Below are 129,625 nucleotides of genomic sequence, written 5' to 3' on the forward strand. Positions count from 1 at the left end.
TGGTGGAAAAGTAAGCACGTCGGCTCACAGCTTGTTGTGGCGAGTCAGGAGTTTGTTCTGAGCTGTGGCTGTTTCACGTAAACACGCTTATACATAGACGCTGACGTAGGGAGTCAATTGATGCCTGTCGGGGAAACAAGGACATGTGCACGCGCACGGATGCACAAGCACATAGATGCGCACATCTTACAGATACGTATGCATCGATGATACTTGATGTATAGAGTTAATATGAAACGCACACACACCTTGCATGCACGTCTCCACTCCACCCACATGCAGTAGAACCACACATGAAACAGTGGGTGGTTTCAGGGCCAGGGGAGGGAGCTTGCCTAAGGCCTGTTCTTTAATCCAACATCTCTCAACAGAGCGACTTTAATGCGGTTAACTAACTAGCAGGCTTTTGCGGTCGCCTACTATTTCAACAGACCCCACTGAAGAAAAATTGATTACAGCTCGCGGTTGGAAAATCAAATGACATCCAGCATTTGTTATCTGTAATTGGAAATAAATTTGTTGCTACTGAGCGGCAGAAATGAACCTGGCCCGTAAATACCTGTTTTGCTTTGCATCACCTGACTCGGTTTGAAACCGGCCAAGCCTCCATCTTTTATGTGAAAGTTCCCCTCTAATTTTCCTTGTCTACGGTGCCCTGAGGCGGATTGGGTGAGGGTAGGGAAGGGTGACATCACACCATTTAGACAAATTCCATGTGAAAGGAAAAAAGAGGAGGAAAACTTAAGCTATTCTCCATAAAACAGTGGAAACGCTATAAAGTTATAGGAAGCGATTAGCTGATAATTAAGCAAGCTAAGCAAGCCCCCCCAACCGCTATCGCACATCATTACGTCCACACACACCCACTCACATGCACACACAAGACACAAACACAGACACACACACATACACACACGCTCACGTGCACACGCATACATACACACATACACACATGCATACACGCAAACACGCACACACCATTTGTACAGAGGCACACGCACATACCGTACAGACAAAGTCACTAACACACACAAACACTCACCTACACCCACACACATGCACGCACACACACACACACATACACACACACACACGCATGCACACGCACACACACACACACACACACACACACACACACACACACACACACACACACACACACACACACACATGTGCGAGCTCACACACACAGGCAGTCAGGCACACGTGCGCACGCACGCGCGCACACACACACACACACACACACACACACACACACACACACACACACACACACACACACACACACACACACACACTCGTGGTAGCTGAGAGAGGAGAGAGAAAGAGAGAGAGAGAGAGATTCTCTGGGGCCACAGGTTCAGGCATCAGGAGCTGTAGGGACAGAGGAGGGAGGGCCGAGGGAGCAGGCTGCAGCTGGGGTCAGGAGGAGCCACGTTAATCACCGCCATCCTGTCAACAACAAAGAGAGGGCCTCACCCTAACACCGTAATAACACCACGCACGCAGGTATCACAGCCTGCCAGGCAGAGGTGTCACTGGAGAACCAAAGTAGAGGGAAGACATAATCAGATGATGCAATTGAAGTACAACAGGAGAGGAGAAGAATAGAGAAAATAAAGAAACCCTCAAGTGGCTCCTTTTTGAGCTTAAGTATCACTTAATTACAACCACAGGGTGTTTTCTGAGGAGCGGACACCCCCATCTCTAACCCCCCCACCAATGAAAACGCTATAAATTACCTTCACTGGCTGGTGTTTGACATGAGTTATTACTTGTTTGCCCCACCCATCACAGAAAATGCTACCTTTTTTTACCCTCATACAGACACTCTAGAGCTAATTGCCAGACCTTGAGGCGAAACAGATAGGCTACAACCTCTTCATCACACTATTAGCAGTTTAGTGATCGGTGTTCAGCTAGCCATTAGCATTGTATCACTGATACAATTTATGTTGTGGCATGCACAGTGAAGAGACCAATCCACATATTTTCAGATAGATAATTTCTAAAGAAAAAAAAAGAAACAAAATTCTAGTTGTGACTCGTGATGCTGTAATCGTGTTTATATGTTTTGCTGCCTGTTTCAAATGGCTACATAAATAGTAAGGACTAACACATTCATCATGGTTACAGCATTGATAGCCTTTTAGCTACAGTACACTCTCCTTGTTCTGTGATGGTACTAGTGTGTGAGTGACCCGATCAACTTTCCTACTTTAGGAGCCTTTGTGAATAGACAACCCAATCCTCTCATTAACTTCAGCTTGTCTCTCTTTCTGTCTCTCTCTCTCTCTCTCTCTCTCTCTCTCTCTCTCTCTCTCTCTCTCTCTCTCTCTCTCTCTCTCTATCTCTCCTCCTCTTTCTTACTCTATATATTTATGAAGATATCTCTCACACACACTAACACACTTTCTCTGCTTCCTCTTTCATTTAACCCTGCAAACCCTGTTTTTTCAAGCTTCAGTATCTGAAACATAAGCCTTTCCTGGAGTGGCCAGACTGTGACCCCATGTTGGGTCACATTACTGAGCAATGGACATGTTTAGATTTTTCCCTCCAAAGGAAAACATCATTAGGACCTTGGAGTGGATTTCACTTTCCCCTCATGTCCGCATCTCAGAGGTAATGGCCACATGCCCCCCAGCCACAATCGTAGCCTTAGACCTGACCTTCAACCTACTGGCCCTCAACACACACGCACGTATGCACGGGCTCACGTACGCATACATAAACACGCACAGAAACACTGACTGACAATTTCAACATTAACTCAAGCTTTTCATCTTTTTCGTCTTATTTTTTTTTTACGAAGCTGAATTTCCATCCCACTCACACAAGTGCAAAGTCTCCAAACGGTCGGTGTTTTTCTCTCCCATCTGGACTGTCTCCGCTGCTACAGTTGTCTGATCTGACACTCTGCCTGATAATAGGGTCGGGCCCAAGTGAAACCAGAAACAATTTGTTTTGGTCTTAGCTATCATTCCATTTCCCATAAGCTGTGCCTCTCCCCTCTTCTCTCCTCTCAGCCCCTCTTTGTATCTCGTGCCAAGAATTAAAAGGCATGACTTTAGACACAGTGACACAAAGCAGCTGGCAATTTACTTTTTCCTCTTAGAAACATTACTAAAGGCCATCCCAGATTTACATATCTTATTCCAAATCACAAACCGCGTGCCTTTCAGAGGGCCCCAAGGCTGAAACAGGGCCTTCTGCTCGCACAGAGGGAGCAGCACTTCCACTGCACCTCCTCTGGAATGAATAAGGCAGGAAGTGGAGTGGCTATACTCAACCCCCAGGCAGGAAGTGACATCTACTCAATGACGCTAGGCACCAGTTGTTTTGAATCTGGTGAGACAAGGAAGAAAAAAGTTCTTAAGAGAAAAGATAGAGGAGAAAAAGAGCAGGAGGAAAGAGGAAAAAGTAATTTGATTAAAGTCATTGCCTACAGCAGCATTTCCAATTCTAAACATGTCCGTCCTAAACCCGCTGATGTAAACACGACGTGCTCTCTGACCTTAGCGGTAAACATCTGTTCAGGGATAGGCTTTCACCCTCATTCTTAAACAGTCAGCGATGACATTGACAAACACGCTTTTAATCACCAAAAGCAACACATAAAATGAATCTTCATTATCTACTTAAGCAACAATGTAAACACCGCTGTCTTGTATATCAGAGCCACTAGTCAAGCTATGCAAGTAAGCTATGCTGACACAAAAGACGCAGAAATTTCAATGTTCTTAATTAACTTCCCATGAACAGCCGATAACCTCGCCTCTCATCCCCTCGACGCTGAACTTGTTTCACGGCTTATGTTTGAGCTGTTGGTCTGACCATTCAGATCTGTTTGGCGTTGACGACACCATTGCAAAAACAAACACAGGAGTGCGCCTAAAGCCTGAATTATTCTTGGTTATGCGATGGTGTCACACTCCCAAAATAGGTGATCTGTAGGCTCACATCATGTTGTGTTGCAATGCGTTATATTGATAAATTAAGCAAAACTCTGCTTTGCTTAATTTCTATACCCATTATCCACTCTAATCCTAATGCTAATTGAACTCTGAAAGTGAACCGTGGTGAAACAGTGGACACTAGCCTTACAGGCACACACCTTAAATTAACACACAGAATTTTACTGTGTTTAATTCCCCGGAAGTACAGTATCTCTTCACCATATGAGCATTTCTCACTGCATCCCAAATCTCTGCCACCTCTTCACCACTTCCACATCCGCCACCACAAGCCCAGAGAACCCATACGCCACTGTTTGTCTACAAGGTGTGTGATGAGGATATATTCTGGCCTTGGGGGGCCAGAATGATATGCCTCAGGCGGGGCGGGGGAGAAGGAAGACCCTGGGCTGGGGTGAGGAGCAGCCGGCAGGGTCCGGGGCCTGGGCCTCATAAAAATAGAGCCGCAGCCGGCTGGGCCGAGGGGGAGGAAGGAGGCAATTAAAAAAAGACCCACAAGCGGCCTGAACATTGGGCACCAGCTGACTTTTATCATGTCAAGAAATAACGAAACGCTGGGCCAATGGTGAAGTAGGACAGAGAGAGGAGAAAGGGGGAGGGAGAAAGAGGAAAACAGAGAGGGAGAGAGAGTGGGAGGTGTGAGTGTGTGTCGGATGGGGACGAAGCCTGGCCGGACCACCGCTGAGAAAAGGGGCAGGCTATCAAGACAGACGACTTCCTACTGCAGTCTGATTATCCCCCAGAGGCCCGCGGAGTGCCCTATAAAAGCCTCCTCATTAAGACCGGCCCATTTATAGACGGCTTAATGAGTCTAGGCCACTAAAACAAGAGAGGGAATGAGGGACTTGGAAAGAGAGAGAGAGAGGGTGAGAGAGACCACTTAGTACTACGTTTGGGGTCTCTGTCCCTGAATCTGACCGCCCTCACTCAGAGAACTGTCTTTACTACACATCAATCACCTTTGATGGTAAGAATTGCGCATGGAGAGGAACACGAGACAGGGTTGAGTTCAACATGTTGGCCATTCTTTTTTCCCCAGTATTTACTGTATATATCCAGATCAGAGAAAACTGCCTGACCCTTAGGCTATACATACATTTGATACATCAAGAGAGATGGTGGGTGAGTGTGGGGGAAACATGCTGTTAAGGTATACACACACATAGATCACTATCAATACTGCATACGTTTAGGATGTTGTGAACCAAATCTAAACATCTACATGCTGTGTTTAACGGTCATCTTAGGATGTCGGTTGTGTTAACTTTCATGTTTGGCTGATGCCGTGGTCAACAGATGGCTTCGTAATGCCGGTGGAAATAACTTGTAGCAATGATTGGCATTTTGCTGTACATTGTAAAATAATCAGTGTTAATTTAACTAGAGTGGACAAATTGACCCTACCCCACAATGTCCTTGATGGCCTGTCCATATGTATCAAATGTTGGATGCTTGCTGCCTAATTGAGTCCAAAATATGCCATGGGGTAATCTAATTAATTGTGTCATGTAGTAGGCTCTGTGCATAACTGTAGTCCCGGGTCTCAGTAGCTTTGTTTGATTGACTCATCAGTAGATTTGAACCGGAAACAATTATTACACCTTCATATTACATTACACCCTCATATCTGCTGCTGAGCCAATCAATCAAAGCAATATGGGAAAATGAACCGGAACAGGAAATGGGTATGCCACCTTCTGGAAATCCAGGAGTACAGATAAGGCCAGAGACTATATTGCGGATATATTCTAAATAGCATGTAACTGAACAGTAACATTATATCCCACACCAAAATGGATCATAGTTTGCAGTGCGTGCAAAACAACACTTTAAAATGTGTTGTTTCACTTTGGACGCTATAGAAGTCACACTCAGATCCAAGGGAGTGAGTGTTTGTCTCTACAGTACAAACAGGACGCTAAGCTCCTATAGGTCATCCATCACACCACTCCCCCTGCAGCACCATGCATCCTGGGCTCCGCCCTCCTTCACTGATAACCTACTCTGATCCTATCGCTCTCCTTTTGGGAACAACAAACGTTACATCTTAACACTAGCTCTCTTCAAATGGTCCTGAACTCATATACTGTGTGCATCCACGTTTGTGCGCCCCATGCACACGCACGCACGCACGCACGCACGCACGCACGCACGCACGCATGCATGCACCTTTACACATGCACACACATTTTCAGCACAACGTTGAAATTATGGCACACAAACACACACTTCATAATGTTAATTAGAACCGAATGTTTCTCTGTGAAATGTTTGCAGAATAACTCAATTTAAGGAGAGACGGAGAGAAAAACAACAGAAAACCTTAAGAGCATTCCTAATTTACACGTTATCCAACGCCACACTCTCAGGACCGCATTGTAAAACCCCTATTAGAATAATCGTGCGATACTTATAATAATGCAATGCTCATAAATAGTGCAATAAAAGTGCTGGCAGCGATCCTGGACTCCTTTCACGGGGCACTTCTAATAATGACTGCAGATAGATGGGTCTCTCCACCTCTCCGCCTGCTGAGTGGTACATTAGGTGTTGTTCTGCCCCTTCAGATATAAAGAGGCGTTTTGTTCTGTCAAGGCTGGGCTGAGGGGTGGTATCAGCGCCCCACTTTGTGCCAAAGCAGCAGCTTTCACACTGTAAAGTCCTGAGTGTTAATTTAACTCTGAGAGTGTACAAATGTATGTAACCAAATGGGTAGTTTCATTTGTACAGAGTTAGAAATGGATACATCGACACTGAGGATTTTACTGTGCAGATGAGATGAGAGAGAGAAAAGGGAGTTTGGACAGAAGGAATGAGAGAGAGGGGGGGGGCAGACCGATAATAGTTTATGGTTTGTAAGCTGATGAGCCACAGAAGAAAGAATGATGAGTGTGGCTTTGTCCTTCGAACAGTGGGGACAAACGTCCATAATGATTAGGATCTTACACATGTACTATTATTATGACGTTGTTTTTATAGATTTTTCTTGGTTTTAACAACTAGGATCTTCCCCTCCTGCAGATCACTTTAGTGCTTGAATTCAGGTCACAACACCCCCAATGTGAAATGCATGTGACGCAATGAAACATTGTGTCTTAACAGTCAAAGAAAAGTAGAAACTGAGGATATACCCCCTTTTTAAGCAAACCTTTAAGCACTCTGTGTGTGTGCGTGCGCGCGTGTGTGCGTGCGTGCGTGTCCACCCAAAGCGCTGGAGAAGGGTTATTGGCAGGCAGGAGGAGGGGAGTCTGGGGAGGGGATGCTGAGCAGAGAATGCCTGGAATGTCCAGCCCTGTTTACAGCGAGGGCCAGTTCACACCTGCAGGTCAGGGTGCTATCACCAGCCCCGGCCCCTCCTCTCCCTTATGCCCCCCTCATTACAAGAGGGTCAAGCTCAGAGGTGACCTAATTAGAAGCTCATTACATCACAGACAATCTCCATTAGCATGCCAAGCCAGCCTGTTAATCCATTAGCACCACAGAGGCCCCCAGTGCAGGCCTTGCATTCCAGCCACTGTGGCCCTTGTTCATGGACCCCCACCACATACAGACACTCACCATCTATCTTAGGGTGACCAGACATCCCGTTTCACCAACATTCACCACAAAATTGTCCCGGTTTTCGGCAGAATTACTATAAAAATAGTTGTTTTCAGTTGCATGTTTGTCAATCAATCAGTCGTTTCCTGTATGCGACACCTATGGTGCGGATACATGTGTGCGCACATGGACGTGCATGAATGGGCGCGTGTGCGCAATGAACGTGCACATAGATTTAAGGGTCCCAGTTTGAGGGGCTGAATATTATGGTCACCCTAATCTATCTATCTACCTACCTACCTACCTACCTACCTACCTACCTACCTACCTACCTATCTATGGTGTTTAATAGTGGTGTAATACAGTGCGGCAGTAACATTTTCAGTCTCAGTATGCTTCAAGAAAAAAAATACTTTGACCATGATCTCAACTGAACTTAATTCAGATGAACTTAAAGCCTCACTATGTAATAAACTGTAATTTAGTCTTATCTGTATGGTAGAGTATGTTAATATAATATAACTTATACAACTGGGGTGATTGTATTTTGTCTCCCTGCTCTTCTATTGAGACATTTAAAATATGTTAAAGGTCATGTCTCTAGACACAGGATCTGCACACATTTTGACCTGATGGTCAAGATTCAATTTATCCCCCGAGCAAGCAGGCCGGCTCTATTAGATCAATGGTAAAAATGTCAGCACCTGCGCAGGAAGACGCTCCGGGGTATAAGAGGAAAGCTACATAGGGCTGCTTTAACTCAACTTTATTGTCACATCACAGGTTTACAGGTATAAAAAAGTGGATTAGATTCTTTGTCGAATAAGCTCAGTTGCAATAAAAAAAAGTGGATAGAGAAAAAAAAAACAAAAAAAAAACAGATATCAATATGGGCAGCGTGAAAATAAATAAATATGTATATGTGTGTATATATATATATATATATATATATATATATATATACATATATATATAGGTGCATTATAAATACATACGTTCATAAGAGGAAAGTTCAAAAGTGAATCTTCACCTCATGAATAGGACAAGACCTGCTCAGATATCATTTAGAAATCTGAGCTACAGTTGTTGTTAAGGTGACTCTCCACCAGACTACTTCAGACTAGTGATGGGTCGTTCATGATCGATTTGTTCATAAGAACTAGTTCTTTGCCGTGAACGTGAACGACCTCGACCATGCGTGCTGTTTACCGCGCCGCGCGTACTCGCTGCCAGCCGGAACCGGAAGCGATACAGAACGAGAACGTGAACGAATAATTTGAATGAATCATTGCCGTGAACGACTGAACTACTTCAGACTACAACAGACTGCAACAGACTGGTAGTCTGTTGGCAAAAGTTGGCATATAGTTCAGCACAAGCAGTCGGCCGATACGCACATTGCTGTGCTAATGCCTTTGAGCCTGGCCTGCAAGATCCTGCCAGTGTTGCCAGGTCTGCTTATTATAAGCGACTTTGGGCTTGTTTTCCTGTAAAGTCGCTTGTAAATATTCATATTTGCAGGTTGCTTTTGTGTGGGCATGCTTCTGAAGTGTAGTTGCTTATTTGGGCTGGTTTTCAAGATATCTTTTGAAAATAACTGATTTAATAGGGCTCAAGTGGTGAAACTGGTCGTTTCTTTTGGCCTTGTTTTTAGACCTGGTCGCATGTTTTCACTCAGAATCTGGCAACGCCGGAGCTTCTTCACTCGCACCAAAACAAAACACACATAGCATTTTTAGGACACATAGCACAAAGCATTGGCTTCTCATCAACGGGTCGATAGGATACCGACCCGATGGAACGGCGCTATCCGACAACAATTTGTCGGCAGGAGACGCTTCCCAACACTGAGTCGGCCCGAAATCGGGCTGCCTTTACGCTTAGATGTCATTCCTTGAAATCTGCTTCGATTCCAACTTTCATCTGTCATAACTCACCTTCCACAGAACGTGTCATATGCGGAAATCAGTTATCCACGCTAATGACTCAGCACACTATACTGGAAAATCATGACTCGCCTCTTTGTGCTTGAGAAAGGACCTTGTGACCGAAACATCGACAGATAAATCAAGTGCAGATAATGATCCAATGCACCACAGAAGAGACGACAAATTACGTCAATAAAATATATATAATATATGGTGTACACGCACACGCACACACACACACGCACACACGCACACGCACACGCACGCGCACGCACACGCACACGCACACACACACACACACACACACACACACACACACACACACACACACACACACACACACACACACACACACACACACACACACATATGTAATGTTGGTACAGTAGCCTTAAATCTCGTAGTAATATTGGTTTCATGAAAGCCACCATTCAAAACAAAATAGGTTTTCATTTTCGGTGGGCCCCAGCCAGTGCACAAATCTGCCATGTCGATGATGCAGTGATGATGTGACACTTCATGGTCTTTAGGCACAGTAGGACTTGTGGGGTGGGGGAAGGGGGGCAGTTGGATCAGCTACTTTTGGGCTTTTTATATTACTGTGGCCTCTGTGCAGGGCCCCACCTGAGTGTTTTGGCTGAAGCACAGGCGGGAGGTGAACTCAAAACATGTTAGTTCTGCGCTTAGTTCTGGTCTTACTACACCTGCAGAAGAGCATGTTTGGATCCAAGATAAATCCTTTCCCTCCCCCTTTTGACTATTAAGAGAGAAGTGAAAAAACAAAAGAGTTGAGAGCCATATTTCTTCAAGCTGTTCTTTTGGCCCTGGAATCACAAAATTACAGCCCTCTAAATATTTTAGTGTATTTTTCCCAGGCCTGCTTTTCATTACCAAACACTTCCAACTGAAACTGAAAAAAGTGAATAAAGTGAAATATCGCAGATCTTCTCACAGAAAGGCGGTTTAGGTGGACTGGAGCATGTGTCGATTGATTTCCCCACTCCATTCTTGACTATGTGCCCTATGTTTAAATGAACTTGCCTTGCCCCCTATATAGCTCGGCCTTTGTTGTGTATGGCCTCTAAAGTGCTGTGTGCAGCTGTGGGGTTGCAGCCTGGTCCTAGGGATTGAAAGAGTCAGTATCTATCTCCTCACTGGGGACCTGAGAGACACTGAGCCCCTCTGCCTTCCCTTTGAAACCTCTCCCCTCTGGTGACTGGCAGACCATACAGTGTTCTGTGCTTTGTAAGTGACTCCATTGTCGGGGGCAGATTGAGAGGAAAAAAGGGGGCTAGCCCCAGGGAGAGAAAGGCAAGGTGAAACAAAAAGGTCTGGCTCTGTGGTCTGAAGAGGGCAGGAACGGATCAAAGGGCTGGGCGCTGACCTGCGGCCTTTGTCCATCAGACAGCCCTGGCTTCATTTAACCTCTCTCTGGAGGCCGGCAAAGCCCGCTGGGATATCGAGCTACAGGAACCCATGCCCTATGGGGACATCTCAGTACCTCCTCTGCAACTCGTTCCATCCCTTCCTCCCCTCACGGCGTCTCCTCCTCCACCCCTCCACCTGGGACCAGACAATATCACAGGTGAAAGTGGATGGGAGGGGTTGGTTTTTGCATCGCCCCAACCTGTCAGGGATCCACCACAAAGGGAGCTGAGCCCTCTCTCCGGATGCCCGGCGGCCAGGTCTTACCTTACTACACAGCATTCACAGGGCCTGCTGCCTCCCCTGCCCTGGCTCCAGTGTGAGAACCGCAGCATGGAGAAAGTCAGGAGAGAGGGGAGCTCTCAGTCGCTCACCTGGGGATGGTAAACCTCAGCTATGTGGCAAACAAAGGTGAACTTAGTGGATCTCTGCTGCATTGTTTGGTTGTGGAAACTTAAATCTTTGAGCCTTAATCAACTGTTGAATGGGGAGGATTTTCTATGGTTCGAGGGGCCATGTGTGACTTTTAAAGACCTGTCCATCATGCTTACTATAGGGTTAGGCTTGACAAACATGCAATGCAGAGCACCTTCTAGGATCCCTTCCAGGAAGGAAAGTCAAATTAAACATTTCAACGGCAACGATACAAGCTTCATTATTCTGCCATAAACTGAACTATATGTGCTCAAATTGGATTTCTGTCACTGTTACGTTTCATTGGAGCAATGTAAACGCATGTTTTCTCATGCCAATAAAGCTCCTTTGAATTGAAAATTGGATGGCAGGACTGTACCAACTTAATGATGATGTAACTGCATGACAATGTAATACAACTTGATTCCATGTAGGGAACTTCTTACTGATGGAATTGTGGCAAATTTGATGAGCATTTCCAAATGTCTGGCAGAACAAAAGTAACTCTCAGGATTACTGGGATGCTCTTGAAACCCATGTTCAAGGTGCTTTCCAACTGAAGACGATGGTAATGAGGCAGAAGAAGAGGAGGAAGGGGAAGAGTAGGAAGAGGAAGAACAGGGACGGGGTATAGGAGCAGAAGAAGTACCTGTACTGGATAGGGATGGGGGGTCTAAATATGTTGGGAACGAAAGCTGCCAAATTGTCCCGCTTTCATTAGTGTGCTGAGTGAAGCCTCGGCCTAGACCTCGATTCCCAAGACTCTCAGATAACAAGTGGATTCCCACACTGAGGCTTTCTGTTTCCTCTCCAGTAAAACAAGCCAGAGAGAGAGCGAGAGATGGAGAGTCAAGGGAAGCTGGAGTGATAGACGGGTGGAGAAAGGGGAGAGGGGGGGGGACCCCCATGGCCTACTGTTATCTGTCTAACACTCAGTCATTGTGGGGCGGTTTTGGTTTATTTCCCCCCAGCCCAATGAATGGCTGCCGACAAGGCATTTCTGATGACTGTGATAAGATATCCCACCCCCAGTGCCTAACCCTGCAGCCCCAACCAGACCTCAAGCACCCCATCTTTCAAGTAATCAGGTTAACCTCGCCTCCGGGAGCTCGGACTGAAAGACACAGTAAGGTGGTCCCAAGTGTAACAGGTCTGAGAGGAAGCGGAAGGCAAAATAGGATGCGTGTATGTTTTGTGTGTGTGTGTGTGTGTGTGTGTGTGTGTGTGTGTGTGTGTGTGTGTGTGTGTGTGTGTGTGTGTGTGTGTGTGGGGGGGGGGGGGGGGGGGGGGGGGGGTTTACTAATATGGCCCCCCACACACAGTAATGTGGGGACTCTTAAGACAAAAGCATTCCGCAGACCAGACCAGCCATCCTGTTAGTGATAGGCTATAGATATGGCCTATATAGAGCTCAGGTCTGTGCAGCTGGCTGGGGTATATAGAGGCTGCTGGGTCCATCTGAGGCCCAGCCACGATCGTATGGATACAGACATTTGGATGTACAGAGGTCAGCCCTGTTGACTGTTTGACCAGCTGCCAGCTGCCATTGTACTGTACAGTTAGTACATTATTGTGTAGTCATACGGTCCGGGAATGGTAACAATGGAAAGAGTATATGACAGATGCTGATTTTGAAGGGAAAAGTATGTTAGTGTTTGCATCGCGCACACACGAGTTAAATGTTTGTTTGAGATGATCTCGCCCAGTGGCTGCAGAATTTGTCATGCAGTGAAATGTAACTTTTGTGTGGGGGAGGGGGGGGGGGACTTCAGAGTTACATAAGGTGCAGGTGCGGTTACCCAGGCCCAGTCAGTGAATGGACCCATTTCCTCTGCACAGCAAAGTCCTCAGTGTTAATTTAACTGAGTGAGGTTCATTTATGTTCATTTTTACCTTCTCAGAGTGAAATTAATGCTGAGGATTTCACTGTGCGCTCTTGGGAGAGGGCCTGCTTAACGGCACATAAAAAACAAAGTTTAGAGGGAGAACGCGCTAGGAGGGAGGGCAGAGATGGGATCAGGGGGGCATATTACTTCCTCTCATATACCTGTCCCCCCTTCCTCTCATACAGGCACACATATGCACATACCTCCATATGACGGGACCTCTGTCCAGTGTGCGCGCACACACACACACACACACACACACACACACACACACACACACACACACACACACACACACACACACACACACACACACACACACACACACACACACACACACACACACACACACTGGCCAGCAATGTGCACATGATGTGCAAGTCACATACAAACAACCAATTGTGGGGGGTGTTGTGATAATGGGGGGTGTTGTGATAATGGAGGATTACTTCCCCATCATCCCTGAAACAAGAAAAGATTCACACTGAAAACAGAGGAGGGTGGCAGGGTTTCCAAGTGAGAATTAAAGACGGAGAGACAGCAGGAGTGCAGAGGTCTTGACCACACACACACGCGCGCGCGCGCACGCACGCACGCACGCACGCACGCACGCAGGCAGGCAGGCAGGCAGGCAGGCAGGCAGGCAGGCAGGCACGCACACACACACACACACACACACACACACACACACACACACACACACACACACACACACACACAACACACACACACACACACACACATACACACACACACACACACACGGTCATAGCCTCAAAACAGCCATGGCAGCTTGAGTCAAGCTGCTTCTCATTTAGAGAATCCATTACAGAGCACTCACACACGCACACCACCAAATGGTCCTAATAGAACCCCCCTGCTCTGCCCTGACCACTCACCTCTACTGATAACAACTAGAGGACGCTCCACCGGCACATTCACACAGACAGAGAGAGAGAGGAGAAAGAAAGGTAGGGGGTAGTGATGGAGAGATAGTGTGGCGTGGAGGAGCGTCGAGTGAGTCTGTGTGTGTGTGTGTGTGTGTGTGTGTGTGTGTGTGTGTGTGTGTGTGTGTGTGTGTGTGTGTGTGTGTGTGTGTGTGTGTGTGTGTGTGTGTGTGTGTGTGTGTGTGTGTGTGTGTGTGTGTGCGGGCATGCGTGCGTGCGGGCGGGCGGGCGTGCGTGTGTGGGTTGGGGGGTTCGTGCGTGCGTGTGTGTGTGTGTGTGTGTGTGTGTGTTGGGGGGGTTCGTGTCGGAGAGGTAGGGGTGGCATGGGTGATAAACTGTGACCTTCCCTCCGTGTTGAAGCGGGGCCTAATGGCTGCCCTAAGTGCCCTGGTCCAAGGTGTCTGAGCTTCTAAATGGATGGGTATTTTTATCCTACACACACACACACACACACACACACACACACACACACACACACACACACACACACACACACACACACACACGCGCGCACACGCACACGCGCGCACGCACGCACGCACACACGCACGCACACACACACACAAACAATGGAGTCTATAGCCGTAGCTGAAGTCTGGGAGTAGAGCGTCCTGGTGCACCACAGGGAGAGTGAGAGGCTGGCGGGTTGGCACGCAGCGCTGGCAGTACTCAAGTTCCTGATAGCTTTCAGGGGCCTTTGATGTTCTCTGCACCACCACCATCAAACCCCCCCCCCCCCCCCACGCCTCACCTCCCTCCCCCCCTCCTGGCCTCCCCCTCGCAGGAAATTGCATTCTGTCCACTGCCATAGCAGATAAATGAGGCAGGAGAGTGGGCTGCACACTGTCACCGACTGACCTGGCCTGTCTCAGGCTGCAGCCCTGTGGTGTGTTAGCCGCGTGTGTGCCTCCGTCCAGCACCCACGGCTGGCCTCATGGAGAGTGGATGGACACACTCACATGCGCACGAGCACACACTTGCACACGCGCGCACACACACAGGGAGGAATAATTTGCGGAAATACAGGCTACATAGATCAGTCATTTACGTACTAATACTAGCACAGGTGATTATATATTTTTTTTAACTTTTAGCTGTACCTCTTCATCTGATATTTTTACATCAGATCTGATACCTCTGTGGTATTCAGCTGCACTCTGAATGTTTAAATTATCAAGACCTGTGGTCATATGCCCAGATATCTACTGATCAATACCATACATATAGAGATATGGTGTACATAGATGACTGATTCTGATAAAGATAACTACACTCTCTCTAGTCTTACAATTACTTTGTGTCACATCAAATTACATCATGGGGAAATTCCTATGATCCCTCCGCTGAGATCGTCTGGGAATGTTGAGAACTAACACGGCTAAAAGGGATCGCTCACGCGATGGGGACCCCAATAGCACTTATGGGTATGGAGGGGACCAGGAACTTACGGGAAGCTGCCATGCTGATGTGCATGCGTGTGAGGTTACGTGCGTGTGTCTGTGAGATCATGCGTGTTTGTGTGTTAATGGCGTGTATGTGAAATTGTGTGCTTTCGTTAATGTGTGAGCCTGTGTGTGTGTAATGCGTACCTGTGTGTATTCAAGTACTGGTATGTGTGTCTGTGTGTGCACGAGCTCGCTCGTCTGTGTACGTATGCATGTAGGTATTGTGTGTGCTGTGCGTGCGTGCGTGCGTGCGTGAGGGACTTGTCTCAGCCAACAAGTATGTTTGATTAGCGCAATAGCAGGGTCTGCAACAGAATGAGTTAGAGCTAAAAGCTGACATCAGCCTATTGGAACCCAGTGGACCAACCCCACCCTCCACACTATAGGCTTGAGACCTTAACGCCACGGGGCTAGTATGTCACTCCTTTATACATGGAACCAGTGCGTTCATCAGCTTACGTCAACGGCTTCACGTCGATTCTGTCAAGCATTTCAATATCAACTGTTTTCCCAAGTTCAAGTAATCACTACTTGACCTCTCATCTTTAAATGCTCATGCATAGCTTGGTACCGTCAGGTCGTTTGGCCTTCTTCCACATGTTACGTTTATGTGTTGTATGAGTCATGGAGATCATGGGCATTGAACATTTATTACTTTAATATACTGTCGTTTATCTTCCTGCTCAATAGCCCCGACTTCTCCTGGAGTTACACACTTTTCTTATGGTTGCTGATGTGTAATGCTTAATTTATCTATCATACAACGGTGTCACGCTGCAAAAAATAGCAGATCTACAGCTCTCTATGCGTGTGATGAAATGCGCTGTGAGCTTGTATATCGGCTATTTTTGCCCCACGACACTGTTATACGAAGTATAACTCAGCCTTAAAGCTTTTCGGCTTTCGGCCGAAGCTAATCTCGTCCATGTACTGAACTGTGTATGGCCAAGTTGAAGGGCAATGTGCCAGTCTATTTAGGTCCCCGGTCTCTCTCTCTCTCTCTCTCTCTCTCTCTCTCTCTCTCTCTCTCTCTCTCTCTCTCTCTCTCTCTCTCTCGTTCTCACACACACACACACTTGCTTTTTCTGTCACTCTTCTCTCCTTCTGTTGACTCAGGAGAGTGTTGCTGTTGATGGGAGCGATCCTGCATGTGGTGAGTGAGGAGAGCAAGGACACTGTGTGGTTTACCCCTTACACCCCTGTTACATACACACGCACACGCACACGCACACGTACACGCACACGCACGCACGCACACGCACGCACGCACGCACGCACGCACGCACGCACGCACGCACGCACGCACGCACGCACGCACGCACACACACACACACACACACACACACACATGAACCCATACATAAATGCATGCACACATGCATGCATGCACACACGCACACCTTCCCCATGACAACCCCTCGACCCCCCCCCCCCATACGCATTGCCCCACATGACCCCTGGTCCTGTGCTGAGCTGTAACAGAGCCCCCCTGCACATCAGCGGGCTCCTGATTGACAGCCCGTGAAGATAAACCAACATGGTCTCCATTTAGCTCAAGTACCACACCAGCCCTCACCTCAACCCCCCACCCCCTGCTCCCCCAGCCCCCCACCCTCATATTCCCGGGAGAAAGCACACTTGAGCCAAAGTGTTTCAGAGCAGGATGTTTCCTGGGGAGAAAAGGTTTCGTTTCGGGTCAATGTGTACCGCTGCGACGGAGGGTGCTTTTTTCCAGAGGGGGGGGGGGGGGGGGGGGGGGGGGGGGGGGTGGTGGTGGTTGTGGTGCGGAGGTTGGGTCATGGTGAGAAGATGGTTGGAAGCTAGACACACGGGGGTACGAAGAGGAGATCCGTAGCGATTGGGTGGAGCGAATGGATTGGGGGGGTGTCTGGAAGGGTGAGTGAGTTTGGAGAGGTGAGGTGGCGGAGGGGGTGACTAGGGTGTTTAGTCCTGAGAGGAAACATTAGCAAAGCGAGGAGGAAAAGCTGCCAAATTAACTTCTCACCCTTTCAATCACACCCCTGAGAGTTCCTGCCCCACTTTACTTCTGCCGATCTGCCTCCGCTCTTTGGATGGAGGAGGGGGTTGCTTGTTTTTTTTTTCTTCTATCCTTTCTCTCCTTTTTCTCTTTTTTTTGGTCCCACACTGAGAAGAGACATCGCACCCTCACACCGACCCCAGCATGCCCCTCTGACCCCTTACACCCCACCCCCACCCCCGTTGCACCCACTGGGCAGCACCAACAGACCACAGACTCAATGCAGCCAATCAGCTCGCAGAACCTCCATCCTCCTGCCTCTGTTCCTGATTCTGCAGTGAAGACGGAGGAGGAGGCGGAGGGGTGGGTGGGTGGGAAGAGGGGGGGGGGGGGGGGGGTGACATGGGCATGTCCAAAATAACGGCAAAATCAAATTCATACCTTGTTAATTGTATCCACTCCCAAACACTGGGCAACAGAATGAATCAGGCCCCAGAGAACAGAAGAAAAACACTCGATGCTTCACATTATCCCAGGAAGAGGAAAAAAGTGCATTAATGTGGTTTTAAGAGATCACCAGAGGAGTGGAGCAGATGGTCTTTCATGACTGGTGCTTTTGTAAACCCATCCGTGTGCGTTCTCCTCCAACCCAAGCAGCATGGTCTACATGTGGTAATACATGTCAGGCCTCTCTCTCCTCTCCTCTCTCCTTCTCTCCATCGCTACGCTCCCTCCGTGACATTGCTACATGCTGGCATACCTACCTAATTTGTTTGTATTTGTGGGCCTTTTGACTCCCACCCACACCCCCACCTCGCGCACACCCCTACTACGCCTACTCTTGTTTCTCTCTCCTTCTCTATCACCATATCAGATTAGGTGGTTGGTTCCTCCTCCCCAGGTTCCCTTGCTCCAAAATAGATGATTAGAGTCATTCTCCAAGACAAATGTAACTTTTCTGGACGCTCTAAATCTGTTTAGGCACATTTAATAGTGTCAATTATTGTGGGGCCAGACGGGGGACTCGGGCCTTTCTGTAGTCAGGGCCCTTAATAACATTGGCTACAATGAGAAGCAGATGCTGACCTGCTTGGTCCCTTTGAAAAAAGACATTTGAGTAGCTCTGCTTCTAATTTATGAGCCCCCCTCCACATCTGGAATTCTTTATAATTAAAACGTAAACCCCAAAGTTCTACTTCCACCTGTCAAACGTTGAGAAGATGAACATAGTAATGGGCTTCTCCTGCACTGGTGGAGAGATGGAGAGACTGGTTTTTGGGGGCTTTTAAAGGGGGTACAGGGGGTAGTAAAGGGGTACAACCAGAGGAAGAGAGAGAGGCCTTCTCTTGTGATTGTTTTCGTTTATGGCAAAGGCTGGTCTTCAGGTCCTCAGGTCATGAAGTGTGCGAGGTAAACCCAAGCTGCCACAGGTAGTACATCTATGATGGCCACCAGGCGCTTGACATATACATATACAACATATCGTCGCTGTCGGGCGTAAATCTTGTATGTCCAAAACTGTTACTTTTCAGGAAATGGAAAAAAAGAATGTGTTCCAGTGGACCCGATGTAGTTATTATTTAGTCACAAGCAATTCTTGATACTTTGGTTAAATATTTATAAAACCCAAAGACAGACTTTCAACCTGGTAGCTAATTTGGGCATGTCATTATTATAGGTGAAAACTTTACAAATGTTCAAATGTGTTCAAAAATAGCTAGAATAGCACATCTACAAGCTCATAGTGCACTGTGAGCTTGTAGATCTGCTATTTTCGCCACTTTTGCACGACAATGTCATGGAACAAACTATAAAATAGGGCATTCATTTATGAAATAACAAATATCGACAGCAACAATATTCTTTTGGCAGTCTGAACTCTGTACCATACACTACTTGATATCAGATGATCGCATATGATAACCTACAAAAATGATGGCACGTATTCATGACTTAAACTACACATTTGGTGATTTGTTACATAACGAACGATCCAGGGGTGTGTACTTATTTTACTATGTTAGCTGGCAGTAGGTCCCCTCAAAATTATCACCCAAAAATATTCCTTGATTTGGTGGCCATCCAAGGGATCAAACATTGGGAATCCTAAACAGAACTGAGCAAATATTGAGTGATTTTCATCTGAAGCCATTTTTCATCCAGCTATTTGAATTAGGTTTGAAGTGACATGAAACAAAAGCTATGATAAAATGTCCCACTCTGATCTTGCACTTGTAGCAAACCGGAAACATCATGTTTAAACTTCCTTTTCCTTTTATTAGCTTGTAATGAAAGCAAAGAAATGGATTTGCCATGGCTGGTGAATAACATAATTGCCCATAATAGGGTTTGTTCCAACAGATCAATAGGAACTACTGGAGTGTGTGCTGTGTGGTGTGTGTGTGTGTGTGTGTGTGTGTGTGTGTGTGTGTGTGTGTGTGTGTGTGTGTGTGTGTGTGTGTGTGTGTGTGTGTGTGTGTGTGTGTGTGTGTGTGTGTGTGTGTGTGTGTGTGTGTGTGTGTGTGTGTGTGTGTGTGTGTGTGTGTGTGTGTGTGTATGTGTGCGTGTGTCTGTGCATGTGTGTGTCTGCGTGTACGTGTGTGTGTGTGTGTGTGTGTGTGTGTGTGTGTGTGTGTGTGTGTGTGTGTGTGTGTGTGTGTGTGTGTGTGTGTGTGTGTGTGTGTGTGCACACAAGATTGTGAGAGTGAGTGCAAAGCCTCTCAGACCTCAAGCCCCCTTCATTAAATCGAATTAAGATCCAGCACCAAGCAGATTAATTCTCTTTGTCTTTTTCCTTCCCGTTTTCCTCTTCTATTCCCTCTTGTTCTCCTCCCTCCCTTCTTGGAGCGCGAGACAAAGCAGCTGTGAGAGAAGGCCTTGTTGAGCTTGTGGAGGTTGGAGAGTGCAGCTCGTGCAGTTAATCCTGCTGTGAGCACGGCCATGTGGACAGCATTCCTGCCATTTTCTCCGCTATTACCAGATCACCGTAATTAAGTCTTCAGTGTTAACGGGGCAACCAGGCCCAAACAGGGGGAGTGCTGAGTTACAGCAGCTTCCTGTGGCTACTGGTGGGAATGGGCAGGCGGGTTGGGTCACCTGTGCATGTAGGGAGCCAAGGGATGACTTGAGTCTGCTCTGCCTGGTTGCAGGCACACACACACACACACACACACACACACACACACACACACACACACACACACACACACACACACACACACACACACACACACACACACACACACTGAGCTGAGATGAAAACACACCCAGGTGCATCGTTTTTATTCCCAGGGTGAACATCAGTGTCCTGTATGTATCTCGTGCTCGATGGGGTTTCTACAAATCTCCCCCACCACGTGGTCTCGTGGGGAACGGCCGCCCTCTGTCGCTGCTGCTAACTCATACTGTCAGCCATGATGGAGGGAGGCAACAATACCTGCAGGTGTGAGGCTGTTAAAACCAGACCAAAGTAGTTCCCAACAACAACATAAAAATGTACAGCCTCAGAGGAGGTGGTGGCGTGTGTTTTCAAAAGGAAGGAGGTTACACTGCTGTCCTGGGGGAGAGAAATGAGCACATTACATGGAGGGGGGAGTAAGGGAGGTGAGCTACACAGGGAGTTAAGGGGAGAAGGGGGGGGCAGAAGAGGGTGAGCAACATGGGAAGGTAGAGGGAGAGGGAAGGGGGCAGACCAGAAAGAGAGACAGAGGGAGAGAATGGGGAGAGAGAGAGAGAGAGAGAGAGAGAGGAGGGGGCGAGTGAGCGGCATAGGGAGGCAGAGGGAGCGGAGGGCCTCTTTGTGGATCATTGGCAGATAATGGGCTCATTAGGCCAAACGTAGCTTAAAAAGGCTCTGGCTCTCTAAACAAACAGAACAGGCGCTGAGGAGATGGACTTAAGGGCCCGACATGGAGAGAGATATAATGAGGCCCCCCACCCCCATCCTGCATGGAGAGAGGGAGGCCTTCCAACAGGCTGCCCGCTCAAATTCCCCAACTATCAGAAATACCCTTATTCAAAGCTGTCGTTTCGAGCCCTATCAACACAATGAGGCAGCTCTAGCCTCAATCACCCTCCCTCCTTTGTAAATGTATCCACAACATACTCACAGGATACCTGTGCTTTCTGTTTTTTGTTTGTTTTCCTCTCTCCCTCACAAGCACAGATATCTGCACACACGCAAAAGAGAAAAAAACAAAAGGTTGGAGACGCTGATGGCCGAGCGGTTAAGTCGCATACCACATAATTATGCTCTAATGCAGCCTGACAGCAAGTTGCCGGTTTGATTCCAGAGTCCGACGGCCTTTTCTGCGTGTCGCTCTCTCTCTCTCTTCCTGTTTCCTGCCATCCTTCACTGTACTATCCAATAAAAAAGTCAGAAGATCCCCAAAAATAGATATAGAAAAAGCTGCATGTCTGTGTGTTAAGCTGACAGAAATGAACACACAAATTAATGTGTTTTACGCTAAATAAAGTATTCCATTCTGACTCATGAGTCAGATTAAATTGACTTCACGAAAGACCTGTGGCTATTTGTTTCCCGTCACCTTGTAAAATGTAGCTCGCACAGAGAGTCATGCTATATTAACTTAGCACTGTCCTCAAACTCAGCAGCCTCCAAGCAAATGTATTTCTGAGAACAAATATCCAGTAACTCAAATAAAATGTGATTAAATAGGCAGGAGAAATGTGAGACACAGTTTGTAATGTTTGTGGTGAAACGGATGCTGCTCCAACAATGGTCTTTGTGGGAAACTTGAATGCCTATTAAGCAACTGGGATGCGAGTTGCGAGGCCAACAGGGGATAGGCCTTGACTTGATGTTCAGTCAAGAGCCACTTAAAGAGCGATCCTCCTTTGCAACAATTGCTTTGGTGAATAACAAATTCCTTCAGAGGCCTAAATTGATATTGCATGACAGCGCGTGCGATTGAAGTCCTCCACTGTAGCATACCGTTAGGTACCGTAGCTGTAAGCAATAACAGACCAGCTCTCCTTGAACTCCTTTGTAATCAACTCGGGGAAACGTTACCACAGAGCATGGCCATCCAACCATTGAAACTGCCACGAGATTTATAGTGAGACGAGGTAAAGAGGCTGCTGCCCAGTTCTCCAGGAAACCAAAATACCTCTCTTCCACTGACTCCTCTCCCATTACAGAATGTTTGCCTTTGTTTGCCTTTATTAATACCAATATATTACGCTGGGGAACGTAAGGGAGCATTACTTGGAGGGACAGAGGTGGGGATAAAAAATGGAGGCATTGTGAGGGGGCTGGGGCGGTTTCTGTTCATCTCCAGCTGCTTCTCTGCTCATCACGCTGAGAACTAACATGAAACACACTCACGCTACGGCCTCCTCTCGCACACATCTGACATCCATTAAGGACACTGATGGAGGACCAAGCTCTGAGGGGACTTGCGGTCCCATCTCTCAGCTCCTCTCTGAGAAAAGAGAGGAAAGGAGAGAGGGGAGGAGGATAGCGAGGAGAGGAGGGGGCATGGGTAGCTCTGACAGACCAGATTTCAGTCCAAATGTGGACTACAATGCTAGCGCTGGTTCCCCTACACTCCAGTCACCCAACACTACCACAGGGGGCTGGCTGCAAACATGCATATACAATTCTCAGCTAATCTTATTTTCTTTAAAAAATATATATTTTTGTCTTTGCCCAATGTACTTTACACTACCATATGTGTATATATTTTTACCAAGTGTGGCCCCATCAACAATCGAATCCTTCACCAGTAGTTTTGGTGTGATGCTCTCTGAATCTACTTTTACAGTTACAACAATTTCACGTAGGACAACACAAAGAACAGCCAATGGAAACAACAGTAGTCAGAACAGTGGATAACATAGCTGAAATTCTGCAGGGTCTCGTGGTTACGTTTGTCTGCTCTACCAGACCAGACAAACTTCTGGAAGGCAACCAATTATCCTCTGGAGTTCCCTTGCAAGTTCCCGCTATGCATTCTAATGTTTGATTTATTCTTAGTTGCACGCCGATGTCTTGAACCGCAAATAACTGATCTACAAGCTCACAACGCGTCGCACTGAGACGCATTGTGAGTTTGTAGATGTGCTCTATTCAGTGCGTGACACCGGCTTGAAACTATGTATAAATCAGGCTGAAGAGAAGTAGTTTGCTGGTGAAATTTGGGATTTACTAGCCACTGTGACCTGTGGACAGAAAAAGGTTAGTTTCCTGCCTTGGTTACTATAGCTGAGGTTCCATAGGGTCTGTAGCAGAGGGTCCCCTGACCATTCTATATAAACATTCCAAAGCTGTCTGTGGGATATGTCTATTCCCAGGGAAACTTTCCCCACTCAGATAAGTCAACGCTGACAGTGTGAAACAGCCTCTGAAAACACAGAGGACCGGCCTGACACATGTAGGTCTCCACGCAAGGCCACAGAGGTCCTGGGGGCAGAACGCTCACCTTGTAAACGACAGGCAGATCTAAAGGAGAGAGGTCACTCGTGGATAATGTTTTACACATCATATACATGCTCCGGTCTAGTCATCCTACCTGATGAGGAGCGGTTGATGGCTGAGTAGCTCTCAAACAGATTCACATTCACACAAAATGTGCATGAGTGTGCATAGACAGACACACACACGCTCTTGATTACTTTTGCGTACAAAATGTGCTGCCATCAATGGGAAAACCGGAGGTCATTTGGACGTTCAGTCCAGGGGAAACGTTCTCGGTAGACAGGTGTATAGATTGAGGAGCCTAGCATGGGGAGTAAATGAACCGGAGAGAGGTGTTTGTCCAAACAGGATAACACCAGGCCCCTGTTTGATGTGCATGAAGCAAGGTGAGAGGAACATCACCCTCCTGTCTCTTCAACATGTTTACCTCACTGATGTGAACACCGCTGGGCCACCCCACACACTTAACACACACTGCCCCCCCAGCAGAAAAACAGAGGTGGAAAGAGAGGGATAGTGTGAAAGAGAGGAGAGACACACCTCATTAATCTTGCTTGCACTTTCCACTCCACGGCTGTCTGTTTTAGCGGCGCGTTTACTTTTAACGTGGAGGTGAAAGTGACCGATGCCCGAGCGCACGGCCTTGTAATGCAAAATGTTCAGCGTCACCCGCAAGTAATAAATTTACACTTGTTTGTAGTTTTCATGTGGTCCTATTCTCTGACCTCTTTTTGCCTCGCTCTCGTCTCGCCTCTTCAGCTGGAATTCTCGATGCGTCAGGACACATACTCCCTCTTCTCCCTGATGACATGTTAAAGGAGTGGCGCTGGTCTATTTTGACACGCTGTATTGAGCACATCAAAACTTACATGTACAGTTTTCATTGTCCGATGATGGCCTCCATGCAGCGCTCCGGCTCTCTCACACCTGTCATTTTATTCCAGAGAGAAGGTTCTACACTCTATAGACATAAGCCAGGTGGCTTGCAGACTTGTTCACCTTAAAAAAAGGTGTGATGTGCCTTTTTGTTCTGGGGCAAGCGTCTGGTAGTCTGATCCTGATTTGCATGAAAACCACCAACAATAATAATGACCTAACTAGTCTTTTATATATAATAAAAGAGACACCTCCCTTAAGAGCACATTGTAACTAGAACACAAACGAAGACCTATCCTGTCCGCATCGTGTATTTGTTTCTGGAACCTTTCCTTTCACTCTATCTGTGTCACTCTCTCTCCCACACACACACACACACACACACACACACACACACACACACACACACACACACACACACACACACACACACACACACACACACACACACACACACACACACACACACACACACACACACACACACACACACACACACACACACACACACACACACACAGCCATGGTGGCAGCAGTCAGGCAGCCCATCCCAGGGCAGGCTCCGGTGCGGAGGGATGTTAGACCTGTGAATTGTGGGGGGTAGTTGAATCACAATGGAACTGGCAGCCCTGGAGGAGGTCATTAGGGCCAGTAGGACAAGCAAGGCAGCGGCTGCCGCGTGTTGCAGTCAACAGCCCCAATCTCCCACCTGGAACCTGGAGCCCAGACAGCTGGAGGGGAGGTGGAGCCGCTGGGCTGACCTGGGCATGCTGCAGGGATCGTGGCCCAGACAGGCTACCAGGGCTGGGCAGTTACAACCAGAGCTGAGGTGCAGTCCTACCGGTGCCCTGCCTAGACTCCTCCCCTCTGTCATGTCTGCCCAAAACAGCCAGAAACCACCCCCATTACACCCCCCCCCCCATCTTCTACTACTACTCCCCCACATCTCCACCATCACCACTACCAATCCCCCACACCCAAAGACTCTCCTGACCCCACCCATCCCCACTTAACTGCCCTGCTCCGGTTTAATCACCACTGGATGTGGATGGAGGAGGGTGGGGGGAGTCCGGGGGTGGAGGAGAAAACCACACATTACATCATGTATTTACTTATCCAGAGTAGCTAGCTAGTGTTGCGCGTGACATGGAGAGTGGAGCTTGGGGTGAAAGGTGAAGGATTCTAGAGTAAATGAGTCATGACCAAACCAAAGGGCTGGAATCTAGGGGCAGGCTGCTTAAGAACCAGACAGACAGACAGACAGACAGACAGACAGACAGGCAGACAGACAGACAGACAGACAGGCAGACAGACAGACAGACAGACAGACAGACAGACAGACAGAAAGCACTCTATCTAATATCTCTGGCCAGGAAAGGAACCGGCCTAAAACATTTCACCTGAATGCACAGCTCATGGTTATTACAGACAAATTTCTAAACTAATCCTCAGAGAATTTCCAGATGCACACATCTTGCACTCAACAGCATAATGTTACCCAGGAATACAGAGTAAGCCGTTTGTCGAGTATTTGCTATTAATGTAAGCAATTAGGGGATAAGGCTTTTGGGACCCTGCCAGCTACTGTTTCAAAATCTCCTCTTTCCTCGCGGGTGGAATTTGAACTCTTTAAATTGCTTCACTTCAGTAACAATGCCGTAAACACCTCCCAATCCCTTCTCAACCATCTGCCCATGGTCAACGTCACCTCCGTAACTACTGGTGACATGTTGATCAGCCTTGCGGAATATCCAACCACCCCACTTTCAGCAAGGTAGTGTGCAGCCCAGCAAGGCCAAACAGACCCTGTGAAGTCAGGCTGCACACTGTTCCATTTACCATGAACAGGGTTGTCTTCTATGGAGAGAACCCCTGCTGTCGTGAGAGAGTGCGTGGTTGAGGAGAAAAAATAGATAGAATAAGGACCAAAAGGAGAAATAAATTGAAGGGGTATTGAAGAGGGAGTGAACAGATAACAGAAATGGATGGATGGACCTCTACTCGTTCATCTCTCCCATGTCCCTTGTCTGTCTGTTAGAGCAGCAGTGGCCCATGCGGAGACATCAAGCACATTCCAAGAGTCGGCCCAATTATGGGCAGATGAGGGGCAGTTCTCTTTGTTTAAGAACAAAGCCAGAAGTGACACAACTGGTCTTTAAAGAGAGCTCTCACAGTCGTGGTGGGGGAGAGGGGTGGGGGGTGGGAGGGGAGGTGACCAGCTGGTTATAAATATCTATTTGGTCAGTTACTGGAAGGAAAATTTGCAGTTTGTTTGTCATCCACTCATCCAGGTGGTGGGCCTGGTGGTTGCAAAACTCCAGAGTAGAAAGAGGGAGAGAGAGAGAGAGAGAGAGAGAGAGAGAGAGAGAGAGAGAGAGAAAAACTCCAGAGTAGAAAGAGGGAGAGAGAGAGAGAGAGAGAGAGCGAGAGAGAGAGAGAGAGAGAGAGAGAGAGAGAGAGAGAGAGAGAGAGAGAGAGAGAGAGAGAGAGAGAGAGAGAGAGAGAGAGAGAGAGAGAGAGGCGAACCTGTTTGAGTCCAACTGCCAGAAATGAGGAATTTGACTAATTCTTATATGAAAGCCACATGTCATCCTCTAGTGGGAGCCTGCATGGAGAGAGAGAGAGAGAGAGAGAGAGAGAGAGAGAGAGAGAGAGAGAGAGAGAGAGAGAGAGAGAGAGAGAGAGAGAGAGAGAGAGAGAGAGAGAGAGAGAGAGAGAGAGAGAGAGAGAGAGAGAGAGAGAGAGAGATCTTGGCGAGGTTTCATGTCATATTTTACCTAGTCATTATTCTGGTCAGACATGTTAGAAGTTACTGTAATGGGGATTAGTCGTACACTGAGATAATTAATTTCAGGATGATCTACAATGGCTATCATGTGGCGACCATGTATATTGGACTATTCATGATGAGCTGGCCTGGAGTGCAGCACATTCACCATACAGCAACTCCTGAAGTATCCCGAGGAATTTGAACTTTCAACAACGATTTCCTGAGTTATATGTTCAGACTGTTCTGTCCCCTACAGAAAGGTTCCCCATTACCCATGGGATTTGAACACTATTATAACTATAGGCTACAATTATAAGGCTGTGAGTGTTATGGGTTGTTAAAGTGTGTTTGGGGGTGACTCAAGTTGTCCCTCCTTAATGGCCATTGTGCAATTGGTTGTTGGTGGCCAGACACGGGAGTATTTGCCTGCAGAGGGGCGGGACGTGTTTAAAGTTTGATTCCCACTCTGCAGTAAATTAGAACACAGCAGGGTAATGTCTGTTTATTCCAAATACAGCTGCAAGGGCCTCTCTCCTACCCACCCTCCCTCCCTCCCTCCATCCCCACAGCCCTCATGACAGCCTCAGTATCACCTGGACCAGAAGTACACACACAAATAGAACCACACAAAACACGCATTATGCAAACTGCATGCACTTGCATAAACAAACAGTCCAGCGAACACACGCACAGCACAGGCACATACTACACACACAGGGACAGACAAAACACACTCAGACCAACAAAAAGATGCATGCACAAACAAGCACAAGCACAAGCACACACACACACACACACACACACACACACACACACACACACACACACACACACACACACACACAGGGATGCAAACACTGTGCATTTGAAGACATACATAACAATAGAGATTGTGGAGTAATTGACGCCTTTTGTGTTCTGTGCAGGAATACAAGTTGGTAATTACTTAATCTAATGGTATAGTTACTTTCACTGTCAATTTGTGTTGAACAAAGGATTATTTAAATGGCCAGGTCCATATTAAATGAAAAATACACAGGACACATTTTTGTTAACGGGCAAAATCGTTAAAAGTGCATTATTTCTAGCCTATTATATAGAACATAATGTGCACTGTCCCGGAAAAGGAAAAAAGGAAAGTAAACTATAAAACATATGCTATATAATTGTATAAAACATATAAGACCACGATTACATTCTTTGTAGTTGTTTGTTCCCTGTTTAGTGATGTAGAAGGCTGGGCTACTGCTGCAAAGTTTAAATAAATCGACATTATAAGGATTTATTGGTAATTCTTGAGGTGTAGCTGGCCTATGCTACACTCTGGTGGATGGTCAAGTAAAGCCTGGTTTATACTTTGTCGTATGACGGTACCCCGTGGCAATAATAGCCAATCTACAAGCTCACCACGCGTAGAATGCATCGCTAAGCACCAGAGCTTGAAGATCTGCTATTGTAGTCGAGTGAAACTGTCGTACGACGAAGTCTAAACCTGTCCGTCTGATGAAGCTACAACCCCATGTCACATTTATAATCAGTGTTTGTCTCCATCTAGCGGCGCAACATGACAAATGCATGTGACGACCGTCCGTGGCTGCGGGGACGCGCCTTTCTTGCGTCATGATGTTCGCGCAGCTTCTACGTGCGCGTTCACAGGGGAATCCAGTGATCTCGTCAGGGTTGCCATGTTCGCTTATTATAAGCTACTTTGGGCTTGTTTTTTTTAAGTCGCTTGTAAATATTGGTAGTTGCGGGTTGCGGTTTTTTGGCCTTGTTTCTAAAGTGTAAGTTACTTATTTGGGCTTGTTTCCTAATGTTGTTTAAAGCTGTGGTTCTTAAACATGTTCATGTCAAGGACCCCCAAATGAATATGTATTTGTCCAGTCCACCATAGCCATGGTTCACATCAGACGCTTGTATACAGGGCTAAGTCCACCACAGACCCACCATCTGAAAATATGTTGTGCCAGGGACCCCCCAACCCATACAATATTTGTGTTGTTTCAAAAATGTTCCAAAATTACCTCTCTTTTTTTTACAAAGAATATTATTATAATTTTTTGTTGTTGAAAATAGCAGATCTACGCTGTGAGCTTCTAGATCGGCTATTTTCAAATTGCCGTAGCCCAGTCGCTTCTTTTGGGCTTGTTTTCATAGACCTGGTTGCTTATTTCTCTCACACAATCTGGCAACACTGGATCTTGCGCGTCAGCTGTCAAGTGATGCACACATACACACACATACATACTTCTGCTATCGTCTCCTCTCCGGCGAGCCGTGTAGACAGACACGGAACTAAAGGGATAGAGGTTGCACCAAGAAGATAGCTGAGGAGGAATGGACACTAAAGTCCACGACAGCATGACCTTCTTCATCCAGCTTCAACAACTCGCTCCGTGACCGCTGTGAGGTGTCACTGTCGCCGTGTGGTCACCACCACCAGGTGGAGGAGAGCGGCGATACCGACGCACGCACAGGTTTCCTGTTGGCTGAAGGAACGCTAGTAGAGCTTTAGCTAAAGAGGCTAACCTAGCCGTTAGCAAGAAGAACTATTCTTCAATGAATTGGTTGTCACCCACACGTAGCGTCAGTGGCTAACGTGCTAACGTAAACTATTGCACATGTATGCGTTGCGAGGAGGGGGGAGCGTGTTGTTCTGTCTGGAACTGGTTCTGTGTGTTGATTCGAGCCCTGGCTGGCCAGGCTAGCATGACGGCTTCTCTGACGCTGCGTAGATCAGCAGTACAGTAGCCCCTCAACGACGCTTGGCTCTCAGGTGATAGAACAAGGTCGTAGATCAGATTCATGCTTCAAATAGATATGAGCGGTTTCACAAACCACGATACCTCCGTCATAAGCTCTGACAACAACAGGGGTTCGTCGGTCACTGTCAGCAGCAACAACAACAAGGACTGGGACCTGAGGAACCACGATGGGTTTCTGTTCTGTTACGAAAAGGCCATGGTGGGAGAGACGATGCAGGCGGGGATGCCCTCCGTCCAGTCGGGACTGGAGGGGCACCTGCCCTCCTTGCTGCATGGCCGACACGGCACCCCTCCGAACGGGTTGATGCTGGGCTTGGACGAGGCATACACGTCGGGGTGTCACAGCCGGAGTTCACCCGTGACCTACCTCGACGACACCACCGGTCCTCTGGACTACAGCCCAGATGATGGGACTAACGCCGGCCCGCTGTTCGAGAGCAGAAAGAGGACGAGGTCCGCTAGTTCGAGAAATCGGTATAACGAAGTGGTCACGGAACTCGGTGCTGAGGAAGTGCGGTGGTTTTACAAAGAGGACAAGAAAACGTGGAAGCCATTTGTTGGACACGACTCCCTGAAAATTGAGCTCATGTTTCGTAAATTCTGTGAGCTCAACCCCATCATTGCCAAGCATCCAGGTACCGCAGACTCGGACGCATGCAGTGGAGAGGAAGATCATGCAAATGGAACTGAGAGCAAAGGGCTCAATGGTTTGGAGAGAACTGAATCGGTGCCTGTGGAGACGAGAACTAGTAGTGGGCATGGTAGTCGTGGTGGGTCCCTGGACTCCTCATCAGCTGTCTCTTCAGAAGAGAGAGACCTTGATGGAATCAGAATCGATGTAGATCGTGTGTGTGTAAGGGGAGGGCTGTACGAGGTGGATGTCAGAGAAAGAGAATGCTATCCTGTTTATTGGAATCGTAAGTATCAAAAAGCTGCTATTGCCAACTGCCAGTTTATGGCAGATGTTGACAGAATGGTTTCTATAATCTCCGAGTCTAATTCCAGCTGTGTACATGTTCTCTCCAATGAGATGGCTCCACAGCATAGCTAGAGATTACAATTCACTCACTCACTCACTCACTCATGAGACTTTAATATATGCATGTACGAATAATGTATGAATTCCATGAATTCACTCTATCATCATCACTGCACTTGATTGTGTCCATAATGTAGGACATGTCATGAATAGCATAAACTGTACCTTTTCACTGATGCTTTTATCCAGAGTGGCTTACAATGAGTTTAGGATACTGTTGTCTTGCTCAGGTAACACTTCAACTGGACACATGGCTGTTTCAGGGTTAAGTATGTTATTTAGACAAATGCAACATTTGTCTACCTGCTATCCTTCCTAGTCACATTGTAGTTAGTACTTACTAGTTTTCAACAGCACTCATCCTGTTGGTTGACTATAGTTCATGCCTCACACTCGGATATTGCACTTACGGTAGTATGAATGCCTAAATTGTAATAGACTTTTCTGTTATGGGACAGTCAAATAACTACTGGGCCACGTGGTATGCATTTGATGTAGAATACTGGATACTGCATCTTGGCTAGCACTCCATTGTTCATACAGGTTAGTTTGTTAAAGATGTCTACAGTACATTTATGAATTAGCATTAGGCCTACCTTTCACTGGCGTAGTCATTTGTAAAAGTGGCCCCTCTTCTAAACACCGAAGCAGCCTGAGCCTGGGCATTCATTCTATTGAGCTCAGCTGAGGCATGATGCTAACTAATTCATGGACATTTACAAGAAAAAGCAGCCAAAGTGAAAGAGGCACTGATAGTGGTGTTGGTTACTATAGTCAGTGTCTTGGAGAAGTCAAACTCCTTAGGGGTCCAAGCTAGTGCGACTGAGCTGTTTTTGAAAGTAACACAAAATCACAGATTATTAAACAATTATTTTACTGGATTCGTTTTCTGGTGAAGTAGCTATATAGATGTCAGTTTGAGGTCTTCTCTTTTCAGACTTGACTTGTATTACCACCATAGCTGTAGTGTATAACAGTTAACAGTAAACACTCACTTATCTAGGCCCTATCTAGGCCCTATCTTCTCTGACCAGACATCATTCGGTGATGTCATACTTTGATAAATTACTGTCTATGTAGCTACATGAAAGGTAAGTGATATTTTTTGGTTAAAACATAACGTTTTTTCTTAAAAGGTAAAAGTTCTATATTTTTATGTTAGTCATTGCTATAGAGTGTTTGTTCAGTAACAGGGGTCTCTCTAGCTCTGCAATAAACAGAAAATATATTTTCAGGTGGGTTGCCAATTTTAGCCAATCGGGAGAGAGTACCGATTTATCAGCTTCAATTTGTGTGTTCAATTTAGTGTTCCAATTTGGACTGCTAATTGTTTTGTGTCATTAATTCTAATTTCACTTGTTTATCATGCCAATAAGTCCTAAACATTTTCTGTTCATTTTTGCCTGATTGTTCCTCTGGTCTGACCATTCTCTGTTCTACAGAGCAGGACAGTATTCCAGTGATGAGGGGCCAGTGGTTCATCGATGGCACCTGGCTCCCATTGGATGAGGATGAGAGTGACCTCATCGAGCTGGAGCATCTGAGCCGTTTCCGTGGGCAACAAATGCAAGACACCTTCGAGTCTGACGTGGTTGCCAAGACTGTTGATAGCAAAGAAGGTGAGAGAGACAAGGGAGACTGGGTTAGAGCAATAAGGATCATATTAATTATATTTCTTTCTAAAACTAATCAGTTAATTGCCAGACTGTATAGCAGAAAACTACCGGATGTTGCAATTATTTAGTACAGTTTAGCTATAAAATACCTGTTTTTTTATATAACCAGAATATGAATAGTTTCACTTTAGTCACACTTGAACCTTGTTACAGTTGTTTGACTTGATTTTAAAGATAGTGGAGGAAGCATTGCAGCGAATGCAGATGCTAATGCTCTTTCATACTGTACAACTGTGCAATTTATTGCCAATTGATTAACTAACCTCATGGATTATTAGTATTCAAGCCAGGTAGCCTCTCCTTAAATATGCATGTATGCACTGATCATTTTGGAATATCAACGTTAACCCTCAGTATAAGAATGTTCCCTTGCAGATCCATTTTGTACACTCATTTAAACACTTGACACTCAGGATTCTGCTGTGTGTAAGGCTTTGAGATGCCATGTCGAATTCCATTTAAAAAAAGAAAAGTCTTTGTCCACCTGGTTGAGAATGACCAAAAAAACTAAGTTGTGGAAAGACATTGTGACGTATGTGGCAGCACTGCCTCTGGCATTATTGATACATTGTAACAGGAAATTAATGCAGCAAGTATTTGTGTTGTGCGTGTGCACATTTCATTGTGTCAGTCCCACAAAAAAATGGGTGTGGTGGCACTGTAAGTCTTTGTGTAGCAGGGCTGATTCTGGCACAGTGCAGCACGCTGTAGCCCTTAAAATGTAATAGAAGAAGCAGTCAGCAGTCTTCTGAAAGTAGTTTTATTTGCAGCCTCTGGAGAAGGCCCTCTTTGGTGATTAATGTGTCAAGTCTGTGAAAATGAGGCAGATATGTTACTATCTCTCTTTATGTCTCTTTGCGCGAGAGACGTACTGTAGAGAGTGGTGTGTTATAAAATGAATACTTTGCCTGCACGATGGCAAGCGAAAGTAAATGTTTGAGAGAGGAACATAAAAGTGACAAAGTGGAGGTAAATTAGAAGGTGTGCATGTGTACAGGCATCTGTCATATATAGTATGTTGAGAAATCCTCTGCCACTTGTTTCTGTCTTTTCAAAGTAGTGCCTGTATGCCAATGTGGACCATATTCCGTTAATTCCCGCAAAGTCCCACATTAGAATAATCCACTTGAATAACTCTCTCTTAAATTAAATAAATAAAACATCATGTTGTTTTTAAATGGGATTTTGTATGTGCCTATACCCTGTGCTCTGGATAATCCTACCGGCAGTCTCCAGTTGACTGCAGTTTATCGGACACACTGGGTAAGCTATAAACTAGTGATAGTCATCTGATATATCATATTGACCGATAGGGACCGAGGGATTATGTTTTCGCTCCTGGGAGTCTGTCTGTTTGTCTGTCTGTCTGTTTGTCTGTGAACAGCTAATCTCTGGCACTGTTAGACCGATCATCGTGAAACTTGCAATATAACATGGTTCGCATTTTGGCCTATAACTTGAACCGTAGGTCATACAACCAACACCTTTTTTTCCAAAGTTCACACTAATCGGTACTTATTATATCTGGAATCACGTGATCAAGATTTGTCAGTCAGATTTATCAGATTCCATTCCAATTGGCTATGACTGCCTTCCAGAATTTGCAGGCCAAGTTTATATATTTCATCTTTCTTTTGGAATGTTTTTGTTTGTTTCAATAGATAATTATGCACATTGTTGATAAAGCTGTTAATTATCTGGTATAATAATAAAATCACATGTGTTTTGAGTGCATTAGAAAATAACATTGCAGGCACTACTCTTAATGCCCTTTTAAATGAAGAGCAGAGCAGATTAGACTGGCTTCAGTAGGTTGGCCAGTGTCTCCTGCAGTATGGCCCTTCATGTTATGTACTCACAGCTGCTCTCCCCTGGGGCAGAGACACCTCCCTCACACTGAATCACATGAGCACTGCAGTCAGATGAAGAGGTCAGGTCAGCACCATTTTATTTTTTAAGAGAGCGTGCACACACACAGATTGCAAAGGCGTGTGGCATACACATATGCAGACATAAACACTGAGTCACACAGGAAATATGCATGGCCTGCAGAGCATTTGAAATATGATGCAAAGTCATGCCAATGGTCTGTGGGCTGCGTCACATTTTTCATAAAAGGCCATCTCCAAATAATCAACACAACACTTGTCCTTGTTCACGTCTCTATACACAGTAAAATCCTGAGTGTTAAAGTAAAATTCATGGTGTACAAATGTAACCAAACACTCTCGCAGTTACAAATGGATAAATGAATACTGAGGATTTCACTGTGTAGATTTGACCTTGGCCTGCCCGTTCAGTGAGTCAGCATAATGCTCAGGAGCGCCTGCCGATTGTCTTAATGCTACAACATTGTTATTCATCTTAACAGAACTGATGTAATCAAGGCAAATATACTGTAAGGCTGAGATCTCAGTACAATTTTGTATTTATATACATTTATTTAGTGCATTTTTTCCACTGGTAACTAGTGTGGTTGCCCAACAGGGCAACCAGACTATAGTTATCTTCACACTTTATTATTATTTTTATAGATAAACAATACTTTCAGGCGCATCTCCTCCCACAGTTTTTATCCCCTAATGTTGTGCCATATATCAAAATGACCGTCTTGAACGGGAATCGTGCGCGTGTATAGGGCTAAGAGATTGGTTAAATAGTTTAATTGATATTAATTTATTAGTGCATTAAATTTTAATGTAAAAGTGAAAAAACTCAAATTCAAGTATTTTTTTCTCAGAAACCGTAAGAGCTAGAGTTACTAGATTTGGAGTAAAGGTTCATAATATTGTCCGAAATTATTATAAAAAATATCACACCAATCGGCCTCATGGTGGCGCTATAACAGCCCCCTTTACGTTTTGGCCTATAACTTTTGAACCGTAGGTCGTAAAATCAAAAATTTTCCCTGGATTCCTTGGGTCATTACGCAACTTTCCATATAGGCCACGCCCATTTGCGTCTGGATAGATTTTCCGCCATTTTGAATTTTCTTCAAAACACACTTTTAGCTCCTCCTCCCATATATTTTGTCCAAATTTCACAAAAATCGGTACACATGATCTCTGGACCCATGCGATAATCTGGACCGAAACAGAATTTTGATAGTCCATACCGTTCGTCCGTAAATGGCTTCCAAAGTTAGCGGAAGGGGCCCGTTTTACAAAAAAGGCCACAAATCACGAACGAAACGTCCAGTCAATCCCAAATTTGAATCACATGTCAAGGGTGGTTTACTCAAAAAAAAGAAAAAGCATTTCCACTTTTATCCATAGGGGGCGCCACAAATGCTCAAACTGTAACCGTTTGATGCAAAAACCTTATGTTGGGGGGATCAATCCTCTCAAAATGAAACGCAAGTGATCTCAGGAGTTATGTGACAATGTAATTGGCGCAGCCTCTGATGGTATTCCTCCCAGCGTATTCCTCGAGTCCCGACGGCAGCGATCCGCGACTCGCGTCGGCGCAACCACACTCTGCAATTGCCCTGAATTGCGACGCGTCTAGTTGTACATGAAGCGGGCAGTAGTTCTTGTAGACAGAGTAATATTAGGCAGTGCAGCATGTCTGCCTCAGCACTATCATGTGAAGACACTTAGTATGACTTAGAGTAAGACTACCTTGAGCTGCTGTATATCACATCCATCGACGTCAAATGGATGATATATCAAGCCTTTCTTCTGCAATACTGAAGTAACCCTCCCCTCTAACTCTTTCTCTCTGTCTCTCTCTCTCTTCCCCTCTCTCTGGCATTCCCTCCTCTCCCCTCTATATGCCTCAGCAGCCAATTTAGAGCTTAAAGCTTAATGAGGCAGAAGGCATATGGCAGGCATGCTATGCATTATGCGGGCGTAACATCATAATGCAGGAAAGGCTCGGGGGTGTAGAGCACTAGGATAGCCTGTCCCCTGATGATCCAAAATAACTTATTTTCTGACTGTTATGGAAGGCATAATGGCACTAAAGACAAATCACTGCCATTATATTGTACAAAAATGTGTCCTTACGTGAGAAATAACACAAGCTTAAGTATTAGTGATTGTGATTCTAGTAGGTATTTGACCCTCCATGTATGAGCATCAACAATTGTGTTCACAGCAGTTTTGTTCTAATTTGAAATGTTAAGTCATCTGTATAGTTTTGTCTTCACCAGCACTTGGACATTTGGACTTTTATATTTATACTTGTGATGCTGTCTTCCAAGTTCCTCATCAGAAAATGTCCACCTATATTGGCCACCACTGCCCACCAATCATTGTTATTGTTTGGTTCTTCCTTTGAAGATTTTAGAGAAACGCCGACCTTGGCCACAGATGTTAGTTGAGAAGGTTTCAGTGTTTTACTGTATTTCAGCCGTTCTCTTTGAGCAGAAGTGGACATTTCCCCTCTTTGTACTTCAGCAATGTTAACTGTTTGTTCAAAGGCCTTTGTTTAGTGACAAACATTCAGTGTGACATTGAACAGTGTTACACATGTGTGCGCGTGTGCGCATGCACACGCGCAAACTGTCTCTTATTGAGTCACTAAATACATTTTGGTCTTGGGAAGCCTCTCTAATGGGAAAGTTAGTGAATGTAATTAGTGCACCTGTAATTACAATAATTAAGTAATCGGAACACATTTTAATTGCAGAAGGCCAAAGAATCTCCCTATGGGACATAAGACACTGTGGCTACATTTATATGCATGTGCATTCATGCTTGCATGTGAGACTCCGAATCTATCTTTGTGCACATGAAGCAGCATGAGACTTGCATGTGTAAAAATGGTAACATTTTGCTGCTGAGAGCAGGGTGACCCTGAGGCCTGTGTTGCGTATGGGCAAAATAGAGCAGCACCCTGTGGCAAAGCAGGCGAGCACATTGTCATCTGTCACATTCACATACTGTAGGAAGGCATGCAACACGGCATCAGAGCGGGAATGGAGTTACCAGGGCTCACCTCCAATCCAGTGGCAGATCTGACAAGTCGAACTGGTTATTTATTCTTTCAGTACTGCTAATGCAGTCACGGCATTACAGTAATATATAACTTCATATTTATCTCACCCAGCACATTTATTGTGGAACCTGGTATCGCTGTTGATAAGAACGATGTTCCACAATCCCTGAGCTATTAAATGTTTGAAAAGCTAGTGGGTAAGATGATGAATGAGATTGAAAACTCTGATTACTAATGGGAACATCACTCCATTGATCATGGCTCAACTGGCTTGATCTGACTTCAGGATGACCACACCAGTATATAGGTTAAACCAGAAATGGTGCTAGGAATACACTGCAAGCTAAAGGCTTTTACACCGATGAGTGTTCAGTTTCTCTGTTATCCAAATGATGGAACATAGCAAAATCCTCATTGGAAAATCCTCATTGCTAACTTAGAGAATGGATCTATAAGGGTACATTTTTACTCAGAGTTAAATTGGATGTTGCAGATAGTTGATAACCTGGCTGTCAGGGTTGAGCTTGTTTATGGCCGGGTCCAACAGTGTTGTTCCACCCAGAGGGATCTCATTGATGTTTCCACTGTAGCCTGCACTGCATACTTATTACGTACTACCACTGCACTCAGCATCTCCTTGTCTGCCTCGTACCACTGCTGACATTTGCAAGTCTGATGTCGATGCAATCCCTGCAATCCCTGAGCGAATCAATCGGTCAGATTTTAGCTGTACTCATCCGGAGTGAGGTTTCTTTTAATTTGATTGTCAAATACTGATGGTGGCTTCTCAAATGCCAAGCCCTGAGTCTTTGTGTATCATATACTGAGTCAGTATATTTTTTCAAAAATGTTTTGAAAATGTTTCATGAAGTCTACAGTTAATAATAATAATAATAAAAAAATAAAAAAAAAAGAACAAGGTCAATTATGGCAATGCAAGACATGGTACTCTGTCTGTCTGTGTATCAATCTTTTTAATCTTATCTGTCTTAATAACCTACTCGGTTATACAGTAACTAACTATGTGAAACGACTTAGAGTTTGTGTGAATGTTTGAAGTGTGTGACATCTGCCTATATTTAGATATTTCCCCCTAAATTAATTAAACTGCAAAAATGTACTTCTGAAAAATGTTCAGTCAGTATTGCAAATCCGCACAGGATCTTCTGTAGCCTAATTTGTCATTTATATCATTTCCAAGTAAGGATTTTGAAACCTATTACCAGCATACCATTGTTAATTAACAGACTGGACTGTTTATCGTCTCTGCCAGGCCGGACGTCCGAAGGCCGGAGACTTTGTTTTTACCCCCGTCCGTCAGTTCGTCCGTGCGCGTGTGTCCGTCTGTAAGCAGCTAATCTCCAGGACTGATTGGCATGAAACTTTGCACGCTCAATCCCAGTAGGCCCAGGAAGAACCTCTACCCCAAATATTTGAAATCGGCCACATGGTGGCACTATAACAGGCCCCTTAACGTTTTGGCCTATAACTTTTGAACCATAGGTTCAGGTTTTACAATCACGCTTCCCCTGGATTCCTTGGATTGGACACAACTCCCCATATATGCCCCGGCCATTTGTGCCAGACTACATGTTCCACCATTTTTTGAAACCATTCTATTTGCTACTACTCCTGACTTCCACAATTTGCGGGCCCTGGGTAGTAGTGATGAGCGGGTCGGGTTTTTTCATGACTCGGCCCGCCCCGCCCCGCGACGGAACCCAACCCGCCTCAACCCGCCCCGCGAACCCATATATAAATCTATGGCTCAACCCGCCCCGCGACCCGCGATTTTTTTTTTATTCTGTAAAATCATGGTTAGAAAATAATCCCCAAGTGTATTCAAACTGTTTTATTGTTATTATTCTTATTCTTATTAAGAATAAAGACAAAACAAGAGCATGTGATCATTTTTATTTTTTTTGCGTGTGAGAGCGGCTGACCCGCTCACCCACGGCCCGCATAATTGCGTCTGAAATTCTGACTCGACCCACCCGCGACACGGGTTGACCCGCGGGTTACGGGTCGACCCGCTCATCACTACTGGGTAGGCATCCTGGCCTGGCGGAGACCAGCACTCTGAGGAGCGCACTTTTCTAATTTGTACTCATGATACAACAAAGAAATTAATTTGCTTAAATGGTGCTAGATTTAAGACTTTTCTACACAACATACTATTGAGTTTGCTAGTTTTTGATTTTTTCAATTGGTTCTTTGTTTACACTTACAGTGATTGACTCTCATTCTTGGAAGCTTGTTTATCTATTCATAAATTGAAATGTTGGTTTTAATTTAATAAGCCTTTTTTTGTTATTGCCTAAAGTATTATCACATACCCTGTAAAGTATTTATACATTTACCTAATGTTCCACAAATTTAAGGCAGTAGAATCAGGAAATGTAATAAGTATAATCCAGATGCTACCTCAGTCATCATCTGCATATTTCATCACTGGCATATTTCAAGTAGCGTTGTATTTTGGGAATCTTACATCATCTTCATCTTAATGCTAGAGTAAAGTTAAGGCCTTGTCTTAACATTATATGTAATAACATCCTGTTATAAATATCTATAGCCACCACCTTTTGTCCATGTTGCTGGAAGCTCTCGTGTCCAAGACTGTGAGTGAGTTACCTGATAGCAGCGCTACTTGATCGATGGCTCTGTCCAAAGTGATGACATTGGTAGCTTCTGTGACTGACACCACAGCCATTCCCATTATACTCACTGTCTGTTGGTTGTTAGTTCTCTCCCACCTGCCCCCTTTCTACCTCCCCTTTCTGTTCAAATGGAGTGGATATCAGACGAGTGCTAGAACTACATGTCACAAGCGCAAACGCTGTCAAGGTACTGTAAAACGCCAACAATTTTTTTTTCTTTTGCTATTGTACTGCAGTATATTAGATCTGCAAGCACACACCCTTTTCTCCCTGTAGATATTAGCTCTGCGTGAAACTAGATCTTCTTTCCTCCTGTGGCTCTTATCTATGAGCACAACCCATTTAGAAGTAGACCTGGGCCCAGTGAGAGATGGTTCTGTTGGATCTGGATTTAGACCACTACCCCATACCTCCAATAGTATCGCCAAACTGGGCCTTGTTGCTAGAAATATTCCCTCTGTGCTGTGGTTTACTGTTGCTGCTATTACTGCAACCAGTACTTTTTTTTAAAAACATCACGCCTTTCCTTGACAACATGTCTCTTCAAGGACATGTATGGTGAGGGGAAGTCGATCACTTCTAAGCCCTTAAACATACCTCAAATAAATGGATCTGAGCTAAATAATCTGGTTCTCGAAAAAGCCTCCCTATTTTACCCCTCTTATTCTCCCCAATCCTCCCTCCCCCTGCCTTCTTTGTCTGTCCATTCTTCCCTTGTTTCGCAGTTTGACCGTGTCTTTAATGAACTGCTATCAACAGCTCCTTCTCTGTGAGCAGTGAACAAAGCTCTCTGTTGAGAGGCAAACGGAGGCGGTGAGCAAAACAGAGAAGCCTTTGTGGCCCCTGTTGCACCCTGACATGTTGCGCTGTGTAGAATCGGCATCTTTGAGGTCTAGCAACTGTCCCAGTTCTGGGTGCGTTAGACCTAATCAAAATGGCCCGAGCGTAGTGGTCACAGAGGCCCATTGACCTAGCATCAACAGCAGACTCCTGCACAAGCATGTACAATACACATTTTGGGGGGATTCTCATAAATTGTACACACTCTTCTTTAAAATTGCAACTCTAAAAGGGTTTTTAGGTGCCACTTATAAGAATAACAACATTAGTGTACTACTGCACTTCATCCACCCTGGCAGAGTTATGTGGTAACTATAACAGGCAAAGCACCTGGATCAGGTACCCTTTGATAGGTCTTTTTGTGGGGGAAAAAGAAACTCAAAACCACAAGAAGTCCCAGCAGTAGCCATAACAATAGCCTGTTTCAGCTCAGCGCATTTGTAAATAATGTGTAACGTCATAGAAATAGATCCAGAACCCTGTCCCCTTCCCTCCTCAGCCTTGTTCTGTCTCCCCTATTCCACTTCCCCATTGGTTCTGCCAACTCCTCTCATCTCATATCCCTTCCCACTCTCAAAACTGTAGTTCCTCCTCTTTCTTCCTCCCTTTCTCTCTGTCAGACTATTTCTCTCTCTCCTCATATCTCCCCTTCCTGTACGTATGCCCCTCTGTTGTTCTCAGGCTGGGGCAGAGTGTTTGAGAGCTGCCTGCGTAAACCTCTTAACATTTAGCATTTTGACCGCCAGATCGAATCACACATTACTTTTGATCCATTTCCCTCCTGCCCACTCTTCCCTTCCTCCCACAGCTCTCCACTGCTTCCTTGCACTGTAAAACGGGAAGTGTTTTTGTACTGTACAGCCCCCTTAGCATCACTCCATCTTATTGGCTACATGTTCCACCCACCTATTTAATTTAACTTGCATTCATTATTCATATGCTTGGCCAACTGGAGAAGCTTCAAGGACACCCCCCCAACATACACATAGCTTAAAGATATTAGAGGTTTCAAAGACGACCTGTTTTTAACATACACATAGCTTAAAGATATTAGAGGTTTCAAAGACGACCTGTTTTACAGTGGACTCAATGGGCATAGCTCATCAGTCTGAAGTGGCTTTGTTTGTCTTTTCATGATCATCCATTTTCCTTATATGGCAATAAAGTGGCCAGGTGTCACTGTCATCATGGTGTTGTATGACTGCTGTCCTGTCCCGTCCCCTGTCTTCATGTGTATGCAATATGTGCATGAAGGAGGGTAGGTGAGGAAAGGAGGCCACTTTAATACTGATTGAGACTCATCCCAAACTGAGTGGTGAGAGGTGCTTTTCTTCTCCTCAGAAGCCACCCCCCCCCCTGTTGCTACTGGCATTGAGTAGTACCAATGTGTGCTGTGTGGTGGTAGATGATGATGTTATAAGCATGTGACTAATCTTGTTCTCAACCGGTTTCCCGGTTGAGGACCTGCAGAGATAAATGAGAAATGTGTGACATGTGAGGAATCTTTCCCCTCAGGTTTCTCCAGTGTAATGACATCGTCATGTTTTCTGTATTTTCTCGGACCAGATGTAGCATTTTGATCCAAAATCATTCCAAATGTGTACATCCCCAGCATTCAATCCCCTGCTAATGTGAATCCAGAGTGACACAGTGCCTTTTCTCAGAGCTGTTCTGTTTAGTTAAGATAAATGTGGAAAAGAAAGAGGAAGATTAGCTTAAGAGGACATTGCAAACTCAAACCCCTGCTCATGCTTGCCTGGCAAAAAAAGCTAGTTATTAGCAGGGATATCTGCACAAGCTGTTGCATTTAGATGTAATCTTGACATGATCAAAGGAAATAAGGTCAGTGGAAGGATGCACATCTGTATCATTTAACACTATATGACCAAAAGTGGACACCCTTTCTAATTGGTGTTTCTCACCCATGCTGGCAGTGTAAAGTCTGTTGCATGTCAGATCCTACTGAGGAACAACTTCACCGGTTAATGTCTGGATAACTTCCCGGTTACAATGCATGTGCGAAAGGCAATTAATTATTCCCCTTTATTCCAGTGATTGGAAATCGGCTCAAGATCATTAAAGTCAGACACTTGATTTTGGGTGTTTAAGCCTGGATCGCCTTTGGAGTTCCAATTCATACCAAACCAATACCATTTCTGTAGGGGGGAGCGTGGCACTGGGGGATTGTCATTCTGTAACTGGAAACACTGCAAACTGTTGCCTCAAAATAAGATTTCCATTCACAGTAACAAAGGGTACTAATTAGAAACACTAATTGGAAGGGGTGTCCACTGACTCATAATTTATATTAAGCAACTTTGTGGTCTGAGAGGTGTAAACTATGTGTAGGTGACATAGTTTTGTTTGGTCACAATTGATTTCATACAGTATTTAACATGCACAAAATAGAAAAAAGAAATCTACATTTTACATGTTTTTTTCTTCTTTCTACAATATGTTGGTTCCCAAATATTTCCCAAAGTTTCAAGCTAACACAAAGATCATTGGAGGAACACTCTCCCCTCAAGTTCCCCACCCAGCTTTGTAGGTTTTTCATGTAATCCCCTGATTGGTTCAGAGCAGTACAAGGAACCATGACTCTGCATGGGAACAATGTCAAAGGCTCCTGGTCACCTATTGTACTGTACTGCGAGGGACAGTGAGGACAAGCTACTGGGACAAGAGATCCTCTCAAGTCAACCACTTTCATTTATTGTGTTTTTGTTTTGAAATAGTGTCTCCTCTCCAGCCATACCTCTGCTCTTATTTGCCCTTGTTGCCGAGTCCCATCAGGAAAGATACGTTTTTAATAAGTTCAATGTGGTACTACATCTCAAAGTACTGCGCTAGTGCCATGCACTAAGGCTGCAACTATTGATTATCTTATTAGCGATTATTTTATTTAATCGAATAATCTTGAAACACTTTTTTTTATAATTACAAAAAATAAAATGTATATATATCAATGAATCAACGCAAATACATTTGTATACATCGATTTGACTAAATCTATTTGATTAATCGACAAAATCCATTAATGTGATTAACCACTTATCATATTGCGCGAATAGCCAACAATGTTGTTACACATTGTGAGCTTTTTTCTGTATTTTGGATTTTTCATTATTACAATCGATTAAATCCTAGTTTGATTAACTGCTGCATCCCCCTATTGGCACTACATATCAAAGTACTATGCCATGTGCCATGCATCTACACGAACGATGCCCAAGCAATGATGGACAAGCAAGAGCTGAAATATGCTGATGTGATGTTACTGTGTGATGTGTTTTTTTTTCTGATGATGATGCAGATCAATGGTCCCATCTGTATTTGATCGAGCATCCCCAGACTAGATAGACGTTAAGCTTCCACTATGGTGTATTTGATTCAGAATGATATATCGTTTATGTATCTCTTATATATCGTTTTTAATGTTGTGTTCATTCTCTTCCTACTTTCACTTTTTCCCATTTTCAAGGGACGATCACACAGAGACGCGTTGCTAGAAACACTTTTTTTGTGGCAGTTTATAGATGCCCCATAAATGAGTCGCTCCGTTCCTTCCTGTTTTGATGTCGGTATGTAGTAGGAACGGTGGGACAATGGCTATTGCAGACTAGGCCTGTCACAATTATTACATAATCGCAACTATTTGAGATAATCGCATTTCTTCTTTGCATAATTGTTTCCATGTAGAAAAATATGTATATCTTTTCAAAAATAGGTGAAATAAAAAATCTACAAGCTCCAAATTTTAGCTTGTAGATCGTCTATTTCCACTATAAATGTTTTTTGTTCTCTTTTTAAGTATAACGTTTTTAAATTATATAAGTCATTTGTCATATCTGCCCTGTGCACCTTTTGTTTACAAAGCTTATAAATGCATAATGTTTCTGCAATGTTCAACGACAAAAATCGTTAATCGCAATTATTTGACAATTAATCGTCTTATAAAAAATCATAATCGTATCAGCTAGGTAGGAACGGTGGGACGATAGCTATTGCAGACAAAATATTTATATTAGACTCAAGACTCGACTTATGCGTAAATCCATTTTTTCACCGTGATTTGATTGATTTCATCACCCGGCTCCACAGGCACTCCACGCTGTTTTGACTAATGCACTGTTTCGCCGAGGTGTTTTTGAAGTGCCTGCGCCTGTAGTGACGCATCTCGGTGTGATCACTCCTTTACTCCCTCCCTCACCTTTTCCCTGAATTTACCAATCTGTACCCCCCCGCAGCTGTCCACAGTCTGAAGTTGAGTCGGACCCATATAGACTGGCACAGTGTGGACGAGGTCTATCTCTACAGTGATGCCACCACTTCCAAAATTGCACGCACGGTCACTCAGAAACTGGGCTTTTCCAAAGGTCAGTCAACTGCAACTATCACCATCCTCGGCAAAGAGCACCCCCCCAGAATACAATATATGATTTGAGTCTGAGATTAGGTTACCTCTGCACTGGCTGTGATCTGGGAACAGCTATGCATTAAGATGATAAATATAGGATGTTTAGATAAGTCACAATGTGTAGTTGCACTTATTTCTGTGCTGCAAACCCACATTTGGGCGAAAAATTAACCCACAAGATCCCACAGCCTACTGCCCATCTGGTATTTTAAGCCTGGCTCAAACAAAACATTGAAAAGACTGCATTTACAATTTGATTTAAATATCAGGTGAATTCATCTTTCCATATATAATGGATTACTCAGTATCTCTCTCCAATCTCCCAAGTGCTGCAGCGTATTTTCGCTCCCTCATAGCTCCCAGATTACAAGGAGAATCTGGCTTTGGTTATCTCAATCTTCCCTGACAAACAAATCTCCTTACTGCCATCCAGACGGTAGCAAATCCCATTGGCTCCCGATGCTTTGGCATGCAGCACATGACCCTAGCGACAAGAGACTGTGGCCATGCGCTCAGCCCTGTAGGCACAGCAGGGCTGCTACTCAGCCGCACAGCAGGAGGCCTATAGTTGTAGTCTCACCTACTGAACCCCTGTCCCCTGTTTTATTTTGATTATTCAAAACAATACTACCTGAAAGTCATCAGTCAATATACAAAAATATGAACAAAATTGTATCATCAAAGACATAGCTATCTTGCAGTACAGGTCTTAAGTTTTCCTTCTCACCATGGTCCCCCAGCCTCCAGCAGTGGAACACGCCTGCATCGAGGCTTCGTGGAGGAGGCCTCCCTGGAGGACAGACCCCCTCAGACAACACACATCGTCTTTGTGGTACACGGCATCGGGCAGAAGATGGACCAAGGTCGCATCATCAAGAACACTGGCATGTGAGTGTCTGAGCTACAGTCCCCCACTTCATTCAACCTTTTTTCACAGTCGCAGCTGACATACTGTATGTGCTTCTGTTTCAACTTAGTAAGGGTATACATTTGTCCTCCAGCATTGCCAGCAATGTTAAGAAGCCAACTTTCTGTCACCTTTGATTCTGTTTGTGATCACTTAATTTCTGTTTCAATATAGTGTAGAACACAGTACAGGTGTTATCAATAATAGAACTGCATGGCTACACAAATTGATTTGTTCAAGTATTGGAAAAATGCCCACAGGAATGACTGTTAGCTATGTTACAAAAAACTATTTCTTTTGTTAAAAAACGTATTTTTCTGACAACATAAACAGAAAGATAATGTTAATGGAAATACCTGTACTATGTTTGTTAGAGGGAGGCAGTGGCTCAGGAGGTAGGGTAGCCGTCTGGAAAAAGGAAGGTTTGCAGTTCGATCATTCCGATTTATGTTGAAATGTCCTTGAGCAAGAAGTTGAGACACTAAGTTGTATTGTCATCCCCAATTCACATGCCCACTTGGGTCTAGTCTTTCCATTACTCCATTCCCCCCATTAGAGTCCAAAGTGAAGATGTAGGCTAAGACGGGCATCTAGTATTCCTTTCTGATCGTACATTACATAGTATAGCATTGCCCTGCCATTTCCCCAGCATGTTGTTTACATCCGGACCACATAACATCTAGGTCAATACAACCACACGAATGGCCTTTCTAAGGAATGTAAAGTCACTATAATGTATAGTAATGTACTCTTATTGATAGGTTATACAGGAACACATGATATACTCATGACCTGAGAGCGCTAAGCTTTTATTTTTCACTCTCAGTCCCTCTGTCTGTCTCTCTATATCTTTTGATCTCTCATGCATTGCACTCTCTCTTCTTTATCTATCTTTCTATTTCTATCTGTGTGTATCTGTGGCTCTGGCGCTCTCCCTCTCTCTTTCTGACTCGGCACATGCACACAAATCTCAGTACTATCTTGTTGCCGCCACCATCATGAGCATGAGCAGGAATGTGCCACCATAATGTACCGTATCTGCCCGCCCAAAATGTGTTTTTCTAGTTTCTTCATCCTACACTGTGTGTCATTGATTAACACCGTTTTGTTGGATGTAGTCCTTATGACTGGTTCTACCAATAACTGACTGATAACATTTGTTTCGCCAATGGCTATCAGAAGCTATTTATGGAACATGAGAATTGAGATGTTACTTGACACATAATTCCCAGTGCATCAGTACACTGAGAATGTTAATTGTGTCCTCCTTTTATACACAATGTGGTTATGTGTTTGAATATTATTAACCCATTAAGACCTGGAATTGTGTCATTTTTAGATTTGAGCTCAAAAGCATTATTTTACACTTTGGGCCACGCTATGAGCTTGTATATCTGCTATTTTTGAAAAATCGTGAAAATGTGTGCAAATCTTTGAATATATATATTTTTAAAGCGAACATTTTAAACTCAAATCTTTGCTTCTGGGGGGTCCCTGGAACAAAATATTTTGATGGGGGTCCGCCGCCAAATACATATAATTTTGGGGGTCCTTGACATGAAAAAGATTGAGCACCACTGATATAGAAACATACGTTTTTCAGAATACTGTTGAGATTTAGGAGACATGTAGAATCGGCTTCAGGTCTCAATGGGTTAAGTGAGTTTGACCCCCCACCTGCTCCGACCAGCATCTTTCATGACGTCAATCAATTCAGGCATTCCTCCCATGACATTTGCAGATTGCAATCATTCCAACTGCACACCGCTTGCCTTTTGTTCTCCTCCCCTCCCACTCATTCCATCCTTCCGTCCATCCCTCGCTTTCATCTTTTGTCCTCCCCTGGTATCTTTTAAAAATGGGGTTGATCTTTTTGACAAACTCATTCAATAGGAGGTAATTAACTAATAATAATTCAAATTAAAGTTTATTATGAGGACCTAGGCACCAATGACATGGTGGAGAAGATATAGCCCTACCGTTACAACATATTGAAACCACATACTACATCTCTTCTATACTGGAAAAATCACTGCTGATTAAACGTATTCATATAGTAATAGTTATTATTTGTATAATGGGTGTCTTATTCATATTCAGGGGCCATGGTTGTATACTGGAGGCTGTATGTGACTGTTTCCTCAAGAGCACCACTGCCCTGGCCATTGACCACATTGACCGGTGTAGATTATCAATGGTCACTGGACACTGTAGTGTGCATAGTAGTAGCAGCACAGAGCGTACAGGGCAAAGCCTTGTTATTCTGTGTTACAAGGTAAGCAACTTTTCTAGGGGATTAGACCAGCTAAGCAGGGAAAGTATACCAAGTCAGGCCAGCTTTTGACACTAAGCCTCACTCACCGTTCCCTGTGGATTACAGAGAACAGGCTTCCTTCAGTCACAAAAGGAAATATCGTCCAGGGGCTGCCATGTCTAGCACACACCAACCCGCCCAAACCTTTCCCTTTCCTGCTCATTCTTCTGAACTCTCTGACCTATCTAGTATAGTTCCCTCTTAATGTCTCTCACCTATTTTTGTCAGAAGCATCACTCAAAGCTTCCTCCACTATTCCCCCCCAGGCTCTATCCCTTAAATCTTCTTCTCAACTCACTCCATACATGCATTCTGGTGTTTGTTTACGGTTCGTTTCTTCCGCTTGTTTAGTAATTCAGTGCATGTGACAGACAGAGTTCAGTTTACGTTCCCTGGGTGTTTAAAGGGGGAACGAAGGCAGTCCATCATTAGCTGTAACGAATGTGTGAGAACCATAGTAGATCTCTGTGGATATTACCAGTTCTTCTTTCTGTCATAAAGCAAACACCACTCCCTGGATTGACATGAAAAACAAGGTGAACTGTTCTGCAAGTGGTTTCCAGGTCTCATCTCAGTAGAATGTAGTCTTATGTTGTCTAAGAGGGACAACATGGAAGACTCATGGGTGGAAGACTCTTGGGTGCTGTAAATAAAGCACTGGAAAGCTATACTCCATGTCAGAAGCAGCAAGGCTGCACTGCAGTGAAATAGATCTGTGCCCTGATGCCAAGAAATCATCCTTTCAAGCTGATACTCAAGATACGGACAGGTTATTCTCCACCAGTGGTCTGCACATTCTTCACCTCAACATAAGAAGTCTTATTCATAAGATGGATAAAATGTGACTTCTGTTCAGTACAAATAAGGTTGGGGTGATTATGTTTCTCTGAAACATGGCATGACAGTTCCATTAACGATGTTGAAATAGAAATAGAAATCTTTACTAGGGATGTTCGATATTATCGGCCTCCCGATATTATCGGCCGATATTAGCATAAAAATCGATATCGGAAAATATCGGTATCGGTTTTTAATTTTATTTATTTATTTAAAAAAAAAAAAAATTTACAGTAGTTCTTACTGTATGGTGTGTGTGATATGAAATTTGAGCTTACCCTAATCACAATAATCCCCGCATATATCGGTATCGGTTGATATCGGTAATTAAGAGTTTGACAATATCGGTATATCGGTTATCGGTAAAAAAGCCAATATCGGACAACCCTAATCTTTACAGTCATTGGGAAAGATTACAACTGTAAAGGAGGCAGTGTTTGTGTTTATGTAACATCAGACATGCATAGGAAGGAGTCTTGTCAAAGACTGCATTAGCCTGTATCCCAGTTGCAGACCAGTACACTTAAAGGCCAATTTCACTCTCCATTAGCCCCTGTCAACAGCTGCCACTTTTCTCTCCTGCTTGTATAGTTAGTGTATCCTGGAAGCGAAACGCTGCCCTACATGTGTATATATAGGACTAGTTGCAGCATAGCCATCCTAATTTGTGTGGACTGTTTAGAGTAGGATGCTGTATCAATGAGCAGTACAATGGACGTCATCCCTCTCTGCCTGACAGTCATTAGAGAAAGCAAACATACAGTACATTATGCTCTCTAGTAGACCTGTAGCAGGGAGGATTGTAGAGCGACTAGGCACTCAGAACCAGGTGGTCATTATGATGCACTACAGTACTGCCCAGAGAACAACAAGGATTCATAAAGCATTACAAATACCCTAGAGATATAGCTATGTTACTGTGAGACAAAACAATGAGCCAGATAGAATGGTAAAACTTGTTTTTCTGAACACGGAAAGCATCAGACGAAGGTCTACCTCCCACATAAAATGTGGTATATTATTGGTTTTTACTTCATCAACCGTATAATTTGCTTGTCTCCTCAAAGGCAATGGAAGGAATTATAAATATTTATAATATATGATCTAATGTCAAACATCAAAGAATGTAACTTACCCTTAAACGCATTTATTACTCATTTTGCATTTGGGATGCATAAATTAGGACCCCTAATTAGGGGTCTTAAACAGGGGGTCCTGGACCCCTGGGGGTTCCTCAGAATTACTACAGAGGGTCTGCAAAAGGTTTTTGTGATAGGATTTGTTTTAGTTTTTTTTACATTAACCACTTGAACCCTTGCATCCCTACTTCCCTAGTCATCCCTATTCGCTAAAAATAGCTGATCTACAAGCTCACAATGTGCTGCTCTACAACGCGTTGTGACTGAGCTTGTAGATCTGCCATTTTCAGTGAAGAGATTAGGTGTAAAGCGAAAAAGAGCACATAAAGTAGTACAGAGCCAAAGGTCAAGTGTGAAAATCCACATTAACATGAATCCAAAGTATTAGTAGAAAAGATCATGTGTAAACAAAATACATGAATTTGAAACTGATGAAATCAATGAAAAAGTTTAATCTGCAATACAGTTGTATACAATATGTAGTGGGGGTCCCTGCTTCACCTCTCTCTCAGCTAAGGGGTCCTTGGCCTGGCTGAAAAGCATTTAATTTACATTCTTTGATGTTTATCTTTGTGGTGATTGATGTATCATATCACCACATCATATTTTCATTATATACAGTATATCAAACTATATTGTGTGTGTGTGTGTGTGTGTGTGTGTGTGTGTGTGTGTGTGTGTGTGTGTGTGTGTGTGTGTGTCAGGCTGAGGGAGGCGGTGAGGAAGATGGAGGAGAAACACTACTCGGAGCACAATGATGAGCATGTGGAGTTCCTGCCTGTGGAGTGGCGCTCCAAACTGGCTCTGGATGGCGGTTAGTGTGTGTGCACTAGGGCGATGTTCCTTAACCTGGGGTCTGGGCTCTACACGAGGCCTTGTCTGTATTTTAATGTAGTCCAACATTTTAAATATGCTGCTTGGTTAATCATATTAATCGAATTATTTGATTTATAAAAAATCGATTCAAACCATTTTTGTGTCAATTCATTGCTATATACAAATATTATTTTAATATTATTTGAATATATATATATATATACACACTTTTTTTTTTTTTAAAGTAACTAAGTAGCCTTGCTGAGCCTGTGGCCCATAGGTTTCCTGTTTCTGTAGCGTGAGGCGGCTTGATGTACAACTACAAGTCCATCCCCTGGCCATGATGTACAAGTTCACCCTCTGGACATGATACTAGTATGTCAGAGGGACTTTGCCCCAATCCAGCCCTTGATGCTGAGTGCGGCATTGGGTCCCGTTTTTATAGTTTTTGCCAGTTTGACCTTTTGGTATGTCCTTGGTATGATTGAACCCGACCTCCCAATCTCAGGGCAGACACTTTAACCACAAGGCCACTGAGCTGGTATTTTAAAAAAACTGCTTCTCTGTTGTTTGATTACTAGAAAAAGTAATTGATAGAATAATCCCTAAGAAAATAATCTATAGTTGTAGTCCTAGTCTGCACGTGCGCGTCAGCACACATGCACATACTTACTCAGTGTGTCCTGCCCTCATTGGGGTATTGCTGAATGAGCAGAGCGGACATTGTTCCATCGTAGCATTTACAAGGCGTTGTGTGAAAGCCTGGGAGATCTAGGTCATGTTTTGTTTTTGGAGCTGCAGGCAGGCAGCGAGTTAGATGTTACTCACTGACTCCATATGTTGTCCTAAAACATGCTCATTTGCCTAGATATACAGTAGGCCTAGTCCTGTAATTATGTACAGTGGAAGTTTAAAACTGCAATTCTTTACTCCAAATGCTTTAAAAAAGCATCCAAGAACATCTTAAAGAACTTGCAGATTAACAATGATAATGTGACATTGAATTCATAACATGAAATGTTTTGGGTACACTGGTATGTGCTTGTAGATACCGTAGACTCGATCACCCCAGACAAAGTGAGAGGACTGAGAGACCTTCTTAACAGTAGTGCCATGGACATCATGTATTACACCAGCCCCCTTTACCGGGATGAGGTGGGATAATCACACACACACACACACGCACACGCACGCGCACGCGCACGCGCGCACACACACACACACACACACAATATGTTTCCATAGAAAAATGTTTCTAATAGTGTCCAAGGCTTTTCCATATCAGCGTTGCCTTCCCAAAACACCCTCCGTCAATCTGTCAGTGTTTCTGCTTCTAAAAGCCTGTTTGCTTGTCCTCTGTTGTAGATCACCAAGGGCCTGACCTCAGAGCTGAACCGACTCTACTCACTCTTCTGCTCCCGGAACCCCGAGTTCGAGGAGAAGGGAGGCAAGGTGTCCATCGTGTCCCATTCCCTGGGCTGCGTCATCACATTCGATATCATGACAGGCTGGGACCCGGTGCGCTTCTGCCTGCAGGAGCATCACGCCATGGAGGAGGAGCTGGACCTGCCCTGGATCTCCTACCAGGAGAAGCACCTGCTTGAGCAGCTCCGCCTCACAAGGAACAGGTAAGGCCTGTTGGCTGGACCGCATCCTAGGGTCTGAGCCACTTAACACATTCCCTGCCAGAGGGTTTTCTATAACAGGATCAGCCAGTGCCAGGAATTTTGACCATTCTGACTCATCTTTGAGGACCCACAGAATATATCTTGTATATCTCAAAACTAAGAGTAGAATCTCTTCTTTCATCTGGAAAAAAAGTGAATTGATAGCATGTTCCGTTTGTTAGCTAGAGGTAGTTGAATACAGCTTTTTTTCACCAAAAACAGCCCCTTTTCTTTAGATTCAGAGTTATGAGTATTTTAGTGAAAGACACACTTTAGATGCATAAAATGATTTCAAAAGTCTTTGACATTTTTGGAGTGAAACAGGTTGCTGTTTCACTCCAAAGTGAAAAGCTTATTTCAGCTCATTTCAAACAAAGTTTTTCAACTCAAGTTATATACATCAAATAATAGATAATAATAATAATTCAAAGTTCAAAGTGCAACATCAATACATCGGTCATCGAGAGCTTCATGAGAACACTTATTTTCCAGTCCAATATTCTATACTGCAGTGGTTTTCAAACATTTTGTGCCCAAGCCACACCAATGGGCAAGTCAAAATCTCAAGCCACACCTGTATTCTTAGCAAAAACATAGCAGATCTACAAGCTTTTACTGAGCTTGTAGATCCATTCTTTTATGCCATTTATGACAATTTGTGAAAATAAATAAATAAAAATAAGGGATGCCTGGGCGTGACCCCCCAAAAGAATCATATTTGAACTGGGGACCCCCATTTTGTTTGACTGGTTCCACAGATAAATATTGTGAAAATAGCAGATTTTCAAACCCTCTCTTCTTCTTCCTCTCTTCCTCCCCTCTGTCTGTCTCTCTCTCACACAGTGAGATGTCTTTGTTCACAAAAACATTTGCAACCAAATGGACCTGGTTCAATAATCTATGCAGTGGTTCTCAACCTTTTCAGGCCGTGACACCCCAAAAGAATCATATTTGAACGTCTGTCTGTCTCCCTCTGTCTCTCTCACACAGTGGTTCTCCAACTTCACATTTACAACTCTGAGTGAGATTGCACAAAACACAAATGGGACCAAATGGACCTGAATCAGTTCTATGCTGCAGTGGTTCTCAACCTTTTCAGGCCGTGACCCCCCAAAATATATGTATAAAATAGCAGATTTATAGCAGATTTTCAAGCCCTCTCTTCTTCTTCTTCCTCTCTTCCTCCCCTCTGTATGTCTGTCTCTCTGTCTATCTCTCTCTCACACAGTGAGATATCTCTCTTCACAAACCTGATTCAAAATCTATGCAGTGGTTCTCAACCTTTTCAGGCCGTGACCCCCCAAAATAATCATATTTGAACTGGGGACCCCCACTTTGTTTGGAAACAAAGTGCTATTTTCGGAAAATAGCCGATCTACAAGCTCAGAGGTTATGAGCTTGTAGATCGGCTATTTGCGCGCGCGCGCACACACACACACACACACACACACACACACACACACACACACACACACACACACACACACACACACACACACACACACACACACACACACACACACACACACACACACCTCCTCTCTCATGGCTCTCTCGCACGGATCAGCGGAATCACTCGGTCAATTCTTCCGTCTGTCGAGGGACGACGGCGATGGGGGAGGGGGTCCGGAGAGGGTGCGTTCGTTTCAACGGGGGAGGGGGTCCACGTTCGTTTTCCTCGAGGGTTGATGATCGTGGGCTGGCGCTCAGGATCGGCTTTTTGTTCTGTGTCGCCCACTCGCCCATCTCTCCTCTGACACAGAGGGGTGATACTAGTTTGCAGACTTTTACAGTCTTGTTTTTTTTTTGCTCGCCTCGGATCATCGGGCTGTTTATGAAGTGCTTTTGCACATTAGCATCCTGGAGAAAAGATCATCACCCGCGGGCGTGTGCACATACGAGCGCGTGCGAGAGAATCTCACAGGGACGCACGCCTCCGCCTCTCACGGTAAGATCCTGGCTCTTAGAGCCAGCAGATGTGTTTACTCTGTTTCGCTTTGTAATGGCGGACCATGTTAGACGCGGCCGGGCGGGTTAGACTCCTTTGTAAGAACGTGTTTGTGTGATCACGTGACCGGAGCATGTTTTTTTTTTTCAACTTCTACGTCATCTACACAAAAGATATTAACCCCCAAGCTGCCAGAGGACCTAATATAACAGAAACTATTGAAAAGACCACTTCGCGTAGATCTACGCGATTGGCATGCTGCGGCTATTTTTAGATTCACGTAGATCTACGCGATTGGCAGGCAATGTGTTGAAAAGGGTTAACAAACTTAACATACTTAATGTAAGGCAAAAGACAGAAGCAGAGAAGCATAGAACTTAGGGATTTATTTGTATTATTATGGAATCATATTCTCCAGCGCCGTTAGTAAAATAACTAAAGCAGATGTCACTGAGTGTCTCAGTGTCTATTCAGTGGCTTGAAAATACGATTTATGTGCTTCTCAAAGTCACCACTTAAACCGAATGTAGCACCAACTGTATCGGAAGATGGAGAACCAATTTGTTTCTGAGGATTTATGGGGCCCTTGGGGAAATAATTATTTTGTAGATGAGGCGACTTTGACAAGTTTGACAAGGATGTCTTGGTATAGTGTTGATATGTAATTAACTGTGCTATGACTGATAAACTGTGCTGAATACTGTAGCTTCAACAAAGAAAGGTTGCTAAACTAAAACTATAATAGAAGGCCAATGCCACTAAATAATGAATTCACACTCTTGGTTTCTCTTTCTCACAGGTTACGAGAATTGGAAGATCAACTTCTTGGCCTGGAAGCCACTAAACCTTCAACGCGTCCACCCCTCAAATTTAAGGTACAGCATGAACTGTCTCATCAAGGTGTGTGAATTCCTACATGCCACTTTCTTACAGAAGGATGAATATAGACTTGTGGCATACTGAGTGAGTCATCTGAATTGGTGTTGACGAAGCCATAGACGTTAGAGGGGGAGGTTGGAAAAAGTTAGAAAGCATCCCATGCAAACAGAATAGCAGATGTAGGAAAACTACTTATTTGAAATTTCAGGATTGAATTTCAGTGATATTTCTGTCTACTCTAAGAGTAAGTTGAGTGAATAAGTATCCTAGTCAGTACCAGAGACTTCTGTTTTAGGAGTTTCTTAATGATTTGCACAGAACACACCTCTTTTCCTTTCCTCTTTTCTTTGCCCATTCATTGATTTTGTTTTTACCCTTGTCTTACTATCTTTGGTCATCTTTTTCATGTTGCCTTTGTAGATATGACTTTAAAATAAAATGCATCATGTTGGTGTGTGTGTGTGTGTGTGTGTGTGTGTGTGTGTGTGTGTGTGTGTGTGTGTGTGTGTGTGTGTGTGTGTGTGTGTGTGTGTGTGTGTGTGTGTGTGTGTGTGTGTGTGTGTGTGTGTGTGTGTGTGTGTGTGTGTGTGTGTGTGTGTGTGTGTGTGTGTGTGTGTGTGTGTGTGTCAGGTGGAGAACTTCTTCTGTATGGGTTCACCTCTGGCAGTGTTCTTGGCCCTGAGAGGGATTCGCCCAGGGACAAGCTGTCACCAGGACCACATCCTGCCTACCTCCATCTGCACTAGGCTCTTCAATGTCTTCCATCCCACGGACCCTGTGGTCAGTCCACTTGGCTAACCCTGCCTACGCAGCAGTGCACTATTGCTCAGGGTTACTACAGCAGACTCTCTGTTTGTTTTCTTTTTCATTGCTGACTTAGCCCACACAGAGTGGGTTTTTACATAGGAGTTTTTTTCTCCTTCTTTTTCTTCTTTTTTTTTTCTTCTACTGAGCTTATTCGCTAGTGTTGTAATTCACTACTAAACTGAATGGGACGCTGCTACTAAATCCTAATACATTTTGTATTATTACTTATTCCGCCTAACTCCTTCTCCTGGCTAACGTGGTAGAGCGGCCATTTGGGAACCAGTTCGATCCCCGGCTCCTCCTGTCTTGGTGTAAAAGTATCCTTGAGCAAGATGCTGAACACTTTACTGCTCCCGGGTAGCAGGGCCCTTGCATGGTTTCCTCTGTCATCGGTGTATGAATGTAACGCTAAAAGGTAACAAACATTATCAAAGCAAACCTGGACATTATTATTATTGGGATTGTGTTTCATCCTGCAGGCCTACAGACTGGAGCCCCTCATTCTCAAGCATTACAGCAACATTTCACCTGTCCAGATACACTGGTAAGAACTCCCTTCGCTCAATTATCCCTTCAGGACATGAAAATCAGACAACACTTTTCAGTTAATGTACTGAGCTCGCTCTCTTGGCACTGATAAATCTATACACTAGCTTAAGTAAAATGACACATTCCAAGTGTTTTACATAGGCCTGTTTAAATTTCACTGTGCAAGCCCTCATCACTCAAAACACACTGGGAAGTGTTTTACCTTTTTTTGTTTTCCGTCATTAAGCCATCATTTATATTTTTAAGTTGTGTGCTGAGCTGTGTCGAAGATTATGCTAGTGCAATAAATTGCTATAGTCGATAAATATTTTGTGCTTTCTCCATCAGGTTTAGTGCCACCACCCCCACACCATATGATGACATCCGGCCTGTCTTCTTAAACCCAGTAAAAGACACTGCATCAGACACAGAGAGCATCCCCAGCCCCAGCACATCCCCTGTCCTTCCCCGAAGGCACTATGGAGAGTCTATCACTAGCCTGGGCAAGGCCAGCATTCTGGGTAAAGCTTTGCAGTCTCTATTCTAACAAGTAAGACGCGCGAACGCGGGAAGCGAACGCAGCTTGAAAATAACAATAAGAAGAATAGAAAGGAATGAGCAATTGTAGAGAAGTGGGTGAGAACAGGGCCGCCACAAGAAAACTAAGGCGTTTTCAACTTGCCATCCGGCCTGAAATATGCACAAATGACATGGAATTCTTAGATATCCCAATAGATGAACTTGTGTAGATGCTTTTAGATGTGTTATTTTTGACTGTAGCTGCCATATTTCTCTCAGAGGAGTGTAATTAGTCACCCAGGGGCAGGCGGATTTCATCCACACTGTAGTGCACTCTGAGATCTGTCAGCAGCCAATGAGAGCGTGAGTCACATGGGGGCGCGGCTGCACACAGGCAGTGCACACAATACTGCACACAGACAGACAGACACACACACACACACACACACAACCCGAGCACGGTTTCATAGTAAGCTCCACTTGCGCGAAGGCGCGCCTCCTTCCGCTGCGTTCGCAATTAGTTCTTACAGTTGATGCATATTGTCTACCATGCCATTCTCTGAAACGTGCAGAGACTTTGTAAGAATGTAGTCTTGGCCATTTTCTTTTCTTTTTCATGCTGAAATGACTTTCTATTTTCCACTAACCTCTGAAAGAATGGACTGGATGCAATTGCCAGTGTTATGACTCCCCATGGATAGTCACTGATGCAGACAGTGGGTGGCCAGAGAGAATGGCATCTCTTTCTGGAGATTGCTCTCACTCTGTAGCTGAAGTTATTTCTTTATGACTAGATGGCACAGTTACAACCTGAGCTGACTCAGCATGAAACTCTGAGATCATGCAACAAAGGCTGCTAGTCTGCTAACTATCAGATGAACACCTGTATCTAACATGGGGTGTGTCCAGGGTTGCTTCGTATACAGCACAGTATCATCGCAGGGTATCACATACTGTATCTCTATAGAATAGTGTATGCTGTTGTAGGCTGCTGTAAATTAGTGCCAGCATAGAATAGAGATGTTTTTTGTTATTGCTGTTTGTTTATATATGCTTAATTGCTACCCTTTTTATATTTCCAAAACCCATAACACCCGGCTCACATGTGTCTCTCCACCTTTCACCTTCTCTCCCTTTAGGAGCAGCCAGCATTGGAAAGGGCATTGGAGGCATCCTATTCTCTCGCTTCTCTCGCTCCAACAGCCAGCCCTCTGTATCTCTAGGGTTGGAGGGAGGGGCCACCGCTGAGGGGGAAGAGCAGAAGAGGACAGACAGCCAATCAGCATACGGGCTCTCCACAATGGCCCAGTCCGCCTCCACCATCACTGATGCAACCTGTTAGTTTACCTACATGCTCAACATTAAATATTATCATAACTACATGAAAACACCATTTGTGTCTGTTAGAAAATTACCGGGGACATAAACTTGAAAATGACCTTATTTTAACACATCGGGTGCCAAACACGGTCTGAACCGTGTGTTTACATAGTGGCGGTTCCGAAGCTTCGGTGCCGAACACGGTCTGAACCGTGATTTCAGTCTTTTTGTTTTTTTCGTTTTTCTCCGCGCGGGCGGGGCTAGAGCAGCTCTGGGAGCACCCATTGTAATCCTGCGAAGGAAGTGCCAGATCGCTCACCGGAAACACTTTTTTCCCCCCCCATCTGTTTCCTGTCTATTTCCTACTTTGAAACGCCTATATCTCCGAATCTGTTTCCTGTGGGGAAAAACGGTCATGCGCGATCCCCCCCCCGTTGTAACCCGCGAGGGGAATGTTATGGTTCCAGCCTGTAGCCAGGCTCATGGCAGAACATGAATCGATGCTTTTTTTTGCGTGGATTTGCTTGTAACGTACGGCGAAACTTTAAACAGCAAAGCGCAGTCAATGGGGAGAATGCTGGCACCCACGGTAAGTTGTTATGAAAACATGCTGGCACCCGATGTGTTAAATGATACGTATTTGCTGGGTCATTGCTCTGCTGTTAACACAGTCTCTGTCTCTGTCTTCCAGTGGAGCTGGAGCGGCGCATTGACTTTGAGCTCCGAGAGGGTATGGTGGAGAGCCGTTATTGGTCAGCGGTGACCTCACACACAGGCTACTGGTGCTCACATGATGTAGCCCTGTTCCTGTTGACCTTCATATACAAGCAGAAAGAGATGCTTCCTGAACCAGCAGATGACAACTTGGAGCCTGATTGAGGCAGCATGTCTCACACACAAACACATTCTCTCTCTCTCTCTCTCACTCACACACACACACACACACACTTAAGCCTGGTTCATGGTCGAAGTGCGCAGGCGCGCTCCGCCGCCGTGCTGTGCACGCGCTGAAATGTTCATACTCCCAGCGCATGCCTGAAATACGCGCATCGATAATCACTGTCACTAGGAGTGTTGCTGTAGTGAAAATACCTGTACCCCTAAAGACAAATCAAATCAAGTCATTTCCGGTTCAAACTGTGGGCTCTGGAAGACACAATTTCTTGTTTGCTTTGCTTTAAAACACAAAAGAAACTATAAATACGAAAGCAACAGGAAGATTCTCTTTGTTTTGTCTCAAATACTTAGATAGAAGAAATGCATTTCATCACTGTAGGATATCTATAAATGGTTTTCACAATTTAGGGCATTACAGTTCTCCATTTTTTACACATGCAAATACACACATGGCCCTAAAAGAAATGCAAATAGTAATAGAATAAGAGAGCTGGAAGCTAGCTGCAAAAGTATCTCAGCTCTTTCTCATTTATGTAACATGGATCATTCGTGACAGCAGCATTGATGTAAATAAAGCAATGATAATTGATGGGATTTGTCACATTAACATGAAATGGACATCAGTCAGAGAGCACAATATATTACAGAAGTGCTTTGCAGCTATTAACTTGTAATTTACACAAAAGGCATTTCCTCGAAATTATCCATTTTCAAATGAACCCATTGAGCATGACCACAATGTTTATCTTTTCTCTCAGCCAACAATTGCCAAGCCATGGTCACTTTGTTGAGCCAATCAAAAAAGGAAGGTTCGCAACTCTTGTTCAGTGCGCCGTACAAAATGTATTTAAACATAACAATGATCCGTAAAGCACAGAGGTGGCATAGACTTGCACCCACAGTCCCAGGCATGCAGTGAACATTTCAACATACATCTTATTGGTACATAATTACATGCTAGGAAATGGGTAGAACATATGTAGACCATTATTAGTGTGGTTGCCCAACAGGGCAACCAGACTATAGTACTCTATACACTTTATTTATTTCCATCTTTATAGATTAACTTTTTTTCAAACCGCTATTTCTCCCACAGTTTTTATCCCCTAATGTTGTGCCATATATCAAAATGACCGTCTAAATCGGGAATCGTGCGCGTGTATAGGGCTAAGAGATTGGTTGAATAGTTTAATTGATATTAATTTATTAGTGCCATTAAATGTCCCCATCCACTTTAATGGAAAAGTGAAAAAACTCAAATTCAAGTATTTTTTTCTCAGAAACCGTAAGAGCTACAGTTATCAGATTTGGAGGGATAATTCATAATATTGTCCGAAATTATTGAAAAAAATATCACACCTTTCGGCCTCATGGTGGTGCTATAACAGCCCCCTTTACGTTTTGGACTGTAACTCTTGAACCGTAGGTCCGAAAATCAAAATTTCTTTTCACCTGGATTCCTTGGGTCACTACGCATCTCCCCATATAGGCCACGCCCATTTGCGTCAGGATAGATTTTTTGATATTGATTTATTAGTGCATTAAATTTCCCCATCCACTTTAATGGGAATTGCAAAAACTCCCATTCAAGTATTTTTTTCTCGGAAACCGTAAAGGCTACAGTTACAAAACTTGGAGGGGAGGTTAATAGTTTTTTGAAAAATTATTACGAAAATAATCACACCAGTCGGCCACATGGTGGCGCTATAACAGCCCCCTTTACCTTTTGGCCTATAACTCTTGAACCGTAGGTCGTAAAATCAAAATTTCTTTTTCCCTGGATTCCTTGGGTCACGACGCATCTTCCCATATAGGCCACGCCCATTTGCGTCAGGATAGATTTTCCGCCATTTTGAATTTTCTTCAAAACACACTTTTTGCTCCTTTTCCTTCAATTTTTTTCCAATCTCACACAAATCGGTACACGTGATCTATGGACCCATGCGATAAACCTATCCAAGCGGAATTTTGATAGTCCGTACCGTCCGTCCGTAAATGGCTTCCAAAGTTAGCGGGAGGGGCCCGTTTGACCCAAAATGCCATAAATCACGAACGAAACGTCCGGTCAATCCCAAATTTGAATCACATGTCGAGGGTGGTATACTAAACCAATCCCCAAAAGCATTTCTACTTTGATCCATAGGGGGCGCCACGAATGCTCAAAATGTAACCGTTTGATGCAAAAACCTTATTTTGGGGGGATCGATCCTCTCAAAATGAAACGCAAGCGATCTCAGGAGTGATGTGACGATGTAATTGGCGCAGTCTCCGACGGTATTCCTCCCGGCGTATTGCTCGAGTCCCGACCGGCGTCGGCGCAACCACACTTTGCAATTGCCAATTGCGACGCGTCTAGTTACTTAGTGTTTTGGTTCCCATGGCTTTTGCGTGACTGGATCTTCCCTCGAACAAGCATTTGCCCATGGAGCTCTTCTCTCTGGCTCCTTTTTATGGCTCGGGGGCACAGGCAAAATATTTCCGGGGGTCCCGATTTTTCACAAGATGGTGGTTGTTGCAGTTCCCTGCACTACTATATTTAACCATAGTTTTGCGGTAGGACAGAAACAAAGTCTACATTTAAGCCTACAGCTCTAATGGTGGATTGGCCACACCGCAAAATACCTTTATTATTGTCTCAATAGAGTCTCAGGTCCTTAATCTGCCCTGTCCTAGTGTCTCTATCCTCACTCCTACAAGGCTGTGTAAAGAGGGAAATGACATCTTTATGAAGGTAGACATGTTGCAAAATGTATATTGAAATATACAGATCAGAAAACTGTAAAAGGAGTTGATCCCAGTTTACAGGTTAACATTTTTGTGAATTTGCAAGCTCAAATCAAATCTACAAGTTATTGAATTATGCAACATATCTGCCTTTGTGTACTGTAGATGGCCTTTCCTTCTTTACTTAACCTTGTTCGAGTGAGGATAGAGGAGCTAGGACAGAACGGAATAAGGACCTGAGATGCAGCCAAAGAATTCCTCTCGGATCAAATTTCTGCTCATTCGCTCAATTTGCACTCAGTCCACCAGCTTGATCCGGAAATCGCTTGCGTCCCAAATGGTACATTTTTTTATGAGGTTAGTTAAAAAGCGACAAAGACAGGAAGTGGCATCTATAGACCAATTATTTGTTTACCAACATTGAGACATTCTCAACCTGTTGTTTCGGGATGCACTGGTTTCAGCGCACCCCAACCCCCTCTTGTGTGTTGGCTAGTGAGGCGCGTCCTAGCGAGACCTGATAGAATGGGTTTCATTTGGAGCCAGTATGACGTCTGTTAAGGGGTCTATACATACACACAAACTGGTCAATAACTCCACATGATGACTGGGGGTGGATTAAAAGTTAATGTATCTAGTCTATCTCAGGACAAAATCTCTAGATAGTTTCAATATCAAATTCAAAGCAAAAACCTAAGAGAGTCTCAGACAAAAACATACCACATTTCATTTTTTGGGGGGATAAATAAATAAAATAAAATGTTTTAGTCCAAATCACAATACTTTCATGACCTACTTTCATCACTTTGCTTCAGTAAGCTGCAAATCTTTCTAAGATGTATGTCTTGAGATTCACTTCAACTTTGGGTCTACCCCCAGTCACCAGGTGGGGCTTATGACCAATTTGTGTGATCCTGACTTGTCACTTTTTAACCAACCTGATGAAAATCCAAGAGAATTCTAAACATTGTTGTATTTAAATTACATTTGTACAGAGCATTCAACATGCGTTGCGAGTCTTCTTTTTTTATTTGAACTTCTGTGTTTCACAGTGTGGCTCCATGCCAAAGAAAGGGGGATATGCATAAAATTGATCACAAACACTTTGTTGAGCCAATAAACGATGGGAGACATGTTGATGTCACCACGCACCTGGTCACCTAGCTTGATTGCCTGTGTACGACCAGGCACGCAACCCCCTCCATGACCGCTGATGTCATGCCTGCGAAAACAGGCTGCACAGGGAAGTATGAACCAGGCCTTACTGACACACTGACATACACACTGCTTGGCATTTTTCCTCGCTATCTCTCTCTGGTTTTAACCTTTAACTCCTGTGAATGATATTGACTCCTACCTGCGCTCTTAACACACGCAGATGTTTCTCTGTATGATGGATATACAGATTTTTTTCACCCCAAGGGTGATGGCGTTGAACCAGGCACCCCTAAGGAGGTGATGCCTGTGCCATGGTTCAGCCCTGCCCAAAGTTATTTCACCTCTCCCACAGACTCTGCATGGAGCTTTGTGATGCACAACCCTCAACGTACGTCGCTCGACCTCGCCGATGCTGTCGGCTCCATCTACATTTCATTCATCCTTCCTCGTTTGCTTATGAAATGACTCCGTTGATCATCTGAGATCAGTGACTTGAACTAAATCGTAACTTTGAGTGCTGCTACACCTCATCAACATTGTTAGAATGCAAATACAGATGCAGCCTTTCGAAAGTAGTCAATGTCATTTATGTCAACTATTACAGGAACACTCCATAACTTTTCAAGCGTATTGTATGTAAGTGCACATAAAAAACACCAGCTATACTTATCCATGATCTCTTTATCGCTGCAGGAACTTTCTCTCGATCAATCAGTGAATACTACAATACACAGAATGCTTCATTCTAGCTAGTAGACTTTCAATGAGAGGCAGAGGTGCAGGCAGCTGTCACCGCTGCCATGGCTGAGGGAGCAACTGCCAGATAGGAAGAATCCTGCTTGTAAGGCCAGAGTTGGAATCACGGGAGCGAACTCGCGGCCATATCTTTCATTCATGCATTCGTTCTAACAGCTACAGAGAGATCAAGTTCGAAAACAGCAGAGTGCTCCTTTAATATATTTCCCTACATTTTTTATATGGCATAGTTTTATTCTTTCCCTTTAAATATTTTGGAGGGAAATGTATAGTAAAGGCAGAATAAATAACCTGTTTATTAATATTATTTTTTTTCATTTCTCAAGAACATACTATTTAAGTGTTGAGTTAGATTATATTATTATTTTTGTTTTGTTTTGTTTTTTTAACCATTGAGTGACTTTCATGTCGCTGTCATTCTGGAATAGTGTAACCAGCAATTCAAAAGCCATTTCCTTTTTTAAATATAATAAAACACTGTTAAAAGTTCACCAAAACTGCACTTATTTATGTGGTTAGTTTTTCAAAGTGATGCGGTGCGCCAATTTTTCTTTTACACTTTCATACTGGAAGTGTCTGGCTCTGAGAGAACAATAAAGCTTCACACCCAAAAGACATCAATAAACTCGGTATGATGTTGACAACAACATAAGGTTCATACTGTATGACAGTGTCATGTTCTTTTCTCAGCTTGAGCCTTCATCTATGAAACCTTAATGTATGATGTCATTGAAGACACTTTTAAAGCCTTGCAGGAGTAATTTAAGCAGCCATAAAATATAAAAGCTTGTAAATAGGTTCTTATTTTCTTACAGAGGAATTTATAATTCGAACAATGAGACAAATTTCCATCTTTCCATGTTGTGGTCTGAAAAGCTCTTGTCCGAATATTCAGTCATATAAAGGTTTTTCTTCACCCAAAATCCACACTTCAAACCTACATTTTCCTCTGTTTTGAGGAGACATTATTGGAGAGACCTTTCAGCACATGTTTACATTGATATCCAACTAAAATTAGTAATAAAACCACCATAGGACTATTTTTACTAAAAAAAATAAAAAAGAAAAAAAAACGTAAATAACATACTAAATAAAATTAGCTTTCCTCCCCCAATATCATTATGTAGCCAGTTAGCTATAACTATGATATAAACTTGGATCTTATCTTGGACAGTAGGGTTCCACCTAGTGGCCAAATATTTAGTTTCCTGTGCTGCTAGGCTTCAATAATAGAAACTTTTTATTTATTTTAAATTGTATCCACAAAATGTGATTCGAGACTTATTTGTTTTTTCAACAGCAACAAAACAAATCGTTTTGTATGCAGTTTGTTTTGACTTTTTGTCCACACATTGATTATTGTTACTGATAAGTGGCTACATAACACCCTTACCATTTAATCTACAGTATGTGAGCTTTTCTTTTATTAATTAAGTTGTATTGAAGAAGGGCCATTCTGTTTTTGTTTGTTTTGTTTCCCAATGACTGAACAAATGTTTGACACATTCACATATCTTATTGACGTGTACTTGTCATTTCATACCAAGAATCTGAATAATTAATAGCTAAAGACCGCTGGGAAGTATGAAACTTGCCTTAGAATTAAGAGGGCATTTCACAGTAAACAGGCTTTTTGCCATTGATAATAGAGATTTGATGAGGATTGTTCTGCATGCTCCGGTTGTTTTGAAATTAGTTGGAGACGGACTTTGAAAAGTCATAGAAGTTGCTCACTTTGCATGGTGACATGGTATTGTGTAATGGTAAATAGACCTTAGAACAGGAGGATGTTGTAAAGGGTGCCAATACACATCTAAGAAAACATTTTATGTTCTTCGCTTAATGGAATCTAAACCAATTAGTTGTTTGTGGATTTTTTTTTCTTCGTTTTTTCAGTGGATGGGGCTAACCTCACTTTAAGGCTCTAATATACTTACACAAAGTCTGCACGACAGACTTAATCTTTGTGGAGTTGTAATTGTTGAACTTCATTATTGTCAGTGTCAAATGTTCTTTCTTTACTGTTATTTTGATGTATTATCATTATCATCAAAGCCTAGCCCGATTTGATATGGTGCAAGCCACTGCTTTACTATGCCATACTCAGTCAAGGGCTGTGGAGTTGACCACCAATGAATGGATTCCATTTATTGGTATTTAATGCACTTAGGACCACTGCAGATGCATGTGCGTGGTATGTGATATGAGAGGGGACCTAATTGTCTGAAGAAAACCCAGATCAGACAGACTTTTTAGAGGACTGTACAAGTGGCTGGGAAGTCGTGAAAGCTATTTGAAAGGAGAGAAAGGTATTTGGAAGTGTTTCTGTAAATCCTTGCACATACTAATCAGCTATGAATAGCACAGAAGTGCTTTAGGAAAGGCTCTTGTGTTGCATTTATTTGTTCAGGCTGTAAGTAACAAAGCTTTGGCAGGTAGGAGGTCAATGATTGTAGCTCTTGTTTCAACATAACTTGTTACACAGAAGGCCAGGCATGGAACTGACCTTGGGGACCTGAGATTTTTGTCCTATAATCCGAGCACCTCTGCTACAATAATTTTAAAAATGGCACTGTTCCATTGTTGGAATATGGCTGTTTCCTTAAAGTGTGTGAAATATGCTCTTTTTAAATCAATACAAATCCTCAGAAGGTGTTAACCCTCAACTATTAATCAAGCACAGAATCCTAATTTTGTTAAGTTTTAACTTGCTCTCAGAACTTTAGCGTCTTCTCTTTTAACTGGATGCAATAAGAGGGCAACATCATCTAAACATGTAGAGGATTTGTTTTGATTATGCAAGCATATTTGCATCTACGTGCAGCTGTGTCAGTTCTTGAGGTGATGAAGAGTATTGCTTAAGGACATAACAAAAACTTCAGTAAATGTTTGCTCTTACAAGTATATTCAATATTGTGGGTGAGAGCACAGCGAAGTCACAGGGGCTGATTGGGTTCAAATCAGGTGCCGTTACAGGTTTGTCTGCAGTTCATTTAAATATTAATAATTCATCTTTTATTTTCTTGATAGGACTGTTACTTTAACATTGAAAGGATGTGCTGGAAGGTGTTTTGTTTGTCCCTAGAGCTGCTGTGCAATAACCCATGCCTGTAATGATTCAAACTGCCATCTGAAGCAATGTATTTATTTCCTTTTATTAAAACATTTCTTTTCGATACAATGACTACTTTTTCTTTTCTGAATATTTGACCATCCGTTGCTCCTGTTATCCTGTCATGTCTTAAGGAACAGAGTAGCAGGATGTTTCAGACATTATGAGGAAACTTTATAATATTTAAAGGGAACTATTATTAGTTTCAGGATTATTTCTTTGGAAAACAATAGAGCTGTTTGTTCATCTGAACCTTGGATCAAATTCTTTCCGAGGCACCCCAAGACATACATGAATGACAAAGCTAATTGATAGTGCATGAATAAGCCTATTGTAACTCTACCAGTCATGGTTCCAATATGAGTTACTAATGCAGTCATGTAACATCTGCAGATGTCAGGCTCACAGATGGGACCGGTTATAACAAAAGTGATGCATGTTAATTATGTATTCGATTCTGCTCTTCTGTGTTTGGCCAGTAGAGGTCAGTCACCAATAGGGAAACTCAATGATAATACTGGAACAATGGCCCCATTTGACCATCTGCTGCTTGCTGCCTTAATAGTTCATCATGTCCATCGATGAGTGCTTTGTTGTGACAGTTAGCAATATGCTCAGCTGTGGTCTTTTGTTTTGTCAATTCAAGTAGCAAATGGGGGGGTACATACATCTTGACTGTGTGTTACTGTCAAAATTATCATCCAAACTAGATGCAGTAGGCTAATTGAATGTCTACTATTTAACTAACATAGCATAAACGTGTTAGGTTCTCTGAGACCATAAGGTCACACACACACACACACACACACACACACACACACACACACACACACACACACACACACACACACACACACACACACAGTGACAGCCTCTACCACGTTTCTTGTCTCTTTCCCTCAATCTGACTCCCCTGCTCTGCATCTGATTCTGATTCTAATGTTTACCCTGCAATTAAAACACAGCCTATAAAAGGCAATGGGTCTGCTGCCAGACACTGACGGGGGGGGGGGTCAGAACTGCAGGGAGAGAGGTTATAAATCGCTTTGATGCAGACCATAGTCTGAAGGCCCAAATTCCTGAGCTTGGAATCCTGGAGCTCTTGAGCTGGAGGCTTGAGACTTGGAGCTAGTGAGTGCACCAGGGGTCCAAGCCAGAAACCCTGATGATTCATGATTCTTCACCGCCGACCATCCACTTGGAGTGTGTTCTGCCGCTGATGTGAGGAGTAGATGTAATGGAAAGAAAGGAGACAGCAGCCTTTCTCTTTTCTTGCCAATCTGGCCAGTTGTATATGCTTTTGACTGTATGGGATCATAACTATTTCATTCTCCATCTGCAACAGTGAAGGAATGATGTGGCCACTGGTGTTTCTTGTTCTGTTTAAAGTAGAAAGCTGTGAAATTCCACACACTGATGATATGTCATTCCATTGTTAACACAGATTACCAATCCTCGCTGTCTTCACAGATATGGGTGATTTACTGGGCTTTTCGTTTCAATGCCTGCAGATCTTCTCAAACCATTTCAGGGGATAAACTTGTTGACCCCTGCAAGATTGTTTTGCTATAATTTGTTTATTGATTAAATTAAATGGAAGATGGGTGCAGATTATGTTGGTTCAACATTATATTTTGAGCAAATCAAAGCATTACAACGTTTGTAATACATATGCAATATGGGTGAATTTGGGGCCTTTTTGTTCTATGCCTGGAGCTCTTCTCAAATGTATAGCCTAGTTTGTTGGTATGGACAGACAGACAGACAGACAGACACACACACAGTAACAGTTTAGATAATTTGTCAGAACATAGTGATTAAACACATTATTATTATGGTGATTTATAACGAGGCGAGGGGGGGGGTAAATACTAATTATCCCAAAAGACCCCGTACAAGCTGCATGCAGATAGTGGCAGTTCAGTGAGGACGGTAGCTGCTTATTTCCATAAAAGGCAGCTTGCGATATTTTATGTTATTTTTTTCCTTTTCTCCAGCCCCAAATTGTTGATTGTTCTCCTTAGGGAGTTTGGAGAAAATGGGGAAGAAAACAGAGTCTATTTGTGGGCCTATAGGCCTACTCTGTCGGCTGAGTTTCCTCACTCTTGAGTACAGACCATAGTTACAGACACCCCCATATTAAGACCATTGACAAAGAGGGGGACACATACGGGCAAACCAACGAAAGAAGAAATAACCCACTGTTCTCTCGACTCGTGCGCAATTTTCGTGCGTCACACATAGAGGTCTTAAGAATAAAGTGCAGGGGGACAGGGGACAGTGTTGCCATGGCCGCTTGTTATAAGCGACTTTGGGCTTGTTTTTCTTTTTAAAGTTGCTCGTAAATATTGCAGTTGCAGGTTGCATTTTTTTCGGGCTTAATTGTTTCTAAAGTGTACTTATTTTGGGCTTGTTTCTAAAGTGTAGGCCCTACTTATTTTGGGCTTGTTTAAGAGTATATTTTGGGCTTGTTGTTTCTAAAGTGTAGGCCTACTTATTTTGGGCTTTCTGCGTAATGTTGTTTAAGCCAGTGGTTGTCAAACATCTTCATGCCAAGGACGGACCCCCAAAATAATATGTACTTGTATTTGTCTGCAGACCCCCATCTGAAAATATGTTACGCCAGGGATCCCCGTACCATACAAGATTTGTGTTAATGTTTTACAAAAAAAAAATCTTCTCGATTTTTTTTGAAAATAGCACAAGCTCACAACGCGTAGTGAACTTGTAGATCGGCTATTTTCAATTCAAATAGGTTTAAAGGGCTCATGTAGCAATAGCATAGTTGCTCCAATCGGAACCTCTCTCTCCGCTGTATAGCTCAGAGAAGAGGTTCCACTGCGAAGGGTACTGGTAGAGTGCGACACCGGCGAATGGTGGCCAATATTGTTGATTCCTACCTTTCCCCGCACATCGTATCTAAAACGTAGAGGTCAGCCTCCCTGCTCTCAGATGTTTTACATTTTAGCGGTCAAGAAAATCTAACCGACGGGTTGAAACAAGCGTTTAAACCGCTTTTTTTAGTCAGCCTGTGGCCAGTCAACCCCCGTCCGCTTGCGCAGTATTCGTCAGGGTACTAATCAAAGTATAATTCGGGTCCTGCTGCATGACAGTACTGCTCCCGTAAGGTTGCATTGGGAAAATATGGCACAGGCTGACTAAATAAGCGATTTAAACGCGTGTTTTAACTCGTCGGTTAAAATTTCTTGACCGCTAAAATGTAAAACATCTGAGAGCAGGGGGGGAATATCTTTACTTTTGGATACAATGTGCGAAAAAGGGTAAGAATCAACCATATTGGCCGGTGTCGCACTGCTGGCACCGTACACAGCGAGACCTCATCTCGGAGCTATATATAGCGGAGGGAGAGGTTCCGAACGGGGCTAGTACTTATTTTTAACTATGGGCTAGTAGCATAGTCGCTTCTTTTGGGCTTGTTTTCATAAACCTGGTTTGCTTGTTTCTCTCGCTCAATCTGGCAACACTGGGAGCCACTAGGCTCGCAGTATGAAAGGAAAAGTGGGATTGGAGCACCAGTGACGTTATCTGACTGACTGCTGGAAAAGAGGGAGGGAGAAAGAGGGACGGCTGGACTCCATTAGCCTCAGCCTGCCTGCTGCCTGCCTAGTGGGGAAACACTTTGGGATACTTACTTCACCGAGTTCTCTGGGATCTTTTTCCTTTCTAAAAAAAAACCTATACATGAATTAAAAAAGGGGGAGACCTGTTGGTTATCGCAACGTCGACAGTTTGAGTGTTTTTTTGTGTTTGTTGGGTTGTTGCATTTGTGAAGGTGAGTGGACAGATTTAAAAATTTCGCCCTCAAAGCGTTGCTGCGCGTCTACGCTGCTATGAATTATGAAAACATGAGTTTTGATGGGGTTTTCCCGCACTTTAGCAAAGAAATTAAACGTACGCGTTCGGCTAATAGATATTTTGCAAACGTATGCGTGCTGTTGTCCAATTTATACACACTCTCTCAAATGAACTTAGTCTTTGAATGATCGAGTAGTCTAGGCTACTCACTGTGTTCTCCTATGGCTCTGCTTACGTAATTCACTTCTTTGCCTATTTGTAAGAGTACGTTTACCGTTACTTTTGAACAGGTGAACGAGCACATTATGCTGATAGGACGGGAAGAACGTCCTCATTGAACTTTAGCAACCACCAGGCCTGGCCTTTGTTCAGTTTTGTTATTGATTTGCGTGTGTTTTGATCACTACGTGATTGATTGATTGAATATTTTATTAACAGTTCGCAAAACAGCACAGAAAGAAGTACAGTTATATACAAAAGGCTGCTAAAAGGATTAAACCCAAGAAAGCACTATCGCTGGTTTCCATTGGGTCACTCTTGTTGCATCAAAGCACGACTTTACACACCAAACATACATTGTAACTTTCTGCCAGTACGTGTACAAGTACAAGGGCACGTCACATTACATTCCAACGTAATGACAGGCGACACGGTAATGTCTTCTAAAATAAGATTATGAACCGAATCGGCACCCAACAACAAGCCTTGCATGAGTCTGTCTTTGAAGAAGGTCAACGGGTTTATACAGTGACCCGGTGTGATTTATTTTCCGTCTTCAGTCCTTTTCCTAACCGTTTTACTTGTTTTGACAGGATGGCGTTGGACGGGATTCGGATGGCGGATGGCTGCTATGCCGACGGGACGTGGGAGCTGAAGATGCACGTTACCGACCTGAAAAGGGACGTGTCTTTGAGGATCACCGGGGAGATTCACATCGGCGGGGTCATGCTCAAACTCGTGGAGAAACTTGGTAAGATGACGAACCAGCTGCATACAGTATAGTTGATGCAGGACATATTGATATGATGTATGCACCCTCTGCAGAGTTAACTTTCTTACACTGTAACGTTCTGGTGTTTAATTTAAACTGATAGTGTACATCAGAGTTAAATGAACACTCAGGATTTTTACAGTGTATAAATAAATTAGCCTAATAATCCCTTGCTTTTGCTCAATTGCTTTTGAGTGTGAGAACTGAGAATATTGATGTAAGATGGTTTTCTTGTGATATGCTTGACATGGTTATGGCATATGGCCAATATGTTTCCCCTTGACCTCTGCTCATATTATAACGTCCCTCCCTCTGCTGCTACAGGTTAGTGTGTCAATGGCCGGCTGTGTTATCAGTTCATATTTCTGAGGCTGTAAATTCCTCTTGCAACATGGTTACTTACTTCTCTGACAGCCAACGTAAACATAGCTGTTGAATGCACAACTGAATTGTCTCTAAAACAGGGGGAGTTAAGGTTTCCAATAGAGCATCTCGAACCTTTTCATGGAGATGATGCTTTCAGTCAGGAATGCTTCTGTCATTCATTGTGTCTGTACTGATGATATGATGTCTACAGTAGCTACAGCAAACATGGAGTGACACCAGGGACAAGAAGACTTATGAATATGACTTATGAATAAAATACCCACAGATGTGCCTTTCTTTCTTTCATTTTTGCTTACACAGCAAAATGTAAATTTGAAAGTGTCGAAATTGACCCATAGTGTCAATTTGTGGTAGGACACTCTTATGGTCCACTGGTGCAAAATCGCCCTATTTATATTCTAGCATTCACATTTCTGTGAACATCAATTATGCACTTGCACAAGTTTGTGGTGTAAGCGAGCTCTGTTTCTAGCCAGCTGAACAGTGACTTTGTGTACAGCGGATGCAGAAAGGTCAATGGTGGTGACAGTGTGCTTCAGGGAGTGACAGTATGCTATGGGTGGATGGCACCACAAATGCTCAACATTCCTGCAGTGCTCCAAGGTTTTATTCCCTGCCTGTGGACCTGTTTTTAGCTCTCCTGTTAAGAGCTCCACATAATTGAGGTCTTTGTTCTCTGTGGTCTTCTATGCTGTGCAGCAGCTAGCCTGAACTAGGCTCATATGCAACGTTGTCACCGCATGTGGGCCGCCATGAATTCATTGGACTTCCCACTACAGTTTGGCTATGCAGAATTGTTTTTGTTATGCGCATGGTTTCTGTTAATGCTGGACTTTGTTCTGAAGGGTATGATATTTCTAAATGTATTATGTATTATTGGTTGTGCTAAGTTGTCAGAGTGTTCTATCATGGCTGTAATGACCTTGTAACATGTTTTGGTTTTTATTATTAGGTTGTGTTTGAAATTGCTAAATGGCAATTATTCGCTGCTGCATGATGTGCATGTTACATTTATGTCCATGAGCTGTAGGTTTCTTGAAACAATGAATCATTAATTTCTAAGGGCTAGTGACTCTTCTACAGGCTTTTCTTTGTTTATTTTTGTGTCCTTTATGGCAGTGGTTGCCAACCTGGGGTCCGGGAACCTCCAAAGGGTCAGAAAATATTTTCTTGTGGCCACCAGAATGTGGAATATTTATGGACAGTTATGGAATAACTAAATCTTACCAGATAATAATCCCTGAAACTGCATCTTATTATTATTCTTATTGCATGGGTTTGCGGGCTGCATATATTTGGTGGTCCTTAACACTCAAAATGTTGGGAACCACTGCTTTATGACATCCTTTGGTTTGTAAAATACTGGCAAGGCATGAAGAGAACATGGTAAAGGTTATAATTTCATTGGCAGGTATTTGTGTTGATGTCTTTTATCTTTCGCTGCTTCAAGCCAGTGGATTCTGCACGTCCAATGTTGACAAATATTTGGATTTGTCAAACCATATGTTGTTGACAAGTAATGACCACATCAAAATATCAAGGTGTAGGTGAAATGGGTGTGGACGAGTGTTTGTGCCATTGTCTTATTTGAGCACAACAGTCTTATCTCAGAATAAACAATTTCACCTTTGCATGACAGTGAAAGATGCCGTTCGTGTATTTCTGCTAAATCTTTGTGCTGGTTTCACATATTCATTGGACATTTCATTTGACTACTATCTCCCTCCTGTCCTGAGTCAACAGGTTGTTTTCCAATGTAATCATTAACCTACACTTAACATAGATTTCACACATGGCCTCACTCTGTAGAAGATCCTCTGTGTTAATTTAACTCTGTGTGTACAAATGTAACACAATGGACCTGTAAGAATTTAGGGTGTACACATTGACATTGTACACTGTGTACAATGTCTTTGTTGTGACACATTTCAACCTCTGTGCTTTGACAAGCAATGAAAATTGGTTGCTTATTATGGTTAGAGAAATCCAGCTCTGCTCCTAGTAGCACATCGCCTTGTGTATGAGCACCATGTGTAGTATCACTCATCAGGATAAAAGATATCTTTATTGAAAGAAACCAGTTAACTCTAAACAGCTTCATACTGCAGCTCTAAGCAGAGAGAAATGGACCAGTGTGTGATTCTTGAACTTGAGAGATGAGGAGAATAACAGAGTTGACAGGATAGCAACCAGTGGTTGGGCAACCACTTCTCCTGTGTGACACCCTCTTCTGTTAGTGTGGGGGGAAGCATTGAAGCTGCAATCTTGGAGCTTTTTCTTTTGTGAATAAAATGTTAGTTAAACTCATCTGTATGGTAGAGTATAAACAATATAACTAGTACAACTGTGGTGGTTGGAGGTGGTCTTTCTGCTCTTCTATTGAGAAATTTAGACCTTGTAGTCACGTAGGAAAGGAGTGGTACTGCCTGAAGATTAATGTGCAATATCTCCACCGCCCAAGGAGGCGTTCTGTCTCAGTGCAACAACGTTTGCCTCCCGCACAGGAATCCTGGGTTTGAATCCTGAGTAGGACATGAATGTTATGGATTGCAGCTTTAAGGTCTCTGAATTGTTAGTCATCTCGTTTCGAGCTTCCTTGCTCACTCTGGTGAGAGCGTTGCACAGTTCAGAACAGGCCCCCCCCCGAACAGCGCTCAAATGTTGTCACATGGAGAGGTTACACACAGGTATGTGTGCATGCACACATGCACGTTTCCGTGGCAATGTGCAAAAGGACACGTAGATACCACAGAGTTTTGGCAGGCGACTCCTTCGTCCCAGACAGAAAGGACATCCTGGTGCAATAATAACCATCTGTGAACTTCTGTCTGTCTGACAGTCACACACACACACACACACACACACACACACACACACACACACACACACACACACACACACACACACACACACACACACACACACACACACACACACAGTCAGGACACCGGTCCTTGTCATAAGACAAGGACCACTTGTAACTCAACAACTACTCTCCACAAAGGTGACAGTGCTATAATGTTCTCTCTGTGGCTGTAGTGTGTGACATTGTGTGCATGGCATGCATGTTCAGTAGGTGGGTGTTTTGCACACGCATGAATGTGTGGAACATGCCTCAGTCAGCACCAGCCATTGATTGGGTTGATGAAGGATTGTGCTTTCCGGAGGAATACATAGTAGTATTTGTGCACGAGTATCCCACACGTGACGAAGGGCTGGGTTGGTTGTGTGGGTGTGTTCCTCTTCCCACATCATGATGTGTCCAGCTTCCAGCTCTGTGAGCTACAGGTCTTCTGCTCCACATCGCAGGCCTCTGTTGGCCTTCTTCTGTAATGAATTAACCATTTTCAACCTGGTGTCCCTCTTTTAGGCAAAAATAGCAGATCTACAAGCTCACAATGCATCACAAACTGATGGGTTACAAGCTTGTAGATTGGCTACCGTATTTTTGCAATTCTTGCTCAACATAATGTTGACGTAGTATAAAATAGGGCATAAGTGGTTAAATAGACAAATGCCAGGAAAGCACTTTGTAGTACATCGTTATTGATCAGTGTCCATTTCCCCTGCAATGCTTCAGTGGAGAGCAGTATTTAAGCTCAACTGATTGAAATCCCCCATCACCCACCACTTTTCTCTCTCTCTCTCACCTCCCTTGGTAGTGTCTCCAAACTTTGTTCTTGTGCCAAATTGCTTCTTTCTAAAAGCCTATGCCATTAAGACGTGGGAGAATAATACAAACATTGTTCAAATGCCATTAGCTGTTGGGAGTTTTATTTGATCAAGAAAAGCAGTTCTCAATGCTCTGGTGCTTTTATCATCAGGTCTGTTTGTAGATTTTAGGTTTTGGTGCACATCTGTACACTACTAATGCTATAAGAGAGTACATTACAGATGCTTGAGATGGAAAGTTTTCTTCCCCCCCTTATGCCTACAGCGGTCTATGTACATCAAGACTATACATCTGTTCTCCTAATGGGGTAAACCTACTAGAAGTACCTTGTGATTCCCTCCACTCTCCTAAATCATTTCACCCGCCTTGGCTTTTTCCAGTCGTCTGTAAAGGACCCATACAGTGGTCTGCCATGTTTAGCCCACTGACTACAGCTTTCATTACTACCAACTGTTTTCCAAAGCATAGTTTGTTTTATTTTCATGTAAGCTATTGGATTCGAAAATAGTCCCTGTAATATCTTGCCAGCATTATAACTGCAGTTATAACTAATAATGAATACTTATTTGATAAGTTTGCTAATGTTATAATGACTATGGAGAAAATTGAAACGTGGCCAAAATAAAGAATAACGTAAAAATGGGTTGTTTATGTATGAAGCTGTAAATAGACAATGACATTGTATTGATGGCAGTATGGTCCTTTTTAAAAACAGTTCATCTGTCTACTTAGTGTAGCTCTTTTATACAGTGCCTCAATACCCCCCCCCCCCCCCCCCCCCTGTAACTGTAAATCTAAACTGTAGCTTATACTGCTGTAACGGTGCTGTTTCATCTGTTCCAAGGGTAAGATCAAAAAGACCTTAAATATAAATGCAGTTAATGCACCAAGTAAAGAAAATATTTTGGGAGATAAGGGCCAGCATTTTGGTTTAACGGTGCTTCTAATGTCTGTCCTGGATGTACTGTTTCTGTTCAGCCTCAACTAGACAGCTGAGGAGGGGGAAGTGGCACTGTGCTGGGCAGAGAGTGAAAGAGGAGGGAAAGAGTGGAGGCTCTGAGAGGGGGAGGAAAGGGAGGATCTGGAGAGAGGAGGGTGTAGGACCAGTCTCTCTCTCTCTCATTGTGACGTACCCGCAGTGCTAGAATTCCATAAAAGTCTTTCGTGAAGCAGGAAATGACTTCCAGGGTTTGGCATGTTGTTCTCTGGTCGCTGCCGTCATCCCTAGATTCCCTGCTGCCTGCTTCATCTCTCGTTTGTCTCTCACTCTCTGTGCCTTTAAAGCTTTCTCACCTTTAACACAGTTTCTCCTACCCATTTTTGGAAAGTTGATTTGTGTGTATTTTTTTCCTCCAATATTTTCTCATAAAAAATACACTGACACATAAATGGATAAATAATTGATACCTTCAACTCACATAGCCTTGTGGCCACCCTTTCCCTTTTTACATAATTAGCTAAAATAAACTTTTCATCTTTAGCTTGATCACCTGCCAGTTTCCATTAGTGTTCCCCTGGTTCAGGTCTATGTATGCTGGCTTGTGAGAGTTCCATACATGGAACTACACCAAACAAATTGGTCAAGTGAGATTTTTAAAGCACATGTGGTCGTTTTACAGTGAGAGGCCAACAGTTTGTTGGCTGCTGCTGTCTGTTACTGGCCAACCACACAGATCTTTCCCTAGATGTCGGGGAAAATGTGTATTTCACATTTGAGATGACCTACATTTTTGCATTGGTAGTTGTATCGGTTATGAATGTCAACCCATAATCATTTTGCTGGTGGGCTGTGTTAACAAGCCATATGGGAAATGTGTTTGCAGTTACCCTCTGACATGTATTTGATGTGTGTAGGGCCGTTCGTTACAAGCACTTCTCATAGAACGGAAATGTTTCATTTGGTTTGGGGAACCAAACATCAGCGAGCAAAAAATTACTGTTCTTACATTATTCTACATAAATCAGGATTAGTTGCTGTGATATTTCATTATATTCCCCGCTGGGAGTCTAGTTTAAATTTTTGTGGTACTTTTGTGGTGCCATGTCTTACGGTAGCCATGTCTGCTCTGCTGGAGGTGGTGGTGGCGGCTGGAGGAAGATGGCCTCTGTTTGACAATGGAGTGCGGGCTTCGTTAGGAAACAGACGTGATTTAACACAGGATGCTTGACTTCCTGTGGGCTTTTTTTGTATGCCTTGTCCCTCCTGCCTTCCCTCCCTCCCGCCTTCTCCCTCTTGCAATGTTTAGGGGCCTTTATTGAAAATGATGATGCCTTCCCATGATTCTGTTGAGCTGAGGGAAAGGAGGGTCTTCTGTTCCTGCAAAGAGTTAGATGAACAGATGAGATAAGCTCTTTCCTCTGCAGCAGTGAGCAGTGAATAGCTCTCGTGTCTTGCTTCAGGAGAGTGGTGATTTTCTTTGTTAGGAGGCCGTGTGCAACTTCTCGTCTTTCATATGATCTAGTCATGACGAGAGGTTCAGATGTATTGCATTACCTTGATTTACAAGAGTCATTGATTATGAGTGTGGAGCCATCGTCAAGGTTTTAAACTACAGAGTGAGAGATGGCCTGGTCAGTATGATAGCAGTGCTTTCTAATCTATCTAACAGGAAGTAGTTAGCCTAAGTAGTAGCCCTGCCCATGCCAGAGCTTTCCTGTTACACTGGCAATATCCTGCTGTGATTTAACATTTACACACTTACACACACGGACAAGAGCCCCAAAAAAAAATCATCACACACTCTGAAGACTCGACCACCCTGTATCAAAACTATTTATAATGCCAAAACCAAGCTCTCTACAAATAACGAATTGTTGTCAATTCGAAAATTGACCTGCAATTCCTATGATGGTCGAGATAACTCAAAACTCACCATTCCACACCCGCTGTTCATTTTCTTGGAAGGTTCCTTGTGCTCTAAAAACAGGCAGGCAGATTTAATTAGTTATGTTTGGCATCTCAAATGCGCAGTGAAACGAAATTTCCCTGCTCCTCTGGGAATCTTGGACTGTGTCTTTTTGTCCCTCTCCTCTCCCTGTAGCGACCGGAGTTGTTGTCAACCCCTGCGAAGGGAAATGTCAGTGCCCTGCATTGTTGTTGCAACGCCACACACCTGCGGGTCAATGGAGTAAAGTGATATGGAGTTTTTTGTTTATGTTTTCAGGCTGGGTTTCATTCATTTTAAGTCTCCCTCCCCTCAGCCTGTCTCTGTACTCTTTCCTTTCACACTTCTATAGCAACCAAATACTAGGTGTTAATTTTTCTCAACCAAGGTATAGCTTGTACCACAAGCTTGTACTGCTCTTGTAAAAGCAGTCATTTGGACTCGGAGTTGGCAAAGACTGATAGAAAGCAGATACATTTCCAATGTGTCACTCAGTTTCATTCTGTGGATGATGGCAGATGTCAAACTTATACTGGTTTCCCACATAAGTGTTCCATATGCACATGCCCTGCACTGTCTCGGTTATGTTCTTCTGTTTCTAATAGTCTAGGTAAGGCATAGCTAACGTCAATTTCTCCAATGTATAGACTGTGGTCTGTGCCAATATTTACCCTGGCTTTACGCCTACTGAGAAGTCTAGCTTGCATACTAGAAGCCTCCCTCTAATTTGTAGAATCTCCTAAAATCCTCTGAGGAGATTAGTATGGGATTGAGAGTAAAAAGTGCTGGCTATGATTACAGTTGAGGGGGAATATAGAGAGATGACTTGTTGTCACAGTAGGAGACGGGCTACCTATCCTGTCTCCCTGTCCTCGGGGATGCACACATGTACATGACTGGCTGGCTTCAGTGGCTTGCAGGATGGATGGATAGATGCAAGGGAGGATAAATAATGTCTTTCTGCTCCATTGATCTAAGGCCAGGAGTTGCAGAGTAATGTAATTACTGCAAGGATCGGTGAACACCTAATTGTATAAAGCTGGGTCAGGGCGAGCCCCCCCTATTGTTTTGCTGTGTTTGGATTATGACACAAATGGATACAAACTATCTTTCTCTTAGCTAATAGCCTGCTAGCCTCTCCTCCCAATGCCTCAAAGCAGTAGAGTTACTGCTGTGCTCCTCCTTCTGAACATATTGTCTAATACATTTCAAAGTAATGACACTTTTCACTGTACAACTCATATTGATATTGTTGGTTCTTGGTTCTGCAGACCTCTAACTCTAGACACAAACTCTACCATCACTCCATACAGCAGCCTCTACCTTTGCCATACATAATATTCACATGGATTAAACTTCTCACTCAACTGATTTCAAGTATAATTTGTATTCCATAGATTCAAACATGTCTGTCTTTTGGCTTGTGACTTAAATGCCTGACTTATACTTTGTATGCTGGTGTTGTGCACCAACAATAGGCGAAAATAAGCTCACAACAAGTTGCCCTATTTATTATTTGAATTGGTTAAACTAGCAATAGAATACATCTTCATAAGCATCTTCCATAAAACCCTAATGGTCACCTCGTATACTACTGTACTTCATAAAAGCACATTTTAAAGTATGCATGCAGAACAGCAGGAACATGGGTTTAGAATGATAATACCTAAACATCATTATATATTGTGCTAATTGTTTCGGAAACGGAGTGCTATATACTTGGCCTAACAAAAAATGTGAAAAGTTGTGGTTCTTTTGCTTTAATCCCTGCATACAACCATACTATTGTCCATACTGTTGTGAACTGGGCCGGCAGTGGCTCAGGCGGCTATCTGGGTCCGGTTCCCAGTTAGATCCATTCCCTAGATCTCACATCAGCAACAATGGGATTTAGGTGGAAAATTAGCTTGGTTTATGATGGTGTTAGTTGTTGTGTTACCATTGTTTTACCCGCATTCAACCTCAATATGCAGACTAAATATTGATTCTCGAGACGTTACGCCGCTTATAAAATTGGACACAAAAAAGCAGTTTATGACTGAATCTATTATTTTTTAACCCATCCCTGAATGACACCCACAAATGACCATCCAACGACCACAATAGTGCAAAACTCAAGAGAACTCCCATGCCAGAACACAGCTCCCCCCCTCTATAGTCAGCCAAGGAGGCTGACAGCCGCTTTATCCCTGGCTGTAAATCTTATCCCCTGGAGCTCTCAGGTGAGCTGGGACTTGATCATTGATTCTCCCACACCAAAGCGCCAATGCTACCCTGCCTCAAAGGGGGAAGCCTGGGTATTTCAAGGAAATCTTGGCGAGGCTGATCCTGGAAGACAGCCCTGGCTCCACCTCTAATCCCCACGAGCATTGCGTTACTGTGCTTGTACAATATCTATGCTGCAAAATAACACTAGGGCTAGCTAGACACATTTCTTTATCAGAGACGCCTTCTGTCTTTATGCACAGCTATTTAGTATGTGACTTCTCTCAGTTTTCAAATTAATTCCTGCAGAGTGCCAACTCTTGTGAAGTGTATTTTGATCAACTTTATGAACCACTTTATGGCGTGAAATCCGGGAATACACATCAATACCCATCAAATTCAATATGAGTGACTTGCAAGGCAGTTTCCTGCTGTTTTGTTTGTGTTAACTTGTGTTCTTAGTATATTTTGTGTGCGAATGAGTGAGCTTCCCAGAGGGAAGGACTGTGTATGAGAGACGGTATGCCCCACAAGATTGACAGGATCGATAAGTCAGTCTGTCCCTTGACTCCTCTTTTGACAGCATTGACCTAGCAGCATTGTGTGTGTGTGTGTGTGTGTGTGTGTGTGTGTGTGTGTGTGTGTGTGTGTGTGTGTGTGTGTGTGTGTGTGTGTGTGTGTGTGTGTGTGTGTGTGTGTGTGTGTGTGTGTGTGTGTGTGTGTGTGTGTGTGTGTGTGTGTGTGTGTGTGTGTGTGTGTGTGTGTGTGTGTGTGTGTGTCAGTGACACAGGTCACAGCCAGGGTGAACTCCTGTTTCTCATTTCCCATAGCCTAAAAGGCCACGGTGACCTGGGTGAGTGTCCCTTTTCATACATGCAGGGTAAGCTAAAATTAGACAGCTTGAAAGGTTTCAGATTCTTCGTCTCCTAGGAGGTTTTGCGTCCAAAGGCTGTATATCTTGCATATTTAATGTCTTTGTGGATGATAAATGGTTGGTTGGTCTTCGATCGCCTATTGGAAGGAAGCTGAACAGCCGTATAATGGAAACTGAAATAAGCTTTGGCTTTGCTAACCTTGTTCAGCTGTGGGCCTGTCAATGGAAGGCACTTAACTGTGCAAGGGAGGCGACATGACAGGAACTGAATAAAATAAAAAACGTTGCCAGGTCAGGGCACTGAGGGCAGTCAATAACTCCTGGTCAGAAAAAAATATGTAAAGGGCTAGTTTTACCAGAATAAGATACACTATGCCTGATATTTTTGGACACTGGAATAAATGCATGTTTTTGTCATTTACTACATGACAGTCTTCACACACTCCATATCTGACCATCATTTCGTCATCATTATTATCATGACTACTTGTTGCCTCAGTCATTGTCTTCAGTACAAGCACGGTCGGGTGCCATTGAAAGCACTGTATCAGCTTTCAATCTGTTCAGACCCTGGCATGACCCTTTACCTGCCATGCAGATACTGTCATCGCCTGTCTTAAAACATACAAGGCTTTGGTTTGATACTATCTACCTTCTGTTGTACCAGACTGTGTGAGTGATTTCGTGCAGGCCATTCACAGTAGATCTAATTTAAGGACAATGAATGAACAACAGTTGTCTAATGCATCTTCACTTGTCGATACCGACCTTCACCCTGTGCAGTCTTGAAGTATTTTTAGGAAGAGCTGCCCTTTCATGTTATGTAAATGTACCTACTATGTGTGTATGGCATGGAGAGAGAATGTAGAAGCTAAAGGGAGCAAAAGTGAGCTGTCTTTGTTGTATGTAAAAACATGGTTAAGTTGTCGCCTCACACTGCTGGCCTCACAGTGTCAACGAACATGTCGCCACGGAAACGGCATGATCCAAATCACTGGGCAGGCAGGATTGATTTAATCAGCCGATGGCTGAAAACCTTAGGTTATAACCCTCATACTGCACTACTGCTTCTGAATCATACATTTACTGTAATAAAATACTAACTTATCTTTCACAGAGAAGAGAGACATTGAAGAGCCGTTATACTTCATGTATAAGGCTTAGACTGTTTTTGCTAAAACCTGCTCCCAGACATCTGTCAACTATCACAGCTGTTGTTAATGTTCTTACAGCCTTGTGGTTCAAAACAAAGGTCACCCAGGGCCAGTAGACATGGAATTGGACGGGATGTTTCAGCATTCTTGTTTTGTTGCCATTGCCATATAATTTTTGCACAAATGTGCACTGTCACATTAACCAAGGACCAAGGTTGATCTGGTTGCAAAAGTCAGAAATATCTTTCTTCATTCCTTATTAGATTTATTTTTTTGTATTTTTTTCAGGTTCAGAATATATGGTGTTTCTTCACCATATTTCTATCTCTGTTCCATCCTCTGCTCATCTTCCAGTGTTCTTCCTTAACGTGACTTTTCCTCATTCTACTCTCATCCTCACTCGTCCCTCACCCCCCCCCCCTCCTCTCACAGACTGGCCTCCATAAACATGGCTGTCAGCTAATGTAAACACTACAGCTACTCCAGCTTGGATGGGAAGGATGGCAGGAGGAAAGAAGGGTGATAGAGAGAATAAAGGAGGGAGAGAGAGGGTTCAGATATGCAGTTTATTTTTTCATTTTTTAATTTTTTTATCTGAGGTAGAGCAACATGCAATTAAATTCAAAGGGCTTTATTGGCATGAGAAAACATACGTTTACATTGCCAAAGCAAAAAGCACAATACAGCAATACAATCAAAACAAAGAAATGTACATTTGAAAGTCAGAATCTTCAATAGATCAATTTCTATGTACCAAGATCACTGGGTGCAGGTATAGTGCAGGAATATACACAATGATTAGTCTTTAGGGTGGTTGTGTTCCGTTTGATATCCTTCTCCTATCACAGCAACTCACGAATCTTGCTGCTGTGTTTGCACATTGTTGTACTTCGCCCAGCAGATATGGGAGTTTTTTGTCATTGTCATTGGTCATGCACACTGTAGTACATATAGTACATCCTCACCATTCCCACAAAGCTGTGCTTTTTGTTTTAGTTATCCGGTAGTAGTTACTTTGAGGATCTTAGCGTAATTACGGTTGTTAGTGTTTCTACTGTTGCGCTAAACAGTGTACAGGCTAGGGGGGCTGGGGGTGGGAGCTGTTATCCAAGGCTGTGCTAATGGCTGCGGGGGATAATGGTGAATGAAATTCACTCCATTTGACAGCACTTATGGATTAATATTTCTCATTAGAACACCACACACACACACACACACACACACACACACACACACACACACACACACACACACACACACACACACACACACACACACACACACACACATAGCTGAGGTACTGTAACTAATGAATGGATAAACATACCCTCCTTCCCATTTGACAGATATGCATGTGTAACAACCCACCCCACACCCACACCCACACACACACAATCTTCATCCCCTCTTTCACGTGCCCACAGAGGTCATAAAACATGATTTCCTTCTCCCTTCTTCTCCGCTCTTCTTTCCATCCCTAGCCCCTAACATGCACGCGCGGGCCACGCACAGTCACACCACTCTACTGAAGGACTGTGGGTCCGCATTTAATGCACCCAATTACTTAGGCCCTGGCCTCATCTGGATGGTGCATTACGTCAGGCCTGGCAGGCTATATTTTTAGCTGGGAGATGCCATAGGCCCTCTGTCCCTCCCACTCTGCAGATTGAATTACCAGCCTGTTATTGAACGAAACCAACGGATGGCCAGCAGAGCAGCGGTCATCCAATCACATTGTCAGGCAATTGCCTGATGTCACAACAAAGCACACTTGGAGGGCCACAGCCAATGAGGTTTGGCGATGGGCGGGGGGTAGAACCACAGAAGGGAAAAGGTCGTTGGCAGAGTGGTGAGACATGGGGCGGGGGGGGGGGGGGGGGGTGTCTGTGTGTATGCGTGGCCCTGTTTGTGTTGGTCACACATCATGCGCATATACAGAAGCTCCTATAGGACTATAATGTGGACTGTGGTCAGGACACGAGCTGCCAAAAGTTAAATCTTGAGTAGCTGCACCGCAAGACTCTCAGACACCATAAATGACTGGGTTGTAAGAGGAAAAACTGTGAGGAGAGAGCTATGAAAATATGCTCAGGTCTATTTTCAATTTTCCTCCCCTTGCTCCCCTCTCATTATTTCGGCCTTCGATAATGGCTTACACTTTGGGGAGCAGTTTCTGTGATGGAAGCAATGAAGTTGTACTCTGCACAGCTGAGACATCAGAATGAACTGTTGACAGCTAGACCCCATGCTGCTAGAGACACACACACACACACACACACGCACACGCACACGCACACACACAGAAGAAAGCCAGGAATGTTTTCAGTCAGATGCCAAGTGTTTGCCCCAACACTCTTAAGCTAACAGCTTGACAAACAACTCTCCCACCCCCTTCATTCTCTTCATCCTAGCCCTTCACAATGGCATCTGAATTTAGATGCTGCTCTCTTTTTCTCTCTTTGAAACTTTCCTCTGTCCTAATCAAAAGTGTGGGCTAATCGCCTGGTCTCTATCTTCCCCTGCAGAGCTTTGGTTTGCTTTGCTTGTTTACTTCTCCTTGGGAGACATTTAGTCATTCATCACCCTATTCATTTCAGCATCAGAAGGGATCAGCAGGAGAGTGTCAACAACGCTTATGGATGCCCCTATTTACGTTGAGGTCAGGGAAAACAATAGTAGGACATGGAAACAGAAGGCTATCAGAGTTACCATGGCACCCTGAGGTTGATTGACAGCTAGCAAGAGGTCAACATGAGGTCACATTCAAGATCAGCATGCTGTCTTTAATGTGGTTTTCCACTCCTTTTCATTAAAAGTGTCACATTATTGTACTTCGCTAATCTTCCATTAATCTATGTCGATCAGATTGATACATTTAGAAACATTATGTGGGGAATCTGGGGAAGCATTATGAGCTACTATTCCACATTGACAAGTGTCTTGTGTGCTATCCCCCTATCTAGTTGGCCTGATACTGTAGCTAGCTAGTTTTTGTAGCATCCTTGAATCCAGTTAGGTGGTCTTACTTCAGACAGAGTAATGACACTGTACTGTATGTAATATGTTGATGGAGCATTTAGCGAACAAGCTACTAAACTGGAATATTATGACATAATATTCCAGTTTAGTAGCTCGTTTGCTAAATGCTCCATCAACATATGTTACACCGTGTCCTGTTTCTTGTTGAATTGTGTGATATTTTCCTGTGGTAATATGTGGTATTGTCCTGTTAAAGAATACATACGGTGATGTTTGTGATGCGGCTATGAAGGGATATAACACACCTCATCCTGAGCCTCATCCAACCTTGGACATGAGCAGGTATCCGGAATACTCTGTTCCAGTAAACGCACACTGACGAGTAATACAGAATTTGAAACAATTTAGACAAGGGGACTTCTCCCACGGAAGAATGACTGAGCAAACCAGCGTCAGTGTCCAGACACAGTGACTCAGTGCTTGCAAGGAGAGAGAGAGAGAGAGAGCGAGCGACAGACAGACAGAGGGAAGCTAGATTGAGACTGCGTAGAGGGGGGGGGGGGGTAGAGGCGATGAAGGGGGTGTGTGGGTGGAGGAAACTGGACACGGCTTAAGGAAGTGCCTTCCTGGATGAATGCCTGAGTGATGACATCAACATTCAGGAGAGCATCCAGTAGTAATACACAGTAATATGCAATCTGACTCACATTTTCAGTTATTCTGTTCAGTAACGAATATTTCATGATATTTATTGAACTCCGAAATGTATGACTTGGTTATATAGTGTAATGGGTGGACTGGAGTATGGTACTTTCTTTGCCAGGGTTTGATGTTCAATTCCTGGTGCCACATACTTGAATACTAACTTATTGCATACCACTCATACACACACAAACACATATCCATTGCTCCATAATATTCAAACATCGGGTTACTCAAATGTTTTCAGTCTCAGACTCTAAAAATCTATAAGTGAATGACTTTGATTCCCTTGACCTGCTATTTGTTTTCACTGTGTATATATTGTTTTGACGCACATCTTAAGATATTGAGCTGAATGTTTGCCATTAGTGGGATCAATAGATATGGCATGCATCTTCAAAGACACGTGCTGCCTGATAATGGGTCTAAAGGAACTCTCGGTCTCTTGTAAGGCAGGGGATTTCAGCATTTTCTGCTCTTCCTGTAGGGTTTGAGGGAATTCATAGATCAAAAGCAGCTGAACCGAAGTACACAGCCCATCACAATACTGCATTTATAGAAGCCAGTGCAAGGTGATCTACAGAACAGCTGCTTTGAGTTCCTCAAATCCCTGCGGTTTTCACCTTCCTTCTGAAGTTGGACACACAGACACACATGCACACGCTGAGACCCCAGGTCCATCCCCATTGTGTTGAGGCCTTACCAAGCGGAGGACTGGGAGCGGAGTTGGGTTTTGGGTGGCATGTCTCTGCTTTAGAGGGATCATGGCTTGACTGTGGAACAAAGAGGGAGGTATGAACCTGATATCCCTGCCGTGTCACGCAAACAGTAACCTCTTTCACACTCTCTCAGTCCTTCCCCTCCTCCTCACTTTGACTTTACCCCCTTGTACCTCCCTCTGCTTCGCACACCCTCTCAAATACACCAGGAACTCTATGGAATCACCTCCCCGAACGTGACCCCCTGCCCGGGAGGGACATATTGGTGATGTCAGGTCACTATAGCGTAGCATGACACTTCTAGAGGGCTCTGCTTACACGTTCATTGTCTCTACATTCCAGCTTGCTAAAGCCCTTTAGCAGTAGCTTGGTATTGGCATCACATGAATAGCAATCAACATTGATTTATAATCAATCTGCATCAAACATAGAGGAGCCAGGTATTATCAACATGATATATACAGTACAGGTACGGTCAAAGCTTATGCTAAAAGGATAACACAAAAATCCCCAGGGTCTTGTTTCCATTGTATCAGTCAGTATCAGTCAGTATCATCAGTCCATTGTATCATCAGTAATGCATACAATACAAAACAATACAAATACACTACAAAACATATTGGAATAAAGCTCAGTAGAATCATAAGGTATATTTACAAACAAAGGAGGAGAGGGGTCGGTGGTCAAAGGATTCTACTATCAAGGTGTTCAAGGAGTTAACTTGAATTTTCTCACTACTGATGGATTATGCAATGATATTATGCAATGATAACCACTGTACTCTGTCTCCACCTCCTAGATGTGAAGAAGGATTGGTCAGACCATGCTCTGTGGTGGGAGAAGAAGAAAACATGGCTGCTGAAAACCCACTGGACCTTGGACAAGTATGGCATCCAAGCCGACGCCAGGCTCCTGTTCACGCCTCAGCACAAGCTCCTGCGCCTGCAGCTGCCCAACATGAAGCACATGAAGGTCAAGGTGAACTTCTCTGACCGAGTCTTCAAGGCCGTCTCTGACATCTGCAAAACCTTCAGTAAGTACAGTAACATGTGGGACTTAAACAATATAGTGTGTTTCAAATATGAAACAAATATGAAACAAGATGAATCAGGTTGTGAATCATGAATCAGGTTGTGCCTGATTCACAGTGGGTGAGGAGCGAATTATGTGAAATACTGTATATGACCATAGACTGGAGAATGGATTTTGTGCTCAAAACCTTCATTTATTTGTCATGCTCATATCAAACAAACCCTGTTGGTGGATGGTGTCACCTCCTCTGATGGGACTTCCAGTAATAGCTCTGATGACAAGCTGTTGGAGCCAGAGCCCAATCAGTCTTACTGCTGTTTAATAAACAGAGATTATCAGTCTGACTCAGCCATACATGTGCACAAGACACAACTGTGCACATGACAAACATGCATGTACACTGCACAACACGCACACAACTGTGCATGTACACTGCACTAGAAGCACAACTGTGCATGTACACTGCACAAGACACACAACTGTGCATGTACACTGCACTAGAAGCACAACTGTGCATGTACACTGCACAAGACACACAACTGTGCATCTACACTACATTAAATTCACACAACCGTGTATGTAAGCATACAATTGTGCACTGTGAAATCCTGAGTGTAGCATGTGCCAATCTTTCTTTCCCTCTGTGACCCCTGCTGTCTGTCTTTCAACCCTCCAGCCCATGTTAATGTTCCCATATTAAGTGTCCGCCTATGGGCTGAGTATCACGTACAGGTCCATTATCAATATTTTCCATCAACTGGTACCCTGCCGCCCTGTCAGAGAGATGTCAAAGGTCACTCAGTGGAGCTCAAAGCCCCCACTGACCCTGGAACACACCCACTTTTCCTTGCTGGCTCCAGACCCTGCCCCTTTGCCCTTGCTCCCCAGTCACTGTCTCAAGTAGAACATCCAGGTGTGAGGACCCCCCCCCCCATCCAGGACACCTGTTTTTTTTCTTTTTCATTTTCCCTTTTTCACAAGGCAGAATATTGCATATAGAATAAAAGGGGTCATGCTTTTATTGGCCTCAGGTACAGAACTGTGCCTTTTTTTTAAACGCAGAAAAGGCCAATTTTGCAGTTCCATGAAATGAAAAGAACAAATGGCAGATTCAGTGGAACATAAATACACAAAAAGATTGTTTTTCAAAAGGGGAGGTACTGCAGGGTAGAAGCGAGTTGTGCAGCTCTTGGTCTGTCCTAGTTAGGAATGTGTCTACCTCTTCTGTAATAAATCTATTTTAGCTCCACAGAAATTCAGGACAAATTGCTTTTGGCTGACTTGGCGCATGCCGGGATGTCGCAACGTGACTTACGGTAGCAATGAAGGCCCATGGTAGTGTAATGCATCACTACTAACTTGCATCACTAATGCCTTACCTCACCTTTACCCCCCCCCAACAGTCACCTACCGGAAGAATAACTTTTATTCTCAGATTTTGAAAGTGGACCTAAAGTGATATTATATTTTTGTCCCAACTGGTCTACACGGGACGTTTTTTTCATTTTCATTATCCCTGGACATTAATGTGTTTCCAACTGACTGCCCAGTTGCCTGGTTTATACTTGTGTTAACTGGGTGTTAAAATAGAAGATTGTCAAGCTCACAACGTGTTGCGCTGCAACAGGTTGTGAGCTTGTAGGTCAGCTCTTTCCGATGTGCGACACCCGCACGCAACTACATATAACTCGGGCATGAGAGCTGCTGAGCATGGAGAGCCAGAACGGACCGGAAGAGGTGACGACCTGTCCAATTGGCCTTCACTCCAGACAGGGAGAGAGAGGAAGGAGTTGAGATATACTACTGGGAAAAGAGGCTGATGGAGAGAGAGAGAGAGGATGGGAGACGGGAGTTTCCTTTCAGCTGTGATAGTAACTTCTCTCCTCTGTTTCCTCAATGATTGATTTCGAGGGGTGGACTCCGCAGTTGGTCTTGCAGAAGCTGTTTCCTGGTGCAAAACAAATTCCAGGTTCACTCCTTCAGTGTGGGAGTTGGCAACCTTATATCATCCTCTTCCTCGCAGTTCCTCTCTCTCACTCCTGTTAATACACAGTATAACACTTCATGAGCTCTGTGTGTGTGTCTATATACTATGAAGTATAAATACACACACACGTATATTCAGTATTAATTAATTATTCACAAATAATTTTTCATCCCTTTTTCTCACACTCTCATGCATTTCCCCGAACCCCTGATAGCGAATCTCCTACACACGAGCAGAGCTTACTGTACAGTCCGTACTGTACCTGCTGCTCTACAGTAAGTTAGATGGATCAAACCAATTATCTCTGCTGTACTTCTCCCATGTCCACTGCAGCTGTGCTTAGTCTCACCCCCTGACACAGACACGGTCCATCTGGGCCAGCTGGGAATGGCCCATGGGTCCACTCCACAGAATATATAGATATACTGTACTGGTACTGGCTAAAATCACTCAGTTACTCTGACTTTGAACTGTGATTTTCATTGGCAACCTTCAGATCATGCGCTGTATTGCCTATTGTTCTTGTCACTTGCACAGATAGAGGAGTGAAGGCATGTATGCTTTTTTGGGCGGTGCAACCGCCCCTATATGTGAGGTTTGGACATCGACACCCATTGCACCCCCCCAACCCTGCGCTGTGATTGGCACCATTGTACCCCCCTAACCCTGCACCGTGATTGGCCACCATGACTCTATTCAGGACTGTGATTGGCTAGAAACACATGACACATGTGCATAGCCCTATAAATATGACTATGCACTTAAAAAAAACACTTTTATGTTTTTTTTAAGTGAATCACTTCCACAAATGACCACTGTGACCACACCGCCCACTTCACACTGGGTGTGATTTTTTTTTTTTTTATCTTTTAACGTTTTTAAAGATTTTTTCTGTTATCATGGTTGAAATAGAATGGTCACATTAAACTACCAGGTTGCATAAAAGGCAAGGCATGTAATGTTGAAAATCGAGGAAAGGGCATTGAAACCGGCATTTTGAAAGATTCATTTGTCTGCCAATGAGTCACATTCGGCCATGACAACCTTGACCTGTCTAAACAAATTGCACACTTCATTCACCAAACACAATTTAATGTGCGTGTAACCTCACAGATACACATCCACACATGAACATACAGCACATACGACGACACGCAGGAAATGCAGTCTTCACCAATGACAAACGCATGACACTGTGGACCTGGGAGCGTGAGGTGGTACAAAGTGCTGCTTAACTTTAACCACGTTCCACTGCAAAATGCAGTAAAAATTAACATAATTTATGGATAATGGCAGTCACACTGCTTCCACTTAACCACAGTGTCCTGTCTGTTATGCACCATCTTCTGCCTGTGTCCTGACCTGCCCTGGTTTCCAGGAGACTGTTGGGGAACAGGAACCATGGCAGTGGTGCCATTTGCCATTAGTTTGCAGAAGACCGTTACCTGGAGGCTAAAGAGGAGAGACTAATAGTTTAAGACAGAAAACAAGGGCAGGGATAATGAGGAAGGATGAAGAGAAGCACAGAAGACTTGTTTAAACACTTTCACCCTGGCATCCCTATTTCGGGTGTCCCTATTTTGGGCATGACATTTGCAGATCTACAAGCTCACGACATGTTGTGAGCTTGTAGATCGGCTAGTTTTGAATAGCCAAAGTATAAAATAGGGCTTAAGTCGTTGTTGAAAGGAAGATAGCTGAGAAGGCTACATAGTAAAATGGGGTAAATGTTGCAAAAATAAACCAAGATCAAGGCCAAAGGGCATTTTTTACTCTCCGAATTATCCACTTAACCCTATATACACAGTACTTCATTGATACACGTCTGGTATGTACTCCCCCCCCCCCCCCCCCCACCCCCCATTTTCCCCTCTACACCAAATCTCTTTGCCGAAAATAGCTGATCATATTTGATGGCATGAACCTCCACGTGTTAGGCTCTCCCGGTGAAACTCCTGGCTGTCAGGTGAAAAGAAGAACTCCACGTCTATTAGAGGAGGCAAGTGGTGGTCTACACCCTCCCCAGACCAACAGTGGGGATTGGCAGCGACAGGGGACTGCAGTAAAAGAAAAAGAAAAATCACTGTAAGCTACAGTAATAGGCGTTGCGTCACAGTGGTCCACTTGATTTATGGACCATTGCCCTGCGGCCTGCTTGACTGGCCCAAGTGTCCTGGCCACTGTTTTCATAACACAGAAGTGTGGTTTTGGCCTCAGCTTCCAACTCCTAAATTAAAGATCATTATTTTTTCTTTTAAATTGGATTTCATCACAATGTTGGAATGGGGAAGAGAGAAACTCGCTAGGCTGAGAAGTAGAATGGTACCGCATTACATTCTTTGCCAAGTCATCATTTTGGTTCTTCATACTGACATCTACCTTCAATACTAATAATAGTGTATTATTTGGGCTAAGTATTTACATTATTGTCATCAATTTCCCCATGAACACAAACCCCATGTTGTAGATGAAGAGTTACTTGTCGGTCCTTTTTATTGTTAATCAATCCACCTCAGAACAAGCCCTTGATTTAGCACTCCAGGATATTGGCCGATCAATTACACTCACAGCCGTACAAGCAGCTTAAAATCAAACTCTGCTGATGAAGTGATCTGATGGAGAGAGCGATAAAACCACCTCTTCTTAACTTTTCTCACCATGTAGGGTCTCTGTCTTTGTACATGGTAAACCACGGTGTTATAAAATTAGAATATGACGGTGTTTGTGATTCCTCTATGGTCGGGTCATACTCACTCCAGTGAATCATGTGTTCCACAAAGTTAGACCAAGCAACCATTGCTGGCACTGAGTCAATCCCCTCTCCCTTGGCTGGAAGCCTGGCCACTGCCACAATTCTGGAAGATAGAAGATAGAAGATGTTCTGCAAGTAGGGAATGGGCTAATTGTGTAGGTGTGATGTGTGTGCTAATGTAAATCATTTCCACTTCAACCTCTGCCCCTCGGCACAGGTTTTAGTGAGTGTGTGAGCTGGGTTATTGCCATATTTTACATGTGATTAATATCTCCACAAACGTACCTACTCTTGATTAGTGTTGACATTCTTTTTTTTTTGTTTATTTATACATACTTGCAGAACAGGGTTTTATCTGGCCTGCATCAGGTTTAACTCTGTAATAATTCATTTTTGAAATGACCTGAGGATTTTACTATGCAGGGGCCCCATGACGTTATTCACCAATATCGACCCATTACCGATTTGGTCTATTTATTCTACCAATAATGCACTCATAAGTTTGGCATTCACATTCAAGTATTGATTGTATGTGACAATGTGTACATTTGGCCTTTGACTAGCACAGAACAATATCTCAGAATACCTCAGAATACGTGTTTATATATATCTTTTTGTTTGAGAGATGGTTATTTGATAATGAATGATACTGGAAAGCTACAATACCATGATTCATTATTGTCAGATCAGATTATCAGAGGGTGTTAATTTACTTACCAATTATGGGCATTGGTATCATACCCAAAAATTCTACATTATTTCATCCCTACCCAAAATCCTGTAATCAGCCAAGCCATGCTTACTAGATGCAGTCGTTGATGTATGCCCTATAGATTCCAGCACACTGTAAAAATGAAAAATTCCAGGTTAAGTTTTACACTCAGGGTTATATATCACTCAGGTCTTCGCTGTGTAGGTGGTGTTGACTTATGAGATCGCAGGAATGAGTCATGAAAGTGACATGGTTGTTTGACATTGTAGTAAAATGCCACATGCCTCTGCAATGCCTTGGCGGAAAACAGACACGTGCACACGCTCACGCACACAGCTCAACACACTTGGCTGTGCCCCATCCTCACACAGCCCAACGTGGGGCTAAAGCTAGGCTGAACGCCTACACTCGCATGGCTGTATAAGGGCACAGCACTTGTGCTACAGCGTAGAGAGAGAGAGAGAGAGAGAGAGAGAGTGAGAAAGAGGGAGGAGGGAGAGCGTGAGCGCCCATCTGGTAGTCCTTAAAACCTCTGGAATGCTTTTGCTTTAGTTACACAAACTAAACAAGGAATTCTCGCCAAGCCAAGAAGTCCTGTCTCTCCTCCTTAGGATTCAGACTCGTCTGCTTTTTCTCGTTCTCTCTCCGTCTTGCTAAATGTCTCTCTTTCTTGCCATTTCTCTCAATCTCACTATCTCTGAGTCTTAAAACACCTTTCCATATCTGTTGGAAATTGACCTCACATGATCAGATTCTAATGGCCTCTTCTCAGTAGATAACAAAAGCGAGTGAAAGGCAGTGAAATAAACTTTCTCAAATATCAGCCACCTCCCTGATTGGTAGAATGGAATTCCAAAAGAGAGTGAATCCAGCTGAAGGCCCAGCTGTGCTTTTCGACTATGCTCATCTGTCTGTTCCGACACATTCTGGCAGCCTCACCCACTGCCTCGCAGCCGCCCCAAACCCCGTCCTAACGCATCATTACTGCTGCTGAGGGATGGCTCCTTGACTCCTCTCGACTTCCTTGCCTCCATGGCTTCCTAGCCTCAGAGGGAGGAGTGAGGGATGAAAAGTGAAGAGAAAATAAAATCCAGACAGTGAGCCTTATCTGCTTTAGTCATTATATGAAACCGGGTGTGTGTATCGGACTGAATATGATGGTGATATTACACAGCTCATAGCAAAGCTTAATTCCATTTACACACACGCACGCACGCGCGCGCAGTGTAGCAGATATTACTGTTTACTTTAGTTGTTGCATCTCACCTAGTCTGTCATACAATGGATTAGGTTATGTTTTGACATGGGCAGTGTTTGTGTTAGTGCCACTAGAGCATTATATAATCATAGCTATCAAACGGTGTGTAGTATCAAACAACGTGAGAGAGAGAAAGAGAAATCATGTTGTGTCTACCCTCTCTCAATTGGGGTGGCAGTGGTTCAGGAGATAGCGGCAATCTGGTACCCGGTTTCTGGTTTGATCCCCGGTGCTTCATGTCTGAACCTCTTAACCCATTCAATCCAGGAACGCATCCGTGTAATTTTAGATTTCTTTGGCTATTCAAAAATAGCAGATATGAGCTCATAGTATGCCACTCTATGAGCTTGTAGATCTGCTGTTTTTGAATAGCCAAAGAAATCTTAAAATGACACAGATGTGTTCCCGGTCTTAATGGGTTAAGTGCTCCTGATGAGCAGGTTGGTCTTGCATTGTTTTCTTCCACTCTGTGTGTGAATGTGTCTGTGCATGTAATGCACATTTATGAAGCATTTTTGATAAAAGTGCTATAGAAATGAAGACCATTTACCATTTGGGGTTTTTACAGCTAGTATTAAATTTGTTGGGGTCCTGAGAAAATGGATTTGCAATGTTCCTCCCTTCGTGTGCACAGCTGTTCATGATTGTTATCCTCTCTCCCTCTCCCTCTCCTCTATCCCTTCACTGTCCTTGCCTTTCCCTCCCTTCTTGACCTCCTTATTCATTGCAGTTAGAGATTCCACTGTGTGTGTGTGTGTGTGTGTGTGTGTGTGTGTGTGTGTGTGTGTGTGTGTGTGTGTGTGTGTGTGTGTGTGTGTGTGTGTGTGTGTGTGTGTGTGTGTGTGTGTGTGTGTGTGTGTGTGTGTGTGTGTGTGTGTGTGTGTGTGTGTGTGTGTGTGTGTGTGTGCGCAGTCCTTGATGCTGTGGTTTATTTGAAGCTAGTAGTTGAAAGAATCCTAAATGATGACTTTGGTGACATAGTGACACATCTGCTCCTCTTGGGGTCTGGGTGGCTTAACACTGTTGCTACGCAAGGTACTGTTTATGTGACAAATCAAAACTTTGACGGACTCTGTCTCTCTCTCCCTCTCTCTGCCTATGTCTTTCTCCACCCGACCGCCCGACCCTCCAGATATTCGCCACCCAGAGGAGCTGTCACTACTGCGTAAGCCTCGTGATCCCAAGAAGAAGAAGAAAAAGCTGGAGGAGGCTGAGGAGCAGGCTCTGGAGATGGAGGGTCCTCTACTAACCCCTGGATCAGGTAATGTCAGAGGCCCCGGAGCTCCTTCTGGTGATTGAGATGGTCGTCACAGCTTGAATCCCTTCCCCTCCTACCACTGGGAATAGGATTTGTCCAAAGTGAAAACTCCATATACAGTAGCACAATATGGTTTGGTTTGGCTTGGCTAACCCAACTCTGTGAAGTCCTCTGTATTGATTTAACCATTTATAACCCATTCAGAGTCAAATTAAAGGGGTGTGAGTGGGTGTAAGTGGTGTGTTTAAAAAAGGTTAAAGCTCTATATTCCGATAGTAATCATTACTATAGTGTGTTTGTAAGAAGGGTCTCAACAGACAGTACATTTTAGGTTGATACATCCAATCAGGAGAGAGAACTCCACAAAGATCTATCAGCTTAAATGTTATAGTGTTTTGTTCATATTTTTGTTTCATCACTTCCAATTGCACTTGTTTATCCTTTATCCTTTATGAGTTCTCTCTCCTGATTGGATAAAATGTGTCTTTCGACAGGAACATTTTCTGTTTACTAAAGAGCTGGAGAAACGGGGAGACCCCTGTTACTGAGCACTATCCTACTATAATTCTAGTAACCTCTGTCTGTAGTGGTGAGTAGGTGAGTACGTGAGTACGTGAGTGAAGTTACCCGGTTCTCCTCAGTGGCTGGAGCAATTGCTTTGATTTTGCACACAGCAATTGACCATTACCATCTGAACGCAACTGTGAAGCCCGTTTTTCAATTTCATCAAATCTCAGCTTCTTATTAGCGTTTATGTGTCAAACAATGTCGCCATGGTTACGGGCCTGCCCAGCTATGGGACGAACTGCCTCCCGGGTTGCCAGATCATGTGCGCATATCCCCCCACGGATGCGCTGCGCCGACTGGGTATGGTCTAGTAGCAATAATTGCTATAATGAGCCATTTAACACTTTTTTAAAACCAAATATCACTTACACTCCCTTTAACACTGAGGATTTTACAGTGAATATTACCACTTTGTGTTATCACATTTCATGTTGTGCTTTGCACTGTATGGATTAATGTTCTACACTTGATTTGAGAGGTGTAATAATGTCCTTTTAACGTCTGCAACAGGTTGACTAGCAGGTTCCTCTGGTTCTTTACAGAGCATCTTTCCTCTGCTCTTTTTTTCTAATTGCCCCTTGTGGTTCGTAACCACTAAAGCTGCAGATTGCTGCACCCTAGTTTTCTACTAGTGACCAAATAAGAATGTGTGAGTTTTGAGGCCGCCGCCGTGGGAGCTGCAGACCTGACTCTCTGCGCTCCTTGGCAGGGTGGACGAAAGAATGGCTGAGATTCCACACATAGTTGGTCACGCTGCCATTTTAAACCCAAACCAGGCTACACACAACTACAGCTATACTCAAACTCCTCCCGGCCTCCGTCCCTGCACCAGTGATGAGACGGTTACAGTCATGGTTCTCAAACCTTTTCATGCCAAGAACCCCCAAAATTATATGTATTTGGCTGCGAAAAATGTTTTGTACCAGGGATTTTTCAAAAAATGTTGAATAGCCAAAGTATAAAATATGGTTAAAGTGGTTAAAATGATTGTGACGCTATATTAACTAATTTTGCTGGGGACCACCTGGTGCCCTCCCCAAGGACCCCTGGGGGTCCCCGGACCCCACTTTGAGAACCACTGGGTTACAGCCATATGAGTTGAGAGCAGCAGAACAGGACAGGCCATATTGCTGTCTCATTAGAGTTAGCATTAGGGGACACTCACCCAGTCGCTCACTCAGTAACTCGCTAACTCTATAAGGCAATGTGAATGGGGCTCATTGTCTGGTTTGGTAGAGAGCGTCTGTCCTGTCCGCCCCTCCCCTGCCCTGCCCTTCTCCGTCCTGTGCACAAGTTCTCTACCCTCTCCCCGCAGACAGGGTATGAGTTTTATCCGATCTCTGTTTAGAGCCGCACAGTGAGAGTGAACAAATGGAACCATTATGGACCCACAATGGTCCATTCTGGACCCTCTCAGAGTTACAAATGGATAAATGAACACTTAGGATTTCACTGTGGACTCTTCCAGTCAATACAAGATTAAAAAGAAAAGACGAACATGTTTACTGTCAATAGAAATGTCAGAGATAATTTACATTCTAAGCTTGTAGATTTGTTTTTGTGCACTCTCAAATGAACAGAAAACTAGATATGTGACAGCACTCTATATAGGACAGCCCTAATGTATCGCTAAAAACAATATTGCACTGAGCCAAGAGCACACAGAGCAGGAAGGAGTTAAAGTCCATGTTTATTTCAGGAGCTAGCACGCGACATTCACACCCTGTGTTTTGTCTCTCCTCCATCTCAAGGGTGGGTTTCATTACTGTCTCTCTGCATGCACTTCCCCTCGGTCTAGATGTGAACTCCTGCCACCCCCAGTGCACCGCTTGAAAAAATACACTGGTTTCTTCTCAGTGGGTGATTGTGGTCACGTTACGGTGGTGAAAAGGAACAGTGCATCAAGAGGAATGTGCAGAATCTGTTTTCCTGTACCGATGTTGTACTCTCCCTATCTCTCTCGTCCTCTCCCTATCTCCTTTTCTCTGACTAAACACACACACACACACACACACACACACACACACACACACACACACACACACACACACACACACACACACACACACACATATACATACATACATGCAGGCACATATCCTACCGCCCCCTCCCTGTGAATCACATGCTACCATAGTAGGCTGTGTATTTCATGGCCAAGTTGCAGAGAGTTATTCCGTCCCCCTGTGGGGAAGGGCCTGGCCTCTTACCCCGGGTCTCCTGATATGAATCACAAGGGCCAGGCTGTACAGAGAGGCAGCGACGCAATCAGCACACTGCCTGATCAACCAGAACCACTAATCTCACCCCTGCAGCCAACTGCTGCTGTTTGTACCTCTCCACTCCACCCTACAGAGGCACACAGAGACCCAGAGGTGGACCATATTGCAGTCCTCCTCGTCATGTTAGTCCACTGCTAAATCTCCCTTTTTCTTCTCCCAACTACTTGTAGATCTTATATTCTTATCTTATTTTTTGTCATATGGAAACGGATGTCTTTTGCACACCTGAATAAGATTCTGACAGGTGTGTAGGTAAAGTAATCTAATCAAAGACGTTCTTTCAGATGTAAGCCCGGAAGAGATGCGCATAAGCGCTTTTCTTAGACTTCTCTTTAAAACATACCGTGCCATCTTTTAGTTCCAAAACCACAACCTCCGTCTTTAGGTGGGTCATTTTAGAAACTCCAGTTCTGTGTGCAACGCTACCTAAATCTTTACAGTATCGTTCGTTTCGAGCTTAAATGCCATGTTACTAATCAGCTGTTCCTATGAACTCAACAAGACTATGTTATCAGACCACTCCGTCCCACTTGGCCTGTCGCTTCTACTGCGTCTTTTATAAATAATTAGCCCTGTCTTGTCAGTATGGAGAATAACATCCCTTGGATATCCAGCAGTGCACATCTGTGCTGTGGTGTATATATATATGCAGGGGTAGGTCACATTGACCAACACCCTGCCCTGCCTGGGTTTGTAATCAGCCACGTTGGGTTTGAATGGGTGCATGGAAATGATGGAGCCACGATTGGGCAAACTGAGTCATCCGAGGCTGGCAGTCGGTGCTGGCCATGGAAACATGGCACTGATCTCCTCGTTCTTCTATTTTCCTGTATTTTGGATTTTCTTCTTCTCTTCTCCCCTCTCTTGTCTTCTCTTCTTTTCCCCTCGTCCTTTGTCCTTCTTCCATTGCTTTTCTTTACTCCTTCCCTGTCTTTCTTTCTCTCTCCTTTCATCTTAGCCTCTGAGATAATATACATCGGACCTGTCAAAGGTAAGCTGTCCTCTTCTGTCCTTTAATGTTTTCTGCACTGCTTCCTCTTCCTCCTTCCTTTGCCTCCCCCCTCCCACTCCTCCTCCAACCCTCACCCCTACAGCTGGAGTGCTCAGGGTCACCTGACAAGCCATAACCTTAGGCACCAGCTGCCGAGTCACCTGACTGCTCCGACAGAGGAAGTCAGCTGATTTTGGTGGTCACATGACCAAAGCGTTGCCTCCCATCAGAATTCAACTCAAAGCTCACAAACGCCCATTATAACTTCCAGAACAAGACTGCTCACTGCTGATGTTTGTTGTTTTTGCTGGACACCTGGCCACTTTGAAGCACACAGGAGCCATACATGTTTCCTAAGGAAATTAACAGCAGGGGCATTGAGCAAAAAACATTGTTTTCTTTTTTTTGATAATTTGCTTTTTTACAGTACCATTCTTATTACAGTGTACTAGTAATACTGGTAAAGACAATTTCACCGATAATGAGTCATATTGTTCTATTGTGAGGAGGACATATAGGACTGTATGAAAATCGGACATTTTCTTTCTGTGTGTTGAGACTGAGAGCTAACTCTCAAAAAGGCACTGGAAAAAATCACCTGCAAAAAAGTCACCTGTAAAACCCATCAAAATACATTTGTTTTCTGGTGGCAATTGTCCTGCACGCAGAACTCATTTGGAAGTGTAAAAAATCTTGTGTCCTTGTTTACTGTAAATCGCTCTGGATTAAGAGCGTCTAAATGCCTAAACTGTAAAAAAAAGATTTTCACATCCTCCTCAATAGAACAATAAGATTCACTTTAAATATTGACGATGTTGCCCTTTAATAGGAGAGAAAGATAGTGGGTATATTGGTCATAAATTGTATCTTGAGAGACACTCCTCAAATGAAAAGGAAACGCACACAAAGAGACACTTTCATTTGTTGAATCCCCCCCCCCCCAGAGTTTACATCAAGGCCTCACAGCCCAGGGTGGTCCAGCTTTTTCCATGTAAACCCTCTACCACTCCCCCGTTGTGAGAGAATTAGGGAGTCGAGGCATGTTAACATTCTCCATGCCTTTCACCCTGTGTTGGACTCGGTCAAACGGATGGGGAGTGAGAGTAAACGTGGGACAGCCTCGTTGCCTGTTGTCTCCATCTATACTTTTTCTCTCTGGATACTTGGGATTCCTCCAGAGACCATAGGGGACATGGGAGTACTCTCCATGACCTGATGAACTCGGCATTAGAGAGAAGCCTTGAAAGAACCCTTAAACAGCCTCCCCAAAAACCTTCCCTCTAGGGATGGGTCGCCATGGCTTGGACCCTGTTCTCATGACCTCAACACACACACACACACACACACACACACACACACACACACACACACACACACACACACACACACACACACACACACACACACACACACACACACACACACACACACACACACACACACACACACACACACACACACACACACACACAGAGAGAGTGAGCTCACTTCCTGTTTTTAGTAAAAATGTGGTTTGGCCACTGTTGCTTCTTCACCCAATACACAGACATACACGGGGAGTGGGGGTATTGGTCAGTGTGTGGCCATTCATCTGGGCCAGAAGTACTCCATAGAGCCAGCCAAGAGGAAGTGTGACAGCTTCCGTTGGATCTTGTATTTATTTATCTATGAGAAGTCCAAATCCAGAGTTCATTTATATTTCCGACAACATGACGCAACAGTCCACTCCAGCACATATCATTTTAGACACTTTAACCACCCTATATACAGTACTTAGTAGACCGGTGTCGCCAAGGGGTACATACTTCCTTTTTTCCCTCTACACCAAATCTCTTCCCTGAAAATAGGCGATCTACAAGCTCACAACGCGTTAGTGAGCTTGTAGATATGTTTTTTGTTTTTCACATTTTCATCGAATATCTAATTTTGGTGAATGTTTGCCTATTATGACACGCCCAGAATAGGGATGCTAAGATTCATGTGGTTGAATGACGTTTTATATTTAATTAATACTTTTGTTCTGTGCCATTGTTTTTGGTCAACATTAAAATCCTTGTGTCCTCGCCTCATCTCCTTCCCTCCCTCCTCCCTGCGGCTGGTTGTGCTGTAATTTGCTGTGTGCAGTGCATTGCACTATTGCAGATTTTTCATTGTGAGCAAGTGGGCGAGATGAGTGTGATCATATTGTGCATCATCTGCATGCCTGACATGCAGCAATCTTGCCATCAGCAGAAGGGACCTAGTTGATGCCACTCATCTGCAAAGTGCTGGCTGGTAGTCACACTGTGTGACGAGGTTGCAACTGTGTGTGCTGTTGTGAAAATGTTCACCCATTGTATTCTTTGCACGCACTAAAGCTGCAACTATCGATTATTACTTTTTCAAATAATCAAGTGTATTTTGGATAGATCAACGAATTAAGGCAAATTATTTGATTTGTTTAAATAGCTGTTCTACAAGCTCACAACGCGTCACAAGCTTGTATATCTGCTACTATAAAAAAACACAATATTCAATTATTTTCTGTTGAACTCCTAGCAGGCACGTGTGTTGGTATTGGTTGAGTTTAAGAATGTGCATTCCTTAGTTTGGATATTTCATGACAAACATCTAGATATAGCAAAGTGTGTGAATATGCTGAATTGACTGCTGTGTGATTAGTGGCAAAAATGGCCATTTCAGTCCACCACATCATGTGACTAACCAATGACCGTGTGTCTTCCAGGGAGCATCTACTCCAGCCCAGGTCTGTACAGTAAGACCATGACACCGACCTATGACTCCAGAGATGGAAGCCCATTGTCACCCACCACTGCCTGGTTTGGGGACAGCCCACTCTCGGAGGGCAACCCCAGCATTCTCGCCGTCAGCCAGCCAATCTCCTCGCCCGACATCTTGGCCAAACTTTACAAGCATCAGTCCCTCCTGGACAAGGCCAAAATCAACCAGGGGTGAGCCAAGCTTCAGTGGAATTCATGAAAACATCTATTTGTGGATTGCAACACAACTGAGCCTTCATACTGTGTTTTGAAATGGTGAATGTTGTGCATTGTGTCTTTGCAGGTGGTTGGACTCGTCCAGGTCTCTGATGGAGCAGGATGTGAAGGAGAACGAGGTGCTTCTGCTGCGGTTTAAATATCACAGCTTCTTTGACCTCAACCCCAAGGTAAGACCCACAGATCCTTACTCAATAGCTGGATAGTTATATGGGTGTATACTAGTCCTGGTGTGGTTCACAGGGATAAAGAACGTACCACATACACACAACATCATGGGTTCAATAGTGTGATCATGGACTCATGATTTGCTCCCACATAGCTACATTACAACCACCCCACCCTCTCTTCCCTCTCCACTGTACACTATGTAACAAAGCATACAATACGCTTAAAATATTTTTAGAGGATACACACTGATGACACAACAAAACACATGATTCTCTGTTGTTGACACAGCAGACCACATGATTCTCTATTGTTTTCATTTTTTCTTTAACCTGAGGAAAGCTAAATAGCTGCATAATGGAAAGCTCACTGAAGTTCCTTGGCAAACCTTACCAGGACAGCTCCAGAAGCTGGCAAATTTGCAGTGTTAGGATGAAGTGCCGGTCTGTCCTTACACAAAGGTGTATTTCATGTGATTAATTTAAAATGCCGTTTGTGTCATGAGTACATCCACACAGAATGCGAATATTACATGGCGATGAACATGTATTTTTTTTAAACACAATTTTCACTGCAGATAATAACAACCTGTTATGAATGAAGCGTTGCCAATTAATAGATGTGAAATATTGGCCACCACAATTTCGGATCATTTATTCGTCACACTCCCGGTGTGTAAGGACCTGGGTGTCAGTGTGTTAGGATTTGCTGCATAAGACAATGCGCCAGAAAGTTTATCCTATCATCAAAAGTATTTGAAAGTCAACATAAAAGACTTTTCTGTTCAGGTACTTGGAACTAAAGACTTGTTGTGATGCTGTGAACCCCACCCATCAGATACTCCCAAGAGGGATAAAACCAGCACAAAGAATTTTATGTGCAAAGTAATAAACCTATACATACAGTAGGTTGTGTGTCCTCCTGTACATACAAGTTGACTTGGGGTGTGTGTGTGTGTGTGTGTGTGTGTGTGTGTGTGTGTGTGTGTGTGTGTGTGTGTGTGTGTGTGTGTGTGTGTGTGTGACTGTTCTCCACTCATCCCTACAGTATGATGCTATCAGGGTGAACCAGTTGTATGAACAGTCCAAATGGGCCATCCTGCTAGAGGAAATCGAGTGCACCGAGGAGGAAATGATGATGTTCGCCGCCTTGCAGGTAAATAGACGTGTGTGTGTGCGCATGAATGGGTTCAGCATTGCATTGTCAGTGTCTGAGCAGTCTGAGGACCTGCAGTTCCCTTCTCATCAGGCAAATTGCCTTTTCAACTACAAGCTAATGAATTGGATGGGCGTTCAGCCCAGAGCTGAGTCTGTTCTGCTGTGGTATGCATACTAAAAGTTGGCTATTGTTACATTGTTGCAGAGAGAGAGCTAATCAGGGTATTATCGCCCATCCTCCCTGTGGGCTGCTACAGTATCACAAGGCTTTTGAACAAAATGTCCCTAATGAATTATTCATTATAGTTAATTTGCAGAACAGTAATTCACTTAGCCCCACTCAATTAAATAGAGTATAGTATAATTGTATTTATCTGAACATATATTCCTTAACTGACTGATCCACTGAATGGCCATATAAGTGTGATTATTTTATTTATATCAGTTTAGCAGCTTCGCCCCCAGCCCCCCGGTCCCCGGTTTCGAGAAAAATAAAATAATACAATAAAATGGTGTCCGTCTCGCGCCAAAAGAAAGCGCACCTTTTTCAATCCGACTGGTTTTCCAATCGTATTGTAGCATATATGTATCCTACGATCCTACTATAATTCTACAAAGCTCTGTAGTGGTGATGAGGCCAACATTTGTTCTGCCCGGTTCTCCTCAGTGGCTGGAGCAATTGATCAGAATTTGCACACAGCCATTGACCATTACCATGTGTACGGAACAGCGAAGCCTGTTTTTCGCTTTGACCAAATCTCAGCTGTTTATTAGCGTTTTTGTGTACAAGAATGTCGCCATGGTTATGGCTGCGAGCTATGGTACGAACTGCCTCCCGGGTTGCCCGATCATGTGCGCATATCCCCCCACGGGTATGGACTAGTATATATAATTTATTGAATTGTTTTTGTTGCAGAGTTCCCAACTCTTCTCTAAAATGAGATCCAGTCTCGAGGCATTTGGGCAATTAAGGAGCTTCTAACTTAACTGTGTACAGCAAACTATAAAAATAAAGATGTCACCTTATGAAATATTTCTATAGACAGATATCAGGCCCACTAATATGACTGCTCTCCAGTAACTTCAGCCATGTTCAAAAGCTTGTTGGAGACATCAAGCACATGACTGTTTTCATATGAACAGTGTAATGTAATGATAGAAGATGCATGGTGAGCACAGAGTTGAGGGAAAAGGGGAAGTGAGTTAGTAGTGAATGAGCCCCTTTTGCCCCCTCAAGTTGCACCCTCAGTCTGGGGGTGCTATTTCCGACCGTCGTAAAGCTTGGGTGCCAAGACCTGAGGACGCCACCCTGTCCTCACCCCTGTGGTAATTATAGAGCATCTTGAGCCATTGGATCGAGACCCTCAGCTCAGACCACCCACCCCTACTAGCCTGAGACCTGCTAGAATTCTTCAACAAGCCCACGTACACTCAGAGGTGTTAGGTGTTTTTCATCAGAGGATGGTTATAATTACACCTACAGTACAGTAGCTGGTTTCCTATTTCCCCCTCATGAGGCGCAAGCTAAAAATGCTAATCCGCTTGGTGTGTTTAGATTAGCAGCTAGTCTGTCGTTACCTGTCTGTTAGCAGTAGCACTGTGCTAGCTCTCTTATTATGTTTCAGTTGGGTAGTATGGGGCCGATGTTTGCGACAGCTAAGGTTTCACCGGCATGGGTCTGAAGGAGTGTGTGCAGGGCTGAGCCTCACTGAGAAAGCTGGCTTTGGAGAATGGATCGTTGGCTCCAAGTAAAGACAAGTGATTGTCTGTGTGTTGTAGCCGGGTGAGTTGACGGCAAGGTATCACCTGTGTCAGCGTGGCTCAGTAATTAATTAAACTGCGTTAATCAGCTATTTAGTCAGTCCTGCCCATAAAAGAAAGCTATAGAGACAGTGAGAATACTTTGTTCATCCACACGCACGCACGCACGCCTGGTGACAGTCAGACAGACAGACAAGGCATGTATAAAATATACGTAGATGTGAGAGGTAGAGACATTATTGTCATGGAGAACCCTTTGTTCCTCATTCTGTAACCTTACTATAGCTTATGTCGCTCTCTCACTCTCTCTCTCGACAGCTGTTCATTCATATATTGGAGGGGGATGGTGTGGGGTTGACATTATAAATACCATTTGTCAACAAGTTGTATTTAGTGTCGGTGACTCACGCTTGGAGGAAACCATGGTGAGATCTCCTGTAATGGGAGGATCATGACCAGTTGACTTGCTATTTCCATTGTTAGAAAGAAAAAAGTACAATTCCTAAAACCCACAGTATCGCCACAGTCTCACATGTGTTCCCAGTAAAGACAAATTTATAGTTGGTTGCAGTTGAAAGATGCGCTGAGAATGCAGTGTCCAGACCCTCCTACTCGTTTCCCCTTCTAAATCATTGCCTAAATCCCCTCCCTCAACCTTCATAGAAAAGCCACTTTCTCACAGATCACAAAACTCAAAACTTCTGGTTTTGTCTGGTTTTACATGGTGCATACTGGCACCATTTGCAAGCATAACTCCTAAATGAGCCTTCAAGTATTTATGAGGTGATTATCACAGAGCAATTCGCTTTATATAAAAAGCTTTAGTGGTTGCCCACCAGAGACATGCATAGCAGGAAGCCCTATAGAAATCAGCAAAACTGTCGAATAAGGCATTTGACAAGCTGCAGAATGTATCTCAATCACTTGTTTAATGACCAGGACTAGTGATTTTATTAATAGTAGCATTCATATAAGGCTAGTTAAGAGAGACCTCCACAACACAAGGATGCACATTAGCAATGTGTAACTTATCCAACCCTGTTGTCTATCAATTGTCCTTAAAAAAGGCAAAAGGGCACTCTCTACTTTGTACTCTTTACTATCTGAAATCTGTTATATGCCTGCATGGCTCAGTGCTATATTCTTAATTATCACATATCCAGCCTTTATTTGCCCTGGATAAGGGAAGTAGCAAAAGGCTCAACAGGGTGATGATATAGTCTGATATGGCTGTAGCTGACCAGTCAACCTAAAGTGCTACCATACGCTAAACTGTCACCATGACCGACCTCACTGTGGAAGGAGCTCTGCATGTCAAACATGGCCGCCACGGTTTCTGCGTTGAAAAAATGCTTCTTTTTTTTTCCGTTTTCCTTCTTTTTTAGTAAATAATGCTAGTTGTGTATCATAAACAAATTACTGCCCAGGCTTTTGGTGTTGCTCGAGGGTTAACCAACTGAGGCGGCGTTGATAATCTATATTTTTATATGTAATGGTGAAGTGTTTCTAAAATTCGGTATAAAAATACTGAGTTGACCTCTTTTTGTCTTTCTCTTCCTCAGTATCACATCAACAAGCTGTCAATCATGTCTTCAGACAACCACATGAACAACAGTGAGAAAGAGGTGGACGAGGTGGATGCAGCCCTTTCAGACTTGGAGATAACCTTGGAAGGAGGGAAGACCTCCAACACGCTGGTATGACCAACATCCATCAATGCTAGATCTTCTCATTCACTACAGTGAAGTCTTTAAGGCCCTGGATTAGATGAAACAAGCTTGTATACATTTTTTTTTCCACTCCCACATAAACATGAGTCCCACACCTCCAACTATGACGTGTAGTGAAATCACAATCACACAGCTATTTTAAACTACAGATTTATGAACCAGAATTAGAGACGTCTTCTTTTAATACAGTTAAGATAGCAGATATAACCAGCACACATACTGACCCAAGGGCAGGGAGCTATAATACGGCTACAGTGAGACATCACACAAACACACAAATCCCAAATTTTGTATGGGTAGCTTAATATAACATTGTTCAGTCTGCCCCTCCTGGAAAAGTTAAGTTTATACAGCATTTCACAGGAAGTTGCATAAGCAGTGTTGTCTTAGGAAACCTAGAGTCAGAACTGAGGTCACTGTTTTAGTTATGTTTGCCCATGTATTTGTTCATAGCAACATTCATTGAGCCGTCCTTATGGCTGTTGTTCTTCTCTTTCTCCTAGGGTGACATCACATCTATTCCTGAACTAGCTGACTATGTCAAAGTGTTCAAGTAAGTCCAGATCCACAGAAAACCACAAATTCACTTTGCCTCTGACTCTGTGACACACTCAAGACCGTCAGGTAGTGCGTGCAAAGACTGCTTTTGTCCAAAGGATGTTGTACCTATCAGGCAAATCAGGAAATATTTTCTGGCTAACTGCAACTGGGAGGAGTGTTGCCTGTTTTGCATCAGGGTAATGAGGGTGGATTGTTTGCCAACAAACATTTGCAAGCTGAGATTTCATTTTGAAGTTTGGCTTGGGAAACTCGTCACAATGGGTCTTTTTAAAGCATATTACATTTTTTAGATCAAAGCCCTTGCTGACAGGCAAGGTAGCCCTTGCGGTTTGAAAGTCTCCTAATGTATATAAACTGCAGGTGGTATTATGTCCTCTATAATGGTCTCTGTTAATGTTCACGCCCAATGCTGGCTCTTCTCCAATTCATCATGCTGACTTGGCACTAAAGCCTATAAAACAATCTCTCCCTTCCTCTCTACGGTGCTTACTTACTGTCTCCCCTTCCCCAACATCTTTCTGCTTGTCTCTCTCTACAATGCTTATTTACTGTCTCCCCTTCCCCAGCATCTTTCAGCTTGTCTCTCTCAACTGTGCTTATTTACTGTCTGCCCCTTCCCCGGCCTCTCTTGGCCATTGATGTAGAAAAGATGGGTTTTTACATTCGAGGTTTGACGTCTCTCCTTGTTGTCGTATATTTTCCAGGCCTAAGAAACTGACTCTGAAAGGCTATAAGCAGTACTGGTGCACGTTCAAGGATATCACAATTTCCTGTTACAAGAGCAAAGAGGAGGCACACGGGACACCTGCTCACCAAATGAATCTTAGAGGTACAAAAACATTCAACACACACACAAACACACACACACACACACACACACACACACACACACACACACACACACACACACACACACACACACACACATGAACACAGGTTACAAGATTGAACACAGGTTACAAGAATGCACCACTTTTTTCCCTCTGACATGAGGATGTGATCCATGGTGGTGTGTGTGAAGAATGAGTGTGACCTTTGACCCCTCCCTCCTCATTGAACTGTGGCTTTCCCTGCATAGGCTGTGAGGTAACACCAGATGTCAACATCTCCGGACAGAAATTCAACATAAAGTTGCTAATCCCAGTGGCCGACGGCATGAACGAGATCTGGCTTCGGTGTGATACAGTGAGTTTCTCACACCCTGGAGTTGACTAGAGGGCGCCCCCTTGTTGACTGTTAATCCTACACATATCCTACATATAAATTAGAAAACCTCTGTTCCGCATGGTTCTCTTCAGTCAGGTTAAGCAATTGATCAGAACTTGCACTCGGGCATTGACCATTAGCACATGCAGACAGTGACAAAGATGTTTTTTCCCCAAAATGGAAGCTGTTTATTTGCGTTTTTGTGTAAGCACAGGAGATTCGGAGTTCAGGCTATGGGATCTGTCATCATGGTTACAGCCGATTAGGCTATTGCATCTCTAGCGGTTGGCTACACTAACAGTAACATACAGACGCTGCAAACTTATAAAGGATTGTGTCTACACGCACTGCGTTTTATGAGCGGGAGGGCGCTTTAGATAGCATCTCCATAGCACATTGACATGTGCACTGTTCAAATCCACATTGTGTTATTAGCACATGTGTGCTAATAACAGCTATAAGATTAACAAGATAATAATAGCTATGTAGCTTAGCTAAAACAGCATAAACATCAACTTCTCAATTTCTCATGGTTGTGGGTGGTAACGATTCCACATCAGGTCGTAAATTACTGAGTTGTCACACACACAAAGGTCTGCAACTCTGCATATAGTTTGGCTGTGCACATCGCCGCGTATGGACTAGTGTATATATATAATATAACATAATAATGTTTTGTTGACGTAACATAACTCATTCCATTCTCTCGCTTCCCACCTCACTCTCCTCAACAGGAGAAGCAGTATGCCCACTGGATGGCCGCGTGTCGCCTAGCCTCCAAAGGGAAGACCATGGCGGATAGCTCTTATAACCTGGAGGTGCAGAACATTCTGTCCTTCCTCAAGATGCAGCACATGAACCCTGACCCCCAGTATATCGCTGAGCCAATCACCACCGACATAAACCCAGAGTGCCTGGTGTCCCCACGTTACCTTAAGAAGTACAAGAACAAACAGGTAAGTCCTGGGAAAGAATCGCTGTCGCAATAAAGAATGTTGCGGATGGTGGATACTAGTCCCAACAGCCACAACCAAGTGACACATAATAATAAACTAGAATAGCAGGAGCGTAATGTAGGAAAGTGGTCTACTGGTTAGCCGGACTGTCCTGTAACAAGAAGGTCACAGGTGTGATTCCCACAAAAAAGAAATGTGTCTATGAACGCCTATGAATTCTATGTGTCAAACATTTATTGACACCCTGGATAAGAGCCACAGCTAACAGACCATCACATGCCAGCCATTTTGCTCTTATATCATACGCAACGGGGTGCCAACAGGGTGGAGTTTCCCACCCCTGAGTGTGACATAAGACCAAAATAACTGCTGTGTGAATGTGGACAATAAATAGTCTGAGATGTAAAACATGTCAACGTACCAGCCTCATTTTGGGTGTGGTGGTGTTTGTTAATGTTAGCCATAGGTAAAACAACATGGAGGACTGCATATTAAATGCACTGATCTCTAGAAAGAGAGAAAAAGTTGACTTTGTAGCATTTGTGTGTTTTTGGGGAGGTTGTTTACATGTTTGATGGGTGGATAATGGGGGTGACATGAAGAAGTGTCTGGTGCTTCCCACATGGGTGCCTCCTGGCATCTGGGTTGTCTTGCATTGGAATGTACCCCCCCCCCCACTCCTCCCCTTTTCTCCATTCCTCATTCCCTCCCTCTCTCTGAGGGGAAACCAGGACAGCAGACAATCCTCCCAACTTGCTTACACAGTGGAGTTTCTTATGTCAGACTCCGACCATGCGCTTAAATGGAGGCCATATCATGTTTCTCATGACTTTTGTCAACTCTGATAAAGCACTAGATAGACAGGGATTCTGCCCATTGGGCTGCTTATACCCATGCATTGTTAGGTCTTCCAAGATCAGTGGTCTCACTGGTCGGGCAGCAGTGGTTCAATCTTCCTGGCTTAGTGTCTAAGTGTCCTTGAGCAAGAAAATAACTGCTACCGGTGAGCAGGTTGGTGCCTTGCATGGTTTTCTCACCGCCTGTGTGTGAATAGGTGAATGTAATGTATATTGTAAAGTGCTTCGGAGAATTGCAATACATTATGGAGTTGTCACTGTTCAACCATCAGTGGCAAACCAACAACAGACGCTTAATAACCAGGAGAAATATTTGAACCTCTAAGCCCTGGCTGTGTGTGTGTGTGTGTGTGTGTGTGTGTGTGTGTGTGTGTGTGTGTGTGTGTGTGTGTGTGTGTGTGTGTGTGTGTGTGTGTGTGTGTGTGTGTGTGTGTGTGTGTGTGTGTGTGTGTGTGTGTGTGTGTGTGTGTCGCACTGGAACAGCTGTGTACACGCCTGCCATAGATGCGATGGTTAAAGGGAAGGAGGGTGGTGATGGTGAGATGGGTCTGCCTCCCCTTAGCTTACTCACTCAGTCTGGTTTTGATTAGGCTGTATAGGAAACATAGAGCTGCTAGGAGGGCTTTGGGAAGTGTGTGTGGATGGGGGGTTTCAGGAGGATGTTGGTAAGTGATGACTCAGTAATTTTCTGGGACTGGGCTGTAAGTATAGCCGAACATGTTCCTGATATCTGCACAGCAGACTTTCACAGAAGATTTTACTGTGTAAGAAGCGGAAGACGGTGTCTCTGAAAAGACAGGGAGTGTCATTAAACACATTAAACAGGAAATGTTTTGGAAGAGATGCATCACAAACAGCCAGAGGGGTGTCTGTCACAATTAGACCGTATTTTTAATGTTGGCATGATGGAACCATTAGTGTTTTCGGAACAGAAATCATTGGCATGTTGACTCATCATTGGAGCCCAACAGCAGGAAAACTCTGAGAAACAAGTGTGTCAGCATTTGTGGTTGAATGTGTACAAGCGAGACTCAAAGCACTCAAATTTGTACTCGTAGTGGACCACAGTCAGAAGCAGTGGTCTCTCTTCTCCTCCAGCCTGTGGGGAGTTGTCTGTCTGGCTTGGCTCCAGTCTTGGTCACAAACCCAGTCCGATAGTGGGTATCCCCAGGCACAACATGAAAGACCCAGCTTTCTGTGTGTGTGTGTGTGTGTGTGTGTGTGTGTGTGTGTGTGTGTGTGTGTGTGTGTGTGTGTGTGTGTGTGTGTGTGTGTGTGTGTGTGTGTGTGTGTGTGTGTGTGTGTGTGTGTGTGTGTGTGTGTGTGTGTATGTGCATTTATATGTGTTCACTCATGCACACACGCACTTGTACACCCAAGTAGTGGGTGTGGGGGCATCAGGAAATGAGCCGTGCCTGGGAATGCTGGGCGGGAAAAGAGGCTGAGAAAAGCTCCTTGCTCTCAGTCAGCTGTGGGAGCCACGCAGGGCGCTGGCCCTCTCCCCTTCTCTCTTTCCCTTTTTTCCTCCTTCAACTGCACTTCCTCTCTCTGACTCTCCCGAGGCAACTTCCGTGCTTCAGTTCCCAGGGGATACACACAGGAATCTTTCAACCGGGAGTAGTTTGGTTTCTAGCCAAAATTATGTATAGCTTTTCAAGGATACAAACTGTGAAGGCACAGTAATAATCTCACAGGGATTGGAGGCTCTGCAGTTCCTGTATGACTCTCTGGTAGCTATTGCCATCTTGTGGATGAAAGGTGAATTACTGCACCTACCCTCGGTTGGGTTTTCTGGGGGGGAGGGTGGGGGGCTCTTGTAGGACAGTGGTTCTCTTCAGTAGCGCATTCCAGGCTGTATGAATCCAAGTACCCCATTTATCCAAATATAACATTTGGCTTAGAAAACGGCAAGAGAAAACCATACTGTTGCCAGCATCTGATGAAGCCTATGCATGAATGATAACCCATCTTTTGAAGAATATAACATAACAAATAAGAAATGGAGTGAAAGAGTTGCAATTAGTGGCTTTTGTGTACTGTGGCCATAACAGTGGCCATTTCAGTTTCGATTATGCAGCATAGCCGGAAATAAGTTTGTATTTCTATTCAATAATAGTTGTGCTTGTCAAGTTGTTGTAGTTATGTTTAACACTTTACAGATCAGCAGGTCCACTCAACGTTTATCAGTGTTTTATCATTAAACATATCAATTTCCACTTTCTCTCACATACAGATGCACCTGCCCATATCTTAGGCCTAATAGCCTATGTTCCCCATTTGAGAAACACTTATAGGATATACAGTACTTTGGCTAAATGGTAAATGTTGCTTTTATACAGCCCCTTTATCCAAAGCGATGTGCATTACATTCACACATTCACACACACACATTCACACACAGAGTTTAAAATGTAGGTCGGCAACGATTTGCATTTTTTGTTGATTTTAGTTTCTCTTTTGTTTTCTTCATATTTGCACAAACTGACAAATAATGCTATACATTGTTGCTTGTCAATGTTATTTATAGAATTTAAACCAAAAATGATTAATTAAATATTCCTTAAAGGATTAGCTGTTTATTGACTTGAGCCAACATTATGTTCATGACACCACTTCTAGCACAGTTCTTGATATCAGCAGAGTTGGGGGTTTTCCAAAGCCTAAGAGTAATTTAACAGCTATTTTCAAACATCCAGCCTGTGAATGAATGACAATTCATGCACAGGTCCCATGTTCAATTACTGTATGGAACCAATTGTTTTGCCGCCTAACACTGTCTACTTGCTCTTACAGATGACTCAAAGACACTGCTGCTCTGCTTTATCTGAACACTGCATGACCCTTCAGGCCTTCGCTGACTCTCGTTCTTCCTCATTTAGCTTATTTACAGTTATGACCTGCTACTACGTTGTTGTTTTTTTTTATCTCTTTCCTGCAATATTGTTCTTAATTTCTTTGTTTTATTTGTTCTTTCTTTCTTTTTTCTACCCCTGTGCATCTCTTTACCTCCTGTGTTATCCTTCTCACCCCACCCACTTCAGCCAGGCTATATCAGGGACTTGGTAAGTTTAAGACGTGTGTGTAGTTATGAGCTGCAGATATATGCATGTGTCTGTAAACACAGATTTGTGGCTGTCTTACTAAACCATAAATAGTCCCTAACAATTACTTGATAATACTTTATCTCTAGATAGTGTTTACTCTAGTTTTCAGAAACACCGCCTTAGTAGTTTTTTTTTTAATCTCCCTTTGCTTCTAACACATTTCCTCCTTAGTGGAACTTTAGAGCCTTATTACTTAGATAAAGAACTGAAATGGAGCTGTCCCTAACACTGAAATTTTGATAAAGAGTATCTTGATCTTGGAGAGCAAGGTCACTTTACACGTCTGTGTTAGGCTGATCCCATTGAGTCAGAAGTCATGGCTCAATCGGTCAAGTAAAGGAACACACACACACACACACACACACACACACACACACACACACACACACACACACACACACACACACATACTGTACACAGAATGGTGTGTAAAGCTACTATAGCTCATTAACTTTAGTTTGGATCCTCTGGACTATCTTTTCATGTATGTTTGTCTTTGTTGTGTGAAGTAGACATTTACTAAGGTAGCACTTTGGTTATGGGCTGACCCTGGGTGCTCACCTGGCTTAATGGAAACAGACAGCCCTTTTTAAGGTGGTGTCCTGACTGTCCTCAGGTCAGAGCTCAATGGATGGTTTCCGGGTGGTGATGGAGGGGTTTGCCCTTTGTTTGTTCATGTTAGTTTTGGGTTCCACAATTTGACTGTATAGACTAGTTGTATTCATGTGTGTGTGTGTGTGTGTGTGTGTGTGTGTGTGTGTGTGTGTGTGTGTGTGTGTGTGTGTGTGTGTGTGTGTGTGTGTCAGATTTCAACCCGCATCCTGGAAGCCCACCAGAACGTGGCGCAAATGAGCCTCATCGAAGCCAAAATGCGTTTCATTCAGGCATGGCAGTCTCTACCGGAGTTCGGTATGACCCACTTCCTTGCCAAGTAAGCCCCTTCCTATCGACTCAATATGAGATTCCTTTCTTGCGTGCATGCACATGGTGTGTGTACAACTGTGCATGAGTGTGTTGTGTTGACACCGACACATTTTAACACTTACACGTTTACAACCAATTTGAATGATTCACAGGTTCTATAAGGAGAAGAAAGAGGAACTGATTGGCATCACCTACAACCGTATGATCCGGATGGACGCCAGCACAGGAGACGCCATCAAAACTTGGCGCTTTAGCAACATGAAGCAGTGGAACGTTAACTGGGAGATCAAGCAGGTATTGAATGCTTCAACATACATGAAATACATACTTATTGTTTTGCCCCCTGTAGCATATTTTATAGATGTTCTTCACATCACTCAATGTCACTCAGTGGTTGAAGGGGCTTCTTCCGAAGCTGAAATGGAAATATTTTGATACCGATACTTGCTCAAATTGATCAAATATTTGCTCATAGTCAGATAATTTTATCAAAAGGATACAATAAATGGGACAAAGAATATCAAATCCAACTGGTCTCTGATCTGTTTCATGTGCTTAGGTGACTGTAGAGTTTGCAGATGAGCCCAGTTTGTTGTTCGTCTGTGCTGAGGTGGACTGCAAGGTCGTACATGAGTTCATCGGAGGTTACATCTTCCTGTCCACACGCGCCAAGGACCAGAACGAGTCTTTAGATGAAGAGATGTTCTATAAGCTGACGAGCGGCTGGGTCTGAGTTGCCCTGGTCAACTAAACGGGGTCAAAGGTTTGTTGGGCAAAATTCAAGTGGGGTGCATTCAGAGGGGAGGGAGGGTGGGACACGATTATATGGGTTTATTTTATTCTACTATTTCTTGATCTTCTACATTTTTTGGAACTGTGCTAACAAGCCTGGAGTGGCACCACTATTGCCATGGCTGATGCCATTTCTATTATTTGTTTTGTTTTTTGTCCTGCATTAAAGCTGAGAAATTCATTTTTAAAAACACTAATACTCTGCTGAGTGCAGTGCAAATGAACTCTGAACTTTTAACGTGGCCTAACCCGACGCTAGCAGAGGCTGCACACAAACAGGAAGTTTTATGTCGTTTCTCCCACAAACCCTCCTGACTCCTTCCATTTCCCCATCTCCTCGTCCTCTATGCCTCTCTTTCTGGTGTGAAGCTCCCCAACCTACATCCATCACAGCCTATCACAATGAATGCCAAGAGGCCTTTCAATCCCAAAGACTCTCTCTTTCTGTCTTCTCTCTTATTGGATAGAGGGAGCTGATGTCATCTGACTGTCAAGCCTATCAGCTATAACGTGACAGTAGTCCAACCAAACGACGATATGATCCATCAAAGTTTCTCATAAACAATCATGTTATTTATTGATCCTGGTGTTTTTTTGTTTGTTTTTTTGCTTAGATTTCACTCTAGTAAGGTGCTGATCATGTTCTCTGGTTATTATTATTTGCATTACATATAATTGCGATCACTTATTTTACTCATAGCCTGTTGATTATTTACACCCCAGCACCACCACACACACCCACACAAAACCACATAAAACCCAATCAAAGAAACTGTATCATATGAAGTAGTGATTGTTAATTATTGTATGTGTTCACTCAGTCCAATCTGTCCAATTTATGAAGGATTCTCACTTTTCTAGTTCCTTAGTTCACATGAAGTCACACATTTAAGCACTTCGACAGTATAGAGATGGTCCCTTTTTATGAATAAGCTGTAGTGAAATCAGTTTTGCCTTTCTTGTTTTAAGGTCTTTGAATGATGTCCTCTATGTTGAATAACTCTGGTAATCCAAATGGTGCGCCTTGAGAGTTTGAACAGAATCTTGTTCCATTTTAAATTAATGTTGATAGTTAGCATGTCTGAGTAAACACCATATTTCATTGTACTGGGGATGAATGTCCTGCATTCTTTATGATGTGTGTCGCTTGCCAAAAACAACAGCCTTTCCAGAATATTTGGTTCTTTTGAGTGACAAGCATGAATTAGGCATTACCATCCCAAATGCAGACATTGGTTGTCTTCTGTTCAACAGATGAGAAATGTGTTTATCTTCTGGCACTAAATGTTCCAGAATAAAGTATTTAACTGAGATTTAAAATAAGGTTGCAAACAAGAAACGTGCCAAAATGGAGTAGAATGCTGTCAGTCATGTCTGTCTGTGGCTGTACCCACAGAGGACTGGATTTGGAACCCCTCTGCTAAGTACACTACAAATATAGGAGGGATACTATAATCTAAAAGTACCTTTTTTTTATTACACCATATAGTATTATAATTCTTATCATTACGCACCAGCAATAGGTCACCAAGAAACATGAATATGCAAAGTCTTCTTTTCTTTTCTTTGTCCTCAGTATGAAGGATCAGTAAATGAAGTATTAGTTTTTGTAACTAATGTAAAAAAAAAAAAAAATACACAGGTTTTATAGAATTGTACAGTTTTTTTTGCTGCTTTTTTTCTGGGTGGAGGGCTGAACAACTTTTTTTTTTTTTTTTTTTTTTTTCATTAGAGGGGGGAAAAGCCATGTCAACATTGTGTAGTATGAAAATATGTGCCTGCCAATGTTATGATCTTATTGAGTTTTTAGATGAAGATATATATAAATATATATGAAGATAACACTAGTCTCAAACTCCAGGTTCATAGGACTTTATGAAGATTTCTGTCCTCACACTACATATATTATAATTTCTCTAAAATATGAATAGTATGCCTTTTCACTGTGCTTTATGTTGTCGTTTCTCTATTTCCAAGTGTATTTCATATTCTGTTTTATATCCAACTGTGGCACTGAGTTGCTTTCTGGCTCACTCTTTGAACAAACAATGAAACATATTGATTTGTTCAATGCCTTTTTAGAAATATGAAGTCGCTAATGTCCAGGTTTTATCACGATGGAGGCATGTCATTGAATAATAGTGGTATGAAGGAGACCCACATAGTTTAGGCCCTGGAGTTTGAGACAAACCAGCAAAAATGAACTGAAGGAAGAGGAAAAACAAGCTTAGTCTATCCTGTATTTTGTTTTTCCTCTGAATTTGGTCTTTTTTTGTTTGCCTCCAGTGTCCAGAACAGCAGTGCATGGCCTGCTGTTTTCAGACTGTAAAAATGCATTTATTTTAAAAAATAATAAAAAATAATTTTTATTTAAGCATGGTTGTCTCTGTGTTTAACTCTGCCTCAAGTTGTATTAATTTTCATACAATTTAGAAATGTAATGGCCACTCTTATCCAGGTCAAGTATAAGATCGGCATAAACGTCATGAACTGAACTCTAGTCAACCAACAACATGGTACGCAGTCCAGTAAAGAGTGCTACAAAGTAACTAGACTAGGTTGTTGTCTTAACTTAAATCATATTGGGATGTCCATAACATAGCTATAACAATTTGCAAAGCTACACATTATGTATGATTATTTTAAAATGCCTTTTCATACACTTAAGCACTTTGAATTTGTGTATGAAATGTGCTATAGAAACACATTCGCTCCAGGTGCAGTTTTTCCATCTACACACCAGAGAGCAGTGCACAACCATATGTCCATCCCCACGCGCCTCCACTGCAGTCACCATCCAGGCAACCTTCCAAACTTCTTCAATGGGTCCCTGTTCCAAAAGTTGACGCATTTACCTGGCATCCTCAGGGAGAAACAAAGTGCCAGATTGACGAGGTGATAAACTCGGAGAACGCCTGCAGACCGTCCGTTTCCATTTCCAGGGTCTAGTCCATTCTCCTGTGGCAACGGTGTGAATCCATCCACTCTATCCGTTTGTCACCTGCTGATGCGTTAGCAGCTATAGAGGAGCATCTCCAACCACCTGGTGCACACTGGCACCATGCAGTGACAGCAGGGTAAAAGGAAGAGAATGGCATCCTTTGTTTGTTGGCTGCAACAAGTTGGTCACTAGAACAGGGGTCATCGCCATGCTGGTTTGCCATGGACATACAAAATGAGTAGACTAACATATAAAGAGCTAGCTCCACAATAACAGGAAACAGAAAATACCGTAGTAGAGCCCTGAGGGACTCCGGTCAACCAAAGGGGTTCAAGTGGTTAAAACAACGGGAGTTGACCCAAATCGAGGACAACTTAACAAAAAACATAACCCTCAATCCACAAAACAAGCAAGACTAAAATGTAAAACAGCTAAATCCCAATTATTAAAAAAAACAAGTAGTAAAAATAAAAACTTAAGAGAAACTGAATCAAGCTACAGATTAAAATGTTATTACAAATAAATTAAATCCATTGAGGGGTCTTGACAAACATAAACCATGGGGCAACCTCAGACTGAGCTAAAATCCAGAGATGTCATTATTATTTGTCAGATTCCAAATCACACTTTTCTATAGTGACGACTATCCTCTGCTCTCCTGTTTGTTTTAAAATATTCTTTTGAATTTGACCATCATGTATGTCAAGTACTTTTAACAGCCTGTGCACTGCTCTCTCCACTCGGCCTGCTCAGCGTTTGAACTATAATGAGGTGAGTGGGTGGCATGCATCGCTGTGGGAATAATGAATTCTGCATGAGTGTGCAGTTTGATGTTTAAAATTTTTTTTTGAATAGCTACAACCCTTCAAGCACATACCTAATCAAGTCATTCTCATAGCTGTGTTCTGTGTGTGTGTGTGTGTGTGTGTGTGTGTGTGTGTGTGTGTATGTGTGTACATTTGAGCTTAATTGTGCATGCATTTTCTTCATCCACTCTGTGGTGTTATCACACAAGCCACCTCCTACACAGTAAAATCATCTTTGCACACTCTCAGAGTTAGATTAATACTGAGGATTGTACTGCGTATGATGGCTGTAACCCATGATATTCCCTTAACCTGCTCCGGTGGGAATAGACCTATTGTGTCCTACAGCGTGTATGGGAAGTTGGGACGTCTCCATCCTGGAAGAGCGTGTTTACTCCACCTAGTGACGTGGAATTCCACAGACCTCTTGGGAGGAGGCGGTGGATAATGATGACCTTTATAGGAAAGATGGAGGAAGAGGGGGTAGACAAATAAAATGACATCTGCTAGACTTGATGGATTATGAATGTGGCATCCAGGAAAGTCGAGGAAAACAGGTTTAAGTCATACGCACCCCTCCGACAGACACAATAGACAATGTGGCACCTGCTGGCATTTAAGACAATTTAGATAAACATCCTTATGTTTTAAATATGAACCTATTCAGGGTTCACTTGCACTGAAATGTCACACAGTTAAGCTTCCTCGTACCAGGACAGGTTCACGCTTTTTTTAAAGGTCATGGAGATGACTCTCTAAGGTTTTGTTGATGTAATCTGGGGATTCTTGCTGCTTCTATCGATGCATTTCCTTGAGAGAGGTCATAACTTTGCAGGCAAGCCAAGCCAAATAAAGGTTCTTTATTTTCTTCCTTTTTCCTTATTCCTCTTACATTTTTATCTGTCAGAGCGAAGCAAAATTCACTTTGCCTAGCTCATTCAGTCAGTTGGTACCACTCTTTTTCAATAACTACTGTTAGCAAGTGACATATACTAGATGTTAAGTCATTTCGTTTTTTATGATGCAGTGGCCAATTTAATGGTGATGTCAGAAAGATAGGAATCTTGCATATTTCCATAATGGTCTCTGTCGTTGCTCTTGTTTATTTTGGACACCTGAGTGAAAAAAAGAACAGACTCTCATAAGTTCATACATTTGTAAAATAACATTTCACCTTATTTCCAATAGGCAGTCATTCCCTAATGTGGGGATTTTAAGAGCAAACAACATTTGGCAGGCTGATCATGCACAGCTTACAAATTTCCATGCCAGTGGAAAATTAGATTTTTACGCTCAATTTTCACCATAACTGTCAACAAGAGTGCACAGTCAAGAACAGCTTGAGCTTGTTTTCCATTTAATATGGGATAGAGTAATAACTCTGTGAATCATCATTCCACCCAAATTGCTTTCCATCCCTTTCCAAATGTTAACAGGAACTTTTCAATAAAATGTCTTGACCAAAATTGGTTCCTTGGCCTGTTGGATTCATGATTTTTAAGTGGAAGTATTCACATTTGTTGTTGTGATCATTTTAAATGTAGTTACATTGCCATGGAAGTCTTTCAGAAGAGCCAAGACTCGATCTCATTGATTGATTGATTGAATACTCTATTAACAGTTTGCAAAAAGTACAGTGGTGCAGTTAAAAATAATGCTAAAACGATAACACAAAAAGCTTGTTTCCATTGTCACTGTATTCAAGGGGGGGGGGGTCATTTCGGGTGGACAGGTGCTCTTTTATGGCTGGCGGTAGGGCATTCCACTTTTTGGTGTCATAACGGTAGGATGAATTAATCCCCATGTGTGTGCCGAATCTGGGGGGCAATGAGATCAGTGGAGCTCCCTCTGAGGACCATGTGCGCACAGCCTTAATACAGATCAACATCCAGAAGGCGGTGGGACCTGATGCGATTCCAGGCCGGGTCCTAAAAGCATCCGCAGACCAGCCTGGCGGGTGTTTTTGCTGACATCTTCAACCTCTCCCTCTCCCAGCCTGTGGTCCCTGCAGGTTTCAAAATGTCAACCATTGTGCCCATCGCCAAAAAGGCCAAAGTGACATGCCTGAAGCTTGAAATATTGTGAGACGTGACACTGACTGGTGGAGAGATTTGCTATGTGGGCAATGATTGGATCAATAGAGGCGGCTGAGTCTGAAAAATCTGGAGGGGATATTGTCGTGGCCAGTGGCCTTGTTTGGTTGCACTCAGCTTTTTAAACACATCATCAGTTGTCACCGTGCTGAGTTTAAAGTAATCTTTTCTTGGAATTGCTTTACGCCATATAGCCCAGGAAAAAAATCCCCTTTCATTGTAAATGGAACAACTACAGTTGTCTTTTGATGACACTATATTATGTTACTTTAGAATTGATGTGAAGCTTGTAGAGCTAGCTCAGGCTGACAACTCAAAGCAGCGCCAACTCCTGATCAGGGGATGATCAGTCACATGCACATTTCATCTAATTGGGGCGGGCTATTTAAACCTCCCTGTTCATTCCTCATTAGGTATACAGCTGCTGTGCCTTCTTGCTGCTCTGCAATGCTGCTGCATTGTGTGTTGCTCTATGAAGTTTTTTGCGCTCCCCAGCAAACACGTATGGGCTTTGTATCCGCAGTATATGATTCCTTTGCTATTTATTATAATATTTTCATGCTTACAGGGAATTAATGAATTGAGACAGCACCTTGACACCACAATAGGCTTATAGATATTTATGCTCAATAAATATATTTATATTTATTTCAATCGTTGCAGCAATTATTTTCTAATTTGAGACCGTTTACATTACATTTTGTAAGAAACCTAGTCAAATATTGTTTAACATGTACTACAGTATACCTGCTTAAAACATTTGGAACTGCATTAGTCTTCTTTTTTGCATACCCCCCCCCCCCCCCCCCCTTAATATTAGAAAACAAGACATGGTCAAAACCTTGTATACGGCAGGACATTCATACCCACTCTGTAGGCTGGCTGACACTGTACATATATCCGCCTCATATCCACTGTCAATTATCATTATGTTCATATTATAGGTGATAGATTATACAATACATATCTAGTAGATTGATTTATAGTCATACATTACGCTAACCCAGGTGGTCCAAGAGCAGATGGCTAGGTCAGACTTAAGTGTACCTATATTTTATTTTAATCTTTATTGTCTCCGCCAGGAGACTATTGTTTTCGTTCTCGTCCTTCCGTGTGTCCACCGAGCTAACATTGGTCAAGCTTCACGTGACACGTGACAATATGTTGAAAGGGTGTGCTTTGATTGGCTAGCGAGACGCATGATGAAATAGAGCCCTATAAATAGGTATGTCACTTCAAAACATTGTTTACATGTTTTGAAGTGACATCAGTGCCATCAGCCCAGCTAACATTGGACATGTTAGCTTGGCTGATTGAAAAATCCTTAGATGTTCTAATCTAAGAATCAGAACATTTCTAGAAAACTATGGTTAAAGATAGGGTAAGTGATTCCCTTTGGTTAAAATAGCACGGGTCTGCTGGCGGAGACTATGCTCCGAAGAGCACATTTTCTAGTTAATTATTTTCTTTTATTCCTGTTTTAATCTTAGTATTTCGCTGTTCTTGTCTAAGGACATTAAGGACTTAGAAGCACCAAATCAGAGGTATTGGAAGCCTTATGTCAAACCACTACCTGCTCGTTAGTCTTTTGCCACAGTTCAGGACACAAACGTGCAGAAATTATAATCATGTCATTAAAATCTCATTGCTGGCCCTCCGGGTATTCTCTCTGCTGATGAGGTCATGTCACATGCTCTTTATAGAGATGAGATAGGGTTGTTGTGAGCCAAGACACTTGCATCATCAGTACTTGCAGACAGTGCCACATGCGTAGACAGATCATGCGTGTTGCACAGAAAGCCTCACACATGTGGCGTACAAACTGACCAGGGTGAATATATTGTGGATATGCATGCATGGTAGCACATGCGTGCGCACAGTTCACGTGTATGCCATTGCCATGCTGTATATTGTGCACACCCCACTCAATGTTCAAGGCCATACAGTACAGTATTGTGTATATATTGTGCAATAGGCTATTGTCCAGACTCTAAAGCTTAATTTATACTTCATCGTGCAAGCCGACAAAGTCACGTCGTGATGCGACTCGTGTAGCTTGTAGATTGGCTATTTTCGCATCGTACGATGCAGTATAAATCATTGATTGATTGATTGATTGATGTACTTTATTTAGTAAGACATGAGAACAACAGTACATGGAAGTACAAATTCACAATACAAGGTCTACTAAACTGGAAGACTCATTAAGCACTGAGCTTGTTTAAGATGAGATCCCCATGCACACAAATCATGATGACATATAAGAGACAGACAGATATACACACTACTATACAGAATGTCATACAATCAGCTTACAGGTTACTCGTATGAAGAGTGAATATTATGTACAAGAGAAGAAAAAGAAAAGGGGGGGGTAGGGGGGTAGGTTAAGACTTGGACAGGGGCCATTTTTGAATTGCAGCCTCCTGAAGGTGAATCTTTAGGGCAGTTTTGAAAGTGAGTAGGGTTTTACACTCCTTTACTCCTTTAACAATACAATAACATCATCATAAAGTCTCACAGCTTATGTAATATCCTCAAGCTGCTCAACCTACATTTTGACAAACGCTTAGCATCCAGATAGTTATGTTTGCTGTGGGATCCTTTTCTTAGGTAATCCACTTGTCCTTGGGCACCTTGCTTTCAGCCTCAGGCATTGTTGCACAAAATGGGCTAATTTGCATCACTTCAACCACGAAAACCGATTTAGCTTCAGCTAAATCTTGTTTCTCAGCAAAGCTAACACAATTTAAAAGCCTGCCATTATTGGATAATACAGAGGTGACAACAGGTCTGTCCCTGAGGCATTGTGGGAACACATGTCGCTTCGTTGACTCATCTGGCAAACGGGTAATTTTTTATCGAACTCGTACACCAGGAAGGATCAACAGGAATCCACCACTGAGAACACCCTATTTATTAAACCTTTTGTTTTGTTTTGTTTTTTATGGCATGGTTCCTAGCCATCTACAAAATGGCCGTTTGTCTGTAACCTATGATCCTATAGATTACTGAGGTGCTACTGTCTCTCTGCGTTTGATGTATGTTTACCTTGCTTACTGTAAATCGCTCTGGATAAAGAGCGTCTGCTAAATGCCTAAATTGTAAATTGTCTGTCTGTCTGTCAGTCTATATATCTGTCTTGGGCTAATGTCGCAGACCATTGCCCCAATCAGCACCAAATTTCCGGCGCATGCTACTTTTTGGGGGTTAAAATGACATTTTGTGAATAATTCAGGTCGTCTGGTATCATCAACATGATGTCAGAGATCACAGGGAAGCCACGCCGTTATTAGATCCCGTCTTGTTTTTCTCTAATAGATTTCATAAAGCCATTTTAAAATACATAATTTTGTATTATTTTCCACAACCATTGCTATTGTGTCACATTGTATCTTTGTAGACCGGTTATGTCATTGTGCTTGTTAAACTGAGATAAATTACAGTGTGCTCATTAATGACTTTTGCTGGGTCAATGGCATTAACCAAAGATCTACTACCACCTCTGACCCTCCGCATCATGTTTAAGGGCCTTGTTCACACTGTTTCCTGTTTTATGGTCTGTGTATTGCCTGTTTGACCTTCATGATCACATCAGATGTTCCCATACACAAGGCTATAATAAGACTTCTAATATTTAATCCTAGCGTCCCAGTGCTCACTGTAACCACCTCTGTACATATGTATCCTTAAATCATCCTCCTTGTAGTGTTATGGCTGCACAGTAAAATCCTCAGTGGTAATTTATCCATTTGTTTAATGAACAGTCAGGATTTTACAGTGAATGAAAATGTCCCTGTGTGTCACGGCTCACCCTGCTTGCAATAAAGACCAACTTGTACTTTGGAAAATAGAGTTGGATCTTGGCTCCCTGTGACACGCCGATGGCTCTGTTCATCGATCGGCTAAATTAGCCGCCTCTGGCAGCAAAGTAATAAAAGGGACCGGATGGAAGAGGCTGCTGGCAGACAGGGACATGATGGGACAGGGGAAAGGACACTCTGAGACATGAACTGATGATGAGGGTGGCCTGAGCCCCCCAGCTTAATCACTTGAATCACAGCATCCATATTCTGGGGGGAACAATATCCGATCTACAAGCTCACAACACGTGGCGTTGTGACACGTGAGCTTGTAGATCGGATATTTTTGTCCGAGATTTGGTGAAGATGGAAAAAAGCCGTCCATGTACAGTTGTTTCATCACTTTTTCTTATGTGATACGAGTCATTAGACTTTTGTGATATGCTTTTTCTAAATTATTGAATCTTATAAAAATAAGATCAAATAATTGTTTACATAATTGTGTATGTAATGTTTTCTATTTTTGTTCATGCATGTTGTCTTGGACCCCAGGATGACTAGCTGTTAATAAGCCGTTAGCTAATTAATAAACAAATAATTAACTTTGGTACAGTTTACTAAATCTAGAGGGTTCAAATGGTTATACATCCACATTAAAGACGCTCCTTAGACGGGACACTGGGCACTGGGCAGGGCAGCTGCCAGCAGGGGAGGAGAAAAACAACCTCTGCAAACGTCTTCTTATACATCTTGACTGTAAATGATCTATATTTTAGTCAGGAAATGGAACATCTAGCTGTTCAATCTTTCTTATTTTTACACCTACAACAGCTAAATTAAAACTTTGTTATTAGAATTCGGCACTGTTTCCATAGTATGTATACAGTGATTGACAGCATGCGCAAATAGGTGAACACGTAAATGATCACTTCACTTTTGTCCCAGTGACCAAAATGATGCGAATGAAGCGACTACTAGAAAGATATTTTCGCCTCTACAGTAGTTTGAACACATTCTAGTAAAAATGTAAATGGTGCATTTATATAGCGTCAAGTGTTTTACATTCACTCACACACCGCCGATGTAAGAACCAATGCAAGGCACCGGAACCTGTTCAGGAGGAGCCATAGGCTTCAGTGTCTTGCTCAAAGACTCAACAAAAGACTAAAAACTATAATTTTCAAAGATTTTCAAAAATAGCCAAAATAGCAGATTTACATTGGTAGCCAGGTGTAAAAGACAGATTTCATCAGTCTTGTCTTAGTATATTTTATAGATGATTTAATGGAGTGGTGAAGATATATGTACTCCTTGGTTGTCTGTCAGTCAACCAAGGAGACTGTAATGATTGAGATGGATTTTAGTTTGTGCTGGCTAATGATGTGTAGCACCAACACAGTGTCAATCATCCAGGTAGTCTCCTTAAAAGTGTATTTTCAGCACAAGGGTATTAACTTTGATATATAGGGGATTCTTCTCAAAATCATATTTCCAAAGCAAAGCTACTGCCTGCAGGAGAGGACAGAGATGAAATGTTGTATTTCCTTCAGTGGCATAACAATGCAGGTGAGGGGGAAAAGCTATAGATGAGGGGAAATATAATATATATATTGAACAGAACTCGATTCCATGGGGTTTGTCACAGTTATTAAACTGTGAGATGAACCATCCACCCTCCCTTTGTTGTGCACTATAGAAAAGTAGCTGACCTTAGGTAAACAAATGCCAAGGAGATATTAATACAGATACTGTATTCTGAAGTCAGTGAGTCCAGACAGAAGCAAGTGGCCAGCCAAGCAGAAGATGAAGTCATTTCCTCCTGTGAAAACTTCCTGCATCTTGACATGACGTGGTTCCTCTCCTCTGATATTTTCTTTCAGGACCGCTGAGCTTCACAGATGGTGTCAATTGTCTGTTAAGTCATCATTGGACAAAATCTGTCCAATGATGACTTGGACAGATTTGGACAGACTTGTCCAAATCACAGACTTGGCCTTCGGCCTGGCGGAGACAACAAGTTTCAAGCAGGCAGAATACACACCAGGCAAAGTCTAGAAAACAGCACAGAATGCAATGGGCTGCCTGGTGGCCCAGCCAGTGACCACATGCTTGTGAGTTGAGTTATCCAACTCCTATCATATCATGCATGTCTCCCCTCATGTCTCCCCTCTTGCTGCCCTCAGTTTCCGGTCTCTCTCTACACACTCTAAAGCCTAAATTATCAAATAAAGAGAATAGAATGCAATAGTTTATTC

General features: G+C 43.4%; 2 protein-coding genes across 7 annotated transcripts; both read left to right on the top strand.

The window, feature by feature from the left end:
• The first annotated feature begins 29,860 nt into the window (after positions 1-29,860).
• On the top strand, positions 29,861-68,360 carry ddhd1a (DDHD domain containing 1a). 3 transcript variants are annotated; one of them, XM_084044403.1, is made up of 15 exons: positions 29,861-31,307; positions 32,872-33,048; positions 40,792-40,893; positions 45,794-45,922; positions 46,704-46,851; positions 51,865-51,974; positions 53,025-53,131; positions 53,342-53,604; positions 56,391-56,466; positions 57,101-57,250; positions 57,757-57,821; positions 58,154-58,326; positions 59,464-59,661; positions 60,336-61,539; positions 62,906-68,360. In XM_084044403.1, exons 1-14 carry the CDS (start codon positions 30,431-30,433, stop codon positions 60,521-60,523), a joined length of 2,763 nt encoding a protein of 920 aa, XP_083900529.1. In that variant the 5' UTR covers positions 29,861-30,430; the 3' UTR covers positions 60,524-61,539; positions 62,906-68,360. The 3 variants fall into 3 exon arrangements, with proteins under 3 accessions (XP_083900529.1, XP_083900530.1, XP_083900531.1); XM_084044404.1 differs by having other exon boundaries at positions 60,336-61,520; positions 62,898-68,360; XM_084044405.1 differs by lacking the exon at positions 40,792-40,893.
• Positions 68,361-71,841: 3,481 nt separating this feature from the next.
• Positions 71,842-120,101, top strand: fermt2 (FERM domain containing kindlin 2). Of its 4 annotated transcripts, XM_084044846.1 has the most exons (17): positions 71,842-72,084; positions 72,920-73,077; positions 89,476-89,709; positions 97,550-97,678; positions 101,483-101,515; positions 104,241-104,466; positions 104,579-104,681; positions 105,727-105,834; positions 109,160-109,294; positions 109,831-109,880; positions 110,593-110,717; positions 110,967-111,073; positions 111,829-112,050; positions 115,949-115,969; positions 116,818-116,942; positions 117,088-117,229; positions 117,495-120,101. In XM_084044846.1, the coding sequence occupies exons 2-17, from the start codon at positions 72,921-72,923 to the stop codon at positions 117,666-117,668; spliced, it is 2,091 nt and encodes a 696-aa protein (XP_083900972.1). In that variant the 5' UTR covers positions 71,842-72,084; position 72,920; the 3' UTR covers positions 117,669-120,101. The 4 variants fall into 4 exon arrangements, with proteins under 4 accessions (XP_083900972.1, XP_083900973.1, XP_083900974.1 ...); XM_084044847.1 differs by lacking the exon at positions 115,949-115,969; XM_084044848.1 differs by lacking the exon at positions 101,483-101,515.
• Positions 120,102-129,625: the final 9,524 nt, after the last annotated feature.

This window comes from Gymnoscopelus microlampas, assembly GCF_963454915.1.
Source record: "Gymnoscopelus microlampas genome assembly, chromosome: 20".
NCBI classification, from domain to species: Eukaryota; Metazoa; Chordata; class Actinopteri; order Myctophiformes; family Myctophidae; genus Gymnoscopelus; species Gymnoscopelus microlampas.

Coding starts and splice junctions, on each gene's coding strand:
- ddhd1a (XM_084044403.1), top strand. CDS start 30,431: ATGCTTCAAATAGATATGAGCGGTTTCACAAACCACGATACCTCCGTC. Junction 51,975..53,024: donor CAAACTGGCTCTGGATGGCG/GTTAGTGTGTGT, acceptor ATGTGCTTGTAG/ATACCGTAGACTCGATCACC. Junction 59,662..60,335: donor CACCATCACTGATGCAACCT/GTTAGTTTACCT, acceptor TCTGTCTTCCAG/TGGAGCTGGAGCGGCGCATT.
- fermt2 (XM_084044846.1), top strand. CDS start 72,921: ATGGCGTTGGACGGGATTCGGATGGCGGATGGCTGCTATGCCGACGGG. Junction 116,943..117,087: donor ATGACCCACTTCCTTGCCAA/GTAAGCCCCTTC, acceptor AATGATTCACAG/GTTCTATAAGGAGAAGAAAG. Junction 117,230..117,494: donor TTAACTGGGAGATCAAGCAG/GTATTGAATGCT, acceptor TCATGTGCTTAG/GTGACTGTAGAGTTTGCAGA.